The sequence below is a fragment of the Urocampus carinirostris genome, chromosome 7 (genome assembly GCF_059441175.1).
Source record: "Urocampus carinirostris isolate Australia breed hairy pipefish chromosome 7, RoL_Ucar_1.0, whole genome shotgun sequence".
Taxonomy (NCBI): Eukaryota; Metazoa; Chordata; class Actinopteri; order Syngnathiformes; family Syngnathidae; genus Urocampus; species Urocampus carinirostris.
Genome location: NC_142355.1, coordinates 26257613 through 26401791, shown reverse-complemented (window position 1 = coordinate 26401791; position 144179 = coordinate 26257613). Strand labels below are relative to the sequence as shown.

Here is a 144179-nt window from a genome sequence, read left to right as displayed (position 1 = left end):
AAAGTATTGCTTTGAATTCAGCTTTGGTTTGGCTTTGCGTGTATCTGAACAGGATTGATGGCTCAAGTTTTGAACGAGATGGAGAAAATTTGCATGCAATCAAAATTTGTCTCTGAGCCACAGGTACTCACAGAAAGAGACATATATGGCTCGCGAGCCATAGGATCCCGACCCCTGTTCTACCGTCCATGTCTATACTATCTCCAGCACATTAAGAACCTTGACATTTTTATTGTTTAATATCTCGTGCATCCATTCAATGTGGTTAGTGTAAAGTGTAAAGAAAAGGCGAGCCGTTTCTTTTGAAATAAAAGTGGAATAAGAAAGCTTGATGCGGTCGAAAAAAAAGGTTGGATTGCTTTTTTCTGCCACGTTGTACCACGGAGGAGGAACTCTTGAAGCTCATCTTCCAAAAGTAAGCTTAACTCAACTTTATAGAGCATATTATTTTATGAAATGTTTGTTTTAGTACAAAACAATACAGGTTACGTATACAATCCTTAAACATACTTATATGAAACCTTAAACATGCATTTTATACAAAATATACCACTGAAGCAACTTATAAACAAATTCAACTTACGAACGATCTCCGTTTGTAAGTAGGGCAGTGTCTGTAATCCCTAAATTTAGAGGACCTCCGCTAATTTTTTAAAATAAATTACATAGTTCCCAAATAAAATCCCAACATTTTAGACCTCCTGGTGGTGGTGGCGTGGGGTTGGTTGTTCTTAGTGTGTGAAAAGATTTACATAAACATTTTGAGAAATTGTTAGTGTGTTTTTTTTCAGATGATTTTCATTGTTGTCCTAATCCCTAAATTTCCAAAACCTCAGTTTTGTTTCGTATTTACATAATTTACATACATTCTGAAAGTCCCTCAAATTTTAGATGTCTAAGTTTTTTAAGATTAAAGTTTCTAAATATGAACCCTTAATCTTATACCTCAGTTTTTGTTTGACACAATTTAAATAGTTCGGAATTCTTAATTTTCATAAATCGTTTAAAAAAAAAAATATGATTTACATAGTTCATTCATATAATCCCTCCGTTTTTTGTGGGTTTTTCTTTTTCTTCTACATAATTTGAATAGTTGATATAATCCATACATGTTTAGACTTTAAAAAAATAAAATGAAAACATTTAAAATGTTTAGACTTCAATTGCTTTGACATATTATACATGCATCTTGGATACAATTGTTTAAAATTCAAAACCCTCAAGTTTTGGGTACATCATTTACATAGTTTCTAAAGATAATTCCTAAATTTTTAGACCACAGTTTTTGTTTGTCATGGTTCGATAACTTTATTCTTACATTTTTAGACCTTATATGATTTACATAGTTCTGGAAAATGGTCTGCATTTTATAGCGCTTTTCAAGTCAACGAAGACCTCCAAAAGCGCTTTACAATGTGCTTCACACTTACCCATTCACACACACACTCACACACCAATCGGGAGTCAGCCATGCAAGGCGCCGACTTGCTTATTGGGGGCATTAGGGATTCAGTGTCTTGCCCAAGGACACTTCGACATATAACACTAAGGAGCTGGGGATCGAATCTGCGACCCCTTGAATCTCTCAGTTATAAGAACTGTTTTGTGTGTTTTAATTTCAATTTTTATTCGAAATAATTTACATCGTTGATATAATCTATACATGTATAGACTTTAAAAATAAAATAAAATCGAACTTTTAAAATGTTTAGAGTTCAATTGCTTTGATACAATTTCCATAGGCCTACATCTTGGATAAGATCCTTTAAGATTCAAAACCTCTGAGTTTGCGGGACATAATTTAAATAGCTCCTAAAGATAATTCCTGAGTTTATAGACAACAGTTTTTGTTTAGTTTGACATAATTCACAAAGTTCCTGAAAATGTTTGTCTTCTTTTTTTAACATAAATTACTGAAATAAACATTCAGTTTGTACAATTTTGGAATATTCAAAGCATTGTTGATACATTAGAGTTGTTGAGTTTAGTTACGGGTATTTTAAATTAATGCAATTGACTATCAAAATATTTTTTTTCTGAGACTACGCTTAAGGATAGTCAGTGACATCTATCGGTGAATTATGAGAATGCAACAAAATTGAAGCACGCACTAATTTGTTTTAGATCACACTTTGCAAGCCAACGACCTGATATAAATCCTTTTTAGAAGTGTCCCCGCCTTAAGTTAGCTAGATCATCTAAAAAGAAATGCAAAAATTATAAGTTAGTAAAAACTGACTAAAACGAAGAAGAGGGAGAAAAGCAACTGCACAAATAATAACTGGATTTGAAAATTAAGATATATGGTGTTTGACCCATTGGTTTAACTGGCATGGGCCACCAGAATCTACTGTTTGCAAAAGGGTGAGTAGGATGATCCCAAACACAAAGATAAGTATAGAAGATAAAAGTGTGAGTAAAAATATTGTTATTCCGATTAATTGTGAAGGTTATGTTTTGAACATAAACACTGATTACTTTCGAAGCAATCCGAATGAATCATCCATGGGCCTAGAGAAAAATGAACAACCCTGTATATGGATAATAAAAATTATCTTGATATATATATTTTTGCCACAATAGATAACAAAGTTCAATAAAAGTCGATCATTCAAACTAATTACCATCTCACCACAGGAGAAAATGGGGGCGCTAATGCAATGAAAAGTTCCAGACCAAGATTCAGGAGACGAAGAAAATGACAGGGACCAGCCAGTCTTTTCGAATGGAATAGCAACTCACAATAGACACACAGGAGAGGCCCCAATCCTCAGTTGTTTGAAGGTATTTTGGCTCCTTATGAGTTTGATTAAAGAATTTGAAAAGAGTCGTGCTGCGAGCCGTATAATCAATTATATCTGCTGTATGTCTTCAAGCAGATTACTGCATCTAGTCATTATGGAGAGAGACATTTTAATTATATTGAGTGTTGGCAATTTTGTTTAGTCCAGCGTAGGCAAACATGTTTTACTCATGGCTCATATACTTTAAAAACAGAGCTGATGACATAGCATGCGTCATTTGTCAGCTAGGAATCCATTAAATTGATTTTTGCTGTGATGTCAATTCCGGGACAAAACAATGAGGTCATTTGGACAACCTCAGTTGTTCAAATACAATTCCCATACCTAATCTTGTACAATATGCTCGTTGAAAAATCAAAATTCACGATTTTACGTGCCAATTTGGAGAGGTGGTCACACTGGGGAAGAAACCGCCTTTGAGCCTGTTCGTCTTTGTTTCAAGATACTTCTCTCGTCTGCCACAGAGTGCAGCAGGTATTAGAGGTTTAGGCCTGGGTGAGAGGAGTCCTTGGTGATGTCATCAGCTCTGCTACGTGAGCGCAAGCCTGCAATGTCCTACAGACGGGGTAGAGAGCAGTCCATGATTTTTTGGACTGTGCTGATGACTCTGTGTAAGGATTTCCTGTCTGGTGTTGCTGTGGCTCTGTAAAAACAAACAAGCAACTTCGGTTCCAGGCTGTTTTTAATGAGCATCCTCAGTAAATGGAATCTCTGCCTGGCTTTCCCTAAAACCTATCTGGTGCTGGCAGACCTGGGGAAGTGTATTGCAGTTTTAATATTTTCTGGGATGATGCCGGACGGAAGGGAGGATTGCGGTTGGTAAATCGACTATTCATTAGACTGTAGACCCATAACCCCCTGCTCCCTACTTCTATCGTATTTCATTTCCCGTTTCTGATAAAATCAAATAAAAGCTACGCTTATGAAATTTTACAGAAAAGCGAGTTTTGGCCACAAGGTTCAAGTTTTGCGTGTTGTAATTCGGCCTGCTAAATGTTGTATCCTTTTTTGGATGTTCAGCTCACGACCATTTGTGTTTTGGGTTATCACCTTAGATATATAAATACCCTCTAAAATAATCTTTTTAACAGAGGGCAGCAAAACCACGCTAAAGTTCCTCAGAACCCTACACAACCAAAACCAATTAGGCTACCAAAATATCAGCTCTGCCATGCAGTAGGACCTTCATAGAGCTGTCAAATGGAATACTGCCGTCAAATAAGCAACATAAATCACCACGACGTGATGAACAATCGTCACAAAAAGGAGAATGACCTTCCAGCTGCCCAGCGACGTGCCGTCATAACCGTACGTCATCCGTCCGTCACCATCTGCTCACGTCGGGCTTTGTGTTCCTACGCCCGAGATGCTATTAACTGATTTACGATGTAAGTTTCAGCGTTTCTCGTCCTGGGAATTACCGCATCGCTTCCCGGTGGTGACAGTTCCGCTGATTGGGCGAGTGCACCACATCCACAGTGTTATATTCACTCCACTGCGGCGGCCTTAAACAAATAGATCAGTTTCAAACAGAAATGACACAACTATCCAAAGAGAGTAGAGCTGACAGCTTTTTTTCAAAAACTTCCGTCCAAGATCAACATATAGCTTGTTAAAGTGCAAAAATGAGCAGATTTATTAAACAGGCAAGCCAGATGGGCTTTTTTCTATCAGCTACTGTCAGCTTGTCTACAGGCTTTGACGCAAGGCTTTGAGTTATTGGAAGAATACCAACGTGTGCTAAGGTGTCAAATTCAGCCTTCCGACAAAATCCGTGAACGGCGTCACGCAGTTTTCCTGTAACTATTGAGAACGGAATTTGTGTCGAAGAACACTTCAAACACACTCCTCTATCATTGACAAATATCCTTCTCAGAAAACAGATGTAAACTTCCGAGAAAACCACAAACCACCAGAGCCTGTCTTTGCAGTGATCTGTGTTTTACTTTTGACCTTACAAACCAAAGGCTCTGGATCAGTAATGAGTGGGATTCTGGTAGGTAAGCTATTTAATTTTAAGCTACTTATGCCCGCACCAAATTGGTGACCCCTGGTCTATTAGATTTCAACGGGATATGGACATAACTGGGTTTTGGATACAATCTTCCATATTTCAGTGGCAAAAGGGCGAAAAGAAATCATGGGGTACTCAGTTGAATGGACAGGATACCCCTTTTATTTTGTGGACACAATACAGCAGGTTACTGCCCATTGCACGCCAAGTTGGAACAACTTCTGTGGAGGTGGGACAAAGAGCCATCACGTCCAAGAGCAATGACATGTCAAGTTTTGTTGCAAACTAAAAGTTTTTGATTTTCAGATGTGAAGACAAATATGACAATCTTTTAAAATGAGGAAATTTCTCAGAACGTCTCACTGGGTTTGTTTGCATGCAGAGAATAGTCCGACTGCGATCAGTAGTCAGATTTTTGGAGCAATCCAAATTAATTGTTTACATTCCTAGAGACAAAGGAAGAACCCTGTCTCAATGGATACCAGTTTTGGACTGTTTTCAGGGGGACAAATATCTTCAACAAACTGACATTAGGAATTTATTGGCAAAAATTCTAGATCAGAGACGAATTACAAGGGTTTTCATCCATTACACTGATAAAATTAATTAAAATTTGATTTGGAGCTCTGAAAAGCTGGATGATCCTAATAGAAAAATCACAATCATCTATTCCGATTACTTCTTTAATCGATTATTTGTTTACAATAATATATTGACCCCTAATTTTGCTGCATGCTGCTTGGGAGTATTCTGATTACAAGGGCAAAGCAGAAGAACTACGCAACTAGATCTTGTTTTTGCATTAACATTTGACATGAATAAAAGGATGAATTAATTTATTTTAACAATCAAAATCAACAAAGAACTGTGCTTGTTTCCATCTAGATGTGGCTTACCCGAAGCATTGACTTACACCATTTGTAGATGAATAGAACTGCGGCATTTACTATATGCAGATAGATACACCTGTGGCAATTTCGGTGTGGGGACAGAAAAAAAAAGGAAACGTCACAGGGAAATCAAACAATACACAATGCTTTTCAGCGTGTAAGCCGTAGTTTGTATGTATAATTCGTCTCTGGACTACAAGTTTATAGTTGCAGGACGAAAATATCCTGGATGAGGGTAACTGCCTGTAAAGAATAATACACAAGCAATCGTACAACTCAAATGTATTTACATGCACGAGTAATTGTCAAATAAAATTACTAACCTTACAATTTCAATCACAATAATCGTAGTATAACGAGTGGGGCGGCAGTAGCTCAGGAGGTAAAAAGCGCTTGGGATCAAGAGGTCGCAGGTTTGATTCCCAGCCCCTCCTTGTTATATTGCCCGAAGTGTCCTTGGGCAAGACACTAAACCCCTAATGCTCCCGATAAGCAGGTAGTTGCATTGCAAGGCTGAGGCTGCTATCGATGTGTGTGTGAATGGGTAAGTGTGAAGCACATTGTAAAGCGCTTTGGGAGGTCTTCAGTGACTTGAAAAGCGCTATTTACATGGGTGTTTACATGGTTTACATAAACTGAGTACCAATTCCGATAATAGCTGCACGTAAACGTACACACGGACCAGTCACTGCTTTATTATTGGAAAATGTCAGTACGCACTGAAAACAGAAATGTTTTCCCCCTGTACTTGTTTTCTACAAAATCTATTCCATCAATGTAGCCTTGAGGAGATAGTCTGTTTTCCATTTTGTCATCTTTCCAACCGTTTGTCTTGCTCGCTCGCCTGCCTCCGTTGAGCTGCCTTTAATGTACTTCTCTTATTAACACCCCCGAGTGCAGAACATAATAAAATGTCGCGAGCTCTCGGCATCATTTAGTTGTTGTTTACCTCATTGCCCGCATCAACAGAGTAAACCCGCAACCTCCCCCCCCTCAAGAACAGTCTCTTAATTCTGTCAGGAAGCACGGAATCCGGGCCGAGATCTGAAGCCGTCTCCCTGCCACATGCCCCGCTTATCATTCCGCTAATGGCACACATTGCATCAATGTGTGTGTGTCGTATATATACTTGTGTGTTGCATCTGTTTGTTTGAAAATACCTTCAAACAAAACATCCCTAAGCTGAATTTTTTTTACCCCCTAGTTGGGTGTCCTACTTTGCGTTCCTCCAGTTCGGCAGCTTTAATGTGACATCACAGACTGCCGTACCTGGATGGGACCTCCCGTTGAGTGAATTCAGCAAAGAATTTGGCAGGGTACGTCAAGCAATGGTTTTGGCTGATTTGTGTGCTTTTCCTTTATGTGAGCTAGAGTAGCGAAGAAAAAAACAGGTTAAAGCAGGTACTAAGTCATTCATATAAAGGTGATGTACAGTAAACCCTGGGATACGACGATCCATCCTGAGGTGGGGATCACAAAGTGAAATTGTCACATGGCAAGGCATAAAATAAAATAATATATAAGAAGAACAGCTTTTATGCAATGTACATGTATATCATTAAATGCTACACTGCAAAAACTCTGGACATAAATTAGAAGGTACAATTTAGATTTAACAGATATTTTTAGAAAAAACAACAAATAGTTTTACTTTTCTACACTCCAAAATATAAATCAGCACACAACCAGGAAAACCAAGGAGTGGCTCCGTAAGAACCATATCGAGGTTCTAGCATGGCCCAGCCAGTCTTCAGATATGAATCCAGTCGAAAATCTTTGGAGGAAGCTCAAACTCCGGGTTTCTCAGCGACGGCCCAGAAACCTTACTGATCTAGAGAGGATCTGTGTGGAAGAGTGGGCCAAAATCCATCCTGCAGTGTGTGCAAACCTGGTGAAAGACTACAGGGAAATGTTTGACCTCTGCAATAGCAAACAAAGGTTACTGTACCAAATATTAACATTAATTTTCTCAGGTGTTCAAATACTTATTTTCAGCTATATCACACAAATAAATTGTTAAAGAAAAATCATGCATTGTGATTCCTGGATTTTTCTTTTTAGTCTATCTCTGTCACAGTGGACATGCACATATGATTAAAATTTCAGACCCCTCCATCATGTCTAAGTGGGAGAAATAGAAAATACCAGGGTGTTCAAATATTTATTTTTATCAATGTATATATATATATATATATATATATATATATATATATATATATATGTATATATATATATATATATATGTGTGTGTTTGTGTGTGTGTGTGTGTGTGTACTCTTATTGTAAACAAATAGCATCAATTATCGCGTTTACCTTTGTCACAAAAACACGCTCTTCACATCTCTACATGCTTTTTCCGCTACATCGGAGCTTTGCATGTGGCCGTGCTATGAACCCCAAGGGGAAGAAAAAGCATACTCCCACCCCCAGGTGGAGGCGAAATATTGGGCTGACAACGTAGAGATTTGAAAGTAAGTAAAGAGTCTTGTTGGTTGAGTAAGCTTGCCGATTAGAACTCGCCAGCTGTTGTGGAGTGTTTCTTGTTTTGCTGACAGGTTTGCTGGCAGCGGCACCAGGGATGGTGGGAGGCAGCTGTCAGAAGCCAACGCCGGGATGCACAAACAATGTCAGCCTGAAACTAGACGCCTGTCAAATAGGTGACAAAGAGAAGGGCAACGTTCGGCGCACCTCAAGACTCGCCTCGTTTGCTAAAATGGTACATAGTACGTTTATCACATTGTAGTGTTTCTATAAAGTGGTGTTACAGGTCCTACTGAACTGACTGAAACTACAGGCTGAAAACCTCTTAACCGACAAACACGGTGGTTTCAGGGAAAGAAGGAAAACCACGGAACAGATTTTTAATGTGCGCATCCTATGCGAAAAGTTTCAACAACACCAGTGAAACCTCTATCATGTATTTGTGGATTTCAAGAAGGCGTTTGAGTATGGCAAGCCGCCTTGTGGGCCACCATGAGGAAGTACAACATGGGCCAGAAACTAGTTCAGACCACTGAACATGTGAATGTTAATGCCAACAGTGGGGCACTGATCAATGGTACCATTGGAGCGTGGTTTCAGACCCAGTCGGTGTGAGGCAAGGCTGCATTCTCTCTCCAACTTTATTCAACATCATCCTTTAGAGAATCATGACCGAAGTACTGGACCAATATGAAGCTACAGTCGGCATTGGGGGACACAACGTCACCTACCTCCATTTTGATAATTATATTGTCAGACTGGCAGGGACTCACAGATTTGGTCATTCCACTGAACAAAGCATCAACCCATCATCAACAGGAGAAGACAAAAGTAATGACCAACAACCTCCAAGGTACCACCACAAACAACACTATGAACCAAAAAGAGCTTGAACTTGTCACCAAATTTTAATATCTTGGAGCTGTCATTATCAGAAGAGTGGTCAGAAGTAGAAATCATGGTCAGGATTGCTGAAACAACAGCCGTATTTGGCAAACTGAAAGACATTCGAAGGGTCAAGGACTTAGAAGTGAATTCAAATATCAGACTCATCCAAGCTCTGGTCACTCCCTTCTTCATCTACGCTAGCGAGACACGGACTCTCACAACAAAGCTGGAAAGGAAAATCCAGGCCTTGGAGGGTCGATGCAACAGGAAACTTGTAGGCATCAGCAACATATCCCATGTGACAAATGAAACGGTGCGCAACACCATACGAAGAACAACTGTGCACAGACCAAAACTGCAGTTGTGTGATCATGTCACGAGATCATCAGGACTGTCCAAGATCATTCTCCAGGGGGCAGGAGAAAAGGAAGACCGAAAAAGAACTGGCCCGATAACATTTATGAATGGACTGGTGCCAACTTTGCCACAACCAAAAAACAGGCCAGGAACCATCAACATTAGAGAAAGCTGTCAAGAGTTGTGGCCTCAGTGGTGCCCCTATGACCCAGTGTCTCATACCTTGAGTGTCTCCAAAGCTCAAAAATTTAGATGCATTTTTTTGAAATATCAGAAAGATAGAGTGACAGAAAAAGATAGAAAGGAGCGAGACAGATACAAAGAGAGGGATCGATAGGAAGGGAGCAAAAAATAAATAGAGAGAGAGAGAGAGAGAGAGAGAGAGAGAGAGAGAGAGAGAGAGAGAGAGAGAGAGAGAGAGAGCTACATAAACAGATAAAGGGAACTAGAGATAGAGATATAAAGAGAGACAGTGACAGAGAGAGAGTGCAAAAGATAAGAGATATGGAGCAAGATATATGGACCTATAGCTAGAGAGAAAGAGACAGAGAGATAAATGTATCTATCCTAGTTCCTATATTCTCTCTCTTCAACCTGTTATGTAAACCATGTAAACACCCATGTAAATAGCGCTTCTCAAGTCACTGAAGACCTCCCAAAGCGCTTTACAATGTGCTTCACACTTACCCATTCACACACACACTCACACACCAATAGCGGCCATGCAGCCATGCAAGGCGCCGACCTGCTTATTGGGGGCATTTGGGATTCATAATAATAAGTATTTATTAGGAGCCTTATCTAGTTTCTTTCTCAGCATCCATCCAGTAGCCTAGATGGTAAGGCGCCCGCTTTGAGACTGGGAGGTTCGGGTTCGCGCCCCGGCCGAGTCATTCCTAAGACTTAAAAAGTGGTCGGCGGCGCCCTCTCTTGGCTGCGGCTGCATCGGGTCAGATGCAATCGACATTTCGTTCTGTGTACATTGTTACACAGAATGACAATACAAGGAAATTATTATTATTATTATTATTATTATCCATTATCTGCACCGCTTATCCACAGTAGGGCCGTGGGGTGCTGGAGCCCATCCCAGCTATTTTCGGGTTGTGGGCAGGGGACACCCTGGTTGCCAGCCAGTCACAGGGCGAACAGAGACAGACAACTCACTCGCTCAGTCACACTTAGGGACAATTCGGACCGGCCAATTAACCTGACATGCATGTTTTTGGAATGTGGGAGGAAACCGGCGTGCCCGAAGGAAACCCACGCAAGCACGGGGAGAACATGCAAACTCCACACAGGAAGGTTCGATCTCATGACCTCAGAACTGTGCTGCACACGCGCTAACCGCTGCTCTGCTGTGCTGCCCCCTTTTTCAGCATGCCCGGTTCTATTTTTGTTTCTATGGCAACAAACATTTATAAAAGTTTGTCATAATGTTTTGCTCATTCTAAGATATTTGCCATCGTAAGTGTATACACGTACCAGCTGTTTACATTGATCCTACCCCTTTTTATACTTCAAATTAAGCAATTTCCAAGAATGTAGTCTCATTTAATGCTCACATTTACAACATCAATTCAGCACGTCTTATAGATGTGTGTAGCTTCCTCTCAGGGATTGTCTCCATAAATATTCTTTGAATAAACTTTGGAGCGAACTCGCACGCTTCTCGCCAAAATTCCGAGAATGACCCAGGCTGCGTGTGATATTACGCTACCATTATCCCATTAGCGGGGCTCTGAGACGGGTTTGTCGAGGGTGAATGAAAGAGAAATATTAAGGAGTGCCGTGAATAGATCTGCCAGTGTTTTCAAAGATACGAGGGCCGCTGGGGAATGAAAAAGCACTGCAAATAATGAATGTGCTGAAAATGGTGCGGGTATATTGAACCTCTTTGATGGGTCGGATACTATGTCAGTCGCGTGGCGGCTGCGGCGCTATACAGAGATATCATCGTTTTCATTCAACCTGTCTATTCATATTCAGAATATTCCTGCATAAATAGCGGCGGGACACGTGTATCGCGCGTTGTCAGTCGGGTTTTTATTATGATTTCACCGAATATTACTTCAATATCAGAATGTAATGAGACAGACAGCTAGCGCAATAACCCTGACGGCGTATTGACGCCAGACAGAGGAATAAAGAGAGCAAATCACTTTGAGCTGTGACTCGTGTGATGGGACACCCTAGAGAAATATGGGAGGTTTATGAAAATAAAAGGCCAAGTCTAACGACTCACGTTGCCCGTAATCCAGAAGTTGCCCTCCCAGTGGGGAATTGTCAACATATGAACCCCTTAATGTTCCAAAATCCAGCAGGCGGGCCATTGGACTGTCGATAAACAAAGACGTGTCTTCACGATGTCAAACAGTCACTGAAATACGTCATGCCGCATCATTGGAGAGCTTACAGAACCGGCACAGAAACATCACGATCAATATGGAACAAAATACCAGAAAACTATGAAGCTGGCGTAGCTCACCAATAATGAGCTGTGATAATCAGCCGATGAAACATTCATATTACATTCATGATAGTCCAGTAAATCCAGCCGCCTAAAATATTTGTTCCAAAACACATGATAATACTGGCAGATAAAAAAAATCCACCTAAATGAAGTCCTGCATCCTTTTTACGCTGCTTGTTGTAATCCACTTGTTTCGCCCCACAATTCCTGTTTTATAGTCAACAGACTCGGGAGCTGATTTCCAATATTGTCGCTAGCCTCCGACGATTTAAAGGACACGACTCTCGAACTATTGCAAGCTTTCTTTTCAAAGTTCCTTAGCCTGCCATAGCCTATGAATGCCTGCATTGAGAAAACGGACATGGTTTTAGAGTTTGGTTTCAAAATTTTCAAGCCAACAGTGACAAATTCAAATGATTGACACATTAGTTAGCCAATGAAATTCCCAACATAATTGTATTCATATTTACAATGTATATTTAAATCAGAGCCAAAAATTGACATGCGTAATAAAACTGCAGATTCATTTTTATGAGGGATTATCACACTCAAGTGTGCACATTCAGTGATTGTCTTCTGGAAATAGAAGTCAAACATTTACAACTCTTGCGCAATGTCTTTAATCGGCCAAAATAAAATACACAGAGGTTTAAGAGGTTTCAGAGCTGTACGTACGTTTCTAAATTTTTATATTACCCTGGAAATAAGGGGTCAGGACGCGGCATTGTCCAATGGCAACACAAGGGGCCCGTTGTGCCCAGCCCCGCCGCCGGGTGGTTGCCATCCCACAATGATCGTAGTACCTGAACCTGCTTGTTGTCCAATGGCTGCGAAAAATTGGGAGAATTAGAACATATCATTACCATTTAACGGATATCTTCACTTTGACATCTATATCCTGGGCAGTCCCCACTCCCCACTTGCTTGGGGCTGTTACACCCTCAAGAAGGTAAGTCAATGGAGTAGAGGACGGTTCTCCGGCTTGTATTTTCTTGACTATAGGGCACACCGTGTAAAAACGAGCAGTCTCCGTAGCTGCTTTTATTTGTGTAATTAACTCTACACGGGGTGCACCGCACCATAGGGCGCGGGTGCCCTCTGTTAATGTTTTTACTGCTACTCCATACCAATCAAAACCGTCGGAATCCTCGTCCTCTGTTTCTGACAAGAACAGCTTTGCTAGCTCATCATTAAAAGGTTCACTTTCTTCACTTTCAGAGTCACTTTCCATGCCGTGCAGCACCTAAAAAATAATACCGTTTTTTGCGAAAGCCAGGACAGTGACGACAGACACTTTAGCCCAAGCATCAAGTCAAATCTTTTTTGGTTTGAACAAATTTATTGACACTAATATTAAAATAAAACAATCATGACAATCACAACAGCAATCAAGCACATTCATAATATTATGTTCCAATATGATGTTATTACCAGCAAACACATAGTGAGGATTTGAAAAACCCTTCTCGAAAATCCTATTAGCAATCAAACATATTCACAATTTCATTAAATGACATCTTTGTTAGTGTCAATAGATCACCAACAACAGAAAACAATTATGACCAACACAACAGCAATCATGCATATTCACAATATTATATTCCAATATGACGATTTTAACAACAAACACAATGTGAGGTTTGAACAACCTTTCTCGAAAAACTCAATAGCAATCAAGCATATTCACAATTTCATTATATAACATCTTTGTTAGTGTCAATAGATCCGTCCAGGCCAAAGTTGATTGTCCTTGGTCTGAAAAAATCCACCGACTCCAACAGCAGCAAAAACAAAACCGACATCAATTAAACAATTTCAGAGTGTTTATTTGAATAGCCCTTAATCACAGTCTCAAAGTCTCAAAAGGCTGAACTGACCACAGACTATTGCAAACTACAGACTATTATGACACCATCCTCTGATCTAAAACCTACACAGGGTTGGGTAGGGTTATTTTACCTTGATTACTTTCAATTACTTTTGGATTACTCCAATACCAAATATGCTAATAAAAGACAAAATAAACTCAATATGAATAAAATTAGGACTCACAACACGTGGTAAGCTTTCTCTCCTGGCTTTGATCTCTTTGATCTCCGGCAAAACTAACATAAAATGCGACAGAAACAAAATGAAAATAAATCCAAACAGCTTGCTAACATCATTTTTGCAGTTTCATGTATTGCGTTACTTCCCAAGCCTGCACAAAATGTAGTAATTTTATTCATATTTAGTTTCTTTTGTCTTTTATTAGCATATTTGGTATTGGAGTAATCCAAAAGTAATTGAAAGTAATCCAGTTAAAGGAACCCTACCAAACCCTGAACCTACATGAGGGCAGGGATAAACTCAAAAACCTCAGCATGAGGGAAATGAAGAAACCTTATGACATGGAAAATACGGTATAAGTTTTCCGTTCCCGTTATAATTTTCTAATGTTGGAGTAAAGCGAGAAAACAATTTCCAGAACTACTTTGTTTGTCGACGTGTATCCATGTTTTTCCTGTTTAAAGGTTTTGTACCGAAAAAAGTTTGATATGTAACTGTAACAACATAGTTTTTCAATTTATTTAGAGTAATCATATTTTTATATTTTACTAAAAATGTGTTAAGTAAATCATAATATCACTTGAGAATATGTTGACAAAACAATTCCCTCGTTCTAAATAATAAGTGGCCCCTAAAATGATAGCAATTGAATGTACTATGATAGCCTTTTATGGCTTGTCTTGTCAATTTAAGTCAGAAAACAAAACAGAAGCCAAAATTATATACATATATTTTTACTGTTCTACGGGCAGTGTCCCTTTTGAGTTTTTTCACTAATAAAATGAGGTAGCCTTGGTTTACCAAAGGTTAAGAAATAATGGGATAAGAACTAGGTTAGGATCCTGGGTTAAAAACTGGGATAAGGGTTATAATAATGATATTAATAATACATTGTATTTCGAAGCGCCTTCCACAACACCCAAGGTCGCCATACATATAAGTAGGACACAACTACAAACTGAGAGTAAAACAAACAAGTAATAAATACCTAATAAAACACATTAAAGTTTAAAGGGCAGTATATGAGGCAGAGGGTCAAGAAAAGGCAAGTCTGAAGAGGTGAGTTTTGAGTCTGGATTTGAAGGTGGACAGGGTCGCAGAATTTCGGAGGCCCAGCGGCAATAAGTTCCAGAGCTGGGGGGCAGAGCGGCTGAAAGCTCTGCCCCCCATGGAGCAGAGGCGGGCAGGAGCTTTAGTGAGATGGAGGGAGGAAGATGATCTGAGGGTGCGGGATGGCGTGGCAGTGTGAAGGAGGTCGAAGAGGTAGAGAAGGGCAAGGTTATGAATGGCCATGTAGGTGTAGAGCAGGATTTTGTAGTTGATTCTATGGTAGATTGGGAGCCAGTGGAGTTGCTGAAAGACAGGGGTGATGTGATGGCAAGAGGGGGGTTTGGAATATGGGGTAAATTAAATGCGCAACAATACAAGTCTGGTATGAGTTTCTGACATAAAAAAACATACATATAGCTGCATTTTACTCATCCTACTCATTCAAACTTCAGATCGGCTAAATGTTTATAGCCCAAGAGTCCCGCCAGTGGAGAAGCTCCAGTGCAAGGCTCAGCCATGCTAAAAGGTTTCATTATCTTTTTCCCACAGACAAACTCATCCATGGGCTTTATTATGAAAACACAATCTAAATGCAAATGAAGAATCGTCTTCTGATTTTCGTGGTACCGATTTCTTTGGGCCTTTGTTAAAGTATTTAGAGGTGGTCTCAGTGCCAAGGGTGCTAATTAGACTTTTGCAGTGTTGCAAGACAAACAAGGTAGATAGCAGGTTTTTTGGGGGGAGCTCCGATCTGTTGATATGATCTGATAGCTGCAAGTAAGCGATAAAATACTAATGCTTTTTGTGTTATGCATTAGATAGGGGACTCAGATTTGCAGTGATGCTAAAGGGACAAGCAAAACAGTTCGGCTATGTTCGTGTTTCATTTATTTGTTTTTTAATCAAAGACCTGTATTTTGTAACGCATTGTCTCACTACCACAGTTTTCTATCTTCTACTATGTGGCAATTTTATTTTTCGTGATCCTTGTTTCAGGATGGATAAAAGTTGTATCCCGGATACTAACGTTTATCCTTTTATAAAAGTTGCTTTTGTTATCAGGTTTATTCTTACCTATCACTTTGAGAGAGTGTATCCGTGTGCTAAGAAACTAATTGGGCCACTACTGTTGTCAAATATTATTGCATGCTGCATATGGTGAGTACTGTATTTTCTAGAACTATATGTCACAGTTTTTTTCATAGTTTGGCCAGGGGTGAGACCTATATATTCTAGTGAGATTTATATGTGGAATTCTTATCACATTATTATATCATTGAGTTATTTTTTTTTACTAGTATATCATTTCACATATTATTTTCATACTAAATGACAAGAAGGCGCTCTAGGTCTGTGTTGATAATTTCAACCGTAACCTTTTTTTTCAGTATAACTCTGATTATTTATAAAAAGAACTGAGAAGAGACAAACAAAAACAATCGCACTGAAAGGAAAATCCTATTCAGCAGGTTACAAGCTGCAAATAGTAAAATATGCAGCCTAAAATGGTAGTCGAGCAACAGAAAGAAGGTTTGGTATTGGCAAGAAGCAGAGGTGACGATAAGTCTGATGTAAGTGATGTAGAAGCGGAAAGGGGGAGCGGTGCATCGTCTACCTCCCAAGTTGGGGGAGTTGTTAACCGGTAAAAGTGACACAGAGGATGAAGAGTTGATTGGATTAGGTGATTTTGTGAGCATGTTCCTTCTGTTAGCGTTGCCTGAATAACTCCTGATATGGTACGTCGTTTTGACATACCAGGCACGTCAATCATCTAACGTTGACATTAGAGCTGCAACAACTAATTGAGAAAATTGACTTAAATTGATTATTAAAAACTTTGGCAACTAATTAGATCATTGATTTGTTGAATCGCGTGATTTATGAGCCACCAGGTACATTAAATCAATGCAAAAAATGCACACAATTTTTTGTGACGCCGAGCGTTGCAGTACCACTTTGGTCTGGCAGATGTCGCCAACACCATTTTTAGAAAAAAGGTATCTTACATTTTGTTATCTTTCATAGTTAGTTGCAGCCCTAGTTGACATTACCAGGCATGTCAATCATGTAACGTTGTTATACCGCATACTTATTCAACCATCCATCCATCCATCCATTATCTGCGCCGCTTATCATCATTAGGTCGGGGGAGTACTGGAGCCATCTTCGGGCAGTGGGCAGGGGACACCCTGAACTGACTGCCAGCCAGTGACAGGGCACACAGACAGAGACAACTCACTCACTCATTTACACCTAGGGACAATTCGAACCGGCCAATTAACCTGACATGCATGTTTTTAGAATGCGGGAGAACACCGGAGTGTCCAGAGTAAACCCACGCAAGCATGTGGAGAACATGCAAACTCCACAAAGGAAGGTTAGATCTCATGACCTCAGAACTGTGCCGCGTACGCGCTAACCACTCAACCTCCATGCCACTTTTATTACAGATTGCTTTTCAAGATTGCAAATATGTTGGATTTTATCAAATAATTTCCCAGAACAGCCATTTATACTTCAAGTGCGACTTGTAAATGTTTTTTCTTTCTTAATTAAGCATTTTTTGGCTGGTGCAACTTAAATTCCCGATACGGTAGGTAAAGAAGGTAAACTATATATGTTCTTTTAACTTTGATGCACAATCATGCAGACAAGTTAAGCTTATAATTACCACCTTCTCTTTGATTTCCCGGGGTGCTATAAATGAATTTGCTTTTGTTAGTTAAGGTACTCGCAGCGGCTAATTTCAGTCCATTGTATTTGCAATCAATGAGGCTCTGGTCTTTCTGACCTCTGTACTGTAGCCTTGTAAATGAAGTGAAACTCTTGGGGGTTTACGAACATCCGAGGAAGACAGCAATTAGTGTTCACAAAACGGAGTCAATTGATTTACAATCGCAATTAAGCCTTTTGGCAATGTAGTGACTGACATTGACATTTATCAATATTTACTGAATGCAAACACTCCGATTGGCAACTCTGTGATCATTCTTAGGAAAGTCATTGATGTATTTCTCTACATACAAGCTCTTAGACTTTCAATTTTGCCTTTCGTTTATTTTTTAATTTTTTAATCCGTACTCTGCAAACATCTATACCCATTGGAGTATAGCAGAGAAAGATCAAGCAAGCACAAAAGGATGTAGAGAAGATTTGGTGGCTGGAAGGCAATCGCACGGAGATAAACCGTTTCTTATCTCGACTTTGAAAATCTGCCACGCTTGCGGAATATATCTATAGGAGGGAAGAGTCTGTCACAAGAGCATGCGTGCATGGTGGCCTGCCAAAGAATGCATTTTTTTGGAATTATCATACTGAATATGGAAATCATGCTGGGGACGAGTACGGTATGTTTTTGGTATACGTTATAAGTATACAAAATTATCTCAATCAAGAAATAAGCTTATACAGACACTCCACTACTTACGACCATTCGACTTAGGCAAAACGGTAGATACGACTAAAAAAAACGGCATGTCGAAAAATATCCGGAGCCGTTTCTTTTTAAATGAAAGTGGAATAAGAAAGCTTGATGCGGTTGAGAAAATGGTTGGATTGCTTTTTTTTGTCCACTTTTTACCACGGAGTAGGAAGTCGCCTAAGTCTTCCAAAAGTAAGTTAAATTTAACTTTATTTATCTTTATCTTTATAGTCAAGTCATGTTCATGAGTCTCAAAGGGCTTCACAGACCATAGAATGTCAACACCCAATGTTTAGCTTTGTTTTTTAGTACTATGCTTTATCATTTAGCCTGCTTTGTAACCTTATGGAGCATATTATTGTATTAAATATTTATTTTTCAATTTCAAAACAATACATACTAAATACTGAAGGAAATTACGAACAAATTCAACTTACGAACAATCGTCCGTAACCCATATCATTGGTAAGTGGGGCAGCGTTGCTCACAGGCGCAGTGAAATATTTCGAAATTCGATTTTCATCCAATTGGTTTCTCTGAAGGTCAAACAAGTAAAGGGATGGGTTAGGCTTACATCCTAAATCATTGTTTGTTGATGTTGATTGGTTAACGGGATCATAATTTAATTGTAATCTGCCTGGCTGGTCTGGTTATCAATCCAGTGACACAATGAAAATGATGGGTTGCTATTTTTTAAATGTTAAGTTGGCTGTCACGATTGACCAGTAGATCACGATCAACCGGTAGATCGCAATCGACGTCATGAGAGGGATAATGGTTCAGTAGATAGAAAATTCAGTAAATGAGTAAGTGCCTTTTTTCATTTCTTCATTAGATTTACACTTTGAAAGGTTTGCAGGCGATGTAATACGTTATAAGTGAAACATTTTGGGTATAATAGTTTATGGTATATTTTGAGATGATTAACATTTTTATCATGAATAATTTAAACAAAAAGGAGTTTGATGACTTACCAAGAAATGATGGTGCTGGATGTTTATACTTTAACAAGGTGATTGATTTATTTCGAACAAATGCCAATGTTTGGGTCATTTCAGTGTTGCTCAGAGTGATTTTCTTTACAGGAGCATGCAAAAGAAGTGAACGGCTGCAGGGTGAAGGTAAAGTGATATCCATTCATGCAGCAGACTGATAATGAAACAGTCACGTCGAACCCTCCGGCAACTCACCAGTAACTTTGTATCGTCCCACGACTGTTAATGATTTTTTTCCCTTCACTTAATTGAAATCAAGTTCTTCCCTCCGACCACAACAGAAATAGAAAAACCCATGAAACAAAGGCAGTCTTTTTGCCTGTGTCATTAATTTCCTATTGGTTTGACAAAGTGACAGCTGTTCCATTATGAAGTCATCTGGCAATTTTTCCCCCGATTGATTATTTCTGCTTTATGGACGGAAACCAATTTAGTTTAGGGACTGTATGTCATGTCCTACAAGTTTCAATTGCAGGGGATGTAACACTGTAAGTGGAACACGGTGGCTTTGGGCAAAAGGGACTGATTAAGTCACAAAAGCTCACTAGCAATGGCTGCTCCAGGCGAGGCAAGCTGGCACGAAGCTCTGTAAGATAATTGGACTTTGTGGAGTCAAGTTTTGGAGTTGTCTTGGCCCTTGGCAAACACTTTACGTGATTTCTCGGTCAGGTTGTGGTGTACTGGACCATATACAGGAGACCCCGGGGATACAGTCCCCCCCAGTGCAAACGGGAGAAGAGAAAGCATGATAACCATGGAAATGAAGCTTGCAATTGTTAACAAATATAAACAAGGCAAACAAATCGCTAACCAATCGGCGATTAAGATACAGTGGTACCTTTACTTACGAATTTAATTTGTTTGGGGAGCAGCTTTGTAACCTGAAAGCTTCATAAGTACAAATGCTTTTTGAATGTAAATGTGCTAATCCGTTCCAAGCCCAGCAAAAGTACAGTAAGGTATTCTTTTAATAAATCTTAAAAGGGCATCAGAATATGAAACAAAAACATGTTAAAATTAAATTACCGCACAATGAACATAAAATGAGAGGCACATAATGTAAAAAAAAATAATAAAGAAATAAGGAAATAATAAAACTATTAATTTATGTTTTTGCCTTGCGTTTCTTGAAAAACTGATCCAATTATGTCTGCTTTTGACAATCCGCCCGAAATGCACAAGGCAGATGTCATCACAATGAGCGATAGCCCGACTTGTCAACTTTTTTCCAGGTGATTCCTTTCCACAAATTTCAAGACTTCATGGAATTTTGCTAAAATGTCTTCAATTTTAATTTGGGCTGCGTCCTCCTCCCCGCCATCTTGCTGGAACACCTCCTCCCCGTCATCTCTGAACTCTGAACTGTGGCAGTGAAACGGAGAGCATGCTGGGTTAGCACATGCGCAATGGGTCGCCAGGAAGATTTCAATTGATAGCCAGTTTGGTTTATTTGGGAAGCTCTGGGAGCGGCTAATACCAGCACGTACTGTACTGTATTTTTGACTTATCCTGAAACGCCGTTGTAACTCGTAGCAATATTATCCTGTGTAGGTACTTCGTAACCTTAAACTGTATTATATAAAATTGGGAGCAGATAAAAGCAAGGACATTTTCTAAGGGCAAACCAGTCCTCGTAAATTAAAAGTTTTGAGATCAGTTTCATTTTTATCTGCGTTTGTCAACTCCACCCCCTGCATCCACCTGTTATGCTACTAGACCAGCTCAAGTCATGTCATTTCAATGTTAAATAAAATGTCATTTTTCCATCACATTTATGTGTATTAATAATTTCATATAATCATGTATATTGCGTATAAGTAATACAGACTATGTATTATTTGATTATTTTATTTGTGGTTACTTGGGGTAGTGGCAGTTTGGAACGCATTAGCTAATTACCATAGGTTCATATGCCCTAAATAAAAGCAATTTTACTTTGCAATCCCTACTTCAGAATGGATTCATGTCGTATCTTGGGGGTCTACTGTAAGCTCAGCACAAGATTGGGACACATACTGTCCTTTAAAATTTGCATTATCAACGCAATGGGAGCATTTTTCTCAAGAAATATTTGATTATATGCTGTCAAATTGTTAATACTAAAGGCACAAAAAAGGACTTTAAAACCCCAAGGATACATCAATAAGGCTAATGACATTGATGAGGATCCATTTCCTGGTCAAAGTGCCCTTGGAAGTAATGAAGAGGGCCTGAAAAATGACTTTCTTAGTACCATTTGTCCCTACGATCTTTGGCTGAGGCCGCACAGCTCATTATGCATATACGCCCTTAAATTGGATTGTTGCTATAACGCGTCTGATTAATCTTCCCCACTGACGAGCGCGGAGAAAAGAGACGGTTGAATTAGTTCTCGAGATGAGATTTCAGTGATAACTTTCATATGAGGGGCATGTGTTTGCACTCAACCCAGTTCATTTAACACTCCCTTCACAGCCAAAAGTCGATGAGGTGGAGAAGAACGTGGAGTTTGTCCAATAACCGCATTTAGCCACGCGGATGTTCACTTGTTACGATAAACACGAGTGTTTGCAAATTGCATCTCGAGAAAGTTCTGGTTTGACCGTGAATGTTTTTCAAGGTTTATATAGAGTGCCCTTTTCGTGTGTCACTGATAAACAGGCAAATCCATCATGCGTCGTCGGCTGTCAGACTCGGGAGGGAAAACAATTAAAGGTTCTTCGCGCAGGTCGAGGCGTACCGATAGTCAATGAAGCAAACTGCCTCTGTGTATGCGTGCGTTTCATGAAGTGTGTGTGGCCGCTAGCGATAGATTCATTAGGAAATGCCAGCAAGCGGGATGCACGCGGAAGACAATTAAATGACCTCCGGCGTGAGGTCGAAGACTCGAGGGGGAGAAGGCAACTCGCAATATAGAAAAACGAGGAGCAAAGTTGGGCAACTCAGCTGCAATTATAAAGCAATTAAAACTTCTGGCTTCAAAAATATAGCAGTACTGAAATGAAAGTCGAAGGCACGGGGGATGAGTGGTTAGCGCGTCCGCGGCACAGATCTGAGGTCATGGGATCAAATCCAACCACCAGCCTCCCTGTGAGGAGTTTGCATGTTCTCCCCAGTTTCCTCCAACATTCCAAAAACATGCATGCCAGGTTAATTGGCCGGTCTAAATTGTCCAAAGTTGTGAATGAGTGAGTGAGTTGTCTGTCTCTGTGCCCTGCGACTGGCTGTCCCCTGCCCACTGCCCGAAGATGGCTGTGATGCGTCCTGGCACCCCGCGACCCTGCTGAGGATAAGTGGTGCAGATAATGAATGGATGGATGAAATGAAAGTCACAAGGATAAATTCAGTAAAAAAAATATAATTGATCAGTTTGGCCCTTCACCCAAAGTATCTTATAGAAATAACACAAGAAAATCATAGCGTGTTGAGTGTTTCCCATATACATTTGTGAGACCCTGGTGAGTGGACAGTCTACAAGGGTTCGGGGCCATGCTCCCTCAGAAAAGAAGAATTGTACATTTTGAATTCAAACACACCAATTAGAGCAAAATCGAGAAGCTAGATCTATGTGCCCTTGTAAACTAATAAATCATAAATACACTAATTATCCAAGCCACACCCTCAAATCATGGTAAACAAAACAGAAGTTTAATGCAAGAAAAATGAATGTTCTTGTCATTTAAATAAACTAAAAATAATTAGTGTTGTTCTGGTGCTGATTCTGTACAATTTTAAGGCATCGTATTGGCGAATACACAGACCCAATCACCAAAATGAGATTTAAATGCCGTTTTTTCTTCGATGGTTCACAGGAAGTTATTGTAAAGCTCAACTTATGAGCTACAGTTAGTGCCTCCGTGCTGCCCCAAAGCTCACCCGATTTCTGCATTTGGTCATGTGGCGTTCACAAACTGATCTTGACTTCTCTTTTAAAGATTTAATTTAGGAGTATTGAGCTTTCGCAATGTGAGCGCAAGGGCACTTTGATGCAAATTTCAGTCGACAGCAGATGCCGCTTTTGTTAAAATGGTACAGGAATGAAAATATACAGATCTACCTATTTAATTCTTATTTGTCAAGACCAATTTTTAAAACCTAAGTTTAGACCTGAGGGGTTACATAGAACATCATGTACTTTCTGAATTGTGAGCTGCACTCTTTTCAATGGTTGGCTGTTCGTCTGGACGATTCATGTATAAAAAATGAGCATAATTTCACAGATATTGCTACATTGTGCTTTGAAAACTGGGCTTTTTCTACGCATTGAGTTTGCATAGTCCTATTCTATGGCCAAAATTCGGGGTTTTCCTTTTGTTAGCTTTAAAAACATTTAAGACTTAATCATAAATTCAGCCAAATCCCAAAATATTCGGCCACAAAGAAGGCGACATACAGACGCTGCCCTACTTTACGAAAGCGATCGTTCATAAGTTGAACTTGTTGGTAAGTTGCTTCAGTGCTATATTTTGTATGTTTAAGGTTTATATACGTATGTTTAAGGCTTGTATAAGTAACTTGTATTGTGGTGAACTAAAAGTCAACATTTAGTAAAATAATATGCTCTATAAAGCTGAGTTTAACTTACTATTGGAAGATGCGCTTCAAGAGGTCCTCCTCAGTGTTATAGTATTTTCTCAACCGCATCAAGCTTTCTTATTCCACTTTCGTTTCAAAAGAAACGGCTCGCCTCTTCTTTACATTTTACAAAAACCGTATTGAACGGATGCATGAAATATTAAACAATTAAAATGTCAAAGTTCTTAGCGCGCTGGAGATAGTATAGACATAGACAGTAGGGAATGTTTACACACAAAGTAGGAAGAGAAGGCAGATTTTTTTTTCTTTGGGATGGATGCTGGGTGAGCTCTCGCAGCGCAACCACACGCCGGTAGCGGTGGAAAGCACTACAGTACTGTCCTGTACTCGGAAAAAGGTGCACTCAATACAAAATCTTTTCGACATCCCGAAAAAAATGTTCGCATCTATAGTTTTACGCGAGTCGTATGGTCGTAAGAAAGGGAGTGTCTGTATATACCAGTCTGACTTGTGCATTTTTTTCCCCAATTATGCCATTAGAAATAAAATGATGCGTTGATTTGATGTATTTTAGTTTGCAGGAGCACATTTTCTGGACCTACACATACTGTAAGTAGATGTATAGGTTACTTTAACATAATTACGGATATCAGTTGTCTTATTTTGTATAGACAGTTAGGTCCTACAGACAGGGTTGAGAAGGGTTACTTTAACTTGATTACTTTCAATTATTTTTGGATTACTCCAATACCAAATATGCTAATAAAAGACAAAAGAAACTAAATATGAATAAAATTACTAAATTTTGTGCAGGCTTGGGAAGTAACGCAATACATGGAATGGCAAAAATGATGTTGGCAAGCTGTTTGGATTCATTTTCGTTTTGTTTCTGTCGCATTTTATGTTAGTTTTGCCGGAGATCAAAGCCAGGAGAGAAAGCTTACCACATGTTGTGAGTCATAATTTTTATTCATATTTAGTTTCTTTTGTCTTTTATTAGCATATTTGGTATCGGAGTAATCCAAAGGTAATTGAAAGTAATCAAGTTAAAGTAACCCTGCCCAACCCTGCCTACAGATATGTGTAACTCATTTTTGTGTGTAGTGTAACTTGTGCACTGGAGCAACATATAGTACAGAAATTAGAGCAGTTAAATAATTTGTCAAATTGTACAAAATGATGTTTCTTAGCTAACTAGAGCTACACTGAAAACATAGACAACAAGTAAGCAAAATTACTTATAGTAATTAATATTAGACACCTGCAAAGGAGATTGCAAATGATGCCCGTTATTTTGACAATTTTTGAGCACAGTTGTTTGTTGTTTTGACTATTATACATTATTTACATTGTTGTCACTACCGGCCAGCCAATCATTTTAGTGTTCTTTGAAACTCGCACACTTTAGGGTGGTTCTGCTTTGGTAACCTAGGAGATCTAATAATTTAAAAAGAAAAAGCTTTGAGAACAGGTTGGAATGTCTTACCTGAGGTTTGGGCTACCTCCCATGTTCTTTTTGCAAGTTCAACATTTATTAATGTTGTCTCTCCTTATTTAGAGTGTCAACTAAATAAACTTATCAGTATGGAACCTAGTTCCATTTGTTGATGCAATCGTATGTCCCAAAATAAAAAGAAAAAAAGCAATTACGTTCTCAGTAGCTGAATAACGCACATATGTAAATATAATTAGGAATGCATTTTCAGGCATCTGGCCGAGTCCCAATTTATAGTCCCTGATGCAATTGACAATAGACTCCGGTGGTCATTAGTTAGCATGAATCGCACACACTGCCTATTTATGCAACGTGTCAGGAAGGTCTATGATGCAATCAAGGCGAACCAAAAGACGAGCTGTGTTGTTTGCCAACAAAAAGGCATTCCAAGCGGCGGCCCTTCCGCCTTAAAGCGCTCAGATGAGGCTCGTTGATGAGACGTTTTATCAGGGGAAAAAGGTCAGCTCACGTGATTGATATTCTCTTTTATGAGCGGCAATACAGGAGGTATTACGGGAGCGTCGCCAACGCTCCCTCTCGATGACATTTGCTCCAAGCGAGCTGTAAAAAGTAAATATACGAGAAATCCCCACGTAATAAGATCCTTATGTTTGTGTGTTTGAATATTATGCATCCATAAAGCATGTCTCAATATCTTCACAGCGATGGCAGCGGAGGCAATGGCCCCGTGGCTCAGGGTAGATGCTCTTTGAGCTGTTGTTTATGGAGCGCAAAAAGAGAGCGGGGGTGAGCGCTTGGCTGAGGTCGGCGATGGATTATTTGGTGATCTGCCCTGCATCACTCCCAGCGATATGCACTTTCAATGTGGTTCACGTTCAGCTTCCGAAATTTTTTCATTAAAAAAATATAAAAATCTTCATTTATCATTTATCTTGCCACATTAGGCACACACGTAAATACTAAACATGTGACAGATGTCTACATGCGGTAAAATTATATGACTTGCAAATAGGGATGGACAACAAATTGAAATCAAATTGACCCAACAATGCTTTGGTAAGCGTTTTTAAATTGTAATAGCAGCAAAATTGAAGGGGAAAATTGCAGCGCTAAAAATAGAATCGTATGATAAACTGACATTGCTATATGGGTATACATTATACAAGACTCTTATCACCCCAGCCACTACCTCTTGGACCAGTTGCTCTCTGTTAGGTGGTACAGGTCCTTTGAAACACGGACTAACAAGTACAGAGACAGGTTTTTTTATTCCCACAGCCACCACCACCCTACACAAGCACGCAAGACAATGAAAAATGTAGTATATCTTGCCAGTTGCATTGAAAAATGGGTACTAATATTTTCTTATTTATTGACTCATTTGGGAATCTTTGTTGCTGCTAAATGTCTTTGCACTACTTTCAATTGCTCTACGATGCACTATTGTTACAATTCAAGCAAGTTTCCAAGCACTACCTTCTCAATATTTTTGACAATCCTTAAACTATTTTATCTTAATTTTGTCTTTTGAGTCTTAATTACATGTTTATCCAGGAGTAACATGTTTAATCTCATTGCAAACAATGTTCACGGCGTTGTTATTATTCTCAATAAAGACAAATTTAGTTCAAATAATTTTAATTGTATTTTATATAAATGTATGCAAAATAGTTCAATTCATTCATATTCAGAAATGAAAACTATTTCCTTTAACATACAATGTGTTTGTGTACCTTTAAGTGAAAAGGAGTTTATTTCTTTAAACGTAATTTTGTTTGGCTGTTGTTTACAAAATAGCAGGATTTCGCATGGGGGTGTTCATTGATTCGTTTAATGATTACTTCTGCCAGTGAATTTGAACGCCATGGTATAAAGTTATGAGTGCAAGAGAAAGACAGCTAGTAGATCTGCATGTTGCAAAACCGGGAAGTATGTTAAGAAATATTGCAAAGACTACAAAGCAGTGTCTGAAAGAACGTCTGCCTGCCCGGACGCCCGGGGCGTGCATCTTTTACGCCGGGCGTACAACTTACAAAACATCTCCGCCCGGGTGGCCGACAAATTTTTCAAGAAAAAAAAAAAACATTCGGGTTTTGTTTTTCATATCAAACATTTGCTTTATTCCGAGTTCGACATCTTTGTTCGGTTTGGAAATTTCAGTTCGTTTGGCAATTTGCATACTCGGCAGCCAATCAGAAGCCAGCATCGAATAACTTCCTGCTTCCGGACTCTCCCGGGCGTTATAGAGTGCTTCGAGGTCCTAAGTTTACCCACAATGCATTGCTGGCGGCCATTTTGGAAGTCCACAAAGCTTTTCACTTCATTGTTATTGTTTAGCGAACCAGTTAGATTCTACATTGTAATGCCGAATACGTGCGTTATTGTTGGCTGTTGTAGCCGAGGGGAAAAGGGTGGGAGGGGCTTCTTTAGACTTCCGAAGTGTGTTTACAATCAGGGGATTGAAGCTCAGGAGAAAAGTGAACGGCGAAGACGAATGTGGCTGGCAGCTATCAACCGGTCGAATTTGCCAAAGCTTGACTGTGTTCGTGTTTGTTCTGACCACTTTCTGACAGGTAAATTGAATTATTTATGATGTAGAAATAAATTTTAAAAAGGTTATGGGACATGTGTACTTCATGTACATCTGTCGACACCATTCAAGTATGGCTAGGTTAAATACTGTAGGTGTTGCTTCTTGAGTAACATTTCTGAAAAAATATTCTTAAAAGATCTAGATGTTGATCTACTGTTGTTGTAAAATTGTTTAAAAAATGTAAAATAATATTCTAACCATCTGTGACCCATGAGTATGTATAAGCACACTTAAAGTATGTCAAATTGTTTATAACATAAGATTTTTAACTTAATAATTATCAATTTCCTTACAGGCAAACCACATCCTTGGGATGAGACTGATCCGGACTGGACACCGAACAAGAATTTAGGCTACAGTCCACGAACCAGAGGTAAACAATGTCCTCGGATGTCCTCCAAAGTCATCATTTGGCAATCTTCTTCGTACAATTCGCTTAACATAAGTGGGAACTTGGGCTGTAGAGATTGCGGCTTGTAGTTGGAAGTGTACTTCACATCTACTGAGAGACATGCAGGCTTATCTGGGAGTATCGCTTTAAAGAAAGTGTCATATCTTGACTCTGGTATATTTGGTATTTTCTGGGGTGTCTTACATTCCTGTGCTACAACTGTTTCCCCTGCACTGTCTATCCTCTTGTCCAGTTGTTTCTTCAATGTCTTTGAAGAAGTGAAATCCATTTCTGCCAGTGGTGAGTATGGAACAGACGTTTTTGATTTAGGAAGAAGCCAGTAGGCAGGTTTCTGTGTCACAGTAGTGGTCTCCCTCAGTCTTGTGGCAGCTTCAACATAGAACAAAAGGGAAGCAACATGAGAACAACATTCCCCTAAACCTGCAACACAGTTGCAATGGGCACACAGAATCGATGATGACTTGTCAACAATGATCCATGGTTGTAAACTTGGCTGAGACAAACTCTTAGAATGTAGAACTTTCCCTTTCACAATCTTGTTTTCATCACCTTCGCTTGTGTGCACAGACACATCCCGAACCCAACCAGACACAAATCTGTCGTAGGCTTCCATACTTTTGTAATTTTGAAAATCCTTCAGTTCACAAAAGGGACTTGGGTGGAAAATAAGATAGTTAACAAGTTCGATGTAAGTCACACACGGCAACAAATCAAGATCAGACTTCCAGTCCTTGTTTTTAATTTTGTAGGGATCCAATTTTCCAATAAAATGCAACTTCGCAGCGTACCGCTCGCGTGCTTGCTTGTCTAAACTCTCCACGTAGTTTTCCATAGTGTTGATGGACAAAATCCGTACACAAACGAAGCTAGTTGAGTAAATAAATAGACAAACTGAGTAAATATTTGCTCCTCTCGCTATCACCGCTTGTAATCGACAGACTTCCAAGATGGCGGCACGAAGCCATGTTACTATTTTTAGCACAAAGCGCGGAGCCCTCTCTAAGGTCGTGCGTTTGCTTATCATTTTCCAAAGTAGACGCAAATAGAACACAAGAAAAATGGATAAGTGGTTATTAATCAAGCCAAAATCTCAGCCCCAGAAGAAATATTCAAAAGAAGCTAACAAAATGTATGACGCTACAAAACGTAAACGTACATTAAAAGCATCGTGGAAAGAGGAGTTCACGTGGCTTGTAGCAGACGACGCAACGCAAACATTGCATGAATGAAGATGAGTAAAAACAGGTACATACATCGGTATGCAGATGGAAAACAGCGATGTCATATCCCTGCAATGAATGTTATAAGTAGATTTATAATAAACTTAATTTTAAAGTGTAGTTCTGTTATACATTCTGATTATCAATCCCTAATACTTTGCAACAATGTTTTTTTTTTTTTTTGCGATTAGTTGTCTTATTGTGATTCAAGTTGGGAAAAATGGGGCAGGCAACTTTATGGCTGGGCAGGTAACTTTTCAGAGTTGTCTGCCCTGGTGTCCGGTAACTTTCTGTCATGGGTTTCAGACACTGCTACAAAGGCGTAATCAAGTCATCGGAATAACGAAGTGTAGAGCAGTCCTGGTAAAAATACTTGACAAAAATAATGGAACCAAAAGAAGGATCCTAGATGTGCCCTCAATTGGACAAGTGGAGTTTTCAACACCCTCAGTGTTGTTCAACAGTCTGTATTTTTGCAATTATTTTAAAACCCTCGAAAAAAGAATGAGATATAAAAGTCGTGCCTTGCTGGAGCAATCACAACTAACAAAACTGATGTGGAAAAAAAAGGATTGAAAAAAGTTACAACCAACACACACCGGACTCATTATTGTCCCCATGAAGTGTGCAACCCAAGGGTGTCTCATGTCATCTTGACTGTTCAATTTGTACACGGATGGAATGGTGCTTGAGTTGCCTGTAAGAGCAGGGAGAGCAGGTATAGGGTGTGAGGGGGGGTTGCATGTAAGTCAAATATTGTTTGCAGATGACACTGCTTTGGTGGCTGACTCTGCAGCAGGACTGAATGCTTTGGTAGTGGAGTTTGATAGTAAGAAAAGGAATGTGAATGCAGACAAGAGTAAGGTAATGAGGTGTTCGAGAGGTGCCAGGGAAGGTGGATTGGAGATTTTATTGAATGGACTCAAGTTGCAGGAGTTAGATGGTTTTGAGGAGTTTAAGTTTGTATGTGGCAGCAGGTGGTGGTTTGGAGGAAGATGTGAAGAAGAGGGTGGATGAAGTGTGCAAGGTAATAGGTGTGCTGAACGGCTTGTTCAAATGTAGAAATCTATGAATGGATGCAAAGTGAGGATTGTATGAAGGTGTGGTTGTACCAAAAGTGATGCATGGTTCAGAGGCGAGGGGTTTGAGAGTAATGAGCCTAATAAGGTAAGCCTCTATAAAAGGCGATCTTTGCGTAGTAAGTGTGGACTGACACGACTGGATAGGTTAAGGAATGAGGAAGCTATAGTGGTGAGAAGGCTTGCTGAAAATATTCAGGGATGGTTCGGACTTGTGGAGAGAACGGATGGAGGCCGTTTGACTAAAAAAGTATCTAGTGCAGAAGTGGTGTGAAATAGATGGTGAGGAATGCCAAAATATGGTTGGATGGATGGGGTAAAAAATGCTGTGGATGTGAAGTTGGTTAATGTAATGGATGCAAGAGTGTCTGCTAGGGATGGATGTAAATGGAAAACGATAGTTAAGAATGACTGATATTGAAGCATATGATGCAAAGGGGGTAAACCGATGTACGCTGTTAGGCCTCTCTGCTGATGAAGGGTTGCATGGGACAGCAACTTACCCCTTGTTCTGCTGTGGGCTTAATGTTCAGTGTCAGGTTAGGACGAGCGAAGGGGAATGAATGTTTGGTGAATGTGAGTGAGTTTTTGACTCTAGCCACCTAGGGGGATATGGCTTTCGTATATACTGGAGATAGCTTTAATATAATTCCCACAGGATTTTCAAGGAGGAAAACATATGGTTATGCCATTCGCACAATATTGAAGGACAGACTTTTTCTTTCTTCGCATGTTCAAATCAACATCCGGGTTGCAAGAAGAGACGGGTAAAAACAATCATGTATATACCAAAGGGGCATAATGAAGAGGTTAGTGGAAAAATCCCAAGGCAGCAGCTCCATACCAGTCCAGACTGAATCCTGGGCAGTGGTATGATAAGAACTTGAGGCCTCCCTCCCAACAGTAAATCCGAACACTACTTGGAACAATGTAGATATTGTATAAGAACTAGATGAATTTGTATATTGTGGCGACAAATAGATAAGAAATAAGTGAATAAAGTCATTCCATTATATGGTGGATTAATTACCACTAAAAGATGAACTTGATTACTTGTTAGGATGATTTAAAAGAATGAAAATGTTATAACTGGTGAAAACTTAATTATGACTATACGCAGTGTCTCTGTTTCAGTAGGTTTTTCTACTGACTGCACTTGGATAGCATGGCAACATGCCTACACTACTTCAATCCCATTCTAGTGCTTTTTTCCTAGTGTTTTTTCCAGAGACAACAGAACCACTATATATAAACAAATGGCAAGCATTACACCACAGGCGTAGGCATACAGTCATCACATCAGGTCATAAATTGATGGTGTGTGACGTTATCGCTTGGCGAGATGACATCTATGTCCGCCCACGGGCAACGTGCCAGCTACATCATTTTATTTGCACATTCATATTTCTCTTCCACCTCTGCTTATAGTAAGGAATTCCCTTTTATCAGCGCAGTGCAGAAGCTTCCACCCTGGGCTGCATAGCTGCAAATTACCCGACCTGCTTCCATGGCTGACATAAAGTCGCAATTAAAAGTGAGGGCAACTGTAATGTTGATCCAAATGATCACCGCGGTATAAAAAGTAGGCAGTGGAATATGTACAAGGACAAAGTAGATTTAACACTTGTTTATTCACTCACTGCCTCATTAGCAAGTGTTTAAAAACCAAATGGCATTAAAAAGTCATTAGAATGCAAACGCGCGGGTAACGCTCGTTATAGCCCAGTGCAAAGCATGAGTAAATGCCTACCTGCCACGTCAATTGTACACCAACTGCATTTTCACAGTTGCCTTTTTGATTAAATATTGAATGCCTCGTAATATTTGCTCTCTGGTGCGGCCAGACGCAGCTTTGTCCGCAACAACAAATCGTAAACATTACTGAGCTAACTGCAAGAATCCCTGCAAAACATTTTGCAAGTAGTGGACCTCAATAAATTAGTTCATCCCCAATTGACCCTGTGGTAACATAACCATCTCTAAATTATAAAGATTCCACGTGAATATACAAAAAGAGAAATTGGGCACTTAAAAGAGAATGCAATTAGGACAGTTTATTTTTTAAACTAATACTTGAAAAGCCACAATTACCACCAGTACAAAAATCTACAGTGCATAATAACTGCACAACTATGTAATGTCCTTTTCTTCTAAGTTAAAGGAATTTGTCCAAATGCCAAGAGGGTGGCCAATACTCGAGGTAATTATCTTTAAATAAGGTCTAGTATTATATTACAGTGATACCTGTGATTCATATTTGCATATTCCTGGGAATTAAAATCATATTTTGAGAGTAGTGATTTTAAAAATGTGTTAGGTATATATTTTAGTAGATGCTCAAAATACTAAATAGGAAAAACTAAATATCTAATAGCCATATAAATTCAATAAAATGGATCACAATTGAAAGTTTTGCAGCCAAACGGACGTTTTCTTAAAAATTTTACGTTGTAAACTTTGTTTCACTGGGGCAGCACAGCAGTGGTTAGCGCGTGTGCGGCACAGTTCTGAGATCGTGGGAACCTCCTGAGTGGGTTCAAATCCAGCTCCCGGCCTTACTGTGCGGAGTTTGTATGTTCTCCCCGTGCTTGCGTGGGTTTCCTCCGGGCACTCCGGTTTCCTCCCACATTCCAAAAACATACATTTCAGGTGAATTGGCCGGTCCAAATTGTCCCAAGGTGTGACTGAGCGAGTGAGTTGTCTGTCCCCGTGTGCCCTGCGATTGGCTGGCAACCAGTCCAGGGTGTCCCCTGCCCACTGCCCGATGATTGCTGGGATGGGCTCCAGCATCCCCGCGACCCTACTAAGGATAAGCGGTGCAGCTGATGAGATGAGAACCAGATTTTTCAATATGATGTCAAATGGTTTTAAAAATCTCAGAGTAAATGCTTTCTAATGTTTTCTCTCGGAATAAAAGAGTACTGTAATAATATATGATAGTCTTACTTTGATACTTGAGGAAATACTGGAATTTGTGTGCATTGACATAGGCTAGCGAACATCCCGACAAGGCTAGGCTAACAAGGCTAGCCTGGGAAATTGAAAGAGAAGGACTTGCTGTAGTTTGTTCTTCTTCCTTCTGCTTTGTAGGACTAATTTCCAGTTGAATTATACAATAGAGAGCCGCCTAGTGGTCAAATATTAAATAATGTACATTTAAGGTTTAGAAAAAAATCTTTGGACATCAATTTTTCAGTCATACATGATGAGCTTTAAGAAACGCTATAACCATTTTGAAATATAATTCTCTTGAGTTTTGAGAGGTTTTAAAACAAAAGGAATTTCCACTTCATTGCTTATGAGACAATAAACAGTACATATACACACCAATAATGACTTTTCCCTCCCTTTTATATTGCATATTCCTAACTTTGCAAGCCTTTTAACTCTTACTGTCAAGCCTACGACTGTTTTAATTTATGCCCGCGCTTTAAAAATCGTTATTGAGCAATAGGGAGGCCAAGTGGTGCAAGCAATAACATGAATAATCCATTAGCTGTTCCTGTAAGACTGAACAGGAACGAAACCTCAATCACCAACATACTCAGGGGGCGTGTAACCAGGCAATAGCGGCATTAGCTTCCCCTCCTCGAAAGTCGAGCCGCTTTACGCTGGGACCGTCCTCATCCATCTTTCTACAGGATATTCGCTATCATTTGTTCTGCACTGATATAATCACTTAATGTGAGACGCTAATAGACCTCCTGTGTGTTTTTAATCACTCGACTGTATTCGGTCCTAATAGACTTTGCCAGAGCAAAGTTTTAAAAGGTATGGCTTGCATAACCTATGGATTTTTATAACAAATCTCTCATAAGATAGAATTTATTTTTTTCAGGCACACACGGGCACACTTCGTTTCAGAAAACTGAAATATTTAATGGCTTCTTAGGATGAAAGTGTTTGAAATTCATTCTGTTGTTGATGCAAGACATGTTGTACATCAAACTGCCTGTGCAAATTCAAAGCAGAAGCTAACTCATCAGATGTCTTTCAAATCATCTGACAGCATTTTTAGGATATATCATAAAGTATATATATCACACAATAGCCCAAAGAACTCCTTACTGGGCAGTTTCCTTCATCCAGGATAGTTTTTTGCCGCAAAAGGAAAGTGGACTTGTAGTACAGCGACAAAAGATACACGCAAACTCCAGTTTGCTTGCAAAAAAAATTGGTTATTTCTCTGGTACAATTCCATTTTGTTTTCTGCCCCGATGGCAAAAATACCACAGTTGTATCTATCCATCCATCCATTATCTGCACCGCTTATCCTCAGTAGGGCCGTGGGGGTGCTGCAGCTATCTTCGGGCAGTGGGCAGGGGACAAGCCACTCGCAGGGCACACAGGGACAGACAATTCACTCGCTCATTCACACCTAGGGACAATTTGAACCAGCCAATTAACCTAACATGCAGGTTTTTGGAATGTGGGAAGAAACCAGAGTGCCCGGAGTAAACCCACGCAAGCACGAAGAGAAAATGCAAACTCCACACAGGAGGTTTGATCTCATGCCCTCAGAACTGTGCCGCACACGCGCTAACCACTGTCCCGCCGTGCTGCCCCTGTATCCATCCATATGTAGTGTTTTTTATGCTTCTGACAACGCAAATACAAGCACAACTTCTGAAAAGATGACACGCACCAATGGAGCACACTTTTGGAGCAAACATCATACATTGTAAATCATCCTTTATTTAATGTCAAAAGATAGATGCAAAAACCATGTCTATTTGTTCAATTACATTGCTAGTGCTTGACATCACCCAAAAGTCTAAAAACATTCTAAATAAAGGATCAAACCATTGAATAAATTTTCATGGTAATAAAAAACAATTCAGACTTTGTGAGTTTCAAATATACAAAACTGCAAAAACATTGCATCAATATCACGGAACACTTTGTAAGGGATCGAAAGACACAAGCCCATTTTGCCAAATGCTTGCACCACACTATGTTTAAGACAAGCAGTTAAAGTAGACTTACATTGGAAACACTATAAACAACAGATTCCAGCAACAATGGCAGTGATCTAAATACTGTCAAAATCAAATCCATTGAGGCTTTCATGCTACATTTAAAAGCTATCCTGTACCTCTTAAAACATTGCCTTGTATGATTTTAGTAGGTGCATTCACCAAACAAGTGGGCCAATCAGACACTTTTCAGTGCTAGCAAATGTAAGATCAGGTAGAAACAGGAAAGTATCGAATATATTTTCCACCATTGTAAGAAAAACTTGCACTATAAAACAGTTTCTGCAAATTGCATTTTAATGGAGTCTTGATGTATGCCCTAACAACTTCCTGAGAAGCTTAGGTCAACTGTGCAAAGTGATTATTGCGACATTATTGGGTTTATAAATTGTCCTTAAAAACAACCCATTAGTCTCAAAAGTGCTCGCTCTACTGCAAAGGTAATCATCTGCAGAAGAAATGGTAACTGTATGTTTTCCACTGCGTTGATAAAATAAAACAGTAATAGGATGGGGGGAGTGATAGTGGCTTTTTTATATTAACCAGTACTTCAAAACACATAAAAAATTAAGCAAGTTACACAAGACTACAAGTCCAATTTACACAGTATGAAAGTTGTAAACAGATAATAATTCAGTCGGCTTGAGTCCATTTATCATACAACTTATTGGCCTGAGTGTACCAAATGTTCTTAGGGGGAAGAGATCTTTGAAAAACACTGAAGAACTTCCTCAAGAACGCAAAAGGATGCAAACTATTTGAGGAAATCCCTCATTAGGATATTTTTCACATGGGGGTACTAAATAACTAAGACATTGTAAAAAAATAATGTATTGACATTGGAACATTCTGCTGTCTCTAATATCATATGATTGGGGAAGCTTGCATTTCTAAACATCCAGCATGACTACTTATGAGGTCCTTTGAAACAGCAGCGATTGAACAGAGTTCTTATTTTTGTAGTTCTGAATTCTTAACAGTACATAATAGGTTTTACTTTCACTTTCATTCATCTGTGGTCATTAATTCTTTTATAGAGTTGGTCCTCATTAGAGGACATGGAGATTTACATCAGCCTGTTCCTAGGGCGGTGAGGTAACCAGATATTTAGCACCACCCTCTGCTAATGCAGTAGAAGAGTCATTATGAAGACACATTTGCATGTAAAACACTTCTTAGCCATAAATATACTTCTTAAAAAAAACATTAAAAATGTAAGCGCAGCAATAACTTTGCATGCCTTATTGTGCAACGGAACAACATATCCTTACGCCAGAGGTTGAACTCATTTGCAATTCCCCCCCAAAACAAAGTCTTTTGGTGAGCTAAAACAGAAAACAGGTGAAAAGTTTATATAAAAGTTCTCTGCTGAAAACATACTGTTTTGAGGGTGCAATGTCACAATACATTAATGAGGTTAGTATTTTGCTTTAAATGATTTGTCCAAACATTGTTTGTCAACTACTTTTTCCATTATTTTTTTTACTTTCAGCTATACAAAACAGTAAAAACAATACTTCATAAAATGAAAGTGAGACCGTCTTTCGTTCACAGTCCGAAGCGGTTTTCTGTTGCATTTCTGTACAAATGTAACACTTCATTTCTCTTGGCTGTAAAACCAAAATCAACAATCGGAGTGTTTGTAAGTTTATCATCTTGGAAATGCATAGAGCGCAAATATCTGTATTCACTTCATATTTGTGCATTTCCATAGACACAGTACAATAAAATGGTTACTACAAGTTTAAGTTTGCATTGATAGTGTTGCATTCGCAGTGGGGGGGTTTTCCACTTGCAAAGTGGCGATGATTTGGGTTTAGATTTTAGCTCAGGTTTTTTGACGCAGTTCATGAGTTTTAGCATTAATGGCCTTAGAATGGAACAACTATGACCTGTAACATTGAGGATAGTATCTCATAGTTCTGTTCACTTTCACAGTGCAACCTGGTTGTTGATAACTTTCAATAGAGCCATTGAATTCTATGACATATCACGTCTAAAATGAGGTTCGTGTGCTTAGGGCACTACTTCTGTGCAAGATGAGGTAAATGTACTAAGGATGCAGTACACACCAGACCTCCAAGTGCAAAGCTGTTCAAAGCTTGGCACATTTTGGCTAGAAATAGTAGGCATTTATCTTAGCTCATCTTCCCCTTGTGACCTCAGGTTGAACATTTGAAATACTTATTTTGAGGCTCTTGGTGAACAAGTGGCTGACCCGCCCACAGTAGGTATTGGTGGTGGTCTGGAGAGAAGTTTCCAGTGGCTGAAGCAGCGATTTCTCCATGTTCTCGCCAAAGGGGTACTGTAAATAAAATTGGAGACATTACATCCCACCAATGCTCTTTATCTGTTGAATCACATTACAAAGTGCATCCACCATGAAAAGCATACACCAGCGGCTGCACTCAGGGACTATTTGCCTGTTTTATTTTTGCTTTGAATTATTCTCGAGTTCCTTCCACTTTTTGGTAAGGCGCTATGGCCTATTCCGATCTCATTCAATACAAGATGTGTCAAAATGATACATATAAATTAAATGAACTGTAAGAAAATGTTCTCTGTAAGGTGTAATAATACTGGGGAAGAGAGCAGCAATGTATGCTCCTGCGTGCTCCTTTGTTGTAAACAAAACATCTAAGCTGCAAAATGAATCAACCAAGATGGAATTTCCAGACAATTCGATATTCAGAGTAATGACGTTGACATTTGCTTTCATTCTTTTACTGCTCTCCTGTAAATACGAAGCAATCGCACTTTTACGGCACCTCATTTGACTCCTGTTTGGCTACGCATTAGGTTACTCAAAGCACACTTTCTTTATTATCTTTCATATAGGGCCACAGGCTGTAAAGCACCATTAACAGCCTTGCATCGATTTTTATGTGGATGCTGCCGCTGCGTGGTTCGCATCACCATCATGATGCCTCTAACTAGCATCAGCACTAAAGGTTTTACAACTGTTTTGTGGGCCAGGCCGAGGTAATGGTAGTGCCCTTTATTGCAAGCGCCTCTGCTGGATGGGAGAGGCTGCCTGGAGACACGAGGCTGACTAAGGAGCACTTGGTGGGAGGTGAAATGAAAGTTTCTACCGGAATTGCCTCCTGTAGGCTTTAGGAGTCCATCCCCGAAGGACTGAGTGGGAACAAAATGCGAGAGGATTCGACGGGCTAGAGCAATAGGGGGTGCTAATAAAAGTGTGACATAAAATTGCTTGTAACTGGGGGAGAAACGTTCAAAAGGCCCCACCTTTTTCCCCCTACGTTCTGCTATAGGTTGACTGATAATTGCAAACCAGCACTGGACATGCCCTTTGATTTTCACAAAGTAGTTGAGTTTGTCACTGTCCACTTTGATGTGCTATTTTCGGGAAATGTGAGTGTAAAAACGTCAATTTTTTTTTACTGCCGTCATATTTGTCCACCATTTCTCGTTAACTTCAACTGCCTCAGACCATACGAAACAACTACATTTTTGGAGGCTATTAAAGTATACATGCAGGCAATGCACATAATCTGTAAAAGGGGCAGAAATAAATCATAGCAAGATGGTATGTCCTCACCATTTTTAAACACTTGTGTTTATCACAAAAGACGACAAAACATAAGAATGCTTATCCTAATTTTCGCCCTAGCGAGGAGCTGGCACATTGCTAACAGATGGATTCTAATTTGTTCCTAAAGGACCCTAGGTTTTGCCATTGGGCGATAAAAGAAGATACTGGGGAAAAAAAGTTAGTGAAAATTAAGAAAAGCAAAACCTTCTGTACGTCAATGTATTTGAGTTAGTGTTCTCCAGTACAATTAGATACGCTTTAAAAAATAAGTGCATTCATTGGTAATGATTACATTGAGCGCAACAGACTGACAAGCAATTTACTATTGTGATCAAAATGGATGATTAATTTCATGAACAATAGCATGTACAATTCAGTGTTATTATGGACTCAATTAAAAAGTAATGGAATTTGATTTAGAACTGTTTCGCCAATGACTGAATTGATTTAATATTTATATAAAAATTGTAGTTCAAATTTATATCTAGAAATTAGACAGGACCATGGTTAGGTTGAATCTCATCAATAACCCCATATGAAGACAAGCAGTCCAAAATATGAATCAAATGGCAGCGCATTAATTAATATGTTCAAATGAATGTGTGCAAATGTTAGCAAAAAAATCCTCTACTAATTTTAACTATAACTGAAAATGTCTTATATTTAATATTTATGCTTAGAATGACCGTACCTGCTTAATGGCCTCATAGACAGCTCTAAACGCCGGCTGCTTGTCATTATGGTAAACTCCCCTGCTACCATGGAGAACGAAGACGCCATCTTCCTCAGCCTGCATACAATTCAGGCCATAGACGCAGTGGTCTGGACGGTAGTTCCATTGACAGGGGAACACGTAGAGGTTTTCTGAAAAAGAGTAAGATTATTTCAATTTAGTAATAACCTGTGGGTTTGTTGAATGCATCAGAACTAACCTGGGTTGTGATGAAATATAATATTAAGAAGGTCCTGGTCCCCCCAAGTGATGTTGAGTTTATACTTTTGAAGAAGAGGCATCAGAATTTCACTCCATTGTAATGCAACTGTAGTCATGTCATTCTAGGAAAAAAACAAAACATTTTAAAGGACATTTTTTTCAATATTATGATAGAATACCGACATTGCCCTCCTGTGGACAATACTGGTATTGCAACAAATCATTTCACGTATGACTTTCTTTATAAGCATAACGCAGTAATGTACTTTTTAAATACATGAGGTAGCAAGGAATACCCTTGGCTCATTACATGTGTATCCAACTTGACAAAGACTATCACCTTAAAAATTGTTTCCCTAAGGCGTGTCATGTTCATGAGCATCACTCCAGAGTTGACACCAGTGTCGCCATAATAAGGGTGTCGGGCAAAACGGTTGTACCAGCCAATACGTGGCTCCTCGTGCTCTGGGGCCATGGCTGCCAGCTGGCTTGGATTGAACTTTGAGAAGAAGGCCCAGATGTCTTCCACAGGCTGAAGAAAGAGAATATCTGTGTCCACGTACAACAATGAGTCCACATCCTTAAGGATGAGCTAGAAAGACGAAAAACTCAAATTAACTTCGAGAACATAACTCAAATTGTTGCTTTTGAAAAAGTTGATGAACCTACTGGTAAAAATAACCTTTGGGAGGCACAAGGTTTGAAGAGTTTCTTCCATTCTTTATCATTTCCGCTGGGGAAAGTGATGGGGTAGACTGTGAAGTTGAATTTGGCCCGGATTGAATTCGACCAGGAGTGCAACTTTAAAATAAAAATAATGAAAAAAATATGTCTTATTTATATGCCCGCAACTAATTCATGAAATAAGTTTATGGAGACATTACACATTTTCAAACACTATGAGCACTTCTGACATCATGCTAAGCTGGCTTTTCCTCTGGGTGAGTCCTCACAACTGGGTTGCTTGTTGAAGGACGCTGTCAAGACTTGAGTGCAGCCAAGTTTTTATCAACAAGATATTTTACCGTGGGTAATTGTGTTGTTTCTTTTACTTAAAAGTTCTGTTGACTCACTTATAAATGATTTGAATGCTGCTTTGGTTAGTTTCCTGTATAAATAAATCGGCATAAATCTCGACCAATAACCCGCACGCCTTGGTTGACTGAAAAAAAACGGATCATTAAACAATACGGCAGAAATGTGAATGAAAATGGCGCACTACAAAGCTTGAGGTTTTCCATCTAGCCTATTTCTTTAAGGTAATTTCTGCACCTCAAAGTGAGCCCAAAATCCTCTCGACACTAGCATCACTAACGTGTCAACAGATTATTCCATATGGTTCAAAGCCATTTAGCGCATGACTTCTGTGGACCATAATATATTGCTAAATTGGCTAGAGAAATTGATTGGTTTCTCTGGAACTGTTCTGTCAAGGTTCAGATCCTACCTCTCAGATAAGACGTATTGTGTTAAAAAGGGTGATAAGACCACTGAGCCCTTTAGTGTTATATGTGGCATTTCACAGGGCTCATTACTTGGCCCCCTTCTTTTCAGCAATAATATGCTTTTGTTAGGTGATATTATTCGCAAGTATATCAGTTTCCACTGCTATGGAGATGACACTGAACTGTATCTTTCAATGAAGGAATCTGCCCCACTAAATTGTGGAAATTTGGAGGCCTGCCTCACTGAGATAAATAGATAAATGCCATTTAACTTCTTGCGCTCAACCCTGAAAAGACTGAAATGTTAATTATTGGTCCATCTAAATGCCGTGACTTGTTCTCAAACACTACTCTGAACCTTGAAAAACGTAATATCACCCAGAGTGACTTAAAAATTTACGTGTTACATTTGACCCTAATCTATCCTCCCAGTTACACATTAAGAATATTACTAGAATAACTTTTTTTCCCATCTTCAACATTGCAAAAATTCGCCCTATGCTGTCCTAGTCTGATGCTGAAATTATAATTCATGCGTTCAGTCTTCATTACTGTAATGTAGTACTCTCTGCTCTAGCATCAGGCTGTATTTGATACAAAATGCTGCAGCTAGGTTATGCAGAGATGTGTTCAAGTCCAAGTCAATTAACATTAATTAAGACAAGAAAATTCAATCACGTTAGCCCAATTCTAGCTGACCTGCATTGGCTCCCTGTCTGTTCAACATGTGATTTTAAGGTTCTGTTGGTATTATACAAAGTTATGCACGGACTTACCCCCTCATGTCTTTCTGGTTTACATTTTTTTCCCCCCTATATTCCTGCTCGGATGCATTCGCCTGGAAAATGTTGGTCTCTGCAATTTGCCTTTGGGAGTGGAGGATGCTATAGTCTACATGCTACACCAATCCCTCTCTCACCTGGACAGGGTCGAGGGGGCTGTGAGGATTATATTTTTGGGCTTCTCCAGTGCCTTCAACACCATACAGCCTCTGCTACTTAGTAATAAACTGACAGAGATGGGAGTAAGCTCACACCTTGTAGCATGGATTACGGACTACCTGACAGGCAGACCCCAATATGTGAAACAGGGGGGGGCTGTACATCGGACATTGTGGTTAGCAGCACAGGATCTCTGCAGGGGACCGTGCTCTCTCCGTTCCTATTCACCCTATATACGTCGGACTTTCAGTACAACTCTGAGTCCTGCCACGTGCAGAAGTTTGGTGATGACACTGGGATGTATCAGAAGTGGGCAGGAGAAGGAGTACAGGAAATTGATTCAGGACTTTGTCCAATGAAGCGATGCTAACCACCTGCACCCGAACACCACCAAGACCAGGGAGATGGTGGTGGACTTCAGGAGAACTAGAACTCACCCAGTTCCTGTAACTATCAAAGGAGAATGTGTAGAATTTGTCCAGACCTACAAATACCTGGGTGTGCAGCTGGACAATAAACTGGACTGGACTGCCAACATAGAAGCTCTATGCAGAAAAAGTCAAAGCAGACTTTACTTCCTCAGAAGGCTGGCATCCTTCATGGACAATTCCTCAAATCCACTACACAGCATCATCTTCAAACGGAAGAGCAGCTTCAGTGACAGACTGCTGTCACAGTCTTGTTCCACGGACAGACTGAGGAGAACATTTCTTCCTCATGCCATGAGGCTCTCTACCTCCACCCGGGGGAGTAAAAGCCCACATTAAACCACACCCCCACATTGCATATTCCCGTATTTTTATCACAGTGTGTATTTTATGTAGCACTATCTAAATATTCTATATCAACACGTTACATTGGGTATTTATGTATTATATTCCTTTTACTTATTGTTTTATTTTCAAAACAAGGATATTGCTGGAAGTTAGAATTTCCCTACGGGATGAATATACGAGGGATCCAAGAAGAGATCCGGTTCCAGAGCGTTCTCAATTAGTGCTGTGGAATGCTCTGCCCTGTTTAAATCTAGGCTTAAAACCCACTTTTATTCCATTGCTTATGAATGACCAATAATGTATTTCATATTGATGATTTCTGTGTACAGTACTGTCTGTTGATGCCTTTGCAACATCAATTGCAGCCTGGTCATCCTCGAAGGGGAATTGGATTACCTCCTGTGCAGTTCCTTCTTAAGGTTTCTTAACTTTCATCATGCTGCGTTTTTGAGTTTATTTTTTTCTTGCCCTCATCTAGGATTTGGATCCAGGAATTGTGTAATAATAGTCTGTAGTCTATACAGGGCTTTGAGACTTCTTGTGATTAAGGGCTATACAGATAAACATGACTTGACTATTGCAGCCTGGTCATCTCTGGTTATCTCTTCTACGGCCCCTTATCAAGGTTTGTTATTTTCCTCATCCCAAGGTTTTTGAGTTTTTCCTTGCCCACATGGTAGTTTCAGATAAGGGGAAGGCGCAATTGAGGCCCTTGCAATCCTGTGCGACATTAAGGGCTATACAAATAAACGTGAATTGATTTATTTATACATGCAGACACTACAGAGGTAAAACTCTACAGTTCAGCAGTTTAAATTGGGAAACATGTTTTTTGTGTATGGCATTAAATCAGTCCGTCCTCAAAGTTTATTAGGTGGCACTAAGCTCTGTGTGAGAAAGATTTAATTTTCTATTATTATTTTGCTATGGCAATAATGCAAGTGCGACTTGTTGCATTAGGCTGCGCTGAGCAAAGCATCATCATCTGTTCCCTCCTTCTGTTGTTTTCTTGTCACTATTCACTGCTCTGTCCAATAAAAGCTAAAAAAAAATATTTTCAGTGTTTCATTTACGGCAAAGGGTTTCACTTTATTTATTGATCGGCTTCAAATTTTAATTTTCTTGTTCTGGCTGTGATTAAAACTCACCGTTTCTTGGAAGCTGCCCCGAAGCTCATCATCAGCAAAAATGTGAAATTGTAGAGTCTTTTTGCTGAATAAGATGGCAGACTTGAGCATGGTTAGAGTCTCACCCAGCCTCGGGCCACAGGCCACTACAGCCAGGTGACTGCTTTCATTGCTGCCATCTTCTGCTTTAGTGTTCATCGCGCCATCTCTAAAATACAAAACAGTTAAATTAGACTCAGCGGTTGCTCTGTCACCAGCAAACTCACACTAGAGGTCCTGTTGAGTTGGGTTTGCCATTAAAATTTTCTGGCAAGAACTTGCGTGTGTCCTGCATCCTAAACAGGACTAATATCTTAGTAGGTTAAAAAAACTCACCTAACCTACTACATCCTGATGAGATTCTTATTAAACTCACAAATTCTGCTGCCATGTTATGAATGCACATAGATTCCATTCGCAGTTTGTAACCAAATAGCACAACAAAGCAACTGTGACTGTGCAATTAAAGAAGCTTGTTAAAATCTCATAAAGAAATTTAGATCGGCAGCACTACTCCATTAATCTCTCTGCGTGTGGCCACTGATCTCTTGCAATGCTGCTTATTGCAGTACTAAATATCTTTCTAGAATCTCAAAATCAGTCATACCTAACTGATGATTCCATAAAGCAGTTCAGTCCACAAACTTTAGCAGGCAACCTCCATAACGGAGTCCAGTAAGAGACTGGCAACGATATACACCTAACGGGGTAAAAAAAAAAAACCATTTGGGGTGATTTTCGTATTTTAAAGATTAGCGGTGTTCGCAGGATTTCAAGACTAGCTGTGAACAGGTGGTTTAGGGAAACAAAGGTATTATCCAATTACCATGAACAGAAATGCTGCACTCTATAAATCAAAACATTTCTCCTTACGTATTATCGTGTATAAATTAATTTCACGTTTACTAATTAAACCAATGTGTAATTACATTGGTGATATCACTTGTGATGTACCACTTGCTTTAGAATCCTGACAGCTAATGTAGCATTAGCTACCTGTGCGGCTCGCGACTCCGGCGGCCTGCCAATCCGGCCATTTTCCTCAAGTCGCTACGCGCTCTTCGACCGCCTTCACCGGGTGTCTTCGGCTCACCCATCCCTTCGCTTTCCTCCAAGGTGGACGCGATATGGTTGAACACATAGAGCGATGAAATAACCGTGAACGCCGTGCAAAGGAGCATGGCACGCCGGTAACATCGCATTCTGTGTTCTTTAGGCGTCGGTTATGGTCCTTCACCCACATAGATATTTAAAGCGGGTTAATATTTCCTTCTGAGAATAAATTTAACGCAGGTAAGCGTCTGCCATGATACCGGTACGGTGTCCAGAATAATAGGATTAAGCCCCGCCCACTTGGGTTTCAATCAGTTTGCCTAGCGTCTTTTTGAAAATTATTTGAATAATTACTAAAAACAATTGTTTATCTGCCAAATAATTTAATAAGCGGTTGGGAACATAAATATGTCAAAAGGAACCTGCAATAACCGTCTGTCACTATAATCAATTATAATTTGGAAAAAAAAAAAACGAGGTTGGGTGCGTCCTTAAAAAGTTGAAAGTAGTTTTCTCTTTTATGTGTTAAAAATTCACAACTTTTTTAAAGAGCCATTATGCGTGATTTTCCACCACACCTATCTGCTTTTACTTTGCTTTTAGCAAAGCTGACCGGGGGAAAAACATTAGGTAGAAGGAATGAGAGGTGCTGGACAGTGACGTCAAGTTCGTCCCTGCGTTTTGTTTTAATATTTGTTAGTCTAGCATAAATATAGTGAAAGTAAGAAAGGGGCTGTTTGTTACAAGTACACCCCAAATGCCAATCTAAACCGCAATAATGATTAAAAAGAGTTTTTTGAATGCATCTAGAACGCACGCACAAAAACAAAAAAATATAAATAAATATATATACTGGACTGTCTCAGAAAATTAGAATATTGTGATAAAGTTCTTTATTTTCTGTAATGCAATTAAAAAAACAAAAATGTCATACATTCTGGATTCATTACACATCAACTGAACTATTTCAAGCCTTTTATTATTTTAATATTGCTGAATTTGGCCTACAGCTTAAGAAAACTCAAAAATCCTATCTCAAAATATTAGAATATCATGAAAAAGTATACAAGTAGGCTATTCAACTAATCACCTGAATCATCTAATTAACTCGAAACACCTTGCGAGGTTTCCTGAGCCTTAAAAACACTCAGCTTGGTTCAGTAAACTAAACTACAAGTATGGGGAACACTGCTGATCTGACTGCTGTCCAGAGGACCATCATTGATACCCTCCATCAGGAGGGTAAGACACAAAAAGAAATTTCTCAAAGAGCAGGCTGTTCACAGAGTGCAGTTTCAAAGCATATCCACAAAAAGTCTGTTGGAAGGGAAAAATGTGGCCGGAAACGCTGCACAACCAAGAGAGATGACCGCAGCCTTAACAAAATTGTGAAGAAGAGCCGCTTCCAGAATTTGGGGGAGCTTCAAAGACAGTGGGCTGAAGCTGGAGTCCAGGTATCAAAAGCCACAGTTCACAGACGTGTCCGGGAAATGGGCTACAATAGCCGTATTCCCATGGTCAAGCCACTTCTGAACTCAAGACAACGGAAGAAGCGTCTGACTTGGGCTATGGAGAAGAAGCACTGGACAGTTGCATAGTGGTCCAAAGTCCTCTTTTCAGACGAAAGCAAGTTTTGCATTTCATTTGGAAGTCAAGGCGCCAGAGTCTGGAGAAAGGCTGGAGAGGAGCAAAATCGAAGTTGCTTGAAATCCAGTGTGAAGTTCCCACAGTCAGCAATGGTTTGGGGAGCCATGTCAGCTGCTGGTGTTGGTCCACTGTGTTTTATCAAGTCCAGAGTAAATGCAACTGTGTACCAAGAGATTTTAGAGCACTACATGCTTCCATCTGCTGAAAAGCTCTATGGAAATGAGGATTTCATTTTCCAGCATGATCTGGCACCTGCCCAGTGCCAAAACCACCAGTAACTGGTGCACTGACCATGGCATCACTGTCCTTGATTGGCCTGCTAATTCCCCTGACCTGAACCCCATCGAGAATTTGTGGGGTATAGTTAAGAAGAAGATGAAAGACACCAGACCTGCAAATGCAAATGAGCTGAAGGCCGCTATCGAAGCATCCTGGGCATCAATAACACCTCAGCAATGCCACAGGCTGATTGCCTCCATGCCACGCCGGATTGATGCAGTAATCCGTGCAAAAGGATTCCCATCCAAGTACTGAGTGCATCAATGGACATTTTCAAATGTTTGATTTAGTTTTGCTGTTATAAAATTATTTTTTTACTTGGTCTGAGGAAGTATTCTAATATTTTGAGATATGATTTTTGAGTTTTTTTCAGCTGTAAGCCAAAATCAGCAATATTCAAATAATAAAAGGCTTGAAATAGTTCAGTTGATGTGTAATGAATCCAGAATGTATGACATTTTTGTTTTTTTAATTGCATTACAGAAAATAAAGAACTTTATCACAATATTCTAATTTTCTGAGACAGTCCAGTATATATATATATATATATATATATATATATATATACATATATATATATATATACAGTATACCACAGCTATATAACCCTAGTGGGAGGTGGCTAGAGTAATTTCTGACTCTTTTTGGGAGATTAATTTAGAGGGGATTCCCAGCCCCCTAGCTCAACCCAACTGAGGTGTTTGGAGTCATTAGGTGACCAACCCCCCCAATTCCAACCCCTAATGCTGAACGCCATGCAGGGAGGCAACAGGTACCATTGTTTAAATCTTAGGTATGACTCGGCCGAGGCTTGAACCACAACCTCCCAGTCTCGGGGCAGGCGCCATACCCCCAAGTCCACCGAGAGAATCCCCTCTTATGTTTTCATGTACCCTGTGATTTTTGGGGTTATTTTTGTTGTAGCTTAATGTTATTGCACTTCTTTTCATTGCACTATTATTATAATGTAGGTCATTCTCTAAGCACCACATTGTAAATATTTTTGCCTATTTATCCTAACAGTCTTTTATCTGTTTTCTCTATAAAGTCTTCATTACAAGTTTACCCTGGAGTGCCATGTCTAATCTCGTTGCATACAATGGTTCACGTTGATATCAATGACAATAAAAACTATTTAATTCAATTTACTGGTAAGTAGACCAGTGTCCCTGCACATTGCGTAATATAACCTGGGATGGGCTGCAGCACCACCGCGACTTGACAAGCTGTTTGGAAAATAAATGAATGAAATAACAAAAATCAGCAATGACTTTAATCGACAGTAGTTTTACAAAATAAATCATTTAATAGATCAATTCATACTCAGATTTAAAGTAAAAAAGTACAGTTTAGTATTCACTAGGAAGAGTTCAAAGGAAAACGCATACTGCATCCTGAGAAACATAAGGCCATGCAGTATGTAAGGCCAGAATTAAAACGTTATTACTAATAAAGACAAACTAAGGCCATGAAATAACATCATTAACAAAAGATAATGTTCAAGTGCAAAAACAAATCTAGCGTACACTACAAAAACAAATTTCATACTGCTTTCTTCATTATGCATCACTTGTTCATTGCTGTAAGCACCAACAGTGTGATACTGTCACACCCCCATGTTCATTTGCTCAGTTTATGACATTAGATGTGGATGTTCACCATCGAACCACAGTTATCACCATAACACCGCCAATTTTAAAAATAATAGCAGTTGTAATATTAACTAACAATACACGCATGTCAATCTCTACTTGAGTGCATTATGAATGGCTTTTGCCGTGCTGTGTGTCCTTGCAGACTGCCGAGGCCTCCCCTTTTGGCGAGGAGCATCGCGATACTCCTCGCTCGGTGTTGTCAGAGCTCGAGCTGCTCTGATTATGCAGGTCAGCGGCTGTGGCGTTGGCGCAAGTGGGCGTTGGTTTGGCTTTTTCCTTATAGTCTGTGATTATTACTGTCAGGTCTCCAACTGTAACCTCCAAATGCTGAGCGCTGCTCCGGTCCACGTTTTTTAACCTTGGTCTCGAGAGAAAACATGACAAATTGAAGAGATTTCTTTTTTTTAAGTTATACCAACTCCATTTTATGGGGATAAAGGGATTTATGTAATCCTGCCTATAGACCCTGGTGTCAATGTCAATCAACAGCAAGTGACTAAATGGACATCCTAAGACAGATGGATCATAATCAGGAGATTTTAAAATAAATGTATATAACACCACACTCAGAAAGGTGTTTAGAGACCAGAGGTCATAAACCATTGATGAGATAAGAGCTAAATTTTGTTACTGATTAGCAGAAAAAATTACCAGTTTGATATGCATTTCTATAATAAGTGATGTTGTTACCATTTTATTAGTAGGCTGTGATAATTAGAAGTATGGTTAAATTAAGCTCAGTCAGCCACGGACGACATCATGCCAGTTAGAAATCTAATTTTCTACAAGGTCACAATGACCCATCACTGGTGATGAGCTATTTTTAAAATCAGCTTGTGGGCTACTTGTAGTTTTCGGGGCTAACCTAGTGCACACAGGCTCCAAATTGGTCTGGACCAGGGTGCTCCAACATGTTGTCCTCTAAAGGAGAGCTGAGGGGTTGCAGACCTCCTCTGAAAATAGCTCACCACAGCTGGGTCATTGTGATTTTCTAGATGAAAACATTGTTTTAGTGGTTGACTGAGTGAGTAACCCTACTTCCAATAATTGACCTGTTAATAACATAATAATAACTTGACAAGTTGCTTTAGAAAAGCACATGAAACTGGGTGCCCGTTGTGCTAATGAAGAACAAAAAGTAGCTCTCAGCTTGAAAAACGCTGGAGACCCCTTGGCCTAGATTAAAAATAAATAATGGTGGGATATTCAGGCTAATTTGATCTTCAGTCCATTTTGAATAAGCGTTTAATCATTAGCCCTTTTAGCATACAAAATGTTAGACCAATAAAGACCTTTATAATACTGGATAAAAAATATTTAAGAATTTAGTACAATAGGATAATTTCCCCAGGACACCAAATGGGATAATGTGACTGTTGTTGGGTATTACTTTCACAGGTGATCAGAAAGTGAACGTTCCCCTCAGATAAATACCTGATCTTTTTTAGGCTTTTCTTCTTCAACGTGAGATCTTTGTCACTCTTAACCGATTTTTCTTTCTTCTCCTTTTTAAACTGCATGGGCGGCGGGGCAAACTGTTGGTTTACTTGCTGGACAACCAACTGGGAAACGGGTCGTGGTTTTCTATATAAAGTAAACAAAACCAGTTTGGTGGTTATAAATCAGATAGCGGCAAGAATGGGTGGAGATTGGTAATAATCAAAAAATGATAACATATCTGATGGTGCAAACAAAAGTCTGACGTTAATATAGAATAGAATGCTTCATCATCTATGACGTAAGTTAAAAGCCAGCAAGTAGTTTAGGTTCTGGTTGATAATTGCTACCATCTAGATGTTGATGCAAAACAATGGAGAGCTACTTTTAATGTAGGTATAAATAGGATAGTGTGATTGATACATGCATGGCCTGAAAAAGATCCACCAGATACATCCCCCAAAAATGATGTAAACGACACAAACCCACACACAATTTCTGGAACTGTAATGAGTCACATTTATCTGTATAGCCCTTAATCACTGAGAGTCTTACACAATTATGGTAGATCTCAAACCTCCATGAAGGCAAGGGAAAAACACTTGATTTGATAGAGTAAAACTGCCTAAAACCGATGTCTATAGCTCATCACAGAAAATTACCAAATAACTTGCAAAAATACACCCAAAAATGTGTATACATATAAAAACAAATATTTTCTAGACCAAAACACAAAACTATGTATAGGGAACGTTTGATCACACGAAGAAAACAGCAAAACCCATTATTTAATACTTTAAACATAACGAAAGCAAGCATACGCTGTTGTTGGTGTGTATCAACCATCATTTCATTCCATATTCTGTGATTTTTTTTGTGTCTTACAGGAGCAGATAACACTAGTTTTTACTTCGTCCTGCAAGTCCCTTTAAGAGTGAAATAAACAAACGACTCTTTAAGAGTTAGTTATCGTGATGCGTTTACTACCAGGCCGGGAAAACAGCCACTCCGTTAAGTGGGATTTTGTTTAAAGAAAAAAGAAATTATGTTATCTTACAGTCATAGTGAAATATGTATGTAAACACGATAGAGTATTTATTTACTCAAACTTGGCTATACTTTACACATTTTTACCGAGTTGACGTCCCTTTCCTGACGTCGCACATCGTGCACTTGAACGCCTCAGCAGTGTTCCTGAAGGTACAGACGCTGCAGTCCCAGTAGCCATCGTCGGCTGGCGGCTGCTTTGACTGTCTTTTCGGCCTTGAAAGGACACAAAACAGCAGCATAAAAGCTTGCTGAAAAAGCCGTGTACAGACCTTCAATGAGATTCGACCAGAGTGCTTCAGTTTTCATGTCTGAAGTCGACCAAACGTAGTCGCGCATTTAGCAAACTAGCCGCCATGATAACAGTTCAGATAAGAGAAAGAACTCGATCAACTCTGAAATTTGTTTTATGTTTTACCTTGTGGGGCTCTTCTTGTCACCCATTTTTAACACGCTACCGCCGGTTAAAGGTCGCCAACATTAGGATTTAAATATATATAAACACATGACGTTTACTTGTTACTCAGCTGTCGTTGAAACTCTGTTCAGCAGTCGTCATGTGACCAAGGTTCAACCAATCACGTTTAAGGTATCCACAACAGTGCTCCGGTCAGGGCAAATATTTTAGATGCAAATCACTAATGTTTGCATTTTAGATTTATTAATTTATTAAAATTTCTGTTCATGCTCACTTTCATCCTACTAACCGTAAGAAAATAAACAAACACAAAAAAAACCTCACATAAAACAATGAACCTGCTTCACACTCCGTATCAGTAGGTGGCGGTAGCGTTAACACATCACCACTGCAAACCGAAACCAGGACAAGATCGGGGGGAAAACAAAAAAACGTCGGTAATTATCGGCATTAATGCGTTCACGCTTTTTTTGCAAAATGCAATCGACTTTTAATGCGACCTTAATTGGGTGAGGCGTGAACGCATTCATAAGTGTATCCGATCATTTTTCCACGGGCATTTTTCGTGGCGTTTTTTCCCCCTTCCGTGTGCGATTGTGTGTAACTGGCTAACTGCAGTAAGTTTCCCCCCTGCATTGGTTCACATAAACCTTTAATCTCAAACACCCTAGATTACTACAAAGTATCCAAGTATCTGTTGAAGTAGAATCGAGTCATCACTCGTGGGACGTCTTAGTTAGGAGGTCCGTCATACTGTTTTTAGAATACGCCGTCGCGTGATCCTATTGCAAAACAATCCATACTACAAGTAAGTACGCATGTTTATACTATGCATCATTTGCATTGTGTTTTTCCCCCCCTTAAAATCACGTTTACGTCACTATAAGTTTCCTATCTCTGCGTTTGTCCAGTCTTCCTTCAATCCAAGGCGGATAACCTAATTGCAGTCCCTTCTCAAGTTTTCTTCATGTTGAGGTTTTTGCGTTTTTCCTTGCCCTCATGTAGGTTTTAGATCAGGGGATGGTGTAATACTAGTCTGTGGTTTGTACTAATATGTGGTCTGTGCAGCCCTTTGAGACTCTTTGTGATTAAGGGCTATACAAATAAACATGACTTGACTTGACATGTGTACATACCTGGCAAGTCTGGGTGTCTATAATGTGTGCAGGTTTAGCTAAAAATAATGTTTACCCCCTGAAAATCGTTTTATATTTTCTCTGGGGGTTTTATCAAATAAGTGTGGAAATATTTCCCAGAGAACAGCATTGAATGTGTTCAAAATTTATTCCGTGGGCATGTAACACTACTTTTGTCGAATATTCTTACTAGGATTTCATAACGCTTGTCCATTAGATGACTTGATTACCTCTTTGTACTCATCACTCAATTTATCTTCCTATTTCCTGAGTTTTGTCACATATAGATCTTCTCTTTGTCTTTCTCTTTCACTCGGAACTAAAAAAAAACAGTGTTTTTCAACTAGTGGACCCAGGCTCTGAGACCTTGTCTAGTGTGCCACTGGAAATTGCCCATACTGTTTATATATTTGCAAAAAAGCATGCATTTTTTGCTGTCTTCCAGTGATCATTCACCATTTGCCATTTACATTAGTGAGTGGCAGCGGATTACTATTTATCAAATTAGACTAATAATCTACTAAAGAAATACTATGGGGAAAATTATTTTCTAACTTAATTTGTTTGATGAAGCTGTTTACGAGTAGACTACAAAAATAAACTAAATCAAATAAAGTCCAAATGTTACACATACGTTTGCTGATTCTCTTTACTATATATAACAAACAAACCAAAACATTTCAATTGTTGTAACAAATGTTTTGGTTCCACTGGCAGATCATTTTTAATAATTTAAGATGTTTTTTTTAATTTCAGAAAAAAATGTTAACAATATTTATAATGAAACATGGAAAACAGGTAAAAAAAATCAAATACACCTAATTGATACCTAAATAATAAGTCATGGTGGCCATAAATGATTAAAAAAAACTTTATACATAGGCAACATAATTCAAAGGTGGGGTGCTTATAAAAGATGAAGGATAAATATTTTCTCTATTCAGTGTGGTCTCAATGTCCAACTGAGTTTAACAAGCTCTTCTGCTTTTATTCCACCGTGCCTCTATGCTTTTATCTTACTTTTAGTTGTTTTGGGTGGAGCACATTAGGTAGGAGGAATGGGGGGTGGAGGGAGTGATGTCCTGTTCATCCCCACGGTTGTTTTTTGTTATTATTTGTTAGAGTAGCATGAAAATGGTGAACGTAACAATGCCTTCTTCAAGTACAGTCCAAACGCCAACCCAAACCCCAAAAAGAATAGTTCATTCAAGCAGATCGAAGAAATGCACGTTCTTGAACATGCATCATGAGCGAGCTGACAGAAGCTGCAATGATGACACAAGCCAGCAGATGACGGTCGTGACTAAGAGTTCCAAATTCCGTCCAGCTCCTTTTGAGATTCCAAAAAAAAGTTTTAACTGCGGCCAGGATTAGATTTTTTTTTTTAACATTTATGATGGATGATATGGCCTCAAGATTTTTTTTAACGAAAAAAATGTGCTTTGGCTCAAAAAAGGTTACAAAAAACACAACTGCTGTTTATTACCATGCCCAAATTCAGCGCCAAAAGTAATCACGGAAACTAACTAATGCGGACATGCATCCAAGTCTCTCGTGATTTATGAAATACGTGTAAACAATGGCCAAATAAATTAATAGTTAATGAAAAAAAAATTTTTCACTTAGGTGGTGTTGACAAGGTTAAAACTTGAGATTGTATTAGGATGAAGAAAAGAACACACTCTGAGTCGGAGATTTATGTTTTTGATAGCCCTTCCATCGGAGGCGCTTGTTTCCAAGGTCTGCCTCCAAGATCGTCTCAGGAAGGAATCACGCTCTGCCTATGGCTAGGGATTCATTTATCGGAAAGCACAAGCATAGAACAACACATCTGATTGGCTTAAGCAAGGTCACATGAATACAAGAAAATAATCGGATTGGTTTTACATGTTTAAATGAAGCGAATAATGCTGGTCGCTAGATGGTGTGTGAGCATAATAAATGAGCAGTAAGGAAAAGAAAAGAAAGGAAAGTAGGGAGGAAAACTCTTGAACAGGCTTGCTTAGGACTTCCCAGCACCAAAACAAAGGCTATCTTGATTAATAGTTAGCAGGCCCCAAGAGGATACAACTGTTGCAAGAATACAAACAGCACCTGGATATAATTTTTCGCTATGTTAAGGCACTTTGAGTATAAAATCCTACAACGGCACATTCAATGGTATGAATACAGCAAGTAAATACTTCATTCAAATATGTGGATTACATAACTGCATTTATAGCAACTAAATGAATAATATGTTTATAATGTTATGGTTAAATGGTAAAACTACTATAACTGGAAAACTTTTGCAATTATGATTAGATATTCACTGACACGTTTGAATAATCTAACAGTGGATCTAGTCTTTGTTTGAATGAAAATTCTATTGATTTCTGAATATGATTGCATCAAAATATTTTAGCATGTATGTATATAAAGTACAATTAAAAGTATGCCCACATTGCCATAGCCATTCATAATACGATTATATTTTTATTGCGGCAGTGTTGCCTTTTCATGTTACATTCTTTGAAGTTCAAGCCTGATTATTAAAACATTGCTGTGTCAATTTCAATGTATTTGTATGAAATGCAATACAATTGCATAGGTTGACTGACAGGTATGTGTACACAACTCTGACCACCCACAGCTGAACATTTGACCTATTCCTCCAATGTCTTTTTTTTAGTGGCATACAGACCTGGGTGGCGTTCGCATGTTCAGCGTTATGAAAGGCACAGCTCATCTGCAAATAGAGAGGTAAGATGCATACCACATGTGCATTAATATATATATATATATATATATATATATATATTCCTTATAAAAAATAATTAAATTTTATAGAGACAAACAGATAAGCTCAAATTGTATGTTTTGAATGTTATTTCATAATCTGTTTTCCATGGAATTTTGTGAGACCCTAGTGGGTAGGCTGTTTAGGGGTGGGAGTCCAGGGGCATGCCATCAGGAAGAGATTTCTTTTTTTAATTAAAACGCACTGGTTTGGTGCATGTTGAGAGCAAAATCAAGAAGCTAAATCTATGATGAATGTGTGCCCTTGTAAATTATTAAATCATAAATACACCAGTTATGAAATGTAATGACACGCCCACAAAGCATAGTAAACGAAACTAGAATTTATTGCAAAAAGGGTGCCTTTTTTACTCACAAAAAGACAGACTATGTAGAGTAAAAAGACATTTTCGTTAACAAGTACGCTTGAAAAATAAATGCTTGATTGAGGATTACCTCATGTGCGGTCCCCTTCTCAAGGTTTCTTAATTTTTCTCATGTTGAGGTTTTTGAGTTTTTCCTTGACCTCATGTAGGTTTTAGATCAGGGGATGGTGTCATAAAAGTCTGTGGTTTGCAATAATCTGTGGTCTGTACAGCCCTTTGGGACTATTTGTGATTAAGGGCTACACAAATAAACAAGACATGACTTTTGCTCGTGTACGGTGACAATATTATCAATCTACGATGACATTGTCGTCTGCTACCAGTGACCGAGACGATTCGGTTTAGAGCCGAAATTGGCAAGACAAGATTGGTCCCACCAAAACATTTATTTTTTCCACGTACGTAAATTTGTATATGGCTTTCACAATTTAGAATGTTCGAAAAAATGAATACGTTTACAGGTATATTATTGTAACGTGAGAGTTATTAGTGATGGGAATTCCAGCTATTGACAGAGAACTTGCTCTTTTGGCTCTGAAACGACTCTTCGATTTTTTTTTTTGGTGGCTTTTGCCAATATATTACTAATAGTATTGTAACAATATGCATGAAATGAATCAATAAAAATGTTTTGTACTAGCCTTTATTTTTTACTCTACAGTGAACTTTGAACTAATTTAAACTTTGAACTTTTTTATACTAATCAACTTTAAAGTCAAGATACACAGAATCCCTGAAAAACAAACATAAACATACTACAAAATGAAAATTAAATAGATGAACTTTTAAAAATAAGATATCCTAAAGTTATTTTGATTAACTTCTCATTGACCCATCCATCCATTATATGCACCGCTTATCCCCAGGAGGGTACGGGGGTGCTGGAGCCCATCCCAGCTATCTTTAGGCAGTGGGCAGGGGATACACTGAACTGGTTGCCAGCCAAGTTGCAGGGCACAGAGAGACGGGCAGCTCACTCGCTCATTCACACCTAGGGACAATTTGGACCGGCCAATTAACCTGACATTCATGTTTTTGGAATGTGGGAGGAAACTGAAGTGCCCAGGGGAAACCCGCGCAAGCCCGGGAGAACATGCAAACTCCACACAGGAAGCCTGGTAGCTGGATTTGATCCCATGAACTCAGAAGTGTGCCGCAGACGCGCTAACCATTGAGCAGCTGTGCCATCCCAACTTCTCATTTATATATATTTGAAGACATTGTTATATTTTTAAAAAAATACAAGTTTATGAGACTCTGGCTAGACAAATTAGACCCTGATGGCCTACCAAAGACTTTCAATGGTATGGAAAACACTGTGATGCTATGCAGGTCTTTTGAAAGCTACATGGTTTCTTTACACGCCACTAAGAATTGTACATTGCGTTAGATGCACTCATACAGATTTATATGTTTTTCAGGTGACAGTGCGTAGGGTGGTCAACATAGTTGACCATGCTTCAGGGGGGAACTATGAAAACCGGTGGTATGGCGATCAAGGTCCCAGGGATAATAATTCCCTACAAGAAACCTACTACAACGACAACCTCGATTATGATACTTTCCATAGAAACTCACCACCCCGCCTCCAGGTAAGACTAAGATGTGTGCACCAGTCATAATTGTTTTTACTTAAAAAAAGATATACACACAAAGCCAATTAATTGTTACTTATAATTTCCTCCCCTCACCTCTTTCTCTCTCAGGATCAACACTATCAACGCCCACAGTATGACCCAGACGATTTGAGGCATCAAATACGCTCAAGGTATTTTTATTTATTTTTTCATTTAAAGCAGGGATGTCTAACTCCGTTTAGCTCGGGGGGCACATGGTAGAAACATTCGTACGGGGGCCAGACCAGTTAACTAATGGCATAAAAATTGTTCCGTAGCTGGAGCTGTAACATTTGATTATTAAACAGTTATAGGATGTTATTTTCTCCTTAATGTTTTTTTTATATCTCTAAAATTTAAAGGAGATGTACGGAATTTTGAACTTTTTGTCTCGCTGCCGCCATATCCTGGGTTATGTCATTTTTGCAGCCTCCGTCAGTGGGTTCATGATGCGCGTGCAAGTACATGCATTTCTCTGACCCGCTCGAATAAACTCTTTTTTTTTCTCTATTTCTTGGGGTTTGAGTTGGAGTTTGGACTTTTAAATTTAGTTGACATTCAAGACATACGAAAGTAAACTTTACATATATTGCAGTATTTCTCAAGTAGATCGGCGGGTCCTTTGGTGAGGGTGCTAGGTTCTGTCAAGCAAGCCGCATTTGACCTCCAGGATTTTTTTTTTAATAACCTTTCAAAGAATCAAGTGCAGTTGCACCTCCACTACACTAGAGAGCAGTGGTGCTCTCATCCGCAAGGTTTTGTTTCAATTTAGCATATAGCACAAAGTATAACTATTGAGTAGGAAGTTACGATACGAAGTGGAGCAGTCCTCAAGTGACCCTACTCCGGGTTGCGTAAGTGAACATTTTATTCAGAGAGGGTAGCGTGAGAGAAAATGATTGAGAAGTACTAATATAATGTACCCACAGAATAAACCGCAAACACCCCAAAACAATAGCAAAGCACCCAGAGAAATTTGATTGGGTGAGCGGTAGGGATGGGCGGAGTTGTGCACAGAGCGTGTGCACTCTCTTGTCTGCGCCGAAGGTAAATAGGTCAATATGCTTGTTTGCAGAATTTTGTGACTTTTTTTACAAAAGAACTTTGCTCACACCTTGAAACCATTAGTCATGATAAAAATGTTTGTCAAAATGAGCCTTATCACTCCTAAGAAACTGCTGGAGGGAGACCAATTTTTAGTTGTACATTAATATGGGACACAAACTCTGGCGTTATTATTATTTCATAGATTTTTCCAAATCATCAAACTTTCACGCAGTGAAATAAAATACGCCGAAGAATAAGCTTTTGTCTGGAGAGCGGGTTTGACGGTTCTGTTGAATTAAAATATCCCATGTGGCTGTCTGTCTTTTTTGCCCAACCTGATTGATCTTTTTGGGTACCTGGAGCAGCAAGATAGTGGATTAAGCAGCTCCTTCAAGGTGAGTCTCATGTTACGTTAAATAAAAGGATAATTTCTCGATCTACGAGTATTTAAAAAGATAAAATGCACGTTTATATGATAGTTTGTGTATTTTTGCCTATTATTTCTATCAATTTATTCATTTGTAATTAGTGAAGGATTTTTTTTACCACTGGGAATCGCTAATAAATACACGCTGTCCCTTTTAGTGTAAATAGTTTTAGAAAAAAATGTTATATATGAAAAAAATGCTTTCTGTAGCTTTGTAAAACAAGCAAAATGATCTGTCTTCTCAAATCGACTTTAAAGTCTTCCCATTCTCTTATTAAAAGCATAATTATTTGTTGTCATATTTATTTTTAATCAAATATAAAATATGTTTCAAAAAAAAGTTTTTATACAATTAAGGGGGTCAAACCACCATTATAATCAGTAAGACATTCTGTGTTAGAAAAGGATATTAATGTGGTAAAACATTGTACGCAATGAGATTAGACACGGCACTCCAGGGTGTTTATGTAAGCACATTCACCTAACACGCGAAACGTTCGTGGTTTAAGAAGACCGGGTGGAAACATTTGCTGGCCTGGAGAGAAACAGGCCCAACCAGGCTGTACTTGCCCAAGCCACACCACAGGAAATGGTGCCCCTAAGACCCGTGTGGTTAAGGGATCAACCAACCAACCAACCATAAGATAATAGACTGTCAAAGTAAATAGGCAAAAATATTTACAACCTAGTTTATTGGTAATGAATATGGCATGAAACACAATCACACAATTTAAACCACCTTTAAATTCCTGCCATTTTTTATGTTGACTTCCGCAAGTAAACTTTTCCAGACGTTTACTTGGATGCCGCGTCAGTAAAAAAATAAAAATGTAATTGAGCAAGAAGACCACTAGAGGGAACTAGGGTTCCCTTGAAGAAAAGAAAACTTAAGCAGACAGCCATCATGACCTCCCTGAGCACATTTGATGGACGTTGCAGTGTCAAAAATGTGCTATTAATTTTGTGATCGGTCATGTTTCATTATAGAATACGGGCAGCCTGTGTGCATTCTACATAATTTTACAACTGTTCTGGAGCGCATGTTCCAGACCTATGCATTTTATAATGAAGCTTGCCTTTATACTAAAAAAAATAATAGTGCACACTGTGTTTTTGAACAACCTAGTATAACTAAAGAGAGTTGTTTAACTGGCTTTAAGTAAGAAATGATTTTGCTAATTGGTTTGTCCTACATTTCACCCGTCCATTTTAACGACTTTAGCGTAAAAAAAAAAAAACTTAGGGGCATTATATTTGGAAGCATTTCTTTGTAACCCCAACTTCTCGTAAACCTGAAGGCTGAACCCGGGATCGAGTCGCTGAGTCCAGCTGTTGTGAAGTCGACTTCAACACGCACACACACTTCTCACCTCTTCAAGTAGTTTACGGGCCCCCCCCACCACTGCCAGTCCCCTTTTCTAGGAGTCATACCAGGCTAGAATGGGGGACAAAGGGCACCAGTGTCTACTCTGCTAAAGAGCTCCCAGAACCTTTCTTTCCCACAAACTAATAGAGAAAACCGCCACACTTCTTCAATTATAGTTCAAATATGCACTTTTTGGATATTTTGATCTTAAGCATGATCACTCTGCATTCAAATTATGTGAATTAGGGATGGTGCAAATTTTCAGCATAGAATGTTTCCAATTTTTGTATGTATCCAAAATGCGATTCAATAAAATTTCCAAAAACAATTTTTCTATGAATGGCTCATAACTATTGTAATATCATTCAATTCAACCATGAGAATAAATTAAACATAAAAATGAATATTGCTGTGCACACAAAAATTAATGTACATGGGTTTTGAGAATATAAATAAAACCCCACTAAATCTACGTTTAATGTTTTAGAATTAGAAATATACCAAATGTTACCTTATAAGGGTGTTTGAAACCTCGAAATTGCTTGATTTGTAATGTTGTGTTTTCAGGGATTAAGAAAGTGCTTGGATTTTGGGTGAAATGCTTGTAAATGCTTAATCGTTGCTGTCACAAAAAGTGCTTAAAATGACGCAGACACTGCTCTCTGCTGGCTTGGCTTTTCCATTGCATTTCTTCTTCCCTCATGATTAACTGCAGCTAGCATTTGTTTATACGGTATTGTCAAATGAAGCATCATTGCCCCCAATGGGTGGCGCCCAAGAAGATAGGTGCATGCTATACCTACACATGAAATATGTATTAGTGCGAGAATTACGTATCAATTATGGACATTTATTATGGCCCTTGCAAAAAATTAGGGTAGCGTTTCCCTGTGGTACATTGTAATGGGAAGAACCTCCTGCAACTGAAATTGCAAGCTATTATATAGCTATAAAACCTATGTGGGGAGCGATTTGTCCCAAAAACAAATCTATTCGTGATTTACTCAATATCTAAAAATCTTATGTCTTAGTTGATTAAGAAACACAAATGTAAACTTGGATGTGTAAAATGCATGATTCACAATGAAATTTTTATTTTATTTTTGTTGATACTGGAGGAATTGAAAAATTGGCTTTGAAAGTTCTTACAAAGTGCTTGAATTTGGCCATGAAAATGGTGTATAAACTGTTTTTTATTTGCACTGTTGGTCATTTTAGGCCAAAAGAAAAAAGGAAATTGAACAAAAGAACAATGTTATGGTGATGTCACATCTAAAACGAGGCAGGCCGTGTGATGCTAGCGTTCTTTAAGGGGCTGAGTTTTTGTACAGTGCGGCTTATTTTTCATTTTCTACTCAGAAAAGAGAGAAAAACAGGTCAAAACGGGAGCCCTGCCAACAACACATTTTCTCAAAAAGTTCCTGTCTCCCTTTCCTGTCTAGCTTTTTCTAGCTACACTTTGGTTAATGTTTACATGCTAACACAACAGAGCCAACTTACTACAGTTGAGCTGTTTGTATACTCGTACTTTGTGTTTGACATTCAATCAGTTCGTCTCCGAAATCGATTGTTCTGTCTTGAGAATTTAATGTTATCGTTATTTAACTATGCCAAATATGCAAATGTGACTCATCTGTTTCATTTAACTCATCATCATTGGTTCCCTTCTCCCATTTTCTAGTCACCATTCACTATCCTGCACATGGCCAACTTTAATGCCCCCAAATAATTTATTGAGAAAAAGGAGAAGAATAAACTATTCAGTGCTGCAGCTACAATGCTATTTACATTGACCATAACCAGCCACTTTACTATAAAGAATTAAATTATAAGGAACGTGTGTGTATTATTTGCACTTTACATAGATTCCGCAGTTCTGCTAAGCTGTGTTTTGACAAAAACATTTTCAAAAGGCTTGAACGTCTTCGTTTTGGTTTTGCGAGAATTAATTGAAAGTATTTGAAAGCAGCAGCTAATATACCCGTCAGTTATTATTCAATTGAGTTGTACGGCTTTTAAGCGTATTTATTCTTTTCCTTCTTTTTTTATGCCCTTCGGCTTTGCTCTTTTAGTCCAAATATTACACATGATTTATTTATGAATTTATTGTTTCTGCCCAAAATCTTTATCACGGCGCATCCTGAATGTGAATATTTCATCAAATTACGTTTTATATCACATAAAAAGTACTGAGTTTCCCGCCCATTGTGTTGGATAAACTCAATAGTACCAAAATTAATTGACTTCTGTTCGATTCTCGGCTCCTCCGTGTTATATGTCGAATTGTCCTTGGGCAAGACACTGAATCTCTAATGCCCCCAATAAGCAGGTAAGCGCCTTGCATGGCTGACTCCCTATTGGTGTGTGAGTGTGTGTGTGAATGGGTAAGTGTGAAGCACATTGTAAAGCGCTTTGGGAGGTCTTCATTGACTTGAAAAGCGCTATATAAATGCAGTCCATTTACAATTCTATGGCCAGCAATGGTACCTAATCACTAAATTGTTATTTGGATATCTGATTCCAGCTGCAGTCATATTTTAGTAAATCGTGATTGAAAAATTCACTGAAACATGAGTCAAGTTGCAAAAATTTTGCAATCCAGTACTCTCTCGTTATAACTCTGTTTACTTTTCAGAGTTTGGCTTCTTCGCGCATTTAGATCGTGTGTTCCTACTGCATTTTGATTGGCTAAACAGTCACCCACTTATCATTTTTTGACACTGCAGTAGTCATTTGTAAAATAAAACAATTAAAAAACGTTGATACGGGACTTTTCTACTGTTAAAAATGATTGGGTGTGTTATTTGCTTATCATGTCAATACAGTTTTAAATTGCATTATAATTGCAATCAAATACATGTCTCCACCTCACGGATTTCACTTATCATCTTTTTGGAACCTTCGGGATAAACAAGGGATTACTGTAGACGTTTTTTTTTTTTTTTTTTTTGCCTTTTCCATGTCTGATCAAATTCGCATTTCAGTTACAAATACCCCAAGGTAATTCAATTGATCTCATCCCAATTTGAAGTAGTTTATGTGCAGACTTAACAACCAGGTGCCTGTTGGTCACCTAAACATCTGGATCCAAGCAGAAAGTAGCGCAATGGCTTCGTCAGCTTTCAGCGGTTAAATAATGCGCGGAAGTTCGGCAGCCACAAATCCGGTGACGGCGTTTAGTGACTTCAGCTCTATATTTGGCTCTAATTAAACAGTCCCTTCAATTGAGGGCAGACGCTTACTTGAAAATGGGCGCTGAGTTGAAAATTGTTCCTTTTTAGGCCAAAAGACGAAGATTGCCTCCATTCCGCAAATTGATCCATCTGCCCTACCGGTTCTGAATTTAAATCTGCGGTTTTGCCTTCCACACGATCTTTTTCATTGCTTAACCATTATCCACTTTACCTCCTAAACCTCTAATGGTGAATTTGAGGGGGGAGATTTGAATAAATTGTATGTTCTCTCGTCCTTGTGGTTTGGTCTTTCTTTGGCAGCAGCACATTAGTAACTGGTTTCTCCTCTGTTCTTCAGGCAAAGCGATCGACCTGGCCCATATTACAACAACAGAGGCCGAGGGCATCCTCATAAGTAAGACATTTTACCCTTAAACTGGTGTTTTCCGTCAATGTGTTTCCACCCCATACAAACAGGTATCGTATTTTCACACCCATTAGGCGCACTGTTTTAAAGGGCGCACTCTCCTTCGTTTGAATTATTTTTTTTATTAATTATTTATCACAAAGTAAAACACCAGAATAGAACAAAATTGTAAAAAAATTAAAAAACAAAACAAAACAAAAAAAAGACCAAACAGTTTGGTATTCACATTTTCACACAAAGCCCTCAAACTCCTTATCCTCCATTGTTGCGTCTCATGTTTTCACAAGATGTGCTAGTAAATGGCTGCCCAAAAGCATAGACTTACACTCTATATGGATGGATACAATTGTGATATCTACATTGCATGGACGGTACTTTTTTTTTTTTTCCATGGTGCCGGCAAATCAAATGGTAATATCCCATAGAAATCTACCAATACTTACGAGTAAGACAGAGTTTGCATGTATCGTTCGTCTCTGTACTACAAGTCCCACAGTGCTTCTGGGCATAAAAGTAATACGGTGAGTGCAAGTAATCTGTTTACTCCAATACATGTAGTGTAATTGGGGAGGGGAAAAAGTACCCTAATCATTGCAATTGAAATACTCAAACTAAGACCTTTATTGGATTATTGTACACACACTCACACACACACACACACACACACACACACACACATATATATATATATATATATATGATTTAATTTCCAATCAGATTATTGTATGCATTTAAATGTACCCATTGTTGTTGTTTCAGCTCTCTAAAGCTAAATTCACTTTACTTGTTACTGCAATAATTCACCTTTTTTTTTTTTTTTATTTTTTTTTTTTTTTTTTTTTTTTAAGTGGTACAGGGTAAAGAGATCGTGCCTTATTTACTAACTTGCTCTTGGCTCCTCTTTTTGTTTAGTCCGGATTACCAGAATCAATACAGGTCTGCAAAAGGGGACTGGGGCAGCAATTTCGGGACGAAAAAAGGGAAAAATCCGATTCCTTTTAAAAAGAACGTTCAACCTGAGACCGACAAAGACTCTGCACCTCCCCCAAAAGGTAAGGAAGGCTCTATGATGATTTGGTGATCAGTCAATTTTGTTTATTGCAAAAATTTCTCACTTAAATTAATTGGATATAGATTATATAGAGTCTTCGTAACATGCTTTATGGAACGACAGTATATGTCCTATAAAAGTCAGCTATGAATAACATTTGCCCTTTACTATCCCAATTTCTTGGGCTAGAGAAGAGGCGGGCTAATCATACCAAGAAGAAAAAAAGAACAATTGACTGACTTCCATATATAAGGAAAGGATAATGTAGAAAAATCCCTTTTCTTTCTTTTGCGTTTCTGATTCAAAATGCATGCAGGCGCCTCCATTTACATGTTACATTTCATTTTGTATTTTTTTATAAATATCAAATATTTATATAAATATACCTCAATTTTCTCCAAGTGGCTTTAAAACACTTAAAAAGAAAGTAGAAATAATACGTTAGGTCTCTGTTTTTAGCACAAAATTTGATAATATCCATCTGAAAACTGACTGCAATAGGGCTTGATAGATAGAATAAAGACATGATAAAAATTATAAAGTAAAAAAGAAATAATGCCATCTATTTGATGGTTCGCCTTGAGTGCAGTACAAATTAGTTTTATGAAAAACCTTTATAAAGGGATACACGGTTTAAGAGTAGCACCAAAACTACAAGAAAAAGTAGAACTTTAATTAGTAATATATCTATTACAATAATATTCTTGTTGGTGATGGGAATGAGTGGAAAGGTGTTGTAAAAGGATAGTGGGATGTTTGGACTAAAGGATGGGCAGGGCACCTGTATGATGCGGCAGGGGTAAACCAGTGAAAGCTGTCGGGCCCTGCTGTTGAACAGAAGAGTGTGTTGTGTCACCCTGACCCGAGTGACATGGCCGCTTTCTTGTGTCCTGTTTCATCTGGAGGGACGAAAGCATGACCAACTCAGGTGCCAAGGTGCCTAACTTGTGTGGGTGTTTGGGCATTTGGGTTGGCCATGGTCCAAAGATTTTTGTGTATGTTTTTGCTATTTTTTCCCTTTTTTCTTTTCTTTTTGTTTTCTTTTCTTTGTTATTGTATGTGTTTGTCTCTCTGTCGGTCACCCCTCTTGAGGGGATATGACCAAGGTTGATAGATAAATAGATGATAATATTCTTACCGTTTTCACCATGCCGGATTAAAGCCTGACCCAGCAAGCCGTCGTTTACGCACCACTGGATGGAGGACCTTATCCACTAAACCTCTCAGCTGCAAAAAACAATTTTGACAATAGTTTTGAAAATAGCTCACCGGTGATGGGTCATTGTGTTTTTGTAGGACATTTAATTACGGTCATGGTGTTTTAGTGGATGCACAATCATACTTTGATATTACTTCTAATTATTACAATCTGGCAATAACATTTTAATAACATAGTAACAGCGCAGTAATTACATGTTATTTTAAAAATGCTTGCCAAACTGGTAGCCCCTTCGAGCTAAGCAGGAATCAAAAGTGTATATCAGCTTCAAAAAGGTTGGTGACGCTTGGTTTAGATGCATGTTAGTTTGTTAATATTCGAGGATCAAGGAATAAAATAAAAATATCCCGTAAGATCAAGCCGTTTGCGTTTTAAAGCATCTGTTTTCAGACGAGGCGTGTAATTTGAAGGGGTCACTCTTTAAGATGGTAATGGCACCAACGTCACATGCCCTTTTTGTGACTTTTCAGGGCGGGAATGTGATAGCCTTGCTTTTTTGACTTAAGCCTAGCAACTTGACCTCCTTAACGAGAATGTAGTTACCGTGCGGCTCAAAAATGTCACAGGGATCATTTTTGACCCTTAGTTTCACGTGCTCTCGAGTTTTACAAGATACCGCCCCCAAAAACGAAGGTTTCAATCGATTGGGCACAGTCAGTGTGGTTAAACTGATTCGAAGCAATTTCGCTGCTTTGATTACTGAGCTGTGCAAGCATATTTATGTGCTGAAAATGTAGTTCTTTGTTGTGTCAAGCTTTTGAAGATGCAATAAACCAGTGAGAAAACAGTTGTACCTCCCACTTACATCTGGAACACTAATTAGGCCAGTAAAGCATGCTGAAATGAGGTTCTGCTGATTTTTGTGTGCTCTCATGCCCACAGGGGGTTAGGATGGTTAAACTTTTTTAAGAACACATGTCTTAGCATCTGACCCAATATTCTTTAAACTTGCGCAATCTTGACCTAGTTGGAGTGGAGAATATTTTTTCTAAATGCAATGACTTTAATAGTGATAGCCGATATGAATTTATTTCACCAACTGAATAGTCATCATGCAATAATGTGAACCACCTCACCCAAATTCAGCTCACATTTAACCAGAGATTCACCAAAACCAATGCTTGATGCTTGAAAAATGTGACACAGAATTAAAGTAATAACAATATTATTAATTAAAAACACTGACTTGCTTAAATAGCTGATTATTGATGAATAACTAACTGGCTTATTATTAGCTGTGTTTTATTTTAAATGGTGGTATTTAACTGCTTTGGAAAAAAAATCCTGTCAGAAAACCAAGTGTAATCGATGATGTAAAACTATTTAAAGAACTAAAATACTAATACAGATGCTATCCTACTTACGAACGATCTTTCGTAAGTTGAATTTGTTCGTAAGTTGCTTCAGTGCTATATTTTGTATGTTTAAGGCTTGTTTGAGTAACTTGTATTGTTTTGTACTGAAAAATTAACGTTTAACAAAATAATATGCTCTATAAAGATAAATAATGTTGAGTTTAACTTGCCTTCGGAAGATGAGCTTCAAGAGTTTGGCAAGGTAGAAAGTGGAAAAAAAAAGCAATCCAAACATTTGCTCAACGGCACCAAGCTTCCATATTCCACTTTCATTTCAAAAGAAACGGCTCGCCTCTTTTTTTACACTTCACACCAACAATATCGAATGGATGCACAAGATATTAAACGATAAAAATGTCAAAGTTCTTAGCGTGCTGGCGATAGAATAGACAGTATAGAATGTTTACACACAAACTTGGAAGAGGAAGCAGATTTTTTTTTCTTCCGGGTATATGCTGAATGACCTCTCACAGCGCCACACGCAGGTAGCGGCGGAAGGAAGCACTACAGTACTGTCCTGTACTTGGAAAAAGGTCTGCGCAATACAAAATCTAATTTACAGCAATGTCCGGATAATTTTCGTAAGTCGAATGGTGTTAAGTAGGGGAGCGTCTGTAAATTCATTCTACATTAGCAATTTGAGTTAAGTGGCTGGTTGTAATAAAAATAAAAAGCGTGTAGCTGCAACATAGGTCTATCTTAATCAACAGGACAGTATATGATGACAAAAAACAGGAGTATGAATGATAATAATGGTGTGTCAGTTGGCGCAGTTTAATGCAACAAATTGGTCACACTTGCATACTTGCCATAGTCAAATATGGTAAATTAAAGCATCGCACATGGCTTAGCTTAAGCCAATATACTTAAGAAAACATGGATTGTATTTCACACAAAGTATATGTCACTTTTTAGTGTTAGAATGTAAAGATTAGTCAAAGTCCGGCTTGAGGCTAACAAAAACGTGGAAGAAAAGGGACAGACAAACTTTTGAGAAAATTTTATGTCGGTAAAAGATGGGCAGAGCTCGTGTTTAAGATCTCCATTTCTTTCTTTTTCATGTTCAAAATGAAAAATGAGCAACTGCGAGGTACACAAATTTGGTGTATCCCGAGTATAAATTCACTTAGGATTGATTTCAGCTCACAGTAAGCCATAATGAGCACAAGGGGTGTAGAACCTGAATGGATTGTTTTGTCTGTAGACCAGCCACATGAATTACTGGCCTCCAATTATTTGATAATATATATATTCTTTTTAATCAGGTAAGCCTGCTGCGGTTGCAAAACAACCGTCAAGTGCCTCTGCGGTGAAACCAGAAGAGAATCCTTCAGAGAATTCTACAGTGAAACCTGTCAAGAAACCAATTGAAAACCCTGCAGAGAAACCTTCAGAAAACCCTGCAGAGAAACCTTCAGAAAACCCTGCAGAGAAACCTGCAGAAAACCCTGTAGAGAAACCTACAGAAAACCCTGCAGAGATCCTTACAAAGAAAGCTAAAGAAGAAGCTCCTTTGGCATTTTCAGGCACAAAAGTAAATAATCATATTAGCTTCTGTTACTTTTGCGCCATTGACTCTGTTCACTGTTGACACTAGTTTGATCCCTTAACCACTGGGGTTGTAGGGGGACCAATTCCTCTGGTGTGTACACCCTGGTGGCACCCATCCCTCTCCAGGCCAACATATGGTTCCACCCGGTCTCGAACCGGGTAACTTTCGCGTGTCAGGCGAATTTGCTAACCACTGCACTACAGACACATACAAGAACTCTACACTAGCCAAATGGTTAACTTGTCTCATTTGGAGTTTTGGAAAGCCTTTGAAATCAGAACCGGTTTCTAAACACTGTGACCTCGCCACTGACTTCTGACCTTTACTCCACTAGGAAATACCCTGTGATTCTGCAGCCGCAACGTCGGAGCCGGAGCTATCCATCTTAGAGCCCGAGACGAGCAAATGCGAAGAAATAAATGCGAGAAGGTCAGAAGCCATTAAAGCCAAGGCGTTGGAAATTGAGAAGGTAAGAAGCATTGTTACCTGAACTAATTTTTAAATGTAAGCAATGGTCCTATGCTTTTAGCATGTACAAGAAAAGGTCCTTAATTAGATATGCGCTTAAGCATCGATGCATTTATTTTTTTGTCAACTCTAGGTCTGGAACGTTGTAGACTGATATTTAATAACAGTACGATACCAAAACCAAGAAATTGTTTTGATTTGAACCATTAATGAAGGATCATCATTAATTTAAAAAATGTCATCATATTAATGGTTTTAAAAGAGTTTGTTCTGGGCTATTAAAGTGATAGCTAAGCCAGCCGATCACAGACCTTTTTTGAAGCTGAGAGCTATTTTTTCATTATTAATTTTTGTAACAGATTAGCAGTCCCAGTTTAATAGGTTTTTCTAAGATAAGTACAGGTTCTTGAAAATCCTTGAAAATGCTTGAATTTTAATGTGTTTTCAAGGTTTGAAAAGCGATGGAATTTTAGATGAATTGTTTGTAAATACATGAGATTGTTTTCCTGGCATTAACTTGAAAGACCACACATTTACTGCTGAAAAAAATATCTCAAATTTGCTTAAAAATGACGCCGACACGCCTGCTTTGGTGGCTTTGCTTTGCCATTACATGTATTTTTTCCTGGCGATTAACGGCACTTGGCGTTGGTTTGTATGACATTGTCATGGAAAGCGTCACAAGAGGACAGATGAAGAGACCAAGATGCCGGGTCAAGTGATTGAATGTGGCCATGACAAAAGTGTACAAACCCTAGTAACAAGTTATCATGTTATTGCTATGTTTTTTAAAGTTTTAATTATTTGAAGTTGGTTTAAAATAGGCTGTTAATCACTAAAACATCGGAACTGTACAAGGGGCCCAGAGTAATGAATATATATAAATAATGGGTTCATTTTAAAAATAATTTTGGAAGAATTGATCATGTATTTAACAAAACAGATCATGTCAATGATTCTTCATGCCTGTTAAAATCAAATTCATAGAATGACCCATTGCTGGTGACCTTTTTTCGGAATCTATCTGCTGGTTTTGGTCTATGCCGGGGCTCTATTGCCCCTTTAATATGTTTGGTTGCTGATTCCTGGTCTAGGCAGATAGACATTTGGCAAGGATAACTAATGTTACAAATATGTGTGATGTATAATTAGAGCATCAAAATAATCCAGTCCAGAAATGTAAAGGGACCAATCCGAATTACAATCAACCAAGGACTGTCTAGGACCAAATAATGTGTTATAACGTTGCCCATGTGACCCCCACCGCAGCCTGGTCGTCCCCATACTCCTACCCTCATGTGTGGTCTCACCTCTAAATGTCTTCTTTTTTTCTTTTTCCCCCCTATGTGGGGATTTTATTTTTTCTTTAGCCCTCTTAAGGAGTTTAGAATAGTGAATTGCATCAATATTTGGCAAAACTGTCACTGTAAATCCTTCAACTCTTTAAGAGACTTGACTTGGGTTGACCTTTATTTTAAACCATATCTAATACTACACTGTAAACTGTTCTCAACCAGTAACAGTAAAATACAGTGGGCCCCAAGCTTTGGAACTTAATCCTTTCCAGGTTGGCTGTCATAGTCTGATTTGGTCGAGGTATGAATTAGGGTTGCAACAAATGAATGTTTTCATAATTTATGAATCAGTCAAGTTTTTTTTTTGATAATTCAGATTTTTGAAAAGAACATTTTTAGTTTCATCCTTTTTACAAATATTAAAGTTTAGGACAGATAGAAAATCAGTGCACAAAACAACAGAATATTCTCTAATAAAAAACAGTAAAAAAAATCAAAGTGTCAAATAGCCTTAAAATAAACAAAAATACATACAAATATATTCTATACACCCTCAATATATGATACTTTTTTTAAAACGCAAAAAAATAAAGGCAAAATTGGAGGAAAATGCGAGTACTGTTTTGGATGAATTTCGGTGTCTGAAAAGTGCTATCTAAATAAATTTGGATTTAGATCAAGTGCAGTGTTTCTCAACTGTTGCATCGGGACCTAAAAGTGGGTGGCGGAACTGTTTTCAGGAAGTCATTCGCCTTTGCCTTGGCAAAATAATGCCAAGAAAAGAAAATAATTCAAACCCCTTAAGAATCAATGATGATAATTCCATGCAAATGCAAGTTGTCATCCGCCCTTTCGAACCACAGAAAACGACCGATAGCTATGGATTTCATCATTTCAAAAACAAAGCCACAGAAGAGAAACATTATGAATGTATGAAAAATGCAGCTAATTGAGCATCACAGAGAATACAGTATTATTACTTGAAGTCATTATACGAATACTGTGTATTCTACTGACATTGCTTCAAAATACACAATCCTTTTTTTCCAATACATCTGAGAGTTGGATTTTTCTCTTGTTTTGGAACACAGCTTGTAATTAACGTAGGATAAAAGGTCCTTAAGTCGGACCATTTGAGCCCTGATTCATCAAAATACAGTCTCGGAGCGCCTTCTCCCGGACTAAAGGGCTACTACAAGCTTTTCGCCGGCTCAAGAGGAAATTCAATGAACTCTCTTATTTTAATTGAATTAACGTGTTGAGTGCTGCATAAATCCCGCAACACAACAAATCTATAATCAATTTTAGCGATTGGTTGTTGCAGCCCTAGTCAGAATGTACTTTTCCCATAAGAAATAACGGTAAACATTTTTTTTTCAAGTTGCTTTACGTACAAGTACAATTTAGACTGCAACGTTATTGACGCACAGGCTGATACAGGCAGAAATGGGGCACGGCGACTGTTTACACGGTTTATACGGGTGCTAGAAATATTTGAGAAGGCTTGAATTCTAATGTTGTGTTTTCAAGTATTAAACGTTGCTTCAATTTTGGGTGAAGTTCTTGTAAATACTTTAGACTTTTGCCATGTTTCTCAACAGGTTTGCTTAAAAATGACACTGACGCTGAATTTCTTTTTCACAAACACCACCAAACCCGCTCTCCAGACAAAAGCAAATTATTCAGGACATTTTATTTCACTGTGTGACATTAGAATTTTTTTTATCTAATCTATGAAATAATAATGCCATGTCCCATAGCTATATGAGTATACCACTTAAGATTTGTCCCCTTCCTGTAATTACTTAGGTGTGTTGAGGGTATTATATGTCTTGAATAATGGTTTAAAAAAAGTTAGTTCATAAACATTTCACAAAACACGTCAAACGAGGATACCAACGTATGTACATTGGTTGTAGACTGCGCTGGGCAAGGGGGAGAAGAAATAGATGCGTGTCAATCTGCGCCCATCCCTACCGCTCACCTAATCAAATTGCTCTAAGTGGTTTGCAGGAGTTTTGGGATGTTTACAGTTTGTTGTGGGGGTTTTCATTATAAAGTGTCTTGGCAGCGAACTTACACTGTTCAATGAGCTTCCATACAAAGGACTCTTTAGCGATATACAGCCAATACAGGGTCTGTTGGTTTGCACCGTGACTGTACACTGTAGTGAGAACTAAGCCCTATATATGCTGGACCAAAGCCATGGTTTAGTCAGCAAAGTATCGCTACGTGGGCTGAAATAGGCATTGTATGTACCAAAATGGTATATGATTGTGCAAATTCTGTTTTATCTCTGAGCCAGATTTACCTAGGAAAAGAGTGTAAAGTGTAACCTTCCTACCAATGGCTAGACATTTCAGTTTCAGAATGCCAGTCAGCAAGTTGTGAAGCCATGCTATGTGGCATTAATCTCCATTCCTCCGCCCCTTCGTCCCTCCATGGTGCACTAGGTGCCACTTATCCGTTCCTGTTAAAGCAGGGCAGGAATGGGCCCGCGGGATGTCAGCCGGCCCACCCACAGTGTGGTACGTCTTGTCGGTATTCGTGAGCACGGGCTTGCCCCACCATTTCCTAGCATTTCCACAGACAAGGGCGGGAGGTAGCGAGCGTTTCAGTGCCTTTACGGGAACATCTACCTCCGAGCCGTAAGAATTGGGTCGTGCCAAAACTGGTGGGGAAAATTGACTTCATTTATAAAAAAAAAAACATACGTTCCTCATTGTGATTTTTAGAAAATCTGTTTCTTTGTTCTGTATTATTCATTTCACCCCCTGCCCTTTGTTTTAATCTTTGTCAGTCTTTCTGCATGGGATACAAACTAGTCATAAACCCTTGCAAAAATACATCACGGCCATAAACATGAGTGGCAAAATAAAAACAATTTTAAATGACCTTCCTTGATATAATAGAAGGCAAATGGAGATGTGGACCATGGGATAAGCGATCGCATTTAGATAACACTCTCTTTTCAAAACATTAGTGAACTTTTACAGATGTAATGTATCAGTTTCTTTACAATTAGCTGCTCTTTGTGATGTTGGCTTAGCAGGCAGCTTTTAATATCTAATGTGTACCAGCCCTCAATTAGCATGCTTGTTATGGAGGACCCCTGCCTGCCTCATTTGAACCTCACATGTGAGGGCTGGATTTGTAATCTTACTCTGAATTCCCCCAAACCCCCCAGGAGCATGTTCACAATTTGGACCTCCACAAACATCCGATGTGGTTCGAAGACCACTTTTTTTTCTTTAAAGCTCCTCATCTTCATTTTAGCTCTTGGGTTCTGCGACCTGTGTGGCCTCGATTTTTCTCCATGCAACTTTAAATAATAATTTTTTTGGGTGGACAATTATGTCAGCTAGCTTTCGGGTAAGATTATTTTTGTGAGATGTTGTTCCAAATAAATACTAAATCTTCTAACTACATGTCTTTTAATAAATGCATGTTTATATGATAGTGTATTCTCATCATTTAGTTATTTAGATAGTTTTGCTCATTATTTAAATTGTTTTTTTTTTAATCTTTTTTTTGACCACTTAGAGGTGCTAAATAATACACAATGTCCCTTTAAGGTCTTATTTTTAGCAGTCTCAATGCAATGATCTGGACAGTCCTTTCGTTTTACAATTACTTGTGCTTGTATACATATACTGTGCAGTAATCTCACACAGATATTCTTATGCCGCAAAGCACTGTGGGACTCTTAGTACAGGGATGAGCTATACACACAAACTCCAGCTTACTCGCTAAAAAAGCCTCATGAGCACGTTACTTAGTTTATTTTGGGGACTTACGTGAATGAAATCATCCTTTATTAAAGATCAAAAGTTGAATGTGGAAATGTCTATATGCATAATGAAGTCACTCTCTCTTCACCCTAGCAATTGTAATACAGTACTCGCAAACGCCCTATACACAGGATTATCCGTTTGCTTCTAAGCATGGAAATGATTCGTTCGAGACACTCCAAAAAATCGGACTTCTGATCGCAGTTGTACTATTCCCTGCGTTTAAACGTAGTCATTAACAGCTACAGGTCCATTTTGACTCTTCACTCCTGAGCTGTTCTACTTTGGAGGTTCTGTTGTTCTTGTTTTACGTAAATTCAAGGAGAAATATTCCGGTAAGAAATGCCACCTGAGCTGCCAGCTGTGTCGTGTTAAACACCGTTAAAAATGAGACTAGAAACAATCATCGTAAGATGTGGTTGAAAGCGCCGTTTGTCGTGTACGCACTTTACCGTGCTGAGGGCTGTCATTACACGCATCAGACGCATCCCACAGTCTCGGGTATTTCGAGCCTTTGCGGGCCACGCGTCTGTCGAAGCAAAGCACCTTGTTGGAGAGACGACGACAAGTATTCCAGTCGCAGTGACACCTGTAATAAACGGCGTGCCCTGCCATTAATTTTCTTTCTGTAGTTTCCCTGCTGCACCGGCAACTAGGGATGGAATGGCCTGGTATGCAGGAATGAAGATTTCAGTGTCTGTACTTTGTTCTCGCTAGAGAATTTGAATCGAGAGACATGAACAATAAATGGAAGTCAAGTTTCAACAGATATGTCTATACTGTACTGTGCCTTATTGCAGTGTTTTTCAACCATTTTTGAGCCAGGTCATGTTTTTTACATTAGAAAAGGTTTGCAGCACACTACTAACCAAAAATGTTATAAAATGACACTGAACAGTATGTTTAATTACAATATGATTTAGAATACCCCCAGTTTTTACAGCACTGACACTTGACAATGACATAATATTTGCTGAAAATGATTCATAAATGTTTTATAACATTTCAAAAAGTGACATTGGATAATTTCTCACGGCACACCTGACGATCTCTCACGGCACACTAGTGTGTCGCGGCACCGTGGTTGAAAATCACTGCCATATCGTACCATATTTACTGTAACGCTCCTTTGACTATACAGTAAAATCTGTTTTTTCCGGATTCAAATGGACCGGAAAATTTATCTGGAATATCCGAATTAGCCGATGTCCGGTAGTCTCAGAACCCCCTGACCTCAAAATGATGTTTAGTAGAAAACACATCATAACTCATTTGGTTTCGATTGAACATTAATTCACGTGTTTATGTTTACTCAGATGTAAACCCACTTAAGAATATTAATGAAACATACATACCACGTTTTTCAGAATATCTGACCATGTTTAAGGTTTCATGTGAAAATATCTTTCTTCTTCATACCAGTCTGATCGTCACAGTATTGTATAATCTTTAATTTTTCCTTCTAATGTCCGGTCCTGTCGACTCCTCTTATTCACTGACTCCATGATGTGACACTCAGCGTAGTCTCCTCCAGTGTCGTTTCGCACGAATAGATCACCACTGAATCGAAACCCAATGAGATGGTCAGTCAGTGATGACTTGGAAGTCCCACGAAGACAAGCGCATAGAGAAATTAGTTTGTCTATGGACAAAAGGATGGCATCCAGCCTCTTTCGGAAAAATGACGTCAAAGACGGAATGTCGATTTGGAATACGACTCCGGAACAGACATGGCGAAATGCATAGGAAAGGATTGAAATGATTAGGATCTTTATTCGGATTATAATATTCGTAATATGCATAGATTTTCTGTAGAAAATACATTAGAAATCCGGACTAAACTTTTTATCCGGATTTAGTTAAGATCCAGATAAATGGAATCTGGATTAACAGAGTTTTACTGTATCTATGAAAATCGGTCCTGTTTTCCAGATGTTCCTCCCCAACACAGCTTATTTGATGAAAATAGATCTTACCGAAACTGCTTGCTAGTTAGCTGCAGCTTTTTGAATGAAGCACATTTGCCTCACATGCAATAGGTCCCCAGTTCGAGATTGGGTCGTAACTTTTGTTGGCCTGGAGAGGGATGGGCGCCACCAGGCTTTACTTGCCCAGGACACACCAAAGATGCCCGGACTACCCTTTGTGGTTAATGGAACTCAAACATGAAGAACGGGCAGGACTATGGATCTTGTGGACTAGTGTTTCACCCCTACAGTTTATACAGTATTCAGGGTTCATACAGGTGATTGGAATCCTTTAAAATGCTTGAATTTTAATGTTGTTCTTTCAGGGTGCTTGAATTTTTGGTGAAGTGCTTGTAAATGCTTGAAGTTGTTGCTGCGTTTCTCAACAAGTCTGCTTAAAAAGAACATTGACACTGCTTTTCTAGTGGATTTACTTTATCATTGCATTTCTTCTTTCCTCTTGATTACACGTATTAGGTGAATTCTCCTACCCATATAGACACATATTTATTAGCGCATGAATGCGTACGCTAGGGCTGCACGATTAACCAAAATCTAATCGACATTGTGATGTGACGTAGTGCGATTGTGGAATCGCATAACACTGCCTTTTTTTCAAAGATTTTTTAGACACAACCCTAACAAAGCTCCCTAGGAGAGAGTGCTGTCTACTTGAATTTAACATTTTAATAATCCTGTAAAATTCGCTGGACTTTTGATAAACAAATACGTGTCTGTACGATGTCACTAGTCGCTGAAATACGTCACGCCACATATCATTGGAAAGCTTGAGCTCTCTGAATACAAAATATACTCATCATAGAAACATCACGATAAGTCTGAAACGAGATACCCGAGAACTATCACGCCGGCGTAACTGACCATTACTCTCCTGGCCGTCTTCAATTTCTTTAAAAATCTGTAGAATCCAACTGTGTAACATATTTACTCCAAAACACACGATAATGGCAAAAGATAAATAGGAATCAACTTTAAATATTTCTGCTTCGTTTGACGTTGCCTCTGGTAATCCATTCGTTTCGCCACACTATTTCCGTTTACACCAAACCAGACTCGTAAAATTATTCCCAATATGGTAGTCAGCGCTCCCCTTTTGATTGACACCTTTTCCATGATGAGGGTTTGTTCATGCTAGTTTTGTTCATGCACGCAGTTATATTAAACTTGTGTCTTCCTCAACACATGTATTCCACGTGTCTCACTCTTACCTTTATTGCAAGGGTGCCCCTGGCGGCCGTTAAAGAAAGTGCGTAAATTAGCCGCATCGTTCCACAAGCCGCAGTGATGAAAGCTTGGGAAAAAAGTTGCAGTTTAGAGTCTGAATTTATAATACTTGGAACCTATTAATGAAGAAAATCTGTGATGCACCAAGGACCCAAAGAAAAACCGCGAAATGGCAATAGGCTACTGTAAAAAAGTAGACTTGAACAAGATGAAATATTTAGTTATACACCCAATTCAGCCCCACCTACCTTTATATTGTACGGGTATCTTGACTGCTTATTCGGCAATCTTCCACGTGCTAGTGATTTTTGTGTCCCTGTCTGCGCTACACCTGGTAGTCACATTATAGTTTTGTTTTATTGTAGATGTCATGATATTTATTTTACTTTGGTCTTCTGTGAATGGAGCGTTACATAATTCAACCCCGCGCAGTCGAAAATACAGCGCAGTAAGATTTTATCGTTACATTTACGCTTTCAATCTCGTGTTGTCGCCCCATTTGTAAATCATTTTTTTCGAAGGCTTTCCTGACAAAATTCATAATTGATGGTTCCACCATGATAAAAATCCTCTGCCAAGCACTGCACGACCAAGTAAATAAACAAGTTCTTGCGGTTTTATACGTTCCTAAAGCTTATAAATCCTTGGAGTAAAACATTTTAATGGAAGAATGTCGAATCATGATTTAAGTTGACACGCTTCTGCTTGCGGTTTTATCGACACCAAGTTTTTGTTTCAAACACATTGGTTTATATTTTTATTTTTATGGTAGCTTGGAATCTGAAGATCTTGGGAGCTGGGACTCTGATCTATTTTAGGAAGACGGTCAACTTCGTATTAACTTCGTATAGAATATTTCTTCAAGTGTGTCATGCATTAGTTTACCCGAAATTGGATATTTGTGGGTGTATGCTTCAATCTTTATAGAAGTACAGTGTTCCCATGTTATGGTTCAACTTTTGTATTCTCTGTGCGCCGTGGATTTTTTTATATTAATCAGTTTTGCCGATTTTTTGGTACATTGCGGAATTTCGGCATCACATTAAGAACACCTGATAAGTTTAATCTGTTAATATTGGACACCTGCCTAATAGTGTGCACTGTTTTTGGCGTTTTGACCATTATGCACTGTTTACATCATTCTCTTACATTGATCAATCATGTTCCTGTTCTTTGAAATATACACCCTCTAGGGCTGATCAGGTTTTGTACCCGAGAGATTTAATTTTTTTAAAAAGGGCTCATGGAAGGGCTTTTAGAACAGGTTGGAATTTCTTATTATAAGTTCAGGTCCTCCTGTGTTCTTTGCATCCTTTGATGTTTTTTGATGTTTTGCCCCGGTTATATCAGTCAAGTCAAGTCAAGTCATTTTTATTTGTATAGCCCTAAATCACAAAGAGTCTCAAAGGGCTTCACAGAGTAGGTTATTCATATGCTATGGAGTAGAAGTGAGTTTTAAGTTTAGATTTAAACATTTCCACTGAGGTTGCAGATGGGATCTCAGGGGGAAGAGCATTCCACAGCACCGGTGCCCGGATGGAGAACGCTCTCGAACCAGCAGAACACTTCTTTGCTCTTGGGATCACCAGAAGACCGGCACTCTCAGATCGTAGGCTTCGGACCGGGACGTAGGGGCAAATCAGATCTGAAAGATAAGAGGGAGCAAGTCCATGGATGATTTTGTACAATACTAAGAGAACCTTGAAATCACATCTATGGCTAACTGGGAGCCAATGCAGGTTAGCCAAAATCGGTGTTATGTGATCGTACTTTTTTGTCCTAGTTAAAAGCCTCGCTGCGGCATTTTGTACCAGCTGAAGTGACTTGATTCTAGACTTCGGGAGACCAGAGAGTAGTGCATTACAGTAATCGAGACGGGAGGTGACAAACGCATGAATTATAATTTCCGCATCAGACTGAGACAGTATTGAACGGATTTTAGCAATGTTACGAAGATGGAAGAAAGCGGTTCTAGTAGTTTTCTTTACATGCATTTCAAAGGATAGATCAGGGTCAAATATGACACCTAAATTTTTAACTGAGTCACTCTGTGTGATGTGACATTTGTCAATGTTCACAGTAGTTTTTGAGAATATATCACGGCATTTAGATGGACCAATGACTAACATTTCGGTCTTTTCAGAGTTAAGACGCAAGAAATTGAGTGACATCCACTTTTTTATCTCAATGAGGCAGGCCTCCAAATTTCCACAGTTTAGTGTGTGAGATTCCTCCAACGGAAGATATAGTTGAGTGTCGTCTGCGTAGCAGTGGAAGCTGATATTGTACTTGCGAATAATATCACCTAATGGAAGCATGTAAATACTGAAAAGAAGGGGGCCAAGCACTGAACCCTGCGGAACACCGCAGGTAACATTAAAGGGCTCAGATGTCATTTCACCATATTTAACACAGTGCGTCCTATCTGAGAGGTAGGATCTGAACCACGAGAGGACGGTTCCTGAGAGACCAATCCATTTTTCCAACCGTTCTAGTAGGAAATTGTGGCGCACTGTGTCAAAAGCAGCACTAAGATCCAGCAGCAGCAAAAGTGATGAAGCGCCAGAATCCATTGCCAGTAGGAGATCATTTGTTACCTTGATCAGAGCTGTCTCAGTAGAGTGATTAGCCCTGAATCCTGATTGCATGGATTCAAAAAGCTTATTCTCGGATATGAAAACATTTAGCTGCTGTGCCACTACTTTTTCAAGTACTTTAGAGAGGAAAGGTAGGTTTGACACAGGTCTATAATTACTTAAGATTTCTGGATAGAGGTTGGGTCTTTTCAGTGTGGGTTTAATAACGGCAGACTTAAAAGCTGCTGGAACTACACCTGAGGAGAGTGATATGTTTATAATATTTAGAACTGAAGGTCCAAGGACGCCAAAAATACTTTTAATAAGTGTCACTACACTTCTACCAGTTGGTGAATTCCCCCCTGTCTAGTGGACTCTTGATTGAATCGATCCGAAAAAAGCATTTACATGACTACTGAATAACTAATAACCGTTTATTCAAGCCATTTGGGGGTGCAAGAACTAGCGACTTCATTACGAAAATCGACACACTTTCCACATTGATCTTTATACATTTATTTAAGGACGATTTTATCCATGTCAATAACCAAAATCATACAAGCTCCAAAAAGTGTGCTCTATTGGTGTATTTGCAAGATTTTTTTCACGTGGCTAGCCAAAAGCAAAAGTTCACACATCTCGCCAGAGTGGCTGGCACCACTTTCTGTGGCATGTCTTGGGCAAGTACAGCCTTGCGGTGCCCATCCCTCTCCAGGCTGTTTTTTTGGGGTAGGGGTTTGCTCCCCCATATTCAACAGATAGTACTGGTTTCCATGGTTATTCATAGCCAGAAAAGCCACATAATCTGACTCAGATGCAGCACCTTCGTCATCTGGTCGCTGTTGTTTTTGTTTTTTGTTTTTGGTGTAAAGCATCATCCTGCGCTTTATGTATGAGCCAAACCTCAGCATTGAAGGACAGCAGCGTGTGATAGTACGATATTAAATCCCAAATCACAGGGGGAAATTGCATCTCTTGTGTTTTTTGTTGAAAAACAAAATTTTGCGATTATGACGTTCTGTCTTTCGTTTTGTGACATAATTAAAGGGTTAAAAGCTCTTTGTCCTTCAAAGAACTTTGCATTTTGCATAGTTTTATATTTATATTCAAATTAGACTTATAGACTTAAATAAAATAGAATCAACCAATACACACAAAGGTTTTGGATCAAGTAAACCAAAGTTTTAATGCATCATCCAACTCTGCACAACAGGTCCCACAGTGCTTTGCACCATAAAAATGATCCAAATGAGGGATCTTATATGTAATGTGCAAAAGTAAACAGATTCTTTACGCTATAGTAAGTATAAAAATTCACTCACTATGGGTGGTTAATGAACAGATTAACTGCAAAAATTGAGGGAAAACTATATTGGTTTGAACAAATTTATTGACACTAAAAACAGAAAACAATCATGACAATCTCAACAGCAATTAAGCACATTCACAATATTATATTCCAATATTACGTTTTTAACAGCAAACACAAAGTGAGGTTTGAACAAACCTTCTCGAAAATCAAACATATTCACAATTTCATTATATAACATCTTTGTTAGTGTCAATAGATCCGTCCTGGCCAAAGTCGATTGTCCTCGGTCTGAACAAATCCACTGACACCAACAGCAGCAAAACACAGCCATCAAGCATATTCACAATTTTTTAATATCTGACAATATGACGTGACGATATGACGTTTTAACATTTTTTCCTGACATTTTCAACATCAATTAAACAATTTCAGAGTTATTTTCTTTTAACAGTAGTTAACCAGCGTGTAAAAGGCAATACTATTGTGCAAGGGCATAGCTCTGCCATCCCACCCTCCCAAGCAGCATTCTTCCAGTCCTCTGTGTGGGTCCTCTCCCTTCTGCGTGGGTCCTCTCCCTTCTGGGTTCCACAACCCAGGCCGTTGCTGCCGGGACTCCCACAGTGTAGCTCCGGCTCCCCCCTCCGGGTGGGTGCAGACGAGTCTTCTTTATGGCTGCGTCCTAGGCCCGCCGCTCGCAGATTGTATGGTATCTGCAGCCATTTGGAGTACAGCCACGAGGGGGGATCTGCCTGCACCTCCATACCAGCAGGTTTCTGGAGGTCCAGATGGCGTCCTTGATGGCGGCGAGAGTGAGCCAGTCCCTGGCAAAGTCGTTCCGAGGCCTCCTCGACCGACTCACCCCGTAAAGCACGTACTGTGCATCAGGGACCTCTCCTGCTGGCAAGTCCGGGAACTTTCCTAGTTGTTCGGCCATTGTCCACAAGACCTGGGCAGCGCTGCACTCACAAAAAAGGTGCCTCACCGACTCCTGGGCGCCACAGCCAGGTCGAGGGCACGTCGAAGTCGCTGACATTCCTCGGTGGTGCATTACAGCTCTGACTGGGAGAACCTCATGAGCCACCATCCATGACAAGTCTCGTAGTCTGTTTGGGAGGGCAGGATGATTGACGTTGCTCCAAACCGTTGTGGATTCGCCAAACGCAAGCCCCCGCACAGGGCTTACTGTAGCTCGCTCTTGCACAATAGCAATAAGGGCCCTGTGGTTTTGTAAAGTGTGACATTCTTGTGTTTCCAAATCAAACTTCTTCAAAAAATCCCGAATAAAGAGATGTGTTGGTGGCAAGTTAAACGAAACTGGAATCAAACGATTGTCTGGTACAAGCTTTAGCTTCCGCAAATATGAGCCCATCCAAAACCGGGTCATTGCTTGACTTTTCGGGTTGTTGGGTGGGCCCACAGCGTTTTGGAAGTGGAGAGAGACATATTTGCTTCCCAGGAAAAGCTGGAGGTCAGGCACTCCTTTCCCCCCTTTTTCCTTTTTCTTTTTCATTGTATCTCTTTTTATCCTTTCCCACTTTGAGCCCCAGACAAAGTGAAAGATGGCTCGGTCCAGTTGTAACAGCACGTTTCTTTTAGGCATAAAAATTAAACTTATTGACAAAAGCATTGGGAGGATGATCGCTTTGATGATTAGGACCTTCCCCTCTATTGTCAGTTTTCTTAGTGACCAAAAAACAAGTTTTTGCTTAACTTTCCTTGTCACGTCATCCCAGTTGGTCTCGCCTCCTCCATCCGCATTGAATTTTATCCCTAGGATTTTCTGGTCTGTCTTTAACACCGTCAGCGGGAGTCCTGCCTTTTCTGTCTCTTTCCACATTCCATAAAACTTCACTTGTGATTTTTCTCTATTTAGCCTTGACCCAGACGCCCTCCCAAACAGGTCAGTCAAGTCAAGGGCTCTTTCAACAGATGCGCGGTCAGTACACAAAATATTAAAATCATCCATGTACAAAACACACTTGGTAATTTGTCCCCCACTTCCTGGGATATTGATGCCTTCGACAAATCTATCTTTTCTTAACATTTGTGCCAAAGGTTCAATGCAAAGAACATAGAGAAGGGGAGACATAGGGCAACCTTGACGTACACCGCAGTTGATCTCGATTGCTTCCGATAAATTCCCGTTAATCATGAATTTGCTGTAGATGTCTCGGTATAGCAGTCCTACCCACTTGATGTATTTTTGGGGAAAACCACATTTTTGCAATACCCTGAAGAGGTATTGGTGCGAGACTCGATCAAAGGCTTTTTCAAAGTCTAGGTTTAGGACCGCTAGTCGCATGTTTCTGTCTCTTGCATAACAAATGGTGTCACGGATCAGCATGAGACTGTCGCTGATCTTCCTTCCCACAATGGCACAGGTTTGGTCTGGATCAACCAAGTCTCCCAAGACAACAGACATTCGTGTTGCTAGAAGCTTGCTGAAAATTTTACAGTCCACGTTTAAAAGCGTTATGGGTCGCCAGTTTTTTAAGTCAATTTTGTCTCCTTTTTTGTGCAATATATATATATATATTTTGCAGCAGATCTTGTTAATGTTAGTGAACAGACAACCTTATAATCAGGGTAAGATCTGGTCTTCATCATCTCACCTCTGGAGGACCTGGCCCGCCTACCCCAATCCTGGCCTGCGTAGCTCTAAAAGCCTTGTATGCAACCCTCCACACACAGCACTTACAACCCCCCCTCTCTCAGGTGATAAAGATGTGAGCTCGCACCTGGGACACCTAAAAGAACTTAACAGCCGCCTTAGGTCGTCAACAAACTCCTCGAGGGATGTGAACGCTCGCTGCAATGTGGTGTGAAGAAATGCCACAGTTACGGCCAAACATTTTGACACCTCGCATTCTCGTTTTTGCCTAAGATGGGATTGGCGTGCACACACCTGTTTCGTGCAAAGCAACACTTTAATAAGAACAGGTTCATAAAGTCAACTTCTACGACAACGATGCTTATTAACAGCCGCCAGGCACCAACTACCTAGTTTTTGGTTTCTTCTCTAATATTTTACACCCATCATTTAACGGTACATGAACGATGTTCCCTCTAAGCTTCCATAGGTCTGAGCAATTACTCAAAGTCTGTGAGCATTTCTTGGAATAACGGTGAGCAACATCAATCCGGCGTGTAGGAACCAAAACATTATCAAACATGTCCAAAACCTGAGATCGAATCAAGTTACATTTTGGGGAGATTCCCGCAACAGTAAATGATTTCTTCACATATTAATAAATTGGAAAGGTTACATGACCTGCAAAAGTGTTTTTTGTTTACATTTAGTCCTTTTAAAGAAATTCATTATCACCGACTGTACCGGGGGGGTTTACAGTCAGTGCTGTTGCAGCAGAGTGTGCGCCAAATGACATATATGCAGCACCTGGTATACCCAGGTGGTCTCCCATCCAAGTACTAACCAGGCTTGACCCTGATTAGTTTCCGGGTGTTCTCAGGGTTTGGAAAACAACCATTACATGAGATTTTTATTTTTTTAAAAGTATGTTGAGTTACATAATACTAACATTTTGTGGATTTTTTTAGTCTGTTGCACTATTCAAAACTGTATTTAATCACACTTGTTTCAGTAGCTTTTGGCAAACAGATTGACTTGACATCAATCCATCATCTGCACCGCTTATACTCAGTAGGATCGCAGGGGTGCTGGAGCCCATCCCTGCTATCTTCCGGCAGTGGACAGGGGACACCCTAAACTGGTTGTCAGCCAGTCGCAGGGCACACAGAAACTGACAACCCACTCACTCAGTCACACCTAGGGAAGATTTGGACTGGCGAATTAACCTGAAATGCATGTTTTTGGAATAAAGGGGAAGAAACCGGAGGAAGCACGGAGAGAACATGCAAATCCTGCACAGGAAGGCTGGTAGCTGGATTACAACCCATGGCCTCAGAACTGTGCTGCGAACGCGCCAGGCTGTTGTGCCGCCCCTTGACATAGATAGATACTTCATTCATCCCCGCAGGGAAATTCACACATACATGTATCTGCAAATTATTTGAATGTAACACCAGGTTTTTCAGGAAGCTTTAACCCAGGAAATCTTTCATTTTTCATGTTAATATGAACAGTCAGACTCCTGTGACGTTAGACCACACAACAGAAGCAAAAATGTAGAAGTTGTTTTATAAAACATGGTCAAGCAGAAAGAAACATGTTTAACACAGCGCAAAGGAAGAAACGTACTGAAAGTTGCATACAAGGTGCATCCTCCAATAACCCCACCTCCGCCTCTACAGTCTGTCCACCCTCTTCTCTCCAGCTCTAACTTTCGTGCGCACTTATTTTCGTTTATTCAATCACGTGTAGCTATTGACTTTAAAATACCATGTTTAAAACCACATTGTTTTTACCTGCATGCACTGTAATTACGGCCAAATTTTCTAGGAAAATCAATTTTGAGCCCTGATTTTTATGCCGTGAATAGATTTTCTCATGCACTGAGATGCTCTGGGTAGTCCGCAATTGAATATATTTTAGTCCCTTGACATGAAACATAAATTAAAAGCTAACCTTCAGCACCATTTGTTTACCATTTATGGATTTTTTTTTGACAATGTCTATCACAACTGAAAGATGTTAATCAGAATTAATGGCATGATTTCCGTAGTTAATTTGCGTCTATTCACAATATAATTGCACATTCTATCGGTTTGAAAGGCATAATTATTTTCACATATTTTTACGCTCTGGTCGATTAACAGCTCAGTAGCCTAGATGGTAAGGCGCCCGCTTTGAGACTGGGAGGTCGGTGGTTCGCGCCCCGGCCGAGTCAGTCCTAAGACTTAAAAAGTGGTCGGCGGCGCCCTCTGTTGGCTGCGGCTGCATCGGCTCGCTACAACGGGTCAGGTGCAATCGACATTTCGTTCTGTGTACATTGTTACACAGAATGACAATACAAGGAAATTATTATTATTATTATTATTACAAAAAATTGTGGAGGCGTATTGTTGATGTAGAGTGGTTTTACCACTGAATGCCTTGAGTGTTCCTTGTTGGACATTAGTAGTAGAACCAGTAGATGTCTCTTTTCAAACTCAAAGCGATTGGTTTTCGAAATTGATATACAGTATTATATGTACAGTTGACCCAGCAGATAAGACATTAATCTGTTCTGAGTGGGGATCACAAAGTGGAATAGCAATAAGCATCAAGTATCTCAGATACAAAAAACATTTAAGTAACAAAAAAATATATAGTATGTAATATACATGCATATGATAACATTACAATTTAAATTACTATACATGAAGAAGAAAAATTCAAATGTATTTTCTTTTGGTCCGACTTAAGCTGGTTCAGTGGAGTTTGTGAGTGGTGGCAAATGAAAAGCAGATAAAATTGAGAATCTCAAACGATTATTGTTATTGCCTCAGAATATTTTACATTTTATTTGCCTTTGGTTTGACGTGACTTGAGCTGGTCGAGCAGAGTATTAGGTGGATGCAGGAGGTGTAGGCAACGGTAGATTAAAAATAAAACCGATTTTAAAATTACCATTTGCACTGTGTTATTATGCCTTTAGAAGAATTTCTTGCAACAATTGCCTCCCTATTCTTAATAATTGGCTCAAGTGTTGCTTGGTTACGGTTATGTACTGGACCTTTGTGAGGGTAGAGATTTGTGTTCTTTTCGCGTGTTTCAAGCTTCGTTTTCATAGCTATCACGGTTTTCCTTTTCTCTTTTGCTCACTGCAAGCCTTGCAACCCATAGCTCTTAAATGCATCACACAAAATACAGTATTGTATTGTACTAACTCGCAAAGTCTTTACGAAGCCCTGAAGATTTTGAAGTAAACGAAAAGAGGGAAATGCATTGTGGGATGTAGTCAAGTTAAAAGCATATCTCCGTTTTTCATGATGGCATGACGCAAACGAATAGCTGACCCGCATTTTATACGATGTCCAGAAGGCATCTTCGAGACGTAACTCATCATACGCGCGAACACGTCTTGTTTGAATTTTATAACTTCAATGGGCTCACAAAACAATTTCTTGATGTCGTATAGTAGTGAAATGACATAAAGAGTGGCTAAATAAACGTGTTATTCCACACGTAAAGTGAAAACGTCGTAAGGCGGGGGCAGTCTTCTGTATTTTCTGTATTTTGTTCATTGGATCTATAGGCTTCCAACCAAACCTCCCTCGTCTCCGCCATAAAATTACATCATTTTCAAATGACTGTTTCCTTTTTTTTTTTTTTTTTTTTTACAGCACTACAAACAGGATTGTCAGACCTTCGTCACGGTGGTGAAGATGTTGGTGAACAAAGAGCCCACGTTAGAGAATCTTCTCCAGAGCGCTTTGCATTCAAACTTGTCGGAGATGAAGCAGAACTGCCTCACTGCCCTCAAGCATTACGTCAAAGAACTGGACGAGGCATTGGAATTGCCCGACTCTACAACGTAACATGGATGTTTTCCAACCAAAGTGCTTTTTCTCGAGAACTTTCGAGGGTTTTTACAACTGTTTATGGAGATATTTTTTTAATAAGATGAATTTAGTCGTGTAGTCCTAATCAGCTACGCTTTTCCTGCTCTACAATTCCCAAATCCAACCAGTACACTTGATGGTGGAAGTGCATCTAATCAGAATTTGAGTATTGAACTGGAAGTAATATAGGCAGTCATTTTATTGTAACATATGCCTAATATTTTAAGCATCTATTGTAGATCTAAGTGTGTGCCCTTTTGAATGCCTTGCTGCCGTAATAACCCTTCCATGTTGCTATCTACAGTGTTGTGACAAATCTCATTTCTTGAAATCCTCTTAGAGGTTCGTTCTGAACCTACGCAAAAAAAGTGTTTGATAATCCGAAACATGATTTATCAAGAAGTGAACAGTATTGTGAAACCTATTTTAACACTGGTAAGGGATCGTTTGTTGGTATTATTTTTGAACATGTATATGTGTGGTTTTTTTTTTAATTCAGAAATCTTCAATAAATATTTTCAATTGATAATGTTGCGTTTTTTTCACACTTCAGTACAGCAGCTGCTCTACTTAAGACAGAGATGGTTTCAGGATGATCGGTTGTAAGTTGAATTTGTTCATAAGTTGCCTTAGTGCTATATTTTGTTTGTTTAAGGTTTAAATAAGTATGTTTAAGGCTTGTATATGTAACCTGTATTGTTTTGTAATAAAAAAAAACATTTCATGAAATAATATGCTCTGTAAAGATAAATCAAGTTAAGTTTAACTTACTTATGGAAGATGAGCTTCAAGAGTTAGGCGACTTCCTCCTCCGTGATAAAAAGTGGCCGAAAAAAGCTATCTCAACAGCATCAAGCTTTCTTATTTCACTTTCATTTCAAAATAAACTGCTCGCCTTGTTCTTTACACTACACACCAACCATATTGAATGAATGCACGATATTTAACAATAAAAATGTCAAAGTTCTTAGCGCGCTGGAGATACAGTATAGAATGATTTACACATGAACTAGGAAGAGGAAGCAGATTTCTTCGGAGTCTATGCTGGGTGACCTCTCATTGCGCCACATGCCGGTAGCGGTGGAAAGAAGCACTACAGTAATGTCCTCTACCCGGAAAAGGTGCACACAATAAAAAATCTAACTTACAGCAATGTACGACTTTAAGATACTGTACAGTTCAACCTTAAATTTTCTCTGTTTAAGAAATATGTAAAACCACCCCATACATGTACGTAAACACAACGGTGCTAATCTTTTATGTAATGTTTTTATTTCTTCTTATTTTTTCAACCTATAGATCCCCTAAGCAAGTCAAGTCGTGTTTTTTGTATGGCTCTTAATTATAATGAGTCTCAAAGAGCTGCACACACTGTTGCTAACTACAGACTACTATTACACCATACCCTGATCTAAAACCTACATGAGGTCAAGGAAACCTTAGGGATCCCACCTAAACTTCCAAACCTTACCTGAAACTGAAACTTATTTGTTAGCAAAAACATTCTATTTTTCTGTTTTGCAACTCCCTAAGAAATCGTCTGTTAGGACAATCATATTTTGAGGTACTACTGAATTTCATTGTCCCAGTCTACTTTGGTCAATCCCTTACCAGTCCTACCCCAAGAAACACATGAGGGCGTATCTTTGTTTCTTCTTTTTTATTTCAATTACGCTAACCTTATATTTCGGTTTATACATTTTTACAGATAACAGTCGTCTCAACACAACAGGACCACCACTTACAAATGTAAAACAAGTTCACAAGTCAAAACATGGCAACTTCAAAGGAAAAAAAAACGAAGACAACATACCATTTGTTTAATGTTAATGCCATATTGGTACATAAGCATGTCATTAATCCAAAGGTACAAAAATAGCCACATTTGTATTCAATCTCTACAGTATATACATTTGGTATCAATATAATAATTAGACCATGTTTGTATAAATATGCATTAGTCGAAATACTGGATGAGTTCACGGAGTTTTAATGCCACTAAATGTGTGCCAGTGGTCCCCAAACTACAGTAAGTGGGACGGATACGCCCTGTCTCCAAATTTGGTCCTGCTCCCTGAACAATGCCAAAGAGCTTTTTAACATCCATTTTTTTACAATTAAATTAGTACTCAAATCTAAGTGTGCCTTTTTGGTTGTAGCTGGTTTAAACCTTGGTCTCAACAGTGAGAGCACCAAGCTCTTACCAATGATTTAGTTGACAAATTAAAAAGCATTATCTCATAATCACACTCTAATCATTGTACCACAGACGAAAGTTAATTTCGGTGTGCATTTTACATGTTACAATGACAATACATTTGTCATTGTGAATAGGATAGAATTTATTGTCATTGTAATATTTAAAGACCAGAATGAAATTGGCATTCCTTTCTGGTACGTGACTAAAAATAGTTTGATAAGGAGATCAAATCTACTGCCTTTTTGCAAGTCCACTATTCTATTCCACTGGTGGTCCAGTTCTCTGACAAATAAGCTGATCTTGGACCTGTTAAGACTGCACAGTAGAACAAAAAGTTCCATGGACTTTTTCTGTCAAGAACCCCAAAGTGTTATTTGGTTATTTATTTCATAAATAGTGTTATTTATTTTCTGGCTTTTGTTCTGTCAAGAAGGGTTATTTGATTGTGGCTTTCTGGAAAACAATACATTTTTATATTTAGGCACTTCTTCAACCGTCAAACTTTTTCTGTTACAAACTGACCCCTGCCCCTCATCAGAGAAGGGGATTTTTACAAGGCCCCCAGAGGAAAACGTTTGGGGACATCTGGTGTATGCTAACAAAACAGGTATGAGATATGTGACAGGCATTTGTAAGAGCTCAGGATAAAGACTATGAAATAATACAGTTTTTACCCCTATGCCCTTTCTTCTTTTTAGGTTTAGTCCGTTGGGTGAAGGGCAGGGGAGACATGCCAGCCACAGGGCTCGGCAAGTCTTCGGTATAGTAATGTCTAAGCGGCTTTGGTTGAGGGATGGGCTGACCCAGGAAGAAGCCCTCCTCCTCAGATTCAGACGAGGAAGACGAGCACGTAGAACACCAATCGTCGTCCTCCCCACACAGATCCAAAAACCTGGCTGAGCCTTGAAGCCTGTAATCGGACATAGCGCCGGATTGTGGGTGCCCGTGAAAACCGTGGTCTCTTCTCGAACAGTGAGCGCTTCGTCTGGGGTCGTTCCCGTAGCCCGTTAGGCCCCTCTCTTTGGGCAAAAGGTTAAGAGCGTTATCAGAGCGAGACTTGCGGCTGCGGCGCTTCCTGTGGTGATGATGGCTGCGCCCAGAGTGATTTTCCTGATCATGCTCTTCGAAATGGAACACCCTGCGACGAGTCCGTTCGCTCATTGGGGGCTGCCGCACTTGGAGATCGCTGTAACGATCTAGCACGTCTTCGGAGAACTTCACTTGCTGCTGTCGAGCTTGTGAACGCGCCCTCCTCAGGGCCGGGACATGCGGTTTTGGCCTTTCCTCTGGAATGTGTATTACTTCTTCCTCACAAGGATTTCCCTCCACTTCCTGCTCCGATACAAGGCTCTTCAGAGAGTTTGTACTCCTGTGTAACATAGAGGAGTTGAGGGTTCCCATGTTACTTGTTTTCTCACAATCCTCCGTCTCCAGTTCATGGAATCCTTGCATGGAGTAGACCAATGGTCTGTCTTTACCGTCACCATCGACAGATGTCCCTGAAAATAAATATTACAAATTTTAAATAACAGTATAGAACAAGGGTCACAAACAGACCCCTGTTTTAATATTAGGATTTAATTCAACACGACTGTCTCAGAAAATGTAAATATTGTAGTGTAATAGAGAGAAAAGAAAATGGCATGCATTATGGATTCATTACAAATCAACTACTATATTGCAAGCCTATTATTATTATTACCATATTGGAGGATATAGCTTATAGAGTTGGAGACCACTGCACTCTAAAAAAATGTATGGTTCAAAAACGTGACCAACCCAATACTTGAGTCAATTTTTCTGTGTCACCAAACGACCTTATTGTTTGCGTTGATCTAAACAAAATTACCCATACACTTTATTATAAAATAACACATTTTTGTCTTTGGTTTTTATTTTAAACAACAAAGCTTTTTTGAAGAATTGTCCTGTACAAAAACCTAAAATGTAATTTAATTTAGGTGCAGTTGTTTCTGCGAAACAACACCGGACGTCGAGTCAAATCAACCCAAGTACAGTCATACCTATACCTTTTCGAGTCCCTCTAGACACGACAATTCTAATATACAATATCCATTTGAAACAAAAACGTTGCTCGACATACAAAAGAAAATCCAAGTTAAGAGCATTCTCCGAGTCTACCACTAGAGACCGCTCACAGTTCGAATCCGCTCACCGCCAACATAGTAATTGTAAGATAGTACTAAGACATACGGCCCGACTTGACCTGGCCTGCAAGTATAAAAGCCCGAACCACCCCAAACCCGTATTAATTTGATTTTAGGGACCGGGCCCGAATTAAACCCAAAGCTGCACTTGGGCGCCGTGTGTACCTAGGAGCCGAAGTGTGCGTGGTGTTGGATGAGATTGTTACCCTTAAAAAACTATGGGGTTTGAGTTGGATGAAGGCGATATCAACAAAAATGTAAATAGAAAGAAAATGAAAAACTTGTGCTGTGAAAAAAGGCGTGCACATTCATTTGGACTTACAGTAACTTTAATTTTGAGTAAGTGATTATGTATCATCAACAGTCCCCCGTTATCTGTCACTCCTCCGGCGCCCCTTGCGCCCCACTCCACCTTTGTTACGACGACACAGTCCATGCTACGTGCTCATAATAAACTCACATTTTATTTCTTTAATATCTTATTTATCTTATAACCGCATTTTCATGTTTGATGACTATTTGAATGTGTTTCTACTGACCAGGAAGATGTGTTTTATAGCTATTTAGGGTTAAATTGGATGCTTTTGGGAGGTCAGGGACAAATCAATTACCGGTAGTTTAAATTTATTTCACATTGGGAAAATGTGCTTGTTATACAAGCAATTGGCGATATGAGCATGATCCTGGAAAGAATTCAGCTTACATCTACATTACTACAGTATCAGGTTGTTCCATTTTTGAACCGACTGTTTTTAAGAGTGTGGTATAGAAGTTAAGCCTAGGGACTACCAGCTCACCAGTAATATTGGAGAGTGCCAGCGAATCCATCGAATCTCGGTTACTCTGTTCCTTTTTCTTGAACTCGTCTGTTATGCACTCCAAAGATCCGCCGTACCACCGGGACTCGTCTTCCATCCCTGCTCCGGATCCGTGCTCCAACTCGAGTTCTTGAATCTTCCTGCTGCTCGCTGGCCCCGGGTGACTCCCATAGGCTGAGTCTCCCAATCCGTCTTGTGACTGAGCCCAGTACATATCAGCTTGGTACTTCTTGCTGGCAAGACTGCCCCGTCCGTCTGCATTATTGCCACCTTTAAACGGTTCTGATTTCAACTTGTCATCTCTCTCTGGAACCCAAAAATCTGTGGGTCTACAGTCCCCAGCTTGTCTGAAAACGCCATTTTCTCCAAATTTTAGGAGTAACTGAGTCATGTAATCTTCATGTTCTGCCCACTCCTCTTGGTCCTCTTGGGCCTCTGTCTCCTCATCACGGCCCCTCCAGAGATGCTCATCAGATAAATTCAAATGGGCTAGCTTGTTGGTCATGCTGTCGTTGGGGTTTCCGTTAAAACCAGGAAACTTGTAGTTGACAGCAGGTGAGAAAAGGAGCGATTGACGGCACTGGTCGGCCGATCGGCTGCTTTTTCCCATGCGGACGCTGCGACGGGACTCGCGAGAGCGAGCCGACTGGAAGGCCGAATCGGAAGAGTCGGAGGCGTGCACGTCTTCGCCCAGGCTGCATGCCTTGGAACAGTAGATGCGACCTTGGTGTGGTAGGAACGGGCAGCCCATTAGGGAGCTTTTACACTGGGCACAGCTGAAACAGCTCTCATTGGCGTGCCAGTGGAGACCGTCGTAGGTCATTTGAGCATTGTCAACACCTGGAAAATAAGGAATTGTTTAGTGGATTAAAAGCAGGTAAATCAATGTCATTGAGTATGCTTCGCTAAAAGTAAACCCTTTTGTTTACAAAGGTGCCATATGCACTTTATGGCTTATGTGTCCGCACTGTGTATGTGTCGTACTGTCTACGCGTGTGTCTTGGTGTAGTGTGTCCTAGCATGAGATGAAACAAATATCAATAACTACGACAGAAGAATATAACTAAGACTTTTTAAAATGGTGATTTCTTGCCGTGCGAACCCGCAAGGTTCTAAGCCCAATTTGGCATCTCATCATAACTCTTTCGATGAAGAAAGAAGACAGTGATGTTTATCTGCAATTAAACTGAGGCACTTGCAGCAATCAAAGTATTCCAGGATGTGCAGCAGGCATTTTTACAAGGTACGTTTAATGTATTCAGGAATTTATCTTATGTTAAGTAGGTTTGAGTTTTGTGGCCAACTTAGCCTCCTGCAGAATGAATCTCACACCCTTAACGTGAACGCGCACCCATTTTTTACTATACATCTGCATCTACATATATACATCTATACAATCTATTTTTGACAGCGAGTGTCATGATTGTAGTCCGTATGGTGTGTTTATTGAAGAAATAATGATTGGTGTGATTAAAAAAGAAAATGATTAACAATTTGAGCAGCTTTCGGTTACAAATGATTTGAGATTTGAGGGCAACCTGGATAAAACATTAGCATAGGGACTGTGAATGTAAACTAGCTATATGCTAAATATAGCACATTTATGCAGGTTATAGCAGTGTTGATTATTGTGCATTGTCCCTTTTAAATAAAATGAAAGAGTGCAAAGGACATATGCTTGATCATTTGGATATTGTTTTATGTTTTAAGTACCCATTAAATTTATTTTCTGGGCACTTTGGCATAAATTCTGAAGCAATTGCCATGGGCAGTCTTACCAATATGTTCTCCGCAAGCCTCGCAGTATTCTGCATACAGAGACTCAAAGCAGCCACAGCAATAGGGACGTCCGTCCTTCATGATATAACGCTGTCCCCCTAGGATGGTCTCGCATTCGAAACAGGCAAAGTGCTTCATGTGCCAGTGACGCCCCTCGGCCTCTGTGCACTCATCAGCAAAGATAATCTGTAAGGTAGATGTGGACAATCTTGGTTTTTGTAACAGGGAGAATAACAGGTCAACAAGTCATTGACCCCAAAAGATGGATATTGCTATCTCAGATTGTACCTCATCACAGGCTGAACAACGTGGTTTGAGGAGCTCAGCGTGATGCCTTCCACAGTGGATCTTTCCGTTGTGATAGAAGTAGATCAAATCCACCAGAAGTTCGCTGCACGTAGAGCAGGCAAAGCATGCCGGGTGCCAACACAAACCGGGGGCTGACCGGGATGCAAACACTGCCATCTCTCCCCCGTTGATTTTCTCTCCGCACTGCAAATATGCATACATCATGAGTCTTTCTCAGAATCATGCTTGTAGTGTATTCAAATCGTTTTAGATCCTGTGCTGTCTAGCCTAAATGCCGATCGTCACAGTGTTGATCCGATTACAGACCCCTAGGATATGACATTCCATTCTGAGGTGGGGAAGTGAAATTGCCGTATAGTAGGGGATACCGATGCAAAATTTTAGCTAATGCATTTCTAACCGTCAATACCCCTGATAAACACGTTATACAGTATAATAGTATGTGATGTGTATTACTTATGTTTACATACATGTATATGATTAAAAATCATTATAGATACAAACTAATAGACATCTAATGGAAAAATGAAATTGTATATCACCTTTGGTTTGACGTGACTTGTGCTTTTTGAGTGGAGTAGCGGGTGGGGTTTGGGTGAAGGTGGTCATGGTGAGGGAGTATTAAAAATTAAACTTGTTTTAAAACTTCCAGTTGCGAATATTGCCATGCCCTTGAAAGGATTTCCTTGTTTTAATCGCCTGGTTATTTCCAATAATAGTGAAAATGCTGCAAGGTGGGGTCGCTGTATCCCAGGGGTCAACGGTACATTTTTCTGAGTTAAATCCCAAATTTTTGAAAACAGCGAGGTACGTACGTGTTCACAAATGCTGTCCCGGCGACCACGGGGCAGCAGTTTGAGTGCGCCCCTCCCCAGGGCTTCTTTCTTCCTCTGGACACTGAACATATGTAGTTCCTTCTTCTCTTCCTCGCAGAGTGACTGACAGTAACGAATCTGGCAATGAATGAGACCAGTCTAAGTCACACATGCCACAATTTGTTCTAACGGCTCCAACGCTGCCGCGACAATGTTAGCCGAGAATACAAGGTTGTAAATTTCAACTTCGGAGAGGTGAACAAAAGCAACTCTTGACCCCGGTTTGCCCTTCCTACTCCCCTAATACAGTACTTCTCCACCCACCGGCCCTGATTGACAACCTGATTTTTACAAGCTCTCTTGATCCTTCCCAAAGACTTAACATGGGGGCAAAGCGGGTGTAAACTGGAGGCTCTGTTTAGCTCGAAATCAAGAATGAAAGCAACAAAAGGAGGGCGCGAGCCGTGTGGGATCGCGGTGCCACGCTGGTTGTGGCATCACATAAAGCCTCTTTCAGTCAATGTCTTTTTCCCCTGCTCAGGCAATCTTGTAAAAACCTAGAACTATGACAGGAATCTGGCTGGGGATGGGGGCAGCGTGTCAAGCATCATGAAAGCAGCCAGTCAAAAGTTGAATTGTGCCCACATCTTCTGGGTAGTGCAACCAAAACCCCTCAATGGGGTGGCAACAAATGGTGGACGGATCAATCCAAACATCGATACTGAGCGAGTACAGTACTCGGATAGATGCTACAGGGTGTTTCAAATGTCTTGGGCACCTCATATTTTTTTAAAACAATTATTTCATACCAATTAAGGATTTTTTTCTCAGCCAAAAGATAGATAGATAGATAGATAGATAGATAGGAATAGATAGATACTTTATTCATCCCAGAAGGGAAATTCACATTTCCAGCAGCATCCCTGAGCTGAGAACAATACAATAATAAAGCAAAAAGAATACAATATACAAATACCCAGTGTGACGTGCAAATGCCCACTGTAGCGTGTTATATAGAATATCTAAATAGTGCTACACAGAATACATATTGCAATAAGATTCGGTAATATGCAATGTAGGTGGTGTGGTTTAATGTGGGCTTTTACTCTGCCGGGTAGAGTTAAAGAGCCTCATGGCATGAGTAAGAAAAGATCTCTTCAGTCTGTCCGTAGTACAAGACAGTGACAGCAGTCTGTCGCTGAAACTGCTCTTCTGTCTGGAGATAATGCTGTGTAGTGGATGCGATGGATTGTCCATGATTGACCGCAGCTTTTCCAGTGCCCGTCTCTCAGCTACTGTTGTTAGGCTGTCCAGCTCTTTGCCCACAACAGAGCTCGCTTTCCTAGCCAGTTTATTGAGACGAGAGGCATCCTTCTTCTTGACGCTGCCTCCCCAACACTGTCACATAGAGGAGGGCGCTTGCCACAACTGTCTCATAGAATATTTTCAGGAGCTTTTTGCAGATTTTGAAGGAGGCCAGCCTTCTGAGGAAGTAAAGTCGGCTTTGCCCTTTCCTACATAGAGCTTCTGGGTTGGCAGTCCAGTCCAGTTTGTTGTCCAGCTGCACACCCAGGTATTTGTAGGTCTGGACAAATTCTACACACTCTCCTTTGAAAGGCAAAAGGCATTATGTGTGCTTATATTTGCAAAAATGGAACCATGGACTGTTGTTGAACGTGCATTTGGCAGAAAGTTTAAAGAGGAGCCACAAGAGAAGCCATGAGGAGATGGCATGGTAAATTCATTACCAATTGGTGCTTGTCCCCAGCTAAAAGAACTGGATTCCCCTTAATTTCAGCAGATGAGATTGATGACCAAGTTTGAACTGCTTTTCAGCAGGACGGCCGTCAAACTGCCCAGAAGAGCAAGTAGGGAACTTTAGTGTCCTGCAACAACTTTTTGAAAGTATCTCTGCCCCCTATTTCAAGCAACATGGATATGCTAAAGACACGGATAACAGAAGTTGTTGCAACCATTTGCCATGCAATGCTGGGATGAGTTTGGCAAAAATTCAGCTTGATGTTTAAACTATATATAAAACTAAATTATAAGCTTTTTGAATTTACCAAATGTCTTTTTATATCCTTAATAGTTTCCGAGATATTATGTCAAAATGTTCCCAAGACTTTTGGAACATCCTGTATTTTCCTGGGATCTATACTGTACTCCCATTTTAACTAGCACAATGTTGTTAGTTGGTTTTAAGATTACAAAAATATTCTAACTTTCAAATTGGATCCAATTATGTTTGCACTTTGCCGTACTAATTTATTTTCAAAATATTTTGCAACTGAAGGTTTCTCTTTCTTGTTGGCATTGTCATACAGTATTTGAATTTTTGTTATATTGCTGCTTTTTGGATTTGACTACAGATTTTGTTCAGAAACCATGGTTGTAATAGAAGCATTTTATTTTTTTACACTGTTAGAATTTTTTACATTGCATTCTTTACACTATTTTTTCTGATTTTATTTCCAAAATATTTTGCAATGGAAGGCAAAGTTGTTATGTTGACATTACTATATTTGTATTTTCATTAAATTATTGCTTTTTTGTTTGGACTCTCTTTACATTTGTTCTTTAACAGTTTTGATAAAAATATTCATATTCATTTTCACACAGTTAAAGTTTGTATTGTAGTTATTTAATAAAAATTGAACATTTAGTGCTTAAAATATACGTCCCGTGTTAGTTGTAATTATAAATTTACATAACAAAGTCAAGGTTTATTTATTCAACATTCACAAGCAAAATCGGATCGGTATCAAGCGAGACTATCCTGTATTTACTTCTATCGGATTGATACCATAATACCCAGTATTGCCCACCTCCAGTGGTGACCAGGGGCTGATTGGAAAACTGCACTGTGAGTAGTTAAGGGTACCTTATTGACGTAACTGTAACTATTAAATCCGTTATCACTGAGTTCTTACCTCATTATCGTGTGGCGGCAGTTGATAAAGTAGCTGCTTGATTCGGAACTTCTCTCCTGGACTGTTAACAAACGGAATCTTATCCTCAGGCAGGCAGGAGAAATACAGTTGGACCTGATGAAAGAATTATATAGGCATTGACAACAGATATTTTCCTCATCATAGTTCCGTATAACGTATTCCATGTGAGCTGTTGTGGACTTTTGATTCCAAGAAAACTGGTGGAGTGGTTTCCCCGTAAATTACGACTATAAATGTCCGAATAGTTTAACAGGTCGAACCAGGTTGTTGTTGTTTTTTATTTGATTTTACAATCATAAGCTTGTCTCTATAGGGACGAGACAAAGCAGACTCTCATGATGGCACTTTGACCTTTGGGACTGACCACTTGGTGATTAAACTTTATGAGGGAGGGGCCATTACAGTCCGCCTGATAAAGAGGTGGGGCGTTCTGGTCCTATGTGTTTAAGGACTTCCTGCAGCTCGGCCCATCTAAAGAAGCAGAGTGACGGCAATTTACCCTGACAATCAACCTCTACCTTGCCCCCCCGACACCATCATAAATTATGCACATTTTGATGCTGCTATTACCCCCTCATCCAACTCCCCAGGGGCTACGGAATAGGCAGCTATGTGTTTCTTTACCGTAACGATGACCCATAATGCACCATTCAAGGCAATGAGTGCAGTAAAGACATTACAGTTGACCCACACATTGGCCAAACAAAAGTTCCTACATCTTTGGGCTTTTCTCGGTCTGGCCTGTCATCACCCCTCGTATTTGCTTCCATGTGTGTGGTGAAAAGCAGGATGAAGTTGGTTAGAAGAAGCCAGAGAAAAGAGAAACACGCAGGAAAATGTGCCAAATTACACTGGCTGCCCCCCGGGCTTGACTAACTGCCCTGCTTGTGTTTGTGTGTTTGTGGAGGAAAAGGCTTGTTAAAAGTTCACCCCCAACCTCTAATTCCCGATACCGCTCGACCCTCCAAGTCCTCCACAACAGATCTCTGCTAATCACAAACAGACCTGACCATTGCACAGCCCATAAATAAAAAGTAGACTTTCTGTCTGTTATTTGCCGAATCCACTGCGACTTGGAGCGCAGCTAATGAGGGCGAAGCACAAACCTGGTGGGAAACTAAAGTGAGGTCAAGGCTGTTTTTATCCTCTCTAAGAGAATCCCTCATCATTCAAGGCGGTAGCAATGCAAACAAACGTACAATAGACGGGAGATAATTAGAACTGTAGCTACTTAAGACCAAGACCAAGCAGTTGTTATTCCGTTAGACACCATATACGTGTAGAAAATTGATTTTTTTTTGTTCTCAACATTTCAAAGTGACTGGGATTTAGCTGTCAAGTTGTGGTTAAAGTCTGTGATAATAGAGGAGATTAAACAAAGCAAGGATGCTCTGGAACTCTTTGGTTACCGCTAAAAGTGGCCAACTGATTAATGTGACACTTTTTCTTATATAAATCAAATGTCCCAAATGGAACTATTTGATTTGTTCAACATTTTGTCCAACATGAAAGGTCTGACTTGGATAAAGGCAGCGCAAAGGAGTTATCTGCAGGGTGTCCAGGCTCTCCTTTAGAGATAGAGAGAGAAGCTCTGATGGGTCAGGAAATCAGAGGAGGAACTCAGGGTAGAGCCAGTTGAGATGGATCGTGCATCTGTTCCTGATGCCTGCTGGTCTCACAAGAGAGGTGTTCCAGGCATAGACAGGAGGCCACGGGAGAGACCCAAGATACCTCTGGAGAGACTCTTTCTATCAGATGGTCTCGGGACGCCTCAGAATTTCGTCGGATGAGCTGTAAAAAGTGGCCCGGGGATTGGGAGTATTCCATTCTAAACTAAGGAAGTTATCCCTGGACCTGGCCCAGAAGAAGAGGGATTGATGGACAAATGGGTTGTTCAATGGTACCTGTCGAGAATATGCAGTACAGTGGTCAAGTCATATTTCTCTATTTGCTGACTAGGAAACACCTTAGGATTTGGTCGGGATGGGAGGTTATGGTGTTCCCTGCTGAGGATTCTGTCACCAATAGACCCACCAGACTCTAATCTTCCCTAGCCCAGCCTTTAGTGTCAGACTATTACTATTTTTAAACATCTTTTTTCTGCATGACCTGCCTCATCTCCCACTCCCCCGCAATTGGGTCCACCATCAGTACATAATACAATAAAAAAATCAGTTAAAATCTTACCTGCTCAGGTCGGAGGCCGGGCGGTACCCAGGCATACTCCTCCAATACGCAGCCGGAGTCGTCATCCGAGGTGGAACTGCGCTGGAAGCCGGACGCGAGTTTCCCGACTTTCTGCTCCATGATCAAGTCTCGCTGACGTGCCCCGCCTTGATAGCAAGCTGCCGATGCCGCCATTGTGCCACCTGATCAGATGTTGTTTTTCACTAGACAGAGGAAAGGGAAATATCTGTTGAGTCAAACAAAGCTCTTTATTGACCCTTGACATGTGACTTCAGGTTGCCTTCCCTGGCAGAATGAGAGACATAACGGACGACAGACGCACCCTTAGCAGATAGCAGTTAAATGAGTTGATTTGAAACAAACATCAATAACGACGACAGAATAATACAACCACAACTTTTTAAGATAGTGATTTACTTCTGTGCATTGAGCTGTGCCAAACAGTTCGAAATTATATCATATCTGTTTTGATGAAGACAGAAGACAGCAATATTTATTTGCAAATTTAACAGAGCGCCCTCAAGTTATTTATAGGATTTGCAGCAAGTATTTTTTACAAGCTACATTTGATGTATTCCTGATTCGCAATTTTATGTTAAGTGGGTACAAGTCACGTCAAAGACACTCAATATAATAGGTTAGCTAGTGGTTAAAAGCGAACGTTAGTGGCTTTCCGTTGCCACTTCATACTACGCAATGAAATGAAATGAAATGAAATGAAATGAAATGATCTGCATTTATATAGCGCTTTTCAAGTCAATGACTTCCCAAAGCGCTTTACATTGTGCTTCACATTTCCCAATAGCGGCCATGATCTGTGCAGCCATGTAAGGCTGCTAACCTGCTTATTGGGGGTATTGGGGGTTCAGTGTCTTACCCAAGGACACTTCGGCATGTAACACGGACAAGCCGGGATTCGAACTGGGATCCCTTAATCCTAAAACGATCGCTCTACCTCCTGAGCTACTGCCGCCCCAAACAAGCTGCTTTTATTGCAATTAACCAGGGATTCAGCACAGTAATCTTCCGAATATCACAAGTATTGTTATGCGCTCTGCCATAAAGCTTATTATGCAGGAATTAACTGCCAAATTATCAATGGATAAAACGGGAGGCAAACGTTCAGAAGATTAAAAGCCATCCCGCCAAAGTAAATATTTTCTACATGCTCAAAACTGATTTCTAGACAGGGTGCAGATGCTCTGTGCTAGTCTATTAAAAACTATGGGTCGTATCTAGCGTTGCTATTGCTATCCTCAGTTTCTCTAAAAGGCACTCCTGTGATTTCCGATAAGGTGAGCCACCTCATCTGACAGCTGCACAATCTTTGTTTGACTAGTCATTGCCAATGGTTTATGTCATGTAACATTTTTTTGTTGTTGACTCATTGTTTTTGTCCTGTTTTTATTTTAATGTTCGAAGAAAAGTTTTCTTTCATTCAATGGTGTTGAATAGTATAACTGTTTTCTTTTTTTGTTGTCTACTGTTAGCAGTCCCCGTCCACTGTTTACTACGGGTTAGTACCATCCGTCATGGTGTCGTCATGTGGTTATGTCCTGTGTGTGCAAAGGATCAATAGTATCTAGGGCACTTCCTTCATGTGTTATAATGTATTTTCCCATGTACCACAATCTACATGTTAAAACAAGCGACGAGCAGTGTGTCCTTCTGTATCTCAAGAGACTTTAGAAAGTGACCCACACTGGTTTGATCAGTTGAGCCTGGGGTCTGTCCAAACACAAGCCTGACAATGAGACAAGGACACCACATGGGGAATGTCCGCAGGGCCGGTTTCTCTCCCCATCAAGTCCCCTTTTGCTAGTCACTGTTTGTTTTGCAACCTGCTGCAGACACTGTCTGATCCTTCTTTTATCTTGCTAACGGACCCAGAAATAGAGGACAGGTGAAGCGAGGGAAGAAAACTCGATGGATAGCCGCAGTTTGTGTGGTTGACAAACAAATAGATCAGGTTTAAGACAAAAGTCTGGACTTAAGTCTAGTCAGAGGATCTTTTGCTTGCATCATGTAGTGAGGAATACAGACAATTAGATCAATTATGAACTGTAATTTAGTATGTCTTAACCTTTTTTTAATGATGTAGACGGTGAAAATTTGTTACGGTATTACAACCCTGTAACAACAGTTCACTGAGGATCTTTGACGGAATGAATGAATTATTAAATATGTGTATGGATAATACTGTAATGTCTCAGTAACTGAATATGAATTACCTAAATAGTCTTATAATTTTAGTGACTTCTTTTTTTTTTGTGAGAAAAATTATAGTTCAATAAAATAATAAATTATATGCATTCAGTCATAATAGTTGTAAGGCAAAAGTATAGTAAAATTATATGTAGAAAAAGTATAATTTTCCAATCAATTTGCTCAATTTAAGATAATTTATCTATTATGTTTCTTGGACAAAAAGTTAAATTACTGTGAAACACAAAACACTGGAAATATATAATATAATTGACTAATATAATTAAAAGTACATTAAATTATGATTTGGTAATACTGGATATAAGAAAAAAAATCATATTACGTTCACAGTTTTTTAAGTGTAACAGCATTCAATTATATTAAAGTAATAGACAATGATTTTATGGTGCACCTCAGTTTACTAAAAAAAGCAAAAATGATGTCATATTAAACCATTTAAAATATGTATTTGAACTAAGTAAATATCATTAAAAATAATTAAAACATTATCTGGTAATATTTGAAATCTAAAAAAATGTAATCAGTTAGCACTTCAAATATTTTTCTATAACAATCTTCAAATATATTAAAAAAAAGGAACAACGCTTATATAGAATGCTGTAGTTTGCTAAAAATGGTTAAAATGAGATAATTTAGGATTAAGTAATATTTTAAATCAGGAAAAAAATATGTTATAATTTTATACACCAAGTATTTTGGTATAATAAACCGTAATATAAATTTATTGCACCCTGGTAATTCTAGAAGGGGGGATACCACATGTGAGACCCTTTCTCAAGGTTTCTTTTTTCCTCATGCTGAGCTTTTGAGTTTTTCCTTGCACTCATGTTGGTTTAAGATCAGGCGATGGTGTCATTGTAATGCTGTGCAGTCCTTTGAGACATTTGTTATTAAGAGCTATACAAATAAATGTGACTTGAATTCAATTACAGTATGTTAAAATAAGGAATAATGGTTAGATTGTATGCTTTAGTATTCCAATATAAGATTATTATATTAGATTTTGCATCAATACTACTTTGAAAATAAACATATTTTAAAATCTCAAGTAAACAATGAAGTGCCCCCACTACCCCAGGGGTATTCGTACCCCGATTTAAGAAGCACTAAAGAGGTATTCTTGATAGTATTGGCCGCCTAACAAGCTCAGATGTGATTGTTAAGTGCCCATAATGAGGCTTCATAAAAACTCAAGTCGTGGCCTTTCTTCACAGACTCAGAGACTCTAACTGAGATCAAATAGTCCAGCCAGCGTCCAGCAGCCGGGGCCCTTCACAGGCCCCAACCCCCTTCCTGCCCTCTAAGTTCTACCTCTCCTTGCCCCCCATATGGCCTGCAAGGGCACCCCAGGCAGCTGACCAGAACCAAACACTCTCGAATGCAGACTTTGAGCACAGACGTGATCGTTGACAAGGCCTGAAGGTACTACAAAGTAAAAGCATCAGCCTAAAAATTTAAAAAACAAAAAACACTGTCAGATGCTTCCAGATCTGATTATGTATTTCAAAATAACACTTGGAGCAGTCTCATAACGCTCTCTGGTTGTCTAGCATCACAATAAAGACAAAATTTGAGACTATTCGTGAGTGGTTTTACTTCAATCCAGCCATTCATTTCCAGGGACAGTTTTGAGCAAAATGCATACATGCCAACCTTATGACATTACCCCAAAGAACCCAAGGGTCATAAGTTTCCAAAGAAGAAGAAGGTTCTTGGGGTTCTCCAGGGTTAAAAAGCTATAGATTTTATCACACACACCCTAGTATTACCCGTCTTAAAATCCGTCTCCAGAATATTAAAAAGAACAATAACATGATGTTGTTTGAAACAGGAAGTACCAAACTTTTACCGAAACAGAAATTTGATGCGATCGTAGTGATTTATTTTCAAGCTTCAAAATAAAGCAGCCGCAGACTAAAGTACTAGTTTTGAGTCCAGATTTTTTAGTCGTTGTTTAAATTTGAAAAAGCATCTGTAATAGTTAGTGCCTCCTAGTGGTACAAAAAACCTTCATCCAGTTATAAAAAAACATGGGTTTGAATACTCGGTAAAAATCCGTGAACTAGTATACCAATGTTAATTTTTATAGAAAAAAAAAATCATAGGTTGAGAAATTTTCATTTCTTATTCACCATAGAATCCCTTCTTGGATCTGCAGCCATGCTTTGCCGTGTATCACTGTCCCTCGCTCCTACCAAACATTACAATGTCACGGTTGCCTATGGCGCCCAATTGGCCCCGCCCGTTTGGCACCAGCTGCGGCTCGTTGACTGATTGGCTTCCCTCCTATTTAAGCTCAGTGCTCTCACTCACCCTTTGTCAGTCCGTCAACGAACCTCTGCACCCGCGAGACGTGGGTTTTTGCTCTGGTTTCGTTCCCGGCTAGTTTTTTTCTGTTTGATATCGATCTCCAGTGTCTGGTAGCATTCCTGTCTAGTTTGTCCTGTTTGGTTTCGATCTCTAGTGTCTGGTATCGTTTCTGTCTATCTAATCCTAGTTGTTATCGGACTCCAGTCTCCAGTGCTTGATATCAATCTTGTCTGTCCAGTCCTATCTGGTATCGACCCAATCTGTCCGATATATGCTCGTGCAATTGGTATTGATCTCTGCCTTACGTCTTCCGCCCAACGATCGCCAAATCACTGGCGTTTGGGTTAACGTGCATGACTGCCCCATTTCCCATAAAATAAAGCTTGTGTGAGAAACGTCACGCATCTGGGTTCCCTTCCTGTTCTATCTATCTATCTCTAAAACATTTAAAAGTATTCCTCTCTAATATAAGTATTTACATCTAAAATGAAAACTATACAGGTAATGGTAATGTTTAATGTTTTTCACTTCTAATTAGCAATACTAGGAGCCAAGAAGTGATGCGCAGGTTCGAGAGCGTTCTCCATTCGGGCCCCGGTGCTGTGGAATGCTCTTCCCCCTAAGATTCGATCTGCAACCTCAGTGGAACTGTTTAAATCTAGGCTTAAAACACACTTCTATTCTATCACATATGAATAACCTATATTTTATGTTGACAATATCTGTGTATTATTTGTTTTTGCAACATCCATTGCAACCAGGTCATCCTGGAAGGGGGATGACCTCATGTGCGGTCCCTTCTCTAAGGTTTCTTAATTTTACTCATGTTGAGGTTTTTGAGTTTTTCCTTGCCGTCATGTAGGTTTTGGATGAAGGGATGGTCTAATAATAGTCTGCCGTTTACAATAATCTGTGGTCTGTGCAGCCCTGGTTTCCTCTTTCTGGTTTAGACATTTTGATAGTAGTTCAGTGTCTGTTGGTTTGTTAGTGTCTTCATTGCCTCTCCATTACCTCTCCATTTTTCGGTTTGTCCTTTGTTTTTTATTTTCACTTTTCAAGGAAAGTTGAAATAAAACACAATACTTATACTGTAAATAAACTGGCAGACGTCCACTTTTTACTGAATGGCATTCTAGTCCTGGATATGTCACTACATTGAAGTACAAAATGTCAAGTCAAGCACTTTATGACATCTCACATTAATCACTTTTGATGTCTTGAACAATTGCGCCTTTGTCGTGGAATTTGCTGCTGGCTTGTTCCATCAAGACGGGGTCACCAATGAGGTACCCATGGGCACCAGGTCTCCTCTTAAAGGGACAGTGTGCATAATTTAGCACCTTTTAGTGGTCATCAAAACAAAAATAATATTATTTTAAATAAAAAGCATTAAACTTTTATTTAGACTTTCATTTCATTAAATACACATAGGTCAAAATTTGCATTGACTTTACATGACATATCTCGCACCTAAGGGTAGCTGACATAATTGTCCACTATCTTGCTGCTACGGGTACCCAAAAAGCTCAAAAAGGCTTGGCAAAAAAAAATGAAAATTTAAACAGTGGGTTTTGATCACTGAGTCTCTGCAGTTTTGGTTTCCTCTGTAGTGCCCATTTAAGAAGACTTGTGTAGTCTACGGACTGGTCCTAAAAGTTGTTCACCATTTATGGGTGATTGTGATTTTCTAGGAAATTTGATTTCTAACTGGCTTCATGTTTAGTGATTGACCCCATTTTAATGCTTCTTCTAATAGTTTTGACCTAGTAAATAACATAGCCTACTTTCAGGAATATAAGGCGCACTGGATTATTGGGCGCACTTTGGATTTCTGGCAAATTTTGTTTTTTTAGGTGCGCCTTATAGTCCAGAAAATATGGTACATATCTTACCAATGAGCTCAGTGAAATGGAAGGTGGGAGAAAAGTTGATAACTTCTGCTAAGAACATATTTTCACAGTTCTTAGAATGTATCAAGGTGATTCTATTTTATATATCTATCTTTAAAATAACAATTTGAACCTTCCGTACATCCCGTACTATAAGGTGCATACTTTTGAATTTCTGGCAAATGTATGGTTTTAGGTGCGCCTTATAGTCTAATCTGGATCATCTCTGTCACTGGTTGCAGACGACAGCGTCATCTTAGATTGTTAATATTGTCGTAGTACTCTACATGGTCCATTTTAAAGTGAGTAAATGGGTGCTCCATTGTTTGTAGAGGTTATTATTGCTTCATGGGGGGGAATTACAATCATTACAATCAATTACAATCAAGTGGCGCAAATGCCTGAGGTTGACTGGTATGTAATAATAACATAGTAATTACATGATAACTTTATATCATATTGGCAACGGTTGTTATCTTACTAAAAGTAGCTCTCTGCTTTCATCAAGAGTTAGTTTATCTCTCTTTTAGTCACTTTTTTTCCTTCTAAGGATGTGCAGCGTTATCTTCTTAAGGTCAGATAACCCGTACTAAGAAAAGGGAAGAAAGACAGTGCCTTGTTTCTCCCACCTCCATTGACTTGCAAATTGGACCAAAATAACCTGAAAAAATGCAGACTGACTTGAGAGCAGGGAGTGAGGAGCTCACACCAGGCCTAGCTTCATCAAGAGGTTCAAATAGTCAAAAAACCCGAATTGCTGGAATGCCTGGCTAGAAGTTACAGTTGCAATTCGAGAAGTTTAGCATTAGTCAAAGAACGCCCACCAAATCTTCTTTTCTGCTGCAATCGCATATGCCTGCATGCTAATTCTTCCATTAGTTGTCATGCAACAAACTCATTTCCTCTCACTTTAGACTCCAATGCTTCTTTGAATGACAGAAGCAATGATGCAGCTAACTCGGCGATGCTCAGGTTGACCCGCCAACTCACTAACCTATTGCTCGGTTTTAATCTTTGCTTCCTCCTGTGTGAACAAAAGCTCTGTGTTTTATATTACTAGTTTGAAACTCCCACCTTCTCATCCCCCAGCTACTGAAGTGCCACCCTTCACCCACACTAGCCAGACCCCTGCAGTCCTGAATGTTAACATCTTCTCCCCTCTTTTGTAAAAGTGCTTGTTAACATGGCTTTGGATAGTGCAAACTTGCATATTTGACTGATCCACCCACAGAGGGCATCGGAGTTTAAAGAGGGGTGGTAGTAGATACTTTCTTCGTAGATGAAATCGTTTATTGCTGTGTTGTAATAAATGAAAACAATATTTCTCAACCTTTTTCAGTAAAGTGAGTTTAAAATGTATTTAATCTAAATACCTTCTACCCGGTGTTGCACTGATGATTTTAGACATAGAACACAGAGAAAAATATTTATTCACATTAGCAGATTACTTTGTTCATTATTGCTCTTGATTTAGAATCTGTTTACTTGCATTTGGAGTATGTTTTGTATTATTTTATTTTACTATATTTCTACAGTATTTTTTGGGTAAAATGCTCATCATCAGGATTGTATGGCTAAATTTGCTGTATTTTTAACATGCGTTTCCAGTAAAATTAGAAGTATACTGAATCCTATGAAATATAATTTATTTTTATATTTATTTTATTTATTATTTATTTGTAAGGAATATAGTTATTTTAGGTATTATATCACTGTACCACGTGAACTTGTTTTTCTGTAAAATAATAAATATTAATACATTATTTTGAAATATTAAATATGATTTATTTATTTTATTTTATGTATTTTATTATTTTAACATAAGGATTATATTTCTTCAAATTATTCTGGACTAAACGTATGATTTTTTTGTTTTTGTAATCCAAGGAATATTATTCTTATAATTAGTAAAGTGAAATAAATAATAATTAAAAGGAATAAATGTTCACTATAGTTTGAACTTGTTTCTCAAGTAGTATAATATTATTATTTTAAAAATATTTTACTATTACTTAAAAAAACTTTTCCTGCTTTTCTAATAAAATATTCCTACAATAAACACAGATTTACTATTTTTGACTTGGTTTTCCTGTAAAATAATTTTAAATAATAAGCATTTTGAAATATTTTAATGTATTTTTTAGCACAATAAAACATTGATCATAAGGTTTATTTTTCTTATTTTTCTATATTTTTAACATATTTTCTAGAAAATTTAGGACTGTAATACGTATGATCAAACAAATAAAAGAAAAAGCCCCAATTAAATAACATGTATTTAATATTTATTTAGAAGTAAATAAAACAGAATTGTACTGGCTATTTTAAAAAGTAGTTTTTTAATTATTTATTAATATATTACTATATTTCTTTCTAGTTTTTCCATTAGGATAAGAAATATTATCCTTATGATTAGTCAAATAAAATACATGATCCTTAAAATGAACATCCTTTTTTTTCCCTTTTTCATCCAGTGAAGTTAGTGAAATAATAATACTTAAAAATTACATTTTATTTCACTAGAGAATGAGGTTTAAATGTAATCCAAAAAATAGAAGTTTTTCAAAAAAATGAAAGAATGAGATTATTCTAATAAACATTTTTTCAAAAAATATATGAAATATGGTTAAATACAAAGCAATAGACTTGAAGTAACAACTAAATTAGTTTTCTTTGTGGGTGGAGTGTTGTTAGAAGTGATGAAAATGCTACGATTTTTCATGAATGTTACTTTTTAAAAATCTATTTTACAATCTCAAGGACCACTTGAGGTGTTGACAAGTAGCCCCAGGGGGTACTAGTGCACTCATCTAAGAACCAATGCACTGAGGCCCAAAAACTCTTAAAAACACTAACAGATAATTAGCCATGTGTTATGTGTTTTTATTCAGCTAGTATTTATCAAAGCTCTAAATCCTAGTCTTGCAATGTCCAGAAATCAGCGCATTGGACTAACAAGCTTCACGTGGCTGCGCAGGATAAATAAGCAGCTCCTGGTCTGAATCACTGTCTATTCCTGGCAAAACAGACTGAGAGAGGTACAAGCAAAGCAACACAGTGCTCTCAGTCAGTTTAGACCAGCCTGGCATGTTATCTTTGGCTCTCGTCAGCTTTAGAAAACTTGATTTTCTGTTCAGTTTCAGCTTGTCAAATCTAATTTTCAATCTAGGAACATGCTAAGTTTAAGCGGAATAAACAGATCATGTCAGCCTGTCAACAAGTTTTGGTTCTTGGAAAAGCATTACAAACTCTTCAAAACAGTTCCAGTGTGTAGTTCTGAACATCCTGAATAACAATTCCAAAGGGACTGGCAAGAGGACCAGACGGACTGTTTGGTCTAACCTAGTTCGTGGTCTGAGGAGTGTTTTTCCAAGACCAAATGGATGGGAGTGTCATCCCCACTTGAGGGACCACCTGCATGACTGGGGACACACAAGATGCCATCACTAAGTAAGGACTCACTTTTGGCAACCACAAAATTGTAATTAGGACTTTTGAAATAACCTCAAATGGGATACTCTAAGAAACTTAAACTTTACACAAAAGATGTCCTTAGACAATTCCTCTCCCATGCCTCTTCCATTCTTACCTCAGTTCAGGCTAACTCTCCTGAGGCAAGCAGGAAAAGTCTGTCCTAGTTTCTTCTTCAAATCCTCAGTACTGCACATGATCATCAACACTTTTAATCCAGACTTCTAGTCAGCTGTTGCCACCAGAACGGTTGGCACAGTACCGGCAACATGTCAGAGCACTTAAATGAGACGAGTGAATGTACGCAGGGAAGCAAGCAAATGGTCCGTACTCACTTCTCTCCTACTTCTCCAAATCCAACCCCCGCTTCACCTCGGCCCAGCCCCTTCACCTTAGCAGCCAGTCACAGCATGGCAAGGGCTCGGCTTGACCCACCCCTCGCACTTCAAACGCCAGGGTCCCAAATGAAAAACCCGCCAGTTGATGGTTGGAACCATGAATCTTTGGTAACACGTTGCTGACATGGGAGCTTGTTTTACCTCACTGACCACCCTCAGACTTACGTGGTTTATCACTTAACACTCAAAGATTAAAGGTAGAGCTGTAAACCAATACAGTATCAGGTATCATTATTAGGATCATTGCTTCTCGAGTGAGCAAAAGTAACTTTGAAATATCTGGTTGTGGAAACTATCCCTTTAGGGTTAATTTATGAACATCAGCAGAAAATTAACATCTCTGACCAAAGTCTTTTTTTAATTAGGTTTTCTATGGAAAACATGACTTTTCAAAATACAAACTAATATACAAAATACAAAAAACAGGTAAGCGGATAAAATCCCAGAAAACTTCAATACTCAGTGCGTGATTTACACATGGAGCAAAACCGGTATTCCAGGGGTCACCAACCTTTTTGAAGCTGAGAGGTAACATTTTGTTACTGATTAGCTCAAAGGGCATCCAGTTTGATGTGCACTTCTAAAATAACAATTATTGCTGTGTTTTTATGTTATTTCTAATGTTATAAATATGCGGGTTTTTAATCATTGAAATGGGCTCAGTACACCACTAATTGACTAAACCACTTGCCATGTATAAGGCTACTGAGTGAGTTTTAAATTAAAAAACTATTTAAAAAAATATTTTGGGGAGAATTGACCATGTATTTCAAGACACTGTTAACAGCGTTGATTTCTCATGCCAGATAGAAATCAAATTTCTGGGAAAATTGATGACCCTTCACTGGTGAGCTGTTTTAAGAACCGGTCCTTGACCTACTCGTGTGCTCTTGGCGGGCTAACCAGTGCTTGCGGGCACAATCTTTGTGACCCCTGCTATATTCTGTAGTACTTTTTTTATATTTGGTAGAAAAACTAGGGCTATCGCGATATAATATGTTCACTTACTTCTGTTAATGCAGCCCGGAGTTATGTCGAAGAAATGCCTGTATTATCCAAAGTAGCATCAGCTTTGTCAATACATGTTGTTCTTAGTGAGTTTTCAAATCTGAATTAAGCAGTTTGAATATGCACGATTTGTCAGATTCCCCAAAAAAGCTAATTCTGAAGGAACAAAGTCTTTTCGATCTCACAGTATCTTCATGGTACATCCAAACAATAGTGGATAAAAGAACAGGAATCAATTGCTTTTATATGAACTCAAATATCCAAGCTTGTATCAGAGATTTTAGATGAAATATGATAAAATCCAACACTCTTTGGAACCGATATTTAGCATCAATATCAGATAAGGAAAACCCTTCTATAAAGAAAAACTGCTGCTTCACTAGTACCGTTCGATTTTTTATGATACCATCTACATCAAACGAGGTGCTGGCGGAGCCATAATACCTGTGCTGGTTTTATTACGTCCAAAGGCATTGAAGTGTACCTTTAAGTGACTGTACATACCTGCCCATCCAGTGAAACTCCCCAGGGAGTTTGCAACTGACCTCTGCCTCTCCTTCACCTCTGAAGGAATGTCACAACATGAGGCTCTTCCTGTTGCCTCAGAAAACAAAAGTGACTGCTTCAAGTCAATCTTTGGACAGTTGCAAATTTTTGTGTTGTGCTTTCTCGATTGTCTGTAGGTGCCGGGGAGTTATACTGTAATTAGAACCAAAAGGTTTTTGCCTTTGCTTGACAGAATTTCACTTCAGCGCTTGTAAACAGAATGCAATGTAAAGTCTTTGTGATTGGTGAGTCTATTTCTCTGACAGCCTGGTTAACTCAACGCCAGCCCAATTTAATGGAAAATGGAGAAATGACGTAGAGCCTCTGAACTGAATTCAACGTCTATATTTGATGTCTTTAGCCACCATTGGCAGTGCAAACTAGTAAGAGAGATTTCTTTAGTTCAGTTGAATAAGTATTTCTTCAATCTATTCACTTATAAAGTGTGTATTCTCTAAGCAATTTTATGGCTTTCCTGGGTCATTGCTAAATGTTCTTTAGTTGGTTAAATTAAGGCTACAAGGCCATTGTAGCAGCCAAGGCCAGAGAGGAAAGCCTGGCCTTTCACACCGAACCTTTAGGCCTTTGTGCTCGTCCCAAACACCTAGTCCTCTGCTCCATTAGCACGTCCTCGAGAGGTGGGGCTGCCTTGAACCACATGCTTAACTTTTGTTTCATAGTAGCTGCAACTGAAGTTGGAATTATGAAGTCCTCAGAGGAAATATGCAGAAACCATACACTTGAAATTGCTGTGATCTAAAACTGAACTGACTTGACATACTCCTAAAGACACTGTAGACTACAGTATCCTGGGCCTCTTCAATATTATATGTACCTTGTGAATGCATATAAAAATGGTAACCTTTAACCTTTCTAGTGCTTGGCGCAAAGCTGTATAGACAGCTAGCCTGCTTGCAAGATGTCTAGTTGGACATCTAGATAGCTACCCCTGGAAAGATATCTTGCTAGATAAACAAATAGTTCGATAGCTAAAAAGAATAGTAGCTAGTTGGTTCCCTGAATATTGAGTTGCACGGATTGCTAAAAAAGTAAGCAGGCTATACAGCTAAAAGAAGTTGTCAACAACGTTAGGGTTGTATATAAGCGCTTCTTATGTCATCTTTCTTTCTTCAATTGCCGTGGCATTTTTATGGTCTGTGATACGTGGCCAAATTTGATGATTTAACATCTCATCCCATCAGCTGCACCGCTTATCCTCAGTAGGGTCGCAAGGTTGCTAGAGCCCATCCCAGCAATCATCGGGCATTGGACAGGGGACACCCTGAACTGGTTGCCAGCCAGTCGCAGGGCACACAGGGACAGACAACTCACTCGCTCATTCACACCTAGGGACAATTCGGACCGGCCAATTCACCTAAAATGCATGTTTTTGGAATGTAGGAGGAAACCGGAGTGCCCGAAGGAAACCCACGCAAGCACGGGGAGAACATACAAACTCCGCACAGTAAGGCCGTAAGCTGGATTTGAACAGGAGGAGGTTCCCACAACCTCAGAACTTTGCCGCACACGCGCTAACCACTGCGCCGCCGTGCTGCCATGATTTAACATATTCCCAAAAATTCTGAAGTTAAACTATGCCTATTATAAGTTTATAGGTTAGTAGACACTCAAAATACGGAGAGGACACAACAATCAATTTTGAACTTGCAATGAGAACAGAAAAGGATCGTACAAAAGACCCATAGCAATGCCAAATTCCAGATTTGAGCAATTTTTTTCACTATAGCTCCTAGGTTACAAAAACAGATCTACCCTAAAACATGTAGGAATCAAAGAACAGCAATAATATCGCCCCATAGTGACAGTGATGAAAAAAGTGCATAATATTCAAAGTAATATACAACCGTGAGGTATAATAGTCAAATAACAAACAGACATTCAATCAAAACTCCATAAAGGTGTCTAATATTATAAACCGAATAAACGTATCAACTGGGCTTCTTTCAAACTATTAGGTTCAATGTGGGTGTATCTTTAAATTGTAAATGGATTTAAACTTTATAGTACTTGGCAGCAAGCTGGAGCGATGGCTAGCTGGGAAGCTAGAGAGATGGATAGGTAGAAAGCTAAATAGCGAGCAAATGGACCGGCAGGAGGATAGAAAGTCATCTGCAAAGCTATCTTGATAAATAGGCATAGTTAGATAGCCAAAAGTACTGGAGAGCTCACTTGATATTAAGCTGCATAGATGACTAAAAAGACAGCTAGTTAGACAGCTTGATAAATAGCTATTTTTTTAGTCTACAAGGAGGTTAAGCACCGTGTGTTTTGTATACAACAAATCAAATCATCTCATGACCGATATATGGCCCATAACTTCCTCACCTCATGATCCAAATGTTATGCTGAGATACCATGCGTTTGTAAGAGGTACGAACACAGTTCAAGGTTCACTCCAGATCGTTGAATAATATAAAGTCATGCATCCCTGACCCGTGACCTTTTGAGAGCACCAGATGACCAATAAATCTATCGCCTCGGGGCTTTACGGCCCATTCCCCGGTCACAGCCACAACGACCTGAACGGCGCCTCACACCTGGTTCCGCACCTTCTCAGTAAAAAAAGCTAGTGGCGAGACCAGGACCAGAAGGAAGGCGGTCATCATCCAGGGGGTCACCCTACGATAAAACTGCATTCTTCTCCGGTCCGAACACGTCCTTCACCAGAGTCCAGTCGGAGGAATCCCATGGATGGGGGACGACAGCAAGAGTTCAAGCCTAATGTAATCCATTCAAACGAGTCAAATTAAAGTCCCAAGACACGTCGTAAATCCGGGCCGGCGGAGGGGCAAAGGGAAGGTCAGTCTTTAAATCGCCGTCATTGAAGAGAACGGTAAAGAATGCCTCTCGCTTGTGTGCGAGCCACATTATAAAAAGTCGGCATTCTCCAGGTTTAAACGAGTGGCCGACGGGTATTAGCAGGACACAGGCTCGACAAAAGCCTTGGCTATAAAGGCCAATAAAAGCCTATCACTCTACTGTAACAACAATCCTTTTTACGCCTGGAAAGAGGCAGGAAAAGGTCAACTGGTGGGGCAGCCAGCGTCTTGATATTGACTTAGCTGGTTTGCGGCCGGCAAACTCAGGTCAGACTGGAGGCTCGCTAGCCCCTAACCCTGGCGTAACCCCAACTTTTACTGTTTGGCCGCAGACAGCTGACTCTTCCATCGTGCTTTTTTCATGTATTTATAAGAACTGAAGAAAAATAATGTCATGGGGACCTGGTGGGATTGGTGCTGTTAAATTTCTGGAAAATTACTTAAAAGGAAAAGGTTAGATTACAAACAAGGAAAACTAGCCTTCAGCATGGTGCTTAGTGTTGATTAATCTTCTCTGGAAACAACAGAAGTCAAAGGGGTGCGTGTTGTTGTTGACTCTCAAGTACCGTATTTTTAGGAATATAAGGCGCACATAAAAGTCTCCAAAATACTTTACATTGTGGGGTGCGCCATATTGTGTGGTGTGCTCTGTCTCTCAAGCAGAGCGGTGGACATAAACCAGCTCTGTGGCCTTAAGGTTGGGCGCCCGGCCCAAATCTGGGAGGCTACCTGTTCGAGCCTTGGTTGAGTGAATTCTCACAACATTCGATGTTTTTGTGAGATTGTTGACATTTTCAACTGATTGTGACTTCTTAGGATCTCCTCTGACTTTTAAGCATCTATTGTTTGATTGCAATCGTATCCCACTTTGCCTGGGAGTGGATAAGGGACATCACGCGCAATGAATGCATTGTTAGCGGAAGTGCTCATGGACGCTAACGCCGTAGAGTGACAATTTGAAAGTTATCGTGCTGCCGGAGGTGAAACACAGTTGATCGTTTTCAAAGTAAATCGAAAAAATTGCTGCATAACATATTTAAGTTTGTGTTTAAAGATATTTACAACAAAAAATTGAGGTGGTCAAACGCCCCTGTGCTCCAAAAGACTAGCTCCACCCCTGTGATGACTAGCAACCAAAAGCCAAGTTTTCCAATCAATTATGAAACATTTTCAACACTGTATTATTCATTAAATATCATAATAATTAAAAAGTGAAAAAAGGTGCAGAAAGTGGAAGAACTTACTTGTATGCAATACTTTATATCATTTTCAAAGATTTTAAGAGGAAATTAACATTTATTTTCCCAAATATATATATTTTTGAATATATCGTCACTGTCAGGTGAAAAAAATGTATGCGAAAAGTTTTTTGTTATTAAGTAAGATGAGTTTTATTTATTTATCGATTTGTTTGTTTGTTCATTTATTTAGTTATTCGTTTATTTATTTATTTGTTTGTTCACTTATTTATGTCACGACCAGAACGGAAGTAGGACCCAGATGCGTAACGTTAATCACAAGTTCATTGAGATATAGAGGAAAGGCAGCGCCCGCAATCTGGTGCTCGCTGGACGCGGGAAGCAAGCCGCTCACAGTATCGGAATGTGTTCCGAATGCGGAAGTGGACCTTCCGGAGCGGGAGATCTAGTGTAGTAGACTGAAAAACGAGTCGTTAGCTGGGACGGGAAATCAAAACGTGGTCGGGGTCAAAAAACGAGTCGTTAGCCGGGACGGGAGATCAAAATGTGGTCGGAGTCAAAAATGGGTCGTAGCCGGAGACAAACAGGAAAATCAGGAACGGACCGGTGGAAAACAGGTGAATAAACAGGACCGACGGGAGTCAGAGTCAAAAATGCTTGCCTTGTTCGCTGATGGACTGACCACAGGCGAGTGAAAGGACGGATCTTATGTCGGACGGGGAACCAATCAGGAAGCCAGCAGCGGCTGGCGCCAAACAAGCGGGCACAGGTGAATGTAATTAGTCATCATGACAATTTATTTATTTACTTGAAAATAACGATACAGGAAAAACCTCATTAATGCAGTGGGTACATTTTACAAATTACCTGTAAAAATACATGTTGTAGAGACCTCTTTCAATTTTTAATTATTATACAGCACAATTAAATACTTTTGTTGGTGCGGAAAGATTTGTCAACATTATTTCTTTTAGAGAAACTTGAAAATCCTAGTAAATTTGGCAAGCAGTTTTGATGCACAGGTAGAGAAGAAGCGGAGACTCTGTTTGGCAAATAAAAATTCAAAATACAATCCACGTTGTAAATCATTGACGTAGCAAAAGAGGTGGCTGTTTTTCACTGAACATTTAATATTGAAGAAGAGCAATTACTTTAATAGGTAAGTAAAACATTATTGATGTTGGTTTGGTTCATATTCTATTATGCTTGTTTAAAATGAAGAACATGGTTTTGTTTTTACTATTGGACACCTGCAAAGTAGATTGCTTGGGATGCTGGGTTGTTTGTTTTTTTAACATTATTTTGCATTGTTGCTCGTTATTTTGGCTCACTGTTTTTGGTTAATTTCACTATTATGTTCATCATTGTCACTATTGGACAGCCATGTTGCTGCTCTTTGATAGCCACACCTTTTAGGATGGATCTTCTTTTTGAAACCTAAATGATATAATGAAAAGAAAGGGATTAGGGAAGGACCTTTAGAACAGGTTGGAGTTTTTGTATCTTGAGCGTTTTTGTACGGTCCTCTCCTGTTCACCTTTCAAGTTAAAATTGTCTTATTTGGAATGTCTACTAAACAATTAACTTATCATACCCTTCGAATCAGCCTAATGAGACATAAGGCCCGCGGGCCAAACCCGCCATGCATGATGATTTAATCCGGCCTGCCATAAATTTCTAAGTATGTAAAAAAAAGGGGAGTCTCTAAGTAATTTGTATCAAAAGTTACGATTTAAAAAACAAAAAAAAGCAAACGAAATGCACACTCAGGCTGCTATAAGGAGTAAATATTGCAAAATGAATGCGCTAGCACCAGGAAAACAGCACCAGGAAATGGACATTTGCAACGCAGTTTTTCCATCCTAAAATATAGTGCGGACTTCAAAGCCTCGCTGAGGTGGATCCGGCCGCAGAGCTTAACTGAGTTTGACATTCCTGCTTTATATAATTATTTCATAAACTATCGAAGGTAGATTTAGACAATAAACAAACATGAACAAATCTTGGAGACAGGGACGATAGGCTGAAGGCCGCTAAAAAGGATGGACCGCAAATGGTCGCCATGGCTCTAATACATCATTCGCCATATTTCCAAACTAGCCAATGGCTTTCAATGTTGACTCATTTCTGATGATGTTATAATATCAAACTCAACTTGGCCTGTGCCAGTCGTGACCGACCGGCGCTCGTATTTCACCCTCAATTTGACACCCTCTCGCCTAGTTGTAAAAGCAGGACCTCATCGTGAGACAATGGCAAGCGGGGCGGCAGAGCACCCGGGGGCTGTTAACGGGAGGAAGCCCCCTTTATTTGAGGACACTATAACTCAACAAAAAAGCCTGCGGCTGTCTGACGATTCTGACACTGCACACTCGTGCTGACAAAAGCCGCCCATGAGCAAAGGGACTACTTCTGTCCTGTGTGGTCCCTCCCCAAAACCCCCCTGTCCCCCTGGACAAACTTGGCCAGCTCCGGTCGGAAAGTGCGTGCTTTATTGTATTGACTGTCAAGATGTTGACAATGAGCAGGAAATAGTTTGTACCTGCGTGTAAAAATTGGAGAGTGGCTGCTAAAAAGTCAAACTTTACACATCTGGGACTTTCCTCTGAAGGTTAACGTCCTCCTTTTCTCAATTTTATCCAGGCGACTCTTTATAGGGAGCCGAGACATCCTCGGGACACAGGTGGAAGCGTTTTCATACCCTGCTTCAAAAGGCGCGATGGGTCTGTAACGGTTAACAGTCAGGATCTTGCTAATGATTAACATTCCTGGAGAAAGTGCTTGGCTGCAGTCTTTCTTTTTGGTGTGTTTTCTAATTAAGCGCATGCTCCAGTGCTTCCAGTTTAGGAACTGTACTGAACACCCTTGCCCTCATTATTTACTTCCAAAGGCTCGACACAGATGCAACAACGCGACCCAAAACTGTAAACAGAATGTATTTTTACTAGTTTAATCATGTCAGGCAAGTTTCAGAAAATTTAGGTAATCTCTGCTGTATTACAGGGGGGCAATAATGTGGTCCCTGTGGGCACTAGGTAGCTCCCTAAGATCACCTAAGTAGCCCGTGGACCGGTTCTGACGATAGCTCACTAGTAATGGCTCAATGGGATCTTCTAGGATATTTGATTTTCAACTGGCCTGAGTAATCATTGACCTGTTTAGTGTCTTTAAATACATTATCAATTCTTCCTAAATGTTTTTATAATTCATCTTTCAATTCATATATGTTAATTACTCAGAGCTGCCCTTATAAGCAGATGTATTTATGGTTGACGGGGCCTTTCTTAATCATGACATTTACAATTACAAACTGGTTATATAGATAACTTTTTTTTTACTATCCAAAATGAACCCAAGATACGTGAAAGAGGAACCTTTATTTTGTTAAGAATTACGATACAACTAAATAAACTAAAACAAAAAAAGATCCCTTTAGAGGCTTAAGCAATTCATTAACAAATATTTACAATTAACGACTGTGATGTGTAATGTGTGTTAGGGTTTGGCATACCTCCCACCACCAGAGGGCACATTTTTGAGGGCATTTTGAACTGGGCACAAGTGTGTCCAATTGTCACACACCTGTGCCCAATCATCCTGAACCCTTTAAAATGACATTTTTGATTAGTACACTCTGTTAGATTATTTTGAGTTTTTCTGTCATCCTCTGTGTCCTTTTTATTTTCCACACTCAGTTTGTTTGTCCCTTTGTCACTCTGTTATTTTGTTACTTTGTTACTTTTTTACATTATTCTTTGTGGTTTCCATTTACAGTTCCAGTCGTTTAGTTTGAACTTTGCTAAAAAACATGTCTTGTTTCTTGGTTGAAAGATTTTTTTAGTTGCTTTTGTGCCCACTTGTTTGTTTGGTACTTTGTTCTTGATTTTTGTTAAATACCGTCCTCTTTTTGAGAACGTCTGCCTTCCCTACACGGGTTCATTATCACTACCATAAGATAAAACCCAGATGAACTGTTAAGACAATCCGACTTCAGAACGCAAATCAGTAAAATAGCAAGACCATCAAAAGTGAACCACGTTGCTGCGAGAGTTCACTCGCATAAATAAACATATACGGTAAATAAGATGTTGACCTGTCATAGTCGCAACACAATAAGTTGTTGTTCAAAACATCATATCAGACTGGTGGCCCTTTGTGCTAATCAGTAACAAAAAGGTAGCTCTCAGCTACAAAAAGCTTGGTGACCTCTGCTGTAATTCAACTCTTTTACTGCCACCAAATTAAAATTGAATTTTAGCGTCGATAGCCATCAATGGCAGTGATGAGGAGCTTTTTGATTACCTCGGTGACTTCAACCCCAGAGATGCAAGAGCCCAACCCAGAGTCCTCCGACTCTGCTTCCCCAGAGGAAGACGTGTCAGTGGGATTAAGGAGGTCTTCGAAGTACTCTGCCCAGTTGACAGCTCCGCCCCTCTCTTCACCCGAGTGTCCAGAACGTGCGGCCGTAGGTCCGACGAAACAACGACAAAGTCGATCATTGAACTACGGCCTAGGGTATCCTTGTGCCAAGTGCACACCCTTATGGACACCCTTATGTCTGAACATGGTGATCGTTATGGACAAACCATGACGGGCACAGAAGTCCAATAACGAAACACCACTTGGGGTCAGGTCAGGGGGGCCGTTCTTCCCAATCACGCCCCTCCAGGTGTCACTGTCATTGCCCACGTGAGCGTTGAAGTCTCCCAGCAGTACGAGGGAGTCCCCTGGGGGCGCGCTCTCAAGCACACCCTCTAAGGACTCCAAGAAGGGTGGATACTCTGAACTGCTATTTGGTGCATAAGCACAAACAACAGTCAGGACCCGTCCCCCCACCCGAAGGCGGAGGGAGGCTACCCTCTCATCTACTGGGGTGAACCCCAACATACAGGCGCTGAGCCGTGGAGCAACAAATATGCCCACACCGGCTCTGCGCCTCTCACCACGGGCAACTCCAGAGTGGAAGAGAGTCCAACCCCTCCGGAGAGGACTGGTACAGAAGCCCAAGCCGTGCGTGGAGGTGAGTCCGACTATATCTAGTCGGAATTTCTCAACCTCACACACCAATTCAGGCTCCTTCCCGGCCAATGAGGTAACATTCCATGTCCCAAAAGCCAGTTTCTGTAGTCGGGGATTGTAGCGCCAAGGACCCCTCCCTTGGCCGCTACCCAGCTCTCTGCGCACCCGACCCCTTTGTCCCCCCTACAGGCCCATGGGAAGAGGGTCCCACATCGTCCCTTTGGGCTGTGCCCGGCCGGACCCCGTGGGCAATGGTCCGGCCAACGTAAGGCTCATTTTATGTAAAATAAATGGTAATTTCCCTGTAACTATAGTGAGGTAAAGCGGTGCAGACAATGGATGGATGAATAAATGCTAATCTCTCGACCTATAAGTATTTTAAAAAATGCACGTTTATATGACAGTTTGTGTATTTTTGTTAAATATTTAAATTGATACTGTCATGATTACTCATTGCACTCACCTGTGCCCACTCGTTTGGCGCCAGCTACTGCTGGTTACCTGATTGGTTCCCCCTCCTATTCAAGCACAGCACTCTCACTCGCCCTTTGTCAGTCCGGCAGCGAACCTTTGTTTTCACAAGGCAAGCATTTTTGACTCTGACTCCCGTCGGTCCCGTTGTGTCACCCTTTTTTCACCCGTCCGTTCCTGATTTCCCCGTTTGTCCCCTGCTACGACCCGTTTTTTTTATCCTGACCACGTTCTGATCTCCCGTCTAACTACGCTACCATCACCCGCTCCGGAAGATCCACTTCCGCATTCGGAACACGCTCCGATCCCGTGAGCGGCTTGCTTCTCGTGTCCAGCGAGCACCGGATTGCTGGCGATGCCTTTCCTCTATATTTCAATAAACTTGTGAGTGAATTGCAACAATTTTTTTTAACGAAGGGAAAATCAATAAATAATTCAAGAGATTTTATTTTTAAACCGTTTTTTTGCTCACCAATAAAAGCCGACTTTCTCACGATAATACGGTGATTAATGTATCGTGACATTTTTCATCTTGGTACATTCCCCGAATATACTGAGTTAAAAATAAACATGGCTTCCCAACCAAGTCTTAAATCTGACTTTTTTTAAATTTGCAATTTGTACAAAAAAAATAAGTATTGGCTTGATAAAACCAGTATGTCAGTGGTCGAGTGTTTCCTTCTTTGTACCTTTAAAGTTATTCAAATGAAAAATGTTCGCCTTAGCGCTACCAAAGCTGGGAAACGCTTCATAAATTTGTGACATATATTGTCGCACAGAAGGTGCCCATCCCACCTCCCCAGATAAAATCCACTGATTTGTGAGATGTAAAGGAGCAAAATAATAATCTCAGTAATAAATAAATCTGACGAATATGAGCCACAAGGTGGGGTCAGTCAACCATCAAGCATTTTGATACGTAGATAAATTAAGATCACCCTTGAGATTAAGAAACTGCTGTAAAAAAAATATTGTCAGGGGCCACAAATTCTTTTTAAAGGCAAATTTGCTCATCAGATTGTACCTTTTCTTCAATTTTGAGCCAGTCACACTATTCTGATACCGACTGCATTCACACTTTAGGCCGCAGGTGGCAGTAGTGAACAAGAAAGTGACATATTTTACAATACTCGAGTCAAGTCAAGTCAAGTCATGTTTATTTGTACAGCTCAGATTCTGAAGTCTCAAAGGGCGGTACAGACTACTGTTACACTATACTGCCACATCGATTTCAGTGATTGAAGTGTGTAATAATTCACCAGTAGAGGTCGTTGTAGCTTAGAATGGGGCTGAATTTGAGGATTATATAATATTTACTTCCATATTTTCTTGCGTGATCAAAGACGAATTTATCTAGCGATAGGACCTCAAAGCTGGAGATAATAACCATAACTGACAACGAGTTATCTGGATAATAGCTCGGGTTGGTTGTGTTGGTGTAAGTGCCTAAGTTTAGTGGCTATCAGGAGAAGTTACTAAAAAGGACAGTAAAAGAATGCAAGATCAAACTGGAATGGGACCATAAATTACAGAAGTAAGCGACATTCACTTGCATGACCAATTGTAGAAGTCGGTTGACACTGAAGGACAAAGCTCAAGCGGCTAACAAAAACAATAGCTTCTAGCAGTGAGCTATAGACTGCAGCCAAGTGGCTAACATGAATAGCTAAAGAAGGAAACAGTGGAAGGTGATTGAAACACAGGAAACACCGACCATCACATGGAAGACTCAACTGTGGAAAGTGAGTGGCAGTAAGTGCTGAAAGCACAACCAGGACAAGCTAGCTTTGCAAAATGCTTAAAATTCGTATTAGCAAGATGGTGGCCAAACAGCTTCTTAAAAAGATATCTTAAGTTGTGTATTATGACAAAAAAGGTTTAAACCTGCGAGTTTATGAGATAGGACCGCTGTTTTTGCTTATAATTGGAATCAATAGTGTTTTAGAGAAATTAATGAAGTATCTTCATTCAACTAACGGAAGCCATACAGTAATCCTTCATTTTTTGCTGGGGTTGCGTTCAAAAAACATCCCCTGATAGTCAAAACCAGCGAAAAAAAAAACATTATTCATTCATTTATTTATTTAATTTTTCAGTACTCAACAACAAAGCCAAGTCACAGGTTCAAGTATTTGTTTAACAAAAAAAAGTACTGTACCTTATTAACGTTTTGTACTGTCTAATTTGTAATTGAAACTTTTTGGGGTTTATTTTATTGCACAAAGACACAATCCACTTTATTTTACATGATACTTTTGATACTTTGCTGCCATCAGGATATGGAAAACCGCATTTGCCTTTCGGTTCTGTCCTTCAGAAACCATATATTTTTGCATTATCAAACATTCTTGCAAAAAGCGCCATGAGCCACTAGGGAGCGTCAAAACAAGTTACCGGTCATGAAGTACATTTTTGTGGGTGATGGAAAGTATCTTCCTCCATTTAGCCAATCAATGCGGAACAGAATGCATGTTGAAAATCCGTGAAATAGCAAAACTGCGATAAGGAAACCACAACACAGCGAGGGATAACTGTATATGCACATTATGACTTTAAAGTATTTTTCAATTAATACATTACAAAAAAACATTTTTATAATGTAGTCTGTTGAAGTTATTTTTTACTGAAAAAGTGTTCGTAGGGCTTTATATAGCCCATGCGCAGCCGAGTGTGAAGCGGCCGGGATGAGGTTCAGCACTTTTAAGTCCGAGACCATGGTACTCAGCCAGAAAAGGGTGCCATGCTCCTTCCGGGTTGGGCATGATATCTTTCCCCAAGTGGAGGAGTTCAAGTCTCTTGGGGTATTGATCAGGATTGAGGGTAGGATGGAACGGGAGATCGACAGACGGGTCGGTGCAGCGTCTGCCATCATGCGGACCCTGTACGGTCCGTCATGGTGAAGAGGGAGCTGAGCCGAAAGACAAAGCTCTCGATTTACCGGTCGATCTACGTTCCTACCCTTACCTATAGTCATGAATTGTGGGTTCACGATCCTGGTTACAAGTGGCTGAAATGAGTTTTCTCTGCAGGGAGGCTGGGCTCTCCCTTAGAGATAAGGTGAGAAACTCATTGATCCAGGAGGGACTCTATGTAGAGCCACTGCTCTTCTGCATTTAGAGGAGCCAGTTGAGGTGGTTTGGGCATCTGATAAGGATTCCTCCCTCGGAAGGTGTTCTGGGCAGGAGGCCCCGGGGATGACCCAGGACATGCTGGAGAGACTATGTCTCTAGGTTGGCCTGGGAACGCTTCAGGATCCCGTTGGATCAGCTGGAATAAGTGGCTGGGGATAGGGAGGTCTGGGCTTCCCTCTTAAAGCTGCTGCCCCTGCGACCCGACCCCGGATAAGCAGAAGACAATGGATGGTGGATGGGCTTTATATATATATATATATATATATATATATATATATATATATATATATAATACATACTGGGACTTTAAAGAAACAACCTAAGAAACCTGACACACTACATATTGGACCCACATATGGAAAACTAACAAACATTTTCTTAAACATACACACAAACCTCTTTACCAACCAAATATTTAAGAATGACTCAATAGTTAAAATCGTATAAATACATTTTTACAAGCTTCCTATAAACTCAACCATCAAAAGTACGTATTGTTTTTGCACATGCGTGAGAGTCGTCCACTGTAATCAGGTTTTGTGAGATTCGGACTGAGGTTCTCATGAGGCCCTTCTGTAATGTTCCAGGCATGAGGTCATCATGGTGTGTTTGTGTTTTCGGAGGAAATGGAAAAACGGACTTTTCTGGCGGGCCTTATCATCTATACAGTGAGGATGCCAGGTCTCCTGTTACACTCTTTGAAAGAAATAACAATAGTATATGTATTATCTGTGTGCTGTTTTCTTGACGGCAAAATTCATTGCTCTGTTGAGATATAAACAGTTACACAGCCACATTCTCCATTCTCCAAAACTCTATTTTAAAACTCACTATAATTGAAAGACCTTAACCAATCACTCTCAGATTCATGTTGAATACGTGTCAGCACAAACTTGCCACCTGAGTGGACCCCTGGGATACAGCGTCCCATCCTTACTGTTTTCACTTCACAAAGTGAAATCAGATGTTTTTGGGCCTCCGTGCTCGGCCATTTTCCCCACTATGCGAAATCAACAACAAATTCTTTCTCATGCCCAAAAACATTATAAACTTTGCGTTGCTCTTGCATATGCATATGCAAGCTACGTACCTCACAAGATGGCCGTCTGCTATTGGTCAGAATCAGAAGCACCTTATATCATTGTGTTGCTACAACAAAATTAGGGTTGCACTCGAGTTGGTAAAATATACAATGTAAGAATAATATAAAGTTTTCATCTCTAATGTAAGTATTCACATCTAAGATGAAAACAATACAGAGCCAGGTAATGGTAATGTTTAATGTTTTTTATTTAATTTGTTTTAATTCATTTTATTTGAATTATTTTCATGTTAGTTCTTTATCTTATTTCTTTTTATTTGTATGTATTCTTATATGTCCTTATTTATTTTATCTTATTTATCATCAATTCAATTATTTTTGGGATAACTATATTGTCACGGGCAGCACGGCAGCATGGTGGTTAGCGCTTGTGCATCACAGTTCTGAGGTCATGGGTTCAAATCCAGCTACCGACCTTCCTGTGCGGAGTTTGCATGTTCTCCCCGTGCTTGCGTGGGTTTCCTCCGGGCAATCCGGTTTCCTCCCACATTCCAAAAACATGCATGTCAGGTTGATTAGCCGGTTCAAATTGTCCCTAGGAGTGAATGTGCGAGCGAATTGTCTGTCCCTGTGTGCCCTGCAACTGGCTGGCAACCAGTTCAGGGTGTCCCCTGCCTACTGCCCGAAGATGGCTGGGATGGGCTCCAGCACCCCCGCGACCCTACTGAGGATAAGCGGTGCAGATAATGGATAGATGGATATATTGTCACAATTGCCCCGCCTGTTTGGCGCCAGCTGCTGCTCGTTGACTGATTGGCTTCCCTCCTATTTAAGCTCAGTGCTCTCACTCACCCTTTGTCAGTCCGTCAACAAACCTCTGCACCCGCAAGACGTGTGTTTTGACTCTTTCCGGTTTCTTGCTTGTGTTTCCTGTCCGGTATCATTCCCGTCTAGTTTGCCCGGCTATTTTGTAACATCTATCTCCACTTTTGTTTTCTGTTTGATATCGATCTCCAGTGTCTGGTAGCGTTCACGTCTATCTTGTCCTGCTTGTTATCGGACTCCAGTCTCCAGTGCCTAATATCAATCCTGTCTGTCCCGTCCTGTCCGCTATCGACTTCATCTGTCCGATATCTGCTCGTGCAATTGGTATTGATCTCTGCCTTACGTCTTCCGCCCAACGATCGCCAAATCACTGGCGTTTGGGTTAACGTGCATGACTGCCCCATTTCCCATAAAATAAAGCTTGTGTGAGAAACGTCACGCATCTGGGTTCCCTTCCTGTTCTATCTATCTATCTCTAAAACATTTAAAAGTATTCCTCTCTAATATAAGTATTTACATCTAAAATGAAAACTATACAGGTAATGGTAATGTTTAATGTTTTTCACTTCTAATTAGCAATACTAGGAGCCAAGAAGTGATGCGCAGGTTCGAGAGCGTTCTCCATTCGGGCCCCGGTGCTGTGGAATGCTCTTCCCCCTAAGATTCGATCTGCAACCTCAGTGGAACTGTTTAAATCTAGGCTTAAAACACACTTCTATTCTATCACATATGAATAACCTATATTTTATGTTGACAATATCTGTGTATTATTTGTTTTTGCAACATCCATTGCAACCAGGTCATCCTGGAAGGGGGATGACCTCATGTGCGGTGCCTTCTCTAAGGTTTCTTAATTTTACTCATGTTGAGGTTTTTGAGTTTTTCCTTGCCGTCATGTAGGTTTTGGATGAAGGGATGGTCTAATAATAGTCTGCCGTTTACAATAATCTGTGGTCTGTGCAGCCCTTTGAGACTCTTTGTGATTAAGGGCTATACAAATAAACATGACTTGACTTGACTTGACTGATTAACCATTACACTATCATTTGCAGTAAGTGTATAATTCATTATACACGAATAAACACAGTACCTCTTATTGCAGTCTCAATTTCATGCGCTCATAAGACTGTGTTATTGTTATTTTATAGTGCGGAAAATACTGTTTCTTTAAGTTACTTTAATTTAATTTAATTTGTTTTAATTCATTTTATTTTATTTTTTATGTGAATTCTTTATTTCATCAATTTTCATGTATATTTATTCTTATATATTTTTTATCAATTTTATCTAATTTAATATGAATTTTATTTATTTTTGGGATCACTATGTATAGCACTGCTCAATTTGGCAAAGCCGTCTGGTGTTTTTCCCTCGATAAGAGAAATCAAAGCAATGCCAGTTTAAAAATAAAACGGTGGTCCCGGCAGGAAATCACTTTGTTGTGAATCCATTATTAAACTCCGCTGACCTTTTTCCCTTATCGGCAGTGCCCACGGATTCCACCCCTGTGACGACGCCGATGGGGGCGCGGGGGAACTTTAGGTGAGGATCAAGAGGAAGGGGTTGGGAGGAGGGTGTTTGGGAGCATGTTTTGCATATTTTCAGGACAGGGGTTCCTGAGAGTTTTTGCTGAATCTCGTGCATGCTGATTTATTTTCTTTTTTATGACCTTAATTGCTCATGTTTGCTTGTACTATGAATCTATATTTAAAAAACTAGGGAGTCTTAAATTGTTTTATCTCTGTTTTTTTTAATAGCAACTAGTCAAAGCATTAAAATATGTACTCAAAAAGATTAAAAACGGACAAGATGCAAAAGGGACGAAATAAATGTACTTGAACCTGTCTTTTTTGTAAAGTAATCTAAATTTGAGACGGTTATCTTTATTTTTTCCAGGCTGCTATTAATGTAAATACTGTTTCCCATGCTGTTTCAAAGTAATATTTTTCTCATTTGCCCCCATGTCCCGGTCCGAAGCCTACGATCTGAGAGTGCCGGTCTTCTGGCGATCCCAAGAGCAAAGAAGTGTTCTGCTGGTTCGAGAGCGTTCTCCATTCGGGCCCCGGTGCTGTGGAATGCTCTTCCCCCTGAGATCCGATCTGCAACCTCAGTGGAAATGTTTAAATCTAAGCTTTAAACTCACTTCTACTCCATAGCATATGAAAAACCTACTCTTCTCGTTGGCTGAAAAATAGTCTGTGTAATATAGTGTAATAATCTGTGAAGCCCTTTGAGACTCTTTGTGATTCAGGGCTATACAAATAAAAATGACTTGACTTGACTTGACTCATTTTACTATACATTTAACATGTATACAACAAAACAGAATACTTTAAATGAGCATTAATTTCATAAGCATTAGTAAAAACAAAGTCTTAAAATGAAAAACAAATCTCTAGAATATCTCTAGAAGATAGTGTTCCTAAATTTTATTATATTATGTTATTGGAGAGAAATGGTAATATATTTTAGAAATTAGGGAAAATGAATACTTAAAATGAGCATAATTGTCTGCCAAGGGGGAAGAGGTTTTTTTCACATTTTTTCCAAAAGTAATAAACATATATATTTAAATTTTCCTTTAGATTTTTTTTGTAGTAAATTAGAGAAAAAAAATATAATGGGCCAATCCCCTTAACCTGAAAAATGCCATAAAAAAGTAAAATAATCATCTTTCAAGTAACATTTTTGTTTATATTTCTTAGATCTTTTTTTTCATCTTCAATAATATTTTCTTTTTTTATGAATACTCAACAATCTGTCTCCATGTGAGAAAAAAATATAAAATAAATTAAAATTATTTGCCATATCGTATATCATGATATATGATAACAATGTATGATATATTTTTCCCTATTTTAAGTAATACATTTGTTTTATTCACTGTATTTTTAAAATACGAAATATGCTGAACTATTTCAATAAAATACTTAAAACTTAAAAATAAGAATCTTTTAAATATTATTTTGCCTAATTTACTGTCTATTTGAAAGCTTTTAAAATATAATGGAAATATAGAGATGATAATCTTTTCAATTATTTGTTCTCTTTCTCTGCAATTAAAAAAAACAGGCAAAATACATAAAAAAAAGAAAAAAAAAACGGACTTATAGACGCTCCCCAACTTACAACCTTTCGACTTACGCAAAATAGTAGATACAATCATTGTTTTTTGGGATGGTGAAAACTATCCAGACATTGCTGTTAGATTTTGTATTGTGCACCTTTGTAGAGGACAGCGCTGCAGCGCTTTTTTGCACAGCTACTGGCATACTCGCTGTGAGAGCTCACCCAGCATCCACCCCGAGGAAGAAACCTGGCTTCTACTTCCTGGTTTTGTGTTTAATCATAACAACATGTAATGTAGTGCTTGCGCGCACAGAACTTTTACGTTTTTATTGTTTAATATTTCGTGCATCCATTCAGCATGGTTGGTGTAAAGTGTAAGGAAGAGGTGAGCCGTTTGAAAGTGGAATAAGAAAGCTCGATGGGGTTGAGAAAATGGTGGGAATGCTTTTTTTCTACCACTTTTTACAACGGAGGAGGATCTCTTGACGCGCAAGTCCCAAAAATAAGTGAAACCTCACTTTATATATCTATATATGTATGTCATGATGACTGATTAGTATCACCTGTGCCCGCTCTTTTGGCGCCAGCCGCTGTGGGCTACCCTGATTGGTTGCCCGTCCTTTTTAAGCTCAGTCCTTTCACTCGCCTGTTGTCAATCCATCAGCAAACCTCTGTTTCGACAAAGCAAGCACTTTGACTCTGACTTCCGTTGGTCCCGTTTTACACCCGTTTTCTACCCGTCCGTTCCTGATTTCCGCTTTTGTCTCCGGCTACGACCTGTTTTTTGACCTCGACCATATTTTGCTCTCCCGTCCCGGCTTTTGATCCTGACCAGGTTTTGCTCTCCTGTCCCGGCTACTGACCTGTTTTTTCCGTCTTCGACACCACGATCTCCCGCCCCGGAAGATCTATTTCCGCATTTGGATCATGATCCGATTCTGTGAGCGGCTTGCTTTTCGCGTCCAGCAAGCACCGGATCACGGCGCTTCCCTTCTTCTTTATCTCAATCAACTTGTGGTTAACTTTACGCATCTGGGTCCTGATTCTGTTCTGGTCGTGACACTATAGTGCATATTATTTTGTGAAATGGTTGTTTTTTAGTACAAAACATTACAGGTTACTTATACAAGCCTTAAACACACTTAATATATCACTAAAGCAACTCACGAACAGATTCAACCTATAAACGATCGTCCGGAACCTAACTCATTCATAGGTCGGGCAGCGTCTGCACATCCTTTTTAAAGTAGCAGCAATGACATACTGAAATATTTTTTTAATTAAAAATTAAATTAGCAAAAATGTGAGGTATGTCTCTTTGAAATAGCAGAATATTATACTAAGGATAATAATCAATAACATTTGCAACATTATGTTTTTCATGTGCACATCACAGAAAAAAAACGACTCATAAACCTTTAGAGCTATTTTAGACTTAATCGAGATTTATATTTAAAAAAACAAACTGAAAAAGTAACTTGATTGTTTTGTCGATCGTTTTGTGCATTTGTTCTAAAACCTTGAGCATTAGCCGCATCAACATCTCGGCGATAATCAAAGACGGGCGAGCACTGCTTTCATCAATGCGGTGGTCGGATTGTTAGTGCCGCAATTACGTTGTGTGGTAAAATTAAGCCCCCCATCCCCGAGCGTTAGGGCCCCTCCTTCCCTTGAACATTGTCCTGCAGAGCTCCGAGCCTGTAGGCGCTAACTTCTTTTAATCGCTGCAGTTGGGAGTAAATACGTTGCATGTGGATGCAATGTGCGCAGGCAGATGCTGTAGAGCTAGTTGTGACCAATCCACTGTAATCTTGCCCACCCACCCCTATCCTCGCTTCTAGGATGCCAAGCGAACCGGTGTTCTGACATTCCTTCCTATCCATCGAGAATTCCAACCAATGCCTGGAAATGTGCAAGTTTTTGTCCTACCTATCATATATGCCTTTGTAAGGGAAGATACATTCACTTGAAAGCAAAGAGTACCAAGACCCTTGGTTACTTTGCGCTTTGGTTATCAATGGTTCACTCCCTCGCGGATTTTGTATTGAAAGAATCGTCATTATTGTCATTGATATCAGCGTATCTTGCGTTGTATTCAGCTGACAGCTCACAGCAAATGCTATCACAGGAGCAGGTTAGGGGTGTGTTGGGTGGGTGTGTGTGACACTGTGATAGGCTGGTCAAACACAGGTCAATGGATCCACCAAAAAGAAACTGTGAAGCATGGTGACAGCTAGTATTTTAGGAGCTTGTTAAAATGAAAAGTAGTTCATCAATTAAATCGAACTCTGGGGAAGGTCCAAAGAGTGCAAAGAAATGTTAAATGCCAGCGGGTGCTCCGTGGATTATTAGCAGATCCGGGAAGCGGATGAGGCGGCGTCGGGAGAGAAGGCAAATAGCACGGCCGCAGGTCCGGTCTACTACATGCTGAGGTTGAATCTCACGAATGCCACTACCCTTGAAACAGATGACCTGGAGCTACAACTTGTGGGAAACCTCAACATTTGGACAATCGTATTTGAATTATTGCTGAGACTTTACTTAATTTGAGGACACTTGATCCTAGTGTGCAGCTAGCAAGCCGTTCTCTGAATCATTTTCTTGCACTGAAAGAAGAAGCTCCTCAATTTTGTTGTACTTCTGTATAGTGACAATAAGGACAATTTATTCAACTGAAATTACTATTCTGTGTTTTTATTTGTAGATCCATAGTTGTTATTTTGTTACAGTTGTATACTCTAAGTTTGTAAGGACGTCATTTCGTGGTTAATTTGACTCTTGGGGGCTTTCATGAAGGTGCAACACTACTTCGCGGATTTTCACTTTTGGTTGTAGGCTCTGGTCCCTACTAACCGTGATAACCGAGGGATTACTGTACTCACATTTTTTTATTTCATTCAGTCTTATTTGACTCTTTCAATGATTCAGAATGCTGTTTTCTGACAAAACTTTAAAGCCTGCCGTGTTTTTCTGTGGTAGCTTTTTAGCAGTGTGTTTATTGACTAAGGTAAACTACGGTAAGAGTGTATGTATGCACGCCAACCAATGCAATAACTCTGAGTTTTAGTGTTGCTGGTTTTACTTGATTATAAAGAAAAGAAAATTGCTGTCCGATCAGCCTAGGGTACGACGTCTCGACCGGGTAGGAGCTTTCTGCAAAACACTGGCTCCAGTGTGAGTTATAAAAACCGCCAAATTGTTTGTCTCACGGGCAATTTATGAGAAACGCGGGCAGGCAGGGATGATTAATTGCACTTTTTAAAATCAACACGCCAGGCGCTTTGCCAGTTGTCGGACGTCCAGTACAAAGGCAAACGTGACACACGTGTTCGAGTGCGTGTTTATGTCTGCCGTTGGTATTGTAGTTGCAGAGTTGTAGCTGCCTTACAAGGTGCTGCGATGCAAGGAAGAGCTCGTGGCTTTGCTAAATGCCAACGCGACATAGCTTGGCGTGTTAATGGTTTACTCAGTAAGCTTCTAAACATCACTGATTCACTTTAAATCAAAATGAACAGAAAACAAATAGTATTACTGAACAAGGTGTATCACAATAAAGACCATTCAATTCATGTTATTCAACAACAGCACATTATCAGTGTCTGAAAGGACGTCTGCCCAGACGCCCGGGGCGTGCATCTTTTACGTCGGGCGTACAACTTACAAAACGTCTGCGCTTGGGTGGCCGATAACTTTTTCAAGAAAAAAAAAAATCAAACGTTTGCTTTATTCCGATTTCAAAATTTTCCTTCGGTTTAGGAATTTCCTGTTGGTTTGGCAATTTGCATACTCAGCAGCCAATCAGGTGCCTGCATCGAATAACTGTGGTTCCGGACTTTCCCGAGCGTTATAAGGTGATGCACAGAGAACACAAGAAAAATGGAGAAGTAGTTAGGAATCAAGCCAAAACCTCAGTCCCAGAAGAAATATTCAAAAGATGCTAACAAAATTTATGACGCTACAAAACGTAAATGTAAATTAAAAGCATTGTGGAAAAAGGAATTCACGTGGCTTGTAGCAGACGATGCAGCGCAAACATTGCATGAATGAAGATAAGCTAATACAGGTACATACTGATGGCAGATGGAAAACAGCGATGTCATACAGTATACATGCAATGTATGTAATAAGTAGATTTCTAATAAACTTATTTTTTTAAGTGTTGTTCTGTTATATATTCTGATTATCAATTCTTAATACTTTGCAACAACGTTTTTTTTTTTTTTTGCAATTAATCGTCTTATTGTGTTTCAAGTTGGGAAAAATGGGGCAGGCAACTTTATGGCTGGGCAGGCAACTTTTCAGAGTTGTCTGCCCTGGTGTCCTGTAACTATTTGTCATGGGTTTCAGACACTGACATTATCTTTGTTAGCTTAATGCTAGGACACAACTAAAATGCCACAGACTTGCTAAGTAAATGAGCACCAGTTTTCGGGATTATAAACCACCATTAATTACCAAACAAAAAACAAAACCTATACTGGTAACATCCATTTTATGACTGGGATCAGTTGTGACCAAATACTCGTATATTCATTCATATGGCACCATCTGCTGCTGAAATATTACATAGGTTCTGAGTGTAGTAGTGTGCCGGCTCACTGACAAAACTGACGTACATGTTTCCAGGCTACTGTGGTGCCTGGCATTGAATTTTAAAAAAGGAAAAAAATAATAACTCAAAAGTCTATCTCGTAAGAAAATAGAGAAAAATAAAAAAAATATAATTTCAAGAAAAGATGGAAAAAAGTTCATAAATCTTCTTGATCAGATGTGTTTTAATCTGATCTAAAAAACTTTGTCATCCAGGTGCTGTCTAGTGGTCCAGTTTTTTTAAATTTGGCTCATTAGGGGCGATTCAGCAATTATTTCGGTGAGATTTTCGATGATGTAGATGTTTTGGCCCTTTCATTAGACTTTATAACAGCCTGCCTCTCCAGTGGGTTGTAAAACCTCAGGAAAACAGATGATGGTGTATGTATTCTTGATGGAAGCTGATCCCAAGGATCAACAAGGGCATCATTTAACGTCATGTACAAATTTCTGAGTCGAGAAATCACCTGTTGAGGCGCTGTTTCTATATTTTGGGTTGTATTCCTTGCGCGCAGCTCAGCGATTACTCCGGTATTGATGAAGTAATTGAGACGAGTTCAAAATCGTCTGCCTTATGCTCTAGTATTTTCTCTCTAATTTACTAGTCCGGCCCCCGAGAAAATATTTGTTCTATCGTGTGGCCCCCGAGTTAAAACGAGTTTGACACCCCTGCTCTAGAACCAGGGTTGGGTAGGGTTACTTTAACTTGATTACTTTCAATTACTTTTGGATTACTCCAATACCAAATATGCTAATAAAAGACAAAAGAAACTAAATATGAATTCAATCACTAAATTATTAAACGGAATACATGGAAAGGCAAAAATGATGTTGGCAAGCTGTTTGGATTTATTTTCATTTTGTTTCTGTCGCATTATAAGTTTTGCCGGAGATCAAATAGATCAAAGCCAGGAGAGAAAGCTTACCACGTGTTGTGAGTCATAATTGTATTCATATTTAGTTTATTTTGTCTTTTATTAGCATATTTGGTATTGGAGTAATCCAAAAGTAATTGAAAGTAATCAAGTTAAAGTAACCCTACCCAACCCTGTCTAGAACATACATTTTTGCTCATGTTTTCATTCCTAAGACTTAAAAAGTGGTCGGCGGCGCCCTCTGTTGGCTGCGGCTGCATCGGCTCGCTACAACGGGTCAGGTGTAATCGACATTTCGTTCTGTGTACATTGTTACACAGAATGACAATACAAGGAAATTATTATTATTATTATTATTATTATAAGTTTACCTGCTATTTGTTCCCAGTTTAATTTATGTACTTTACTTCAATAACTGTACAACAATGTACTTTAAAGTAATATTGAAGTGAAGCAAAAATAGTAGTAAAATAAGAAGAAAAGTATATCATGAAATGAAAATATACGTGTTTCTAAAAAACATGATTACTGTCAAAGATTGTATATTTAATTTTAAACTTGTTTGACAGTTAAGAATGATTTGGACCAAAACTTCCACACCAACTCTTTGTCGCTTTGTTTCTATTCCTGGCCCCTTTAATTTCTTTGCGGTTGCTTTTGGTCTATAAATATCCTGAACGTGTCGAAGTTAATTTGGGAGTTTTTTTTTTCAGGTTGAAAGACAGCAGAATTGGCAGCTCGGGAGTTAAATGCAGCCCTTTAATGACTTAGTTGAGTTCTCTGGCAAACTCCCCTGTGGCCACTAGATGACACCATCACATCGGTCCTGGGCATGCTACACAGTTTGTCCATTAAATATAGAAAGTAAAGAAAATGGGATCGGTAACAATCCCAAGATTTATGATTTAGGATCCTCCTAGCACAGTTTTGAAGCCCACTTCCCCTCTCATACCTCAGATAACCTCCCACTGGACCAAGTCCATAACAAACACCTCATGCAGGGGCCTCTCTGAACTCCAAATGGGTTCTATGACATCATCACCTGTCACCATGACAACCACGCCTGGCGGACCTTTGCTGAGTGCAAGACTTTAAACCAGGAGTGTCAAACTTATTTTAGCTGGGGGCCACATACTAGAAAAATAAAACTCCTGGGGGACGCACTAGTGAGTTCAGGAGAAAGAAAGAAAGAAAGAAAGAAAGAAAGAAAGAGGGAGGGAAAAAAGAGAGAGAATAAAAGAAGAGAAAGAGATAGAAGGAAAGAGCAGAAAAAGAGAGAACATGGGAGACAAAGTGAGAGAGAGAGAGAGAGAGAGAAAGAGAGAGAGAGAGAGAGAGAGAGAGAGAGAGAGAGAGAGAAATTGCGAAAGACAGTAGGGAAGAGAGAGAGGAGAACAGAAAAAAAAGAGAGAGAGACAGAGAGAAAGAGATGGGGGAGAGAGAGAAAGAAGATAGGGGAGACAGAAAAAAGGAGAAAGAGAGAGGAATACAAAGAGTACAAAAGAGTGAAAGCGCAATAGAGAGTGAAAGGTGGAAAAAGAGAGAAAGCAAAAGAGACCAAAACCGAAAGAGAAATAAATAGAGAGAGGAAAAAAGAGAGAAAAAAATCAAAAGAATGAGAGGAGCACTAAAGAGGGAGAAAAAGAGTAAGCATGGGAAAGAGCGTGAGCGAGAAAGAAAGGGAGTGACAAAAAGAAAGAGAGAAAGTGATAAAAAAAGAAGAACATTGCAAAAGAAAGTGAGAATGAGAGCTGAGAGATGGAAAAAAGGGGGAGAAAGAGAAAGAGATGCTTGGAAAAAGAAAAACAACAAACAAGAGAGAGAGAGAGAGAGAGAGAGAGGAAAAGAAAGAATGAAACACCAAAAGAGAGGAAAAGTAAAAGGGAGAAAGAGAGAAAGAATGAAAGGAAGATAGAGAGAAAGGAATCCTACTAATGTTCCTTTGCGAGTGGTGTCTGGCTTGGGTGACATCGAGTGGACATATTTAAAACTGCAGCTCTTTTTTTGTGCTTCCCTCAGTGGAGTCTCGCGGGACGGTTTAAAACCCTTGGCGGGCCTGATCCGGCCCACGGGCCTCCCGTGCTTTAAATTCACACTCCTAGAGCTGTTTTATCAAATATGCTTGCAAAATATTACCGTGCTGTTAAGTAATTGAAAATGGTCGTATTTTTACCCATCATCCCATTGGTTAAAGTCACATTTAACATGGCAATACAAGTTATAGTATTGCGGTAACGCAGTTTTTTAACCTGTATTGTGTTCTGCATTCTGATTGGCTAAACAGTCCCGAAGACAGTAGGTGTTCGTGTGTGGGCATCCCATAACCACTAGGGTCTTAGGGCTGCCATTTCCTGTGTTGCGCCTTGGCCAAGTACAGCCTGGTGGTGCCCATCCCTCTCCAGGCCAACATAGGTTTCCACCTGGTCTTGAACCCATGACTTTTCGCGTGATAGGCTAAGGTGATAACCACTGCACTACAGAAATTAATTAGAATAATAATTGTGAACGTTCCTAGTTCTCATTATTTTACCTATCAGGTTGTTTTTAGTTCATTGTATTGGCAATATTAGATGATATGTATATCTAAACCATAATAATATGACACAATCGTCAACAAAATATGAATACATGTAACAAGAATACTTTTCATGTACATGTTTAGCAAATTAGTAAAAGTATTATGTTTTCATAAAAAAATTCAAGAAATTTATAAAATGTAAAAAATATATAATTATTAAATAATAGCATTTAAAATAGATATGAAATAAACAAATATATGTTATAATGCACAATATAAACAAACAAGAAAAAGAAAATTCGATGATTTGTAGTTTTACATGTGTGATATGGTCAGGCGCCCGCTTTGAGACTGGGAGGTCGGTGGTTCGCGCCCCGGCCGAGTCATTCCTAAGACTTAAAAAGTGGTCGGCGGCGCCCTCTGTTGGCTGCGGCTGCATCGGCTCGCTACAACGGGTCAGGTGCAATCGACATTTCGTTCTGTGTACATTGTTACACAGAATGACAATACAAGGAAATTATTATTATTATATATGTGGGTGTATCCTTTAACCCAGGGTTGTCCAAAGTCCGGCCCGGGGGCCAGTCACGGCCCGTGATCAAATTTTTACTGGCCCGCAGCCTCTGTCATAAAATTAATCGTGTGTTGCCTGCTAGTAATGATGATCTATAAAATAAATCTGAAAAAAAAATCAACATATAACTGGATGATGACAGTGGCTTTTTGGCCAGCTTGCCTTTGGTTTTCTGTGAAATTTTTAGCCCACCCCATTTTTGACTTGGCAACTGTAAATAAAAAAAAGTAAGTTGAGTGTGAGGGTTGCTACTTTCAGGACAAGTGGAAACTGAAGTATTTTTTTCCCCAAAATCTGAAACGAGCTCCATCTGCCTAATTTTCCATATGACTGTGGTTGTTTTCGAGTCAAGTCAAGTCGAGTCAAGTCAAGTTAAGTCAAGTCAGGTCATGTTAATTTGAATAAAATATGAAGTGGCACTGCCACACAAAACATGCTGACTACAAAAAACAAACTGGAAACGAACACTCCGAAAAGGTGAAGCTAGTGGAAGCCGTTTTAACGCTTTTTTCACGAGACCCCGCATGTCAAATGAAAATGCTACAAAGGTGATCTACGAGGTCGTGACATTGATCGCCAAGCACTGCTAACCTATCACGGAGGGTGAATTTATTAAAGACTGTTCAGAGAATACCAGGCTGAAGAGTCGGCCCTCACACATTCTCAGCTTCCCGAATCTGGCCCACATTCTCCTAAGTTTGGACACCCATGCCTTAACCAACAGGGTTGGGTAGGGTTACTTTAACTTGATTACTTTCAATTACTTTTGGATTACTCCAATACCAAATATGCTAATAAAAGACAAAAGAAACTAAATATGAATAAAATTATGACTCACAACACGTGGTAAGCTTTCTCTCCTGGCTTTGATCTCTTTGATCTCCGGCAAAACTAACATAAAATGCGACAGAAACAAAATGAAAATAAATCCAAACAGCTTGCCAACATCATTTTTGCCGTTCCATGTATTCCGTTACTCCCCAAGCCTGCACAAAATTTGGTAATTTTATTCATATTTAGTTTCTTTTGTCTTTTATTAGCATATTTGGTATTGGAGTAATCCAAAAGTAATTGAAAGTAATCAAGTTAAAGTAACCCTACCCAACCCTGTTAACCAATAGGATCGTAGGGGCTTTACAGCACAGGTGTCAAACTTACGGCCCGTGGCCAGATGTGGCCCACAACCTCTGGCCCTCATAGGAAAACTAAGGTGATCAAAAATGACTCATATAGCTTAATTTTTAGACTTTTAAAAAATAATCGTCTATATTTTTATATTTCTATATTTACTCTTCATTATCATATATTATAATTTTTTTGTTACCAATTATCCTTTTTCAAATTACAAATGAAACTTTAAAGGGACAGGATATTTATGGACCAAAAGCAAGCTTTATTTACAATTAGAATTATCTTTATTGTTGTTTACAACAAAGTAGTGAGCATTATTTTACTCTATTTTACGCTCCAGGATAAATATAGCTCCGCTTAGTGGTAAAAAGCTTCATTTATTAAAAAAATATATACATCAATTCAAATAACAAGAACAAAAATACATGAACTATCATAAAAACATGCATATGTTATACTAGTACGTGGAGAAAATAAGGAAACTGTCTGCCATCTTGCTGCTACGGATACTCAAAAAAAAAACCAAAATCTTGTAAAAGGCTGGACACAATTTTTTTTTTTTAAATTAGCATTTTAGCCACTTTGATCCTCCATAGTTTGCAAGTTTCTTTGTGCTTTTTAGTTTCAGTTGCACTACAAAATACAGTGACATGTAGTGGTCAAATGATACACACCGTCCCTTTTAATTGTTTTCATTTATTCTGAAACACATGAGGTTCGACGAGAGGGAGCTGGAAACATTTTCTGTCATCTTGCTGCTTCGGATAACCAAACAAAATCCCCAAATCTTGCGAAAGGCTGGGCAAAAAAACTAAAGAAACATTTTAGCATTTTATCTACTTTGATCCTCCATAGTTTTCAAGCTTATTTGTGCTTTTTAGCACTTGTTTTCAGTTGCACTACAAAATACTGCGACATCTAGTAATCAAATAATACACACTGTCCCTTTATTTTTTTTTCATTTATTCTACAACACACGAGCCTGGACGAGAGGGAGCTGACAACGTTGTCAGCCATCCGACGGCTATGTGTACCCAAAAACGCAAAAACCTGGCAACAATTTGCTAAACCATAAAAAGAAAATGGCGCCGTTTGGCCGCTCTGAATTGCCATAGTTTGTATTTTCCCTTGAGCTTTTTAGCCAACATTTTCGGTTGCACTACACACCACAGCGATATTTAGTGGTCAAATATTACACAACCTCCCTCTAACTGTTTTGTCTGTGCAAAATGATTTGGGTGTGGAAAAATACCTAATGTGTTCCGCCCTGAACAGCTTTGCTAAAAACAAAATAAAAGCAGAGCGGCAGTATGGAAAATAGTATAAGGGCTCTTTGAACTCAGTTGGGAATTGTTAACACACGTGGTTGAGGGGAAAACAATCTACTTTTAATTAAGGGCACCTTAAACGACGCACCCCACCTTTAAGCATGATATTGTCCACTTCCACATCGACAACCACCATAAAAAAATCACCCTTACACGGGTGACTAAGACATTTTTGCACTTTTCTACAGTGTGCCTTCTTTTCGTGTCACTTCTCCTACGCGTGCACACACGCTTGCACGCGTGCTTGCGCATTCCTCCTCACGCATTTCCACGGCGCCCTTTTGACATCCACCCAGTGGCGCTTAGGCAGTTGTCACCCAAGTGACAGGCGACAGCTGAGTCCATACATCTGGAGCCCCACAGGGGAGGGGAAATGTTGGGTGGGGGGCATGCACGATCCCCTCAAACCCACCGTGACAGTTTTGAGTGTGTTTGCAAGCTTATTTTGCCAAAAAAGAGCAAGAAAAAGTGAAAAGAGACTCATGGTGTTCGTGCGTAAAAGCGCAGCAATGCGTGGATGAACCTTCTTAAAATCTTTTTTAAAGTTTCAGCGTGATTTAAACCCACGATAAAGTTCGGTCACGCGTCAAAGTGGGACAAAAATTCTCCTTCACTCACCTCCAAAATGTCTCAGTTGCGCCTGTCCCGAGTATCCAAAGCCAATAGTTCCCAAAAGCGATCCACGCTGCGTCTCATCGGAGTGCGACAAATCAAGGCACCCAAAAAAAGACAGAAAAAAAGGTCTCAGTAGGAGAGAAGCCCCCCAACCCGATGGCACTCCCACGGCCGCTGTCACAACAAGCGCTGCGGCTTGCTGGTGGTGTATGTGCACGCGTGTGAGGCGCTCCTCGCACCTCGTCCCTCTCCAACCACAAGAGTGGGCGAGAGACGCCCCACGCCCATTGGCTTAAAGCGCTGCGCACTCCTCTCCAGTTCCAGAACTGTTACCCCACCAGGATGAATTTTGGAGATACATAAAAACAAGGATGTATTTCATATCAATGTATTCAGTAAACAATTACTCTTTAAAAATGCTAAATAAACCAGTTGTGGCCCAAGACATACCACACAACCCTAGTGGTTGAGGGATACACCCACCCACCCCCATACAATATATGTAAAACTGCAATTTGCTAATTTTCTTTCCCTTGTTTGTATATACTGTTATTATGATATATAATGAAATACACTACAGAAATGTTTTTTAAAAATGCTAAACAAATATAACCAAAATGCGACAGAAATACAACGAAAATACTACAGAAGTACTACACAAATACTGAAGAAATCCTATGGACTTTTGCAATGTAACTATTAAAATAGTATTACAGAAATACTACAAAAGTCCTGCATAAAACTACAAAATTATATCTACAGTAACAATGCCACAAAAAGACCCCCCAAATACTACTACAGAAATACTACATAAATACAAAACAAGTACTACAGAAGTACTACACAAATACTGCAGAAATCCTACATACTACTGCAATGGAACTGTAAAAGTAATATTACAGAAATACTACAGAAATATTACGAGAATGCTGCAGAAAACTACAAAAATAAATCTACAGTAATAATGCCACAAAAATATACCTCCAAAAATCTTTTATTGAATTCCTACAAAAGTACTTCTACAGTAACACTTTAGTATGGATATACTACTACAGAAATACTACAAATATCGTCAGAACACTACAAATTACATCTACAGTAATGCCACAAAAAATACCCCCAAAAATCTCCTTTTGAAATACTACAAAAATATTACTACAGTAATACAGAAATAATACTACAGAAATACTACAAA

General features: G+C 39.4%; 4 protein-coding genes across 6 annotated transcripts; 1 reads left to right on the top strand and 3 right to left on the bottom strand.

The window, feature by feature from the left end:
* Positions 1–35372: 35372 nt before the first annotated feature.
* On the bottom strand, positions 35373–45812 carry gxylt1a (glucoside xylosyltransferase 1a). Of its 2 annotated transcripts, XM_088340381.1 has the most exons (8): positions 45488–45812; positions 45099–45191; positions 44474–44660; positions 40833–40964; positions 40504–40755; positions 40162–40285; positions 39921–40093; positions 35373–37978 (listed from the first exon to the last, which is right to left on the bottom strand). In XM_088340381.1, the coding sequence occupies exons 1-8, from the start codon at positions 45691–45693 to the stop codon at positions 37817–37819; spliced, it is 1329 nt and encodes a 442-aa protein (XP_088196507.1). In that variant the 5' UTR covers positions 45694–45812; the 3' UTR covers positions 35373–37816. The 2 variants fall into 2 exon arrangements, with proteins under 2 accessions (XP_088196507.1, XP_088196506.1); XM_088340380.1 differs by lacking the exon at positions 45099–45191.
* A 2909-nt stretch (positions 45813–48721) lies between these two features.
* On the bottom strand, positions 48722–52191 carry LOC148362811 (YY1-associated factor 2-like). The gene is made up of 4 exons (XM_088340378.1): positions 52028–52191; positions 51697–51825; positions 50560–50709; positions 48722–49489 (listed from the first exon to the last, which is right to left on the bottom strand). Exons 1-4 carry the CDS (start codon positions 52051–52053, stop codon positions 49231–49233), a joined length of 564 nt encoding a protein of 187 aa, XP_088196504.1. The 5' UTR covers positions 52054–52191; the 3' UTR covers positions 48722–49230.
* Positions 52192–52405: 214 nt separating this feature from the next.
* Positions 52406–89208, top strand: LOC148362810 (uncharacterized; the record flags this gene model as incomplete). The annotated part of the gene is made up of 9 exons (XM_088340379.1): positions 52406–52460; positions 55835–55905; positions 57749–57919; positions 58034–58095; positions 64315–64371; positions 65296–65435; positions 69274–69542; positions 69895–70029; positions 88461–89208. Coding segments are annotated over 9 exons (1155 nt in total), but the record flags the coding sequence as incomplete, so codon positions are not given.
* Positions 89209–90365: 1157 nt separating this feature from the next.
* prickle1a (prickle homolog 1a) lies at positions 90366–143225 on the bottom strand. Of its 2 annotated transcripts, none has more exons than XM_088340376.1 (8): positions 142988–143225; positions 101910–102112; positions 99702–99815; positions 96769–96906; positions 95933–96136; positions 95644–95830; positions 93845–94705; positions 90366–92378 (listed from the first exon to the last, which is right to left on the bottom strand). In XM_088340376.1, exons 2-8 carry the CDS (start codon positions 102081–102083, stop codon positions 91531–91533), a joined length of 2526 nt encoding a protein of 841 aa, XP_088196502.1. In that variant the 5' UTR covers positions 102084–102112; positions 142988–143225; the 3' UTR covers positions 90366–91530. The 2 variants fall into 2 exon arrangements, with proteins under 2 accessions (XP_088196502.1, XP_088196503.1); XM_088340377.1 differs by lacking the exon at positions 142988–143225 and adding an exon at positions 111924–112089.
* Positions 143226–144179: the final 954 nt, after the last annotated feature.

Bases quoted from the DNA above. Each gene is read 5' to 3' on its own strand.
- gxylt1a (XM_088340381.1), bottom strand. From the start codon at position 45,693: ATGCGATGTTACCGGCGTGCCATGCTCCTTTGCACGGCGTTCACGGTT. The intron at 44,661-45,098 runs GTATGACTGATT...TTTGTATTTTAG, and splicing joins TTTATGGAATCATCAGTTAG to AGATGGCGCGATGAACACTA. The intron at 40,094-40,161 runs GTTAGTTCTGAT...ACTCTTTTTCAG, and splicing joins TATATTTCATCACAACCCAG to AAAACCTCTACGTGTTCCCC.
- LOC148362811 (XM_088340378.1), bottom strand. From the start codon at position 52,053: ATGGGTGACAAGAAGAGCCCCACAAG. The intron at 51,826-52,027 runs GTAAAACATAAA...TGTCCTTTCAAG, and splicing joins GACAAGAAGAGCCCCACAAG to GCCGAAAAGACAGTCAAAGC. The intron at 50,710-51,696 runs GTAAAAATGTGT...TACTTTATATAG, and splicing joins AGGAAAGGGACGTCAACTCG to AAAACCACGACCCGTTTCCC.
- prickle1a (XM_088340376.1), bottom strand. From the start codon at position 102,083: ATGGCGGCATCGGCAGCTTGCTATCAAGGCGGGGCACGTCAGCGAGAC. The intron at 95,831-95,932 runs GTACAATCTGAG...TCTACCTTACAG, and splicing joins GTTGTTCAGCCTGTGATGAG to ATTATCTTTGCTGATGAGTG. The intron at 92,379-93,844 runs GTGAGCTGGTAG...ATTTATTTTCAG, and splicing joins GGCACTCTCCAATATTACTG to GGACATCTGTCGATGGTGAC.